This window comes from Xyrauchen texanus, chromosome 4 (assembly GCF_025860055.1).
Source record: "Xyrauchen texanus isolate HMW12.3.18 chromosome 4, RBS_HiC_50CHRs, whole genome shotgun sequence".
Taxonomy (NCBI): domain Eukaryota; kingdom Metazoa; phylum Chordata; class Actinopteri; order Cypriniformes; family Catostomidae; genus Xyrauchen; species Xyrauchen texanus.
The window spans coordinates 7,545,881-7,668,635 of NC_068279.1; the positions used below are offsets into that span (position 1 = coordinate 7,545,881).

The following is a 122,755-nucleotide window of genomic DNA, read 5'->3' on the forward strand; positions in this document are numbered from 1 at the left end:
GGGACAGATACAAAAAGAACACATAGATTATTACATAAAGAACATTCCGATGCCTGTATCACAGTGTTTATAGCCGTGGCTAATTTGCAACACCTGTCTCTAGAAGGGCTTTTAACAGATGCACACCTCACATACACACACAGCTATACATTTCATATGGCATGATCACACTGCTGCTGCTGTATGAACCAGACGCACTGAGACATTTTAAATGATACCAAATATGTTACACTAGTTAGATTATTTGTATACATCACATATTATATTTTGTTGTACGTAGATAAGGAGCAGATGTTTGAGCCTAAATTGGCCTGAGGTTAGATAGAGGTCAGATGTTTGACTGATGTCAGCCTTACACATTGTACCAATGCAGTTCCATTTCCATGAGTGAGTGTAAGAGAAAAAGAGAGATAGAGAGAGCAATCATTCTCTCTGTGTCTGATGGTCATGCCTGAGACTTGATGGCTCCAGTGGAGGGTGGCCATAACAAAGCCCCTACTGGATTTACATTGACTATTGTGAATCTTGTAAACAAATGCTGAAGTATTTCCCAAAAAAAAGATAGATTTTATTTTAAGAGAAGCCTGAGTGAACTTACAGCTGCCTATAAACACTCTAGCAACCACCTTGTACTTTTACTAGTGCTCATTCTACTACTCTCTTTTTTTATACTACTACGACATTTGACTTTTTCTGAAATTTGTTGTTTATATTAGGACATTAAGAAATAAAAGGGTTGATCTTGAAATATTGAAACTTCAAGGCTACAATTACTTCTTCAATTACTGCTTAAGCTACATAAAGTACTTCTTAAAATACTTTTCTCATTTGTTTTTTTTCCTCTTTGTCTTTATCTTTAGAGACCGGCCACAAGAACCACCCCAAGATTCTGCAGAAGACTGTTGAAAACATTATTGCAGACACCCTGAGGTATACTCCTCAAAGAGGGATTCAGATCAGTGTTAATTAATAATAATAATGAATAATTCCTTACATTTATATAGCACTTTCCTAGGAACTCAAAGCGCTTTACATAGTATAGGGGGAATCTCCTCAGCCACCACCAGTGTGCAGCATCCACCTGGATGATGCGACGGCAGCCATAGTGCACCAAACTCCCACCACACACTAGCTATATTGGTGGAGAGGAGAGTAAAGTGATGTAGCCAATTCAGGGGTGGACATTATTAGGAGGCCATGATAGATAAGTGCCAATGGAGGGAATTTGCAGGGGCAAAAATTTCATAAAAATGTTGGGGGGACAATAAACATAACAATTCTCAAGAGCAATTTTTGAAGGGGACACCAAGGATTTTTTTGTTGTTGCCCCGTTTGCATTTGTATTATTTTATTTCTTAAACAATTATTTTAAGAATATATCATTATATTATTTACAATACACATATTTTAATGATATTTTAGGGGGGGACAACCCTCAGATAGGGGAATTTGGCTAGGACACACCGGGGTTATACCACTACTCTTTACGAGAAGTGCCCTGGGATTTTTAATTACCACAGAGAGCCAGGACCTCAGTTTAACATCTCATATGAAAGACGATGCTTTTAATAATTTGTTAAAATAACAGGGGTGCAAACTACTCTCTTTTAGTTTCACTCTTTTAGTCTCTTTTTTACGCTCATATGAGTGACCTCCATTGAGCAAAATGTTCTACTCAACTGTCAGACCCTGTTGCGGTGACCTCACATTACATCACATTTGCATAGCAGCAAATGCTAGGATGTTTGCCTTTGAACACACCGCTCCCTGCACTGTATGTCACCTCATACTGTACGGCTTATTTTGAGTGGCAAGTAACGACATCACCTGAGGTAGGGACTATTGGCTGACTATTGTATGGTTTTCATAATTTAACATCATTAGCTCTGTAGGTTATGTATGTTATGTCTTTTAGCTAATGTTATTGTACTCATTTACATTTACGCATTTGGCAGACGCTTTTATCCAAAGCGACTTACAGTGCACTTATTACAAGGACAATCCCCCCGGAGCAACCTGGAGTTATGCATCTTGCTCAAGGACACAATGGTGGTGGCCATGGGGATCGAACCAGCGACCTTCTGATTAACAGTTATATGCTTTAGTCCACTACACCACCACCACTCCGTGTCTGAGCAGCTTCTCTTACGCTAGACTTCCACTTGTAAAATAAACTTGACGGATCTCATTCATTTAGTTGGACATAGAGCGAGAAAAGATGATTTAACTTTATGTAAATTAATATTAAATTATATTGTACTGACTTACCTCCTATCAGTATTGTAATTACCCCAACATCTTTGGACAAGCTATGCTAGCTTTCATGATCTAACTTTAGCAAAATTCCACAATAGTCTGGATGCATAGACGGAAAAACAGTGCTCATCGAGCAAGTGTCACACATTTTACAAGACAAGGAGCATTACAGCAGTACCTACCTGTAGCTGACATTACAACAGCACATTAATCAGCATATGGGATGTACTGTAGCTCTCCTTATACCTTAAATTTCTTTCTATCATCGTGTTGGTTCCCAAAACAGGCCTGTATGTAGGGGTGTAACGATTCATTGATCCAATAACCAACGATCCAATGTTATCAATATAATGCGTAAATATCGATATGGAATTTTTTTAAGATACCATGGAGTACCTAGTACCATGGAGCAGTTCAACAATCATGTGAAATGTTTTGACAACGCCGACATTCTGAATAGCACTAATGAGGGAAAGAGAAATCACTTGTTGCCCAGCTCCAGCATCAGTTATATGACTTTTCCCATCTACACATCAACACACTTACTAACATTTATCCCAGTTAACTATAACAGAATTTTTCATTACAATTGTAGAAGTTGTAGCCAAGAAAAGAGAACGTTAACCGACCTTTTCGGAAAACATTTTGGGAATGAAATATAACTTCTAACAGAAAACTTTTTAAGAATGTTTGGGCATAATTCTCTAACTATGTTATCACTAAACATTTTAAGAAGTTTATCACTTAACATTTTTAGAATGTTTTTAGAGAACGTTATTTTACCTTTAAGGAGAACATTCTAGGAACAAAAAGAAAACTTCCCGCTGAAAACATTATTTGAATATTACATGGTAATGTTCTCAGAACATCTTTAGAACAAAACATTTCTAGTTGGGAATGTTTCCGGTAAGCAGGGCCGTAGCTAGTGGGGTGAAAGGTGGTAACAATTCTAGAGGAGTGTCCCACATCAAAATCTAAACTGTATTTTCTAATAGGAAATAGGCCCAAAGCAATAAACATTTAGGGGTCCCTGAATACCTTGCAACGGCCTGAATACCTATCAGTGCACTGGAACTATTTTGCAATTGAGACAGTCCTAAAAATGGCTGACACCCTGATGAATGCCCTGACTACTGAAATTGAGACGCTGCTGACTCTGCTCTCTGCTGCCCTGTCACACTGCTTAAATTTACATTTACATTTATGCATTTGGCAGATGCTTTTATCCAATGTGACATATAATGCCAAAACATATAAGGCCCTATTTTCAGTGCCTTGGCATATTGTGCAAAGTGTGGTCAAATTACCAGTGCGCAGTGGACGTGACGGCAAGCCTTTTGTGTTTTACTTTACTTTACTCTATGCATTTGGCAGACGCTTTTATCCAAAGCGACTTACAGTGCACTTATTACAGGGACAATCCCCCCGGAGCAACCTGGAGTTAAGTGCCTTGCTCAAGGACACAATGGTGGTGGCTGTGGGGCTCAAACCAGCATCCTTCTGATTACCAGATTACCAGTTATGTGCTTAGACCACTACACCACCACCTATCCACCACTGCTTACAGTCAAGACAGCCCAGGAGCATTATTCATTTGTTTAACTCAAGATTTAGATTTAACATTTATATTACATTTTTATATTTGAGATTTAGATTTAACATTTAGACTTAGATTTACATTTAGAGTTAATATTTACATTTAGTTTTAACATTTACATTTAAATTGAAGATTTCGATTTGACACAAATAAACGTTAAAAAAATAAAGAAAAATTATTAACGCTTATTTACATAAATCTGGCCAAATTGAGCAAATTTTGCTGTTAAATCTGACAACATTTAACCATTTTTGTTTAACACATTCTAATTTATAAAAGGCACCCCACAGATCCAATGTTATCAATACAATGCGTAAATATCGATATGGAATTTTTTTAAGATACCATGGAGTACCAAGTACCATGGAGCAGTTCAACAATCATGTGAAATGTTTTGACAACGCCGACATTCTGAATAGCACTAATGAGGGAAAGAGAAATCACTTGTTGCCCAGCTCCAGCATCAGTTATAAGACTTTTCCCATCTACACATCAACACACTTACTAACATTTATCCCAGTTAACTATAACAGAATTTTTCATTACAACTGTAAAAGTTGTAGCCAAGAAAAGAGAACGTTAACCGACCTTTTCGGAAAACATTTTGGGAATGAAATATAACTTATAACAGAAAACGTTTTAAGAATGTTTGGGCATAATTCTCTAACTATGTTATCACTAAACATTTTAAGAAGTTTATCACTTAACATTTTTAGAATGTTTTTAGAGAACGTTATTTTACCTTTAAGGAGAACATTCTAGGAACAAAAAGAAAACTTCCCGCTGAAAACATTATTTGAATATTGCATGGTAATGTTCTCAGAACATCTTTAGAACAAAACATTTCTAGTTGGGAATGTTTCCGGTAAGCAGGGCCGTAGCTAGTGGGGAGAAAGGTGGGAACAATTCTAGAGGAGTGTCCCACATCAAAATCTAAACTGTATTTTCTAATAGGAAATAGGCCCAAAGCAATAAACATTTAGGGGTCCCTGAATACCTTGCAACGGCCTGAATACCTATCAGTGCACTGGAACTATTTTGCAATTGAGACAGTCCTAAAAATGGCTGACACCCTGATCAATGCCCTGACTACTGAAATTGAGACGCTGCTGACTCTGCTGCCCTGTCACACTGCTTACATTTACATTTACATTTATGCATTTGGCAGATGCTTTTATCCAAAGCGACATATAATGCCAAAACATATAAGGCCCTATTTTCAGTGCCTTGGCATATTGTGCAAAGTGTGGTCAAATTACCAGTGCGCAGTGGACGTGACAGCAAGCCTTTTGTGTTTTACTTTCCTTTACTTTATGCATTTGGCAGACGCTTTTATCCAAAGCGATATTATTACAGGGGCAATCCCCCCGGAGCAACCTGGAGTTAAGTGCCTTGCTCAAGGACACAATGTTGGGTTGGGCTGTGGGGCTCGAACCAGCATCCTTCTGATTACCAGATTACCAGTTATGTGCTTAGACCACTACACCACCACCTATCCACCACTGCTTACAGTCAAGACAGCCCAGGAGCATTATTCATTTGTTTAACTCAAGATTTAGATTTAACATTTATATTACATTTTTATATTTGAGATTTAGATTTAACATTTAGACTTAGATTTACATTTAGAGTTAATATTTACATTTAGTTTTAACATTTACATTTAAATTGAAGATTTCGATTTGACACAAATAAACGTTAAAAAAATAAAGAAAAATTATTAACGCTTATTTACATAAATCTGGCCAAATTGAGCAAATTTTGCTGTTAAATCTGACAACATTTAACCATTTTTGTTTAACACATTCTAATTTATAAAAGGCACCCCACAGTAATAAGCATTTTATGAATTTAAACTGTTGTGCCAGATTTGGAAGAGAATTTGTGCATTCATCATGTTGTTTCAAGAATAATTTTGAGAGTTTAAAAAATGTATTATTCATTACCATTTCCCATCCTTAAAATGCATGATAAATAAGCAAGCCTGCAAATGTGCCAGTTTTGTACAGGACCTGGATTTGATAGAAGATTAATAAAATACCTCTATTTTTTTATTCATTTCAATTTGTTAATGTGCCTTACTTTATTTTGTATTCATTTGCTCTCATAAATACCATTGTAATTGTAAATTCATGTTTCTGAATTTTTGAGAGGCACCCTCGATGAACTAGTTAGATCTCAGACAAGGGTGATCTCTGGTGGCGAGTAATTGGAGAGGCAGTCTCAAATGTCCCATTGCTGTTGTATGATGTTTATCTTATCTGATTCTAGTTCTACTCAGCAAGGAGGGCTATTAGACAATGTAAAGCAGATGAGCACTTTGTCATTAATGTGCTTTGTGCATGTGCAAAGTGGGCGTGGCCTGTAAAGGCTACATCTCATGCATTATTCCCTTCCTCATTATTTTGCACATTTAGCCTATATTACCCATGTTTTGAAAAAGTCAAAGCAGCTAAATAACATACACTTGTGCTGTTTGATAAGAATGAGCTAGCTTGTATTTTTATTTGTGCTTATTAATTTATTTGTATTATTATTATTATTATTAAAGGTCTGTCATAATTTTCTCATGCTCTTGTTTTTACAGACTCGCATGACTATGTGGGTGAAACATGTATGTAAATGTGATGCAAAAACTATTGCAAGACTAATTCTGATTTTATGAACAATCTGTTCAAATGTGAACAGAGAATACTGTCCTGGATGGTATACATCATGGTGTTCGGCTGACAATGTACTCTACTAATGCACAGTCAGATTTCCAAATAAGTATATTTTTAAAGAAATGTATCACTTTTTTGAATGAATGGCAACATATAGACAACATGAAATAGAATATCTACCCTTACATACATTTATCAGCTTTAGAAAACTGGGGAAATTAGGTTTTCTAGTAATTAACAGATTATAAAGGATTTTTTATTGCTCTCACTGAGGAAAAAGGCTTTTTCATATATCACAAATCTGGGCTTAAAAACCCTTAAGAGATTGTGTGTGTGTGTGTGGGTCTATGTACACGGGAGGGGAGCTTCTTTCTGCATACAGCGAACATACATGGCAACACGAAAGCTAAATATAGCCCTGGAAACCCGGCAGGACACACAAGAGCTTCTCTGTCATAAGTAACATCCTTCTTATTCCCTCCTGTGCACTCCAGCTCCTCCAATTCCTCTCTATCGGCATGTTGGTGTAATATTCTTGCCTCCAAATCAGAATCCCTCTACGTTCTTACTTATTTGTAGGTTGACATTTTATTTGACACTTTCATCCTTATTATATTTCAGCATGCTAATTGCATGGATCTGAGTTTAAAATACTGTTATGGTTTAAATAGACTGTTGACAATTATCACCAAATTAATATAATTAATAATTGAGGGTGAAATTATTGACAAAAGAAATACTTTTTTTTTTTTTTTTTAAAGCAGTACATACAGCAACCTGGTCTCATAGTATCACGTTACTATACCAACATTTTTGCAAAATGTTTTTTTGCTTGGCTTGATGTGCACATTGCAGCAGTTTCCTGGTGAAATAATAATAATGACTATTTGGGTGATACATTTTAACATTTGTATTACATAACCAACTACACTTACAAGCTTAAACAAGCATGATCATATTGTGTACATCAAATGATAGAGCGCCGAGCTTGTGATGGACCGGAGTATGAGTCGTGAAGAGCACACGAGTCAACAGGTGAGCTAAAAGTGTCATAAAAGCATCATTAAATGACGTGGATGCTCCAGCAATTGCATTTTCGATCTCACATTAGCTTTTATGACACTATTGGTTAAAGGGATAGTTCACCCAAAAATGTAAGTTCTTGCATGATTTACTCATCCACCTGGCATTCTGCTGCAGAACACAAATGAAGATTTCTGGAAGAATATTTTAGTCCATCCCATGCAAGTGAATGGGTGCCAAAATTTTGAAGCTACAAAATCCATATAAAAGGAGCATAATAGTAATCCAAGTGGTTAAATCCATGTTTTCAGATGTGATTATGATAGGTGTGGGTGAGAAACAGATCAATATTCTTCTCCCTGCCCAGTAGACTGCAATATGCATGAAAAATGTGAATCACCAAAAACAGGAGAAAGTTAAAGTGAAGGAAAAAGGACTTAAATATTGATCGGTTTCTCACCCACACGTATCATATAGCTTCAGAAGACATTGATTTAACCACCAGAGTTGTCTGGAATACTTTTATATTGCCCTAAAGTGGATTTTGGAGCTTCAAAATGTTGGCACCCATTCACTTGCATTGTATGGACCTACAGAGCTGAGATATTCTTCTAAACATTTTTGTTATTTTTGTGTTCTGCTGAAGAAAGAAAGTCATACAAATCTGGGATGAGGGTGATTTTTGTGTGAACTAACCCTTTAAGGTTTAAGGTAGGGAGGTAGGTTTTGTTGATTTGAAACTCGATAGAACTTAAAAACTTCATCTGTTTTGGCAAAATCTGAGCTTGCTTTAAGTGCTGCACATTTCACCTGAACTGTTGCAATACAGTAAAATGAACCAAGTAATGTATTTTGCAAAAATGTCACAACAGTCACATCATTTCAATTGAGAAGCTAAAATGTAACCAATGGAAGCTGGTTGTGGCTTTGTGCAAAAGGGTAACTTCTTTACCGAGCAGATAAGCACTGCAAGGTGAATGGATTAAGATTTAGGTTTAAATAAATAGTGGATTAAGGGTGACTTTTCAGTGTGAACCTCTGAGCACAATCTAAATTAATGCCAATCTGACTGACAGATGTGTTGGCCAGTTTCTTATCCTCATCTCAGCAGGATGTCACAGAATGTGAAATAATCCCCCGAAATCACGGAAGCTCTGGCAGGCCTGGAATTGCGTTCCCTTGAACTGTCTTTTCAGTGAGAGGATGGGCAAAGTTTAGCGTGTGCATGTGTGTGTGTGTGAGCATGTGAATCTTTCTATCACTGATTGAAAAATCACGTTAGACAGAGGTCAGTGGGTTTATCCCAATACTGATGCAGTACAAGATTGAAGAAGGACCATGTTCATTTCATGCATTTGTAAAACAGATATGCTGCAGTGGAGGTTACAGATATTCCAATCCTTTAATGAGTCAAATGAAAGAGAAAATGTGGAAAGCTATGCTCTAGCCAGTGCCCGAATTGATTCCAGTCTTATGGGGGGTCTCCACCAAGGGGCAAGTATTCGATTTCTGAGGCCCCAATCAATTATCCGACCAACCCGGGGGCCCCATTTTGAAAATGTTTGCTTAAAACATTACATAACAGTTTTTTTGAAATCATAATTTTAAATTCATCCTATCAGTCGTTGTGGCACAAGCACTTGTCCACGCAACAGCCAGCGAACTGAGGAAGGAAAGATGCGTCTAATCATATTGTAATGCATTCTGTCGTTGAAAAGCAATAGTGGTGCAAGAAGGAAGTAGGCTACATGAATTATAAATTATTATTCTGTCAGTACAGTATCAGCAGCAGTACAGTGCAAGCTATGATAATTATTGCCCTTTGATGTGAAGCATCAATCATATTTAGTTTCTCATAAGTTATGGGGTATTCTGTGCAATTGAACAAACAAGCCGTGTTGTCTGCATGACTACGGGTTATTTATTCAGACTCCTGGGAAAATTCCAATATGGTTAAAAGGCACACTCATTCATTGAGGCCAAACTAACTGCCTTTGCATTTGCATATCAACAGCATCCAATTCTGTGTATGAATTCCAAATGCCAAAGTAATGTTCACAGTCTTGCACAACCAGACAGAGTGTCGCATGAAATGCTTTTGCATCTAGGACTCGGGATCCATTTCCCTCTGCACTGGCCTTGTTTTCTTGCTGTTCTGGTAATTGCAATTTATGTGACGGAGTGATTCTGTCTGGTCATATATTTTGAATAAATAAAATAAAGCCTACATTTAGTACCACTAAGATTTTTGTTGCACTGTATCATTCATTTTCAGGAAATTGAAGCATGTTTACCCACCAATTCTCATATACCGTAACACATCTGGATATTGTCCTTTTACTTTTCCATAGATTTTTCAGTGATGATTATCATTACTGTAACAGTCACCTTTTACTGTATATATAATGCTTGGCTTGCCTTAGCAAGCACCATTAATAAGAGTCAATTTCAGAGTTATCATCATCTAAACTATCCCAAGCAAAAAACACTTTACAGAAATTGCTTTCAATGCCCTTGAGGCCAATCTGAATCAATGAAGTGGAACAAAGGGATAGTTTGCAAGATTCCATTGAACACAAAGAAGAGGTTCTCTGAAGTTGCAATCATTATATACTCAGACATCAGTAGCATGTATTCAGATGTATTCTGGGATATTTAATTCTGGCTATTTAGGGCATCTTCTGTAAACTCTCATCAATGAATAAATCACTAGAAATCCTAATGCAAAAAGAATTAGCTGCACAATAACTCAAGTTCTGATTTAGTGCTGCTAATATGCTTGAAGTTGAGCGTTGCTGGAGGTAAAAGGGACAGTTGAAAATCCTGTCATTATTTACTCACCCTATGAACTTCTTTCTTCCATGGAACACAATTTTTTTTTAACATCTACATGCACTGATGGAAGAAAGTCAATCAGATTTTAAACACAAGGGTGAGTAAATGATGACAGAATGCTCATATCTTGGCGAACTATCCCTTTAAGGATTGATTCACATTTTGTAACATATAAATATAATTACTTTAGATTGTATTCTCCTGGCAGTAATTGGATACCCCTTTCATCTCCCACAATGTGCATTTTATTTGGCTCCCTAAACAAAATTAATCAGTCACTGGTCGCAAAACAATAAGCAAAACGAACCATTTTAAATTCAAACCCTCGTGTTCTCAGCAAAGAAATTCTATTTATTGTTCAAATGAAGTTTGTCGAGGATTACAGCAGAACACACATGATTGAACAGCTGCCTTTATCACATAACACAGTACAGACAAGAATGAGGTCAAAACTAGTATGGATATTGATTTTAAATTAGTTTAAAAAAAACGAATCTCTATGGCTCCCGGGTGGTGTGTATAGCTAATCCTTGTGGCTGAGAAGGCTTAGAAATAAACATAAAAAAAGGCCAGGAAAGGGTTTTAATGTAAATAAATGATGACATTTTACCAGGATTGTGCCAAATGCCACTCTAAGCAAATCATGGAATATCACTCCTTTTTCTCTAGTCAATTTAAAAATTGATAACATCCACTCAGAGCAATAAGAACAAAATAAAAAGGAGGAGGTTGGAAAACTTTGACAGGCAAACACAATTTGAGAGATCTAGGAGAAGACAGAATGCAGATCTCTTCTTGGAGGTCAGAAATGTAACACCTAAACTTAAATGAGAAATATGGGAGGAAGAGATTGATTTTAAAAAGGGAAAAGGTATACGAACTAAAAAGAGTTAACGGTCAAGTCTAGTTTGTATAGTCAACTATTTTTTCCTGTGCTCTTCCAACCATGAGGACTATAGGAAAAGTATGGAAAACCAGTAAGAAACATCCCCCTGTATAGTTGTATCCGAGTTTTGTTTAAGTAGCCTGTTAAGGAAGCATTTATAATTGATTCCATGTCTCTATATAAATATAATTCTGTATATAGATATAGATATATATGTCTTTATACTGTTTTTAAAAATAAATCTATTTAAACACAGTTGGGTGTTGTTCTACATTTGATTTGCTTTCCAGTTAAATCATAAAAACGCTCCTCATGCTCAATTCAAAAACTTCTAATTTGAAAGCCAGATGGACTGATATTAACCTTTCAGTCTAACGTGGACATAACATTCGACAAAACCTACACATCTGGTATTATTCTCTTTCAAAGAGCCTAATCAATTTCAACTGTAAATTTAGCAAGAGGAGCAAAGTGGCATCGGCATATTTTTTGTGTGTGCAATCCACTTCCCAATTTTGATGCACACAATTTAGTACATACATTCATCCCTACATCCGATCTGAGTGATTTGCTCTATCCTGACAAGAAACAGGAGGAAAACAAAATAAAATGCACCCAAACTTTTTACTCAACGGTGTGGTGGAATATTGTTTCATAGCACCATTTGAACTGTATTCTGTGTCAACAAGCTGAATAACCTTTTATACTGATTGATCTGTGTCTTTTATATACACACACACATTTTCAAAGAACACTTCCTGAATGAACTAACTATGAGATTCACACCATGTCATTCGGATGATGCTGGCTTGCTCTCCATCATATGGTACAACACCAAAAACACTTATAGCAGAGATATCATCATAGCTTGATACACTAACACTAAATGTCCCGGTTTACTCATTTGTGAGCAGTCTTTGAGTTAAAAGGGTAACTCTATACTGCTTTTTAAACAGGGTTCTCTTACATATACATGACAGTGTTTCACAGTCAAACATCTTTTATTCGCCATGGTTTGAGCATTAGGGTTCGTTTCGTTTCATGCATGTGAATCTTTCGCTGAGGGGTCGCCCGAGTAACGGAACACCCGACCGCCGGGTCAGTCGTCATCCAAGTCGTCCCCCTCCGACTCCTCGCCTCCTCTCCGGTCATACGCTTTATCTCTATGCCGCTCCTGGATCTCCTTCATCTCCTCGGCGTAGCGGCAGAACGCCCCCCCGAACTTGCTCCAAGCTTTGAAGGGAATCGTGATAGAGTTTCTGTAACTGGGTTTCACCTCGCTCACCCGCAGAAACACGCCGTACTTGTTGGAGCCCACGTCGAAGAAGAACCGCTTCGAGTCCACCATGATTGACGTGCCCTCGGGAAGCTCCCCGTAACCCCCGGCGCAGCCACCCCCAACCAGCTCCTCGTCGTCCCCGCCGTAGTCATCGATGAGCTTGGCCAAGGCGTCGCGGAACTCGATGAGACCCTGAGCAGGAAGGGCAATGGTTTGCCCGGATTGCATGCCACCCCCAGGCACACCTCCTCCCCCCCCGACGCCAAACCCACCAGGCCCACGGTTGACAGTCTGACGGATCCGAAGGAACCTCCCCCGCTGGTTCTCCTTCAAATCGAGGTAATATTTGCGGTTTTCCCTCACTAGAAACTCGCTCTTCAAGGCCCGTCTAGGCCCGCCGTCCTCGCCGCCGGAGGACTGGGCGATCTGCTCCGGGGTGCTGGGCCCGAGTTGGGCGTAGTGCTCAATAAAGTCACCCAGGTACTCCCGAAACTCCGCCGCGACTGACATGGAAATTGTCAGCCGACTTTTGGAGCCCCCAGCGCCGACCTCGGCGATCTTGATGAACCTGCCCTTCGAATTTTGCTTCACGTCCAGGTAGAAGCGTTTATTTTGGATGTCAAGGCGCTTGGACGCCAGCTCCTGGGTCTCCTGATCCCTCTGGAAAGGCTGGAAGCCGCTTCCTCCACCCCCTCCTCCTCCGCCACCGCTGCTTCCACCGCGCTCACTCCCACTATCCCCATCCGCCATCTTCACCATCACCCAGAGCTAAGTTGTTTTTTTCCCCACCCGTATTTCGACAGCCTCCGCCTCCTGGCCTCCTGGAACGTTGTATGATTGGGCCATTGTTGTAGCCACGTCACTAATTTGACGACGTCTTGTGATTGGTCGCTAGAGATGTCACTCACACACGCTTTCTCTACAACAGCACCGTTGAAAAAGGCGCTGCTCAGTGCTCACAAGGGGATCCGTCAAGCAACATATTTTTTTCTCCTGCCAGCGCAGTCAGCCATCCACATTCAAAATAGTAATCTAAAAGGTATTTCTGTGCTAGATCACATGCTATCTACATCATCATAATTATTATTAATATCCCCATGCCTGTCGTCTTGTTTTAAAGAATAGATTAAAAACACTGATCTAGGCCGGCTATCAGTGATTAAAACCTTTTTAGTGTGTCTTGATTGACTTATTCCTATACTTTCTAATTTATAAACATCTTCTTATTTATAAAATGTTACATTTGCAAGTATTTTTCCCCCACCCATACTTTTGAACTATTAACAATACATTTATAATAAGTATCAAAATCATATCAATGATTGACAGGCGTCCGGTGTACCGGAATGGATTTTTTTTTTTTTAACAAAGAAAAAAATAAAAGAAATGTTGTCCCAATTACTGTTGTCATTACATCATGAAAGCATTTCAGAAAACAATGTTTGAACTGAAGTTAGAAAGTCACACTCAAATTTTGACAGAAGGCGTGCGGTGTCCTGCGGGCCGTTCGCCGGCGGGATGTTTTTGCTCTGCTTCTATACCAGCTCACGCGAAAACGATCGACAGACGGTCGGATGGCGAAATTAAGGAACACTTATGACTAATTTTAGCTCTTCTTGCTAACGTGATTTTCGTGTTGGTCTTACCTTTAAATGCTTCTTTAAATTATATGTCGGGTCCTTGGAAAATTACAGCATCTTCACAGCTGGAAGGTAGCCTAAATTGCACTGAACTGTAATGGTGTTTCCATTTTCTCCATTGAAGAGACAAGAATGTCGAAATTTCCCCCAAAATTATAACAGTCCTCTATTGGCCATTGTGATGAAACAGCCCTTTTAATGGTTTGACAAGGTTTGCCTCCAGAGCACAGTGTGTTGATGCGAGACAGGTGTTATTTACACATGCGACAGTGGCGCTATTCACATAATTTTATTTGAGGAGGATCTATTTTTTTTAATTTTTATATATTGAAAATTGTAATCTTGCTAGTACCTAATCCCAATTTTTACCATATCTAACTGTAATCTGAATATGTTTTTTTTTTAACTGTAACAGATTACGGTTAGGCTACACTTTTTATATCCTGATTACTTAACACATTACAAGTATAGGCCTACCTTTACTCCGCAAGCATGCTAACTTACCGCACTAAAATGGCATTGCACCATTTTCTACTCTTTTAAATGAACAAATAACAATTTATAATTGCATTTAAAAAAAAATTGTAAATGCAATTTATTTTTATTTTTACATATTTCAAATATATATATATATATATATATATATATATATATATATATATATATATATATATATATATATATATATTTTATTTATTTTATTTATTTATTTATTTATTTATTTGAACGATATCTCGTTGATTTTATCTCGGATGATTTTAAAGGTGCCCTCAGTAACTTCATCTTACAGTGACACTTAGTGGTGTGGATGCAGCATCATTCAAAATCAATAGTTTTCAGTTACAAATGCCACTGTAGAAATTCACTATTTACAGTTGGCAATGATGAATATAACCGTGGGTGAAAGTGTCCAATGACAAGATTGTTACTGAGATTACACAAGCAGTATTCAGCTGGTCATGTGATTCTAAAATGGCAGCCCTCATAAGGGCGCCCCTGCCCCATGTAGAATAAAAAAAGCTTTTATTAGGTTACTGATATTACATCCTCATCTCAAGTGAGTGGTCATGATTGTAAACATATGTTTAAAAATTATAAATAATTTCTTTAGGAGTAAAACTTTTTTAATGGGGAAAAAATACTGACTTTTTACTGACTGAGGACTGCGTTGTCCTTTTGCATATCGCGGCGCCATTTTGTTGTTCGTTATGCATAACGCGGCGGCTCATTTTAGCTTATCGCGGCCCATTCGGCACATTTTGGTTCTCCCGATGGCCAGTCCGCCCCTGATCGGCCCCAAAATGCATCGGCCCACCGGGAAAATGCCTGGTATGCCAGATTTCCAGTCCAGCCCTGTGTATGTGGAAGGTAGGGGTACAGTTATTTAATTAAATATGTGAATTTGCATATGTACATGAGATATGTATTTACATTATTGCACTATGGGGGAGTCCTTAATTGTTCATGAGGAAAATGGCCTGAGGGTAAAAACTGTTCTTGTGCCTGAATGTCCTGGCGCTCAGTGATCTGTAGCGCCGTCCAGAGGGCAACACAATTTCGGATGGCCTATATATTTTTTCATAAATTACAAACCGAACCCTACTTAAAAAAACTCAGCTGTCCTGACCCCTTCGGTTTCTATTGTGAACTGCTCCAAGAGCGCTGACAACAGCGTATTCGCGTGTGTACCCAGAACAACATGTCACCCCTCAAGCATTTTTCGCGGAGCTTTCCTACTGGGGAGGGGGCCACCCTAACACCCGGGGCCCCACGCAATTGCGTGGTTTGCGTGGTGGGTAAAACCGCTATGCTAACACTGGCAGAGTTATAAAAACATCCACATGAGCTGGTTCATAATTTGCAACAATAAAAACATTGCAAATGTATACATTAGCTGATTAACTTACAGTGTAAGGCTAGTCGAGTGCCATTGTCAGTTTGTTCATTCCTGTTGCGTGTCCTCAACCTGGCAATCCCGGTGAGCTTCGAGTCTGGGGAGGAGGGAGTGGGGGAGACAACTCTCTCTGATATTTGGAATTTGAACAAATTTAAATGCTTGATGTCAATGTTACATATTGCTCCTTTAATTGTGTTGATCAGTTTTAATAGAAATTTGGTTTTATGTATTTTTTTTTTATAATTCATCTTTGTATAGAAATACAACCATCCTTATTATTTGCATAAAATGCATGCAAAGCATAACAGTTTTGTGATTTTAGGTAAATTACAATTCTCAGTTATATGTCCTCTAAATATCTGTAAATCGAGAAAAATTCAGTAGGCTCGTTGTCAATGTCAAGTCCCGCCTACCTGTTATCCGTGCAAACATCATTTATCGATGGGGGATGGTAGAAGCAAATACATGCAGAAATCTTATTGGCCTTCCCGAAATTCGAACCAACAACGCCCGACATGATTGGCTGAAGGTGTAGCTCGGTATGCCTCGGTCTTTCTGTACTGAAGGGGGTTTATTGTTCCTCCAAGTCAAGAGGCGAAATAGATTTTAGCCAGACCTCCTCGGATCCCATTCAAAACAATACTTCGCTGTAATGGTATGCTATTTTCAAAAATGTGTTTACATATTTTATTCGGTTAAATCAAATGTTCTCCGTTTGGTCTACAGCTCATTTTCAGCCATTTCTAGAGAATTCATCGCGAGCTAAAAAGCTAACATTGGCGCGTGCTAAGACACTATTTAGTTGCACTTGAATTAAACGCGACGTCTGATATTCTCTTTTAATTGGCTTTCTGTAAGTTGAAACTGTCTTTGTTATATTTTTAACGGCTTTGTTCACACACGTAGCGTACATTTTGTGTAATATATCCTAGCAGGATCGGAAAGCTAGCTAAACGACACCGTCCACCAGCGACAGTATGGAGCTCACGCTGAACGCCTTATGTACACTTAATTCATTTTCTTGTTATTCTTAGGCCAAGCTTGCAACAGGCAATCGCTTTGAATTGTATGTTGCATTTTCTATGTGCATTTGTTGAAACACGGATGAACATATACATTACTGCGAAAATGTAGTATTTTGATATCACGTGAGCGGGAGTTTTGGGGGGCTTTACGTGCTGTTAATTGACTCATTGGTATCTAATAAGGTGGAATATGGTACGGGTCAAAGTTTTTAGGACACCGTTAATTCATAAGTGAGGAGAAAAGCATCCCAGTCCTTATGAATATGTTTCAATCGTTTGCGCTCGGCGGGAAACTGTACAAGTTCCGCCAAACGTAGAGCGTTTCCCTAAATCTGAATGTTTTTACTGTTATAAAGCTTCAAAATTACGGACAGTTATTCGCCATGAGTAATGCATTAGTAATAAATGTCTCAATGAAATGCTAATTTCGACGTGCATTGTAATAAGATTGTTAGAATGCTTGCTGGAAGTTGATAATATTGCTTATGCTACCAACACATTATTATTCATTCAAAAAATTGTAATTTTCAATCCAGTTTTAGTTTCTTGTATTGCTAATGTATATTAACAATACTAATGGAGTTACGGTTCAACCAAAATTCCCAATTATATTAAGCTAACACTGCCATTGATTGTGCCATTTCATTTTTGCCTCTTAAAAATGGATTTGAATGTACATGCATTCTTTTACAGGCAGGAGGCAAGGCAGGTAAGGACAGTGGCAAGGCCAAGGCAAAAGCAGTGTCTCGCTCCCAAAGAGCTGGACTTCAGGTATGCATTGTTTTCTTTCTTTGCTTCAATTGCAGCACTAGGTTTCTGTTCAAATATGCATGTTTACATGTCCATTTGTTTTAAAGGAATAGGTTAGCCAAAAATTAAAATTCTCATTTACTCTCCATCATGCCATCCCAGATGTGTATGACTTTCTTCTGCAGAACACAAGATTTTTTTTCCAAGGATATCTCTGCTCTTTGGTCCATACAATGCAAGTGAATGGTGACCAAAACTTTGACTCTCCAAAAAGCACAAAGGTATCTTAAAAGTAATCCATATGACTCCAGTGGTTTAATCCATGTCTATTGAAGTGATACAATCGGTTTTGGGTGAGAACAGACCAAAAAATATATATATTTTTTTTATAAATCTTGACTTATGCGGTCTTCTTGACGATCATCATTTATAGCTCGATTACTTCCGATCACCATCTAGTGCTCTTTGCATGCGTCAAGCGCTAGGAAGTGTAATCATGCTTGAAATCATGATCGTGCCTATAGCCTGCAATGGCAAGATGTATGGTGAAAAAGGTGTAATTATTTGGTCTGTTCTCACCCAAAACCGATTTGACTGCTCCAGAAGACCACTGGAGTCTTGTGGATTGTTTATGCTGCCTTTATGTGCTTTTTGGAGCTTAATAGTTTAGGCAACCACTTACTTAGATCTGAGATATGCTTCTAAGAACATTTTGCAAAAGAAAGTCATACACATCTGGGATGGCATAAGGGTGAGTAATTGATGTGAGAGAATTACAATTTTTGTCTAATCTATTCCTGTAACACCCTTCAGATAGATGGACAGAAAAGAGTAATTTGTTGGGTTGCAGTTATTTCAGTCACTTATCTTATATATGTATATAACTGTCTTTCTGATTGCACTGCTGCTGTAATTTTTAAGGAGATGGTTATATGAAATGTGTGTGTGTATATATACACACACACACAAAATATATATTTTATGTGTAAAGTTTGTTTTGATAAACTTTGAGCTAGTGCATGCATTGTAAGGATTTGTAAAATATTTCTACTCTCCAATTGCAGTTTCCAGTGGGACGTATCCACAGGCACTTAAAGACCCGAACTACAAGCCATGGTCGTGTTGGAGCAACAGCAGCTGTGTACAGTGCAGCCATCCTTGAATATCTCACAGCTGAAGTAAGACTACACACTCCTCACCTGTTGTGTTGACTTTGAATATAACAAAGCAAATGAGTGCTGTTTTTCAAAAGCTGTGAAATGAGTCTCATTATAATCTTGTTGTAGGTTTTGGAGTTGGCAGGAAATGCCTCAAAAGATTTGAAGGTGAAGCGTATCACTCCTCGCCATTTACAGCTGGCAATTCGTGGAGACGAGGAGTTGGACTCCCTCATCAAGGCAACGATTGCTGGTGGAGGTACGTTGACATTTTTGATTCTTTTATGTATTTGTCTGTTGCACGTGTAAACATCTTTGCTGATGAGGGTTTGAGCATTTAAGTGTGTTGATGTGTTCTTACAGGTGTGATTCCTCATATCCACAAGTCCCTGATTGGTAAGAAGGGCCAGCAGAAGACTGCATAGTCCCATTGGGATTGCAATGGTGACATGGACTCAAGGACTTGCATTTGGAATGTGTGACCAGATCGGCTTGTGTTCATCCATTTATCCGTTCTCCTTTTTTAAAAAGTTAATATTAATGTTATACTAGCTAACCACAAGTGATTTGTTAGTTTTGTGTTAATGTTATATCGCCATAACTAGAATGGCCCATCCATATGTCAGGTATTTTAGAGAGAGACCAACAGTAATTGTCTGATCTTTCCTGCTCTGAAAGTGAAATTGTTTGTTGAATTGGCCAGAGCTATGGAGCTGTTTTATACTGAAAAAATGGAAATGATAAAAACATTTTATACAAAGACTTGTTTTATTTGCATTTTGTCTCCAATGGTTTCCTGTCTTTGACATAATTTTTTTCAAAAGTGGTAAATTGTCTGCACTTATAATAGCGCCTTACACTGTGACTCATTCACACACCAATGATGGAAGAGCTGCCATGTAAGGCATATAGCTAGCCTGCCATTGGGAGCAACTTGGGGTTCAGTGTCTTGCCCAAGGACACTTCGGCATGTGGAGTTGTGTGGGCCAGGAATCGAACCACCAACCCTGCGATTAGTGGACAACCCGCTCTACCAACTGATCCACAGCCGCCCCAAAATTGTTGCTCTACATTGTTCAATCTGCAAACCAAAGTATTATCAATACCGAAACCTTTTGTGTACATAAAATGTTTCTTTAAAATAGAGTGGTGGTTATTGTACATAAAATGTTATGTTTAGTAATAAATCTACAGCACTATATATTTTATAGTAAGAATAGATGGTAGGTATTACATAGCGCATGAATCAAAGGATTTATTAATGGAGCAATTTAAGCAAGGCCCACGTTTTAAGTGATTTTAACATGGAAGGGCAACAGCATTATAAAAGAAACCCCAATTTCAATAGTTAAATTGATTGAAGAAATTATTCCAGCTTTTTGCCTTTGTCAAACTGCCATTTATAGGCTAAATGGTTAAATAAAATTGTAATTGCCATAAGAAACTATTAAAGTTAAGCATATTTATTTACAAGTATCTGTTTTATCATTAAAGGGTAATGTTAAATATTTTATAAGTCAGACCTGTCAAACTAAATGAATTAAAAATTCAGATGTCCATGTAGTTGTAAAATCCTGCCCAGTTGGTGATATGCAAAAAGATAAAAAACAAAATGAGTTGAATGGATTACATTTATGCTGCCTTTATGTGCTTTTTTGGGGCTTCAAAGTATTTTTTTTCGTTTCTAAAAATCGTCGTTTGTGTTCAGCAGAAGAAAGTCATTCACATCTGTGATGGCATGAGGGTGAGTAAATGAGAGAATGTTAATTTAGTGTAAATGAATGGGTGCAGAGAGAGTGTGACTGCGAATGCTACGACTCCGGAGATTTGACAGAGGATGGAATCCAACACTAGTTTAATCACGATATCATGAACATTTATTTTCTTTTCAGAACATTTCTGTTCGTTTAGAACAATTTGGGCAAAAACAGCAACCGTCACAAAGAAAAGTCACTAGGTGGCAGAAAAGACCACAAATGGAAGCGTGCAGACAGCCGGCTATAATTTATCTGTGAGAAACGTTTATTGACGTTAGTGTGCAGAAGTGTTTGTGCAGCGCAATTAATTTGAGGAAATATCCAAGTCCAGTGGCACAACGGTGATATAATACAAAATGCTCCATATCCTACACATCATCTGACGTGCACGAGTATTCAAAAAGGCATTTATGAATACATTTAGTTTGGTATTATGTTTCTATTTTTTCTGTATTTTGATGCTTATTTTCAGTCTGTGTGCTATATGCCTTGTGTTAGTTAAATAGTTTAACACACCTTTTCCCCCCTCAAGCGGATTGGTGATCAATAACGTTAGAGCTGTAGCGCCTACTAAACAGTAAATCTCACAAGCAGTGCCCTGCCATTAATTTAATCTATCACAATCTCACTGCGCGCGCGCACACACACACACACACACACACACACACGCGCGCGCGCAAACTGATTGATGGTAAAAGGCAAAATCAACAAGAATGCAATTAGTATAAAATCAGAATGTCTGCTCTGGGCTTTCTGTATTCCCGTAGGCTCTTGAGAATGTGTATAGATATTGTCAATAATTCATGTCCTATAGCCTAGAAGGTGGAAACGTCATTTTTTATTTGATCTGGTTCTTTCACATTTTAGGTGAGAAAATATGATAAAGGAAGCATTTGTAGCATCCATACATATGTTAAATGCATGAGATTTGGTAGCAGTCACTAGAACTTTAATGATTGGTTTCAAATACCCAATCAAGAACAGCAGTAGTGTGGAATGGAGGCATATTGGACTTTATGTAGCTTGTCAGGGTGTACTGGCCATGCAGTTTTCTTGTGTGTGTTAGAACTCACTGTTCTGCTGTGTCATACTGTCGTAGTTATGCAGTCGATACATGTTTGAATGTGTGTGCAGGATAGTGTGAACTGCAAGATCAAACCGTTTTCACAACTACAGGCTTTTGGGTATGGGATATCTGCAATGCAGAAGACTATAGCAGAGAGAGAGAGAGAGAGAGAGAGAGAGAGAGAGAGAGAGAGAGAGAGAGAGAGAGAGAGAGAGAGAGAGAGAGAGAGAGAGAGAGAGAGAGAGGTTAAGTTACAACAATATTGAGGTTAAGTTACAACAATATTGTTGGCCAATCACACAATAACTATGCTGTTTTCCTGCTTTTATTTAATATTTTATGTTTATTCATGCAGACATCTAAACATAATGAAGGAAAATGTTTGAGAAATACTCCAAAAGACTCTGAATGTATAATTATAGCCAAAATGCATTACTCATTCCTTGTCCCAACTTACTACACTCTTTTAATAATTAAACTGATTATCTATTTCTGGAGACATGGAGTAGAGAAAGGACACTTTGAGCCTAAAATATTTACCTGTTTGTTTGGGTATAAATGACTATCAATTGATTAAATAAAATAATAAATAATAATATAAAAATAATACAATTTATTTCAAGATATGCCAATTAATTCACTGAATTAAATGCAATTAATTGCAAATATCAATATTTATAAAAATAATTCAGTATATAGGCTACTGATTAATACATTATAAATACATAACACACACATTCTGCATATGTGAATATGTGAAGTTGTTAACAAACTTCCCCCAACTACAGGACACTAATGTTTCAGTGTCATTTCTTAATTATTGTGTCATTGTCATTCTCTTTGGGCAAAATCAGAGAAACACAAATGCAAATACCTAAAGTCATCCACAGTGACAGATTGAGGGAACCAGAAGCGTCCGCTGTCCACAGATCTGTGACGGGTAGATATGCCATCGGAAGTGTGGTTGTTTGGGAGATAAATATTTGATGTGGTCTGTGTCTGGTTTCCTTCACATGCAGTAATAAAACTATAAATTGTTGTTAGGCCAAAGCAAGCAGCCATCATCCTTTTCAAGACATGCTACTGTAAATGTCCTCCCTGATTATCTTTCCACTCAATGTGTATTAATAGTAACGATCCGACAGGACAGACCTTGTTCTGGCTCTTTCATTTCCTTATTTTCAGATCGTCACATGTTTTGAGATTTGAGATCATCCCACCAAGTTTCCTGATCTCAATGATTTAAAGCCTCTGACATTTTAGGGAAGAAAAATAATAATGACAAAAACAGTACAAATAAAATAGGATTTCAGCACCTTTGGTGCTTGGTGCCCACATTATATGATGCAAAATTCAAAAAGGAAATATAAGCCTATGTTTTGTACTAACTCAAGAGCAACATGCTTTGCTGATCCTCAAAAAAAGATGTGTAGTGATTTTGACACTATTGTTTTAATGTGGATATATAAAGGTACATTTCTTCAACAATATTTGTTCTTCAGACCTTTGGACAAGAAAACCTAGCATGGGTCATGTGACCCATATTTTGTTTTCCACCATTGCAAATGGGTGAAGTTTAACAATTTACGAATAGAGCCACTGAAAGCCCCATATCTCTGGGATTTAACCAAGGACTTAAATATGAATATAAAAAACATTTTTTTTCTGAACCAGAATCTAAAATTATTAAGATATCTTTAATATGTCTTGAGCTATAGGCATTCCAACTTTATGGGGAATTTGGAATGGGTGTTTTTCCCATTTTTGGACTCACGCCATTAGTATGTAATGCAACAAGGGGTACTTAAGTCAGTTGGTTTTAGTAATAGACCTACTTATCTATGTGTAATGATGCTGCCAATTCCACCATTCTAAGATTATTTATTTATCTGTAGTTTTGCTTTAAAATCAAAGGCAAAAAATGTCATTTTAAACAACCCTCTGCAAAATTATTTAATCCAAAAGTGTAAGTGTCCAATCATGAGATGTTTACTGAGATTAAGTGAGTAGTATTCAGCTGGTCATGTGATTCTAAAATGGCAGTCCCCATGAGGGCACCCCTGCCCATGTAGAACAAAACAGCTTTTATAAGGTTACTGATATAACTAGTCTTCATCTCATGTGAGTGGTCATGATTTTATACATAATGTTTCAAATTTACAATTAATTTCTTTGGGAGAAATCCTCTTTTATTGGAAAAAAATTACTATGCACCTTTAAATTTTTTTTAGTTTTTTTGTTTTGTTTACCTTTTGTCAGAAAATGTATAAATAAAAAAAGAAATTCAGCCAAGGAAGTTTCTGAAATTTGGTTGATTTGACATGGAAGTTTCTAGTCTGTGTTGGAGAAGCTGTCTTGAACATGTAGCTTGACAAGCTACAAGCAACACATGATTTATAGTTAGACTACAGTTAAATAACTGGTTTGATAAATTAGATAATTAGCTTCTCTTTGAGCTGCTAAAAAACTAACTATTGAGGATACAATTTTTTAACAGTTTTTGTAGGTAGCTTGTAATTTAGTTAACCACTCTATCAAAAGAGAAGCTAATTATGAGCAACTTGTTACTCTATTACTTGTAGGGAAATATGACTTGCATATGGTAAAAGCTACACTACTTTGAGGTCAGCTGTACTTCTTGGTAGTTAGCAACTGTTGCACTATAATGCACTTAGCCATCACCCATTTATAGCTTGTTTAGTAGATTTACTAAAAGCTTTTGCAAGCATCAGAGACAAAGAGGTCACGGTATTGTGAGTTTGGTTGATAAATGGCTTTATTTGGCTTTAGGGGAATATCACTGAATCAATTAGCAGCCATACAGTTAGTGTCAGCGCTCCTCTAACCATCTCTGAAAACAGTGTTGAAATGCAGAAAATGTGAGGACTCTTTTAAGCAGTCATGACAGGCCCGGCTCCAATCATGAACATGTCTCACCTTGAGAACAACACCCTCACCCACCCTTCCAACTGTTCGGCCCACCCGGAGGGAGGGTCCTATGGCCCACCTAACATCTTAGAGCTGGAGCCAGGCCTGAATCATGATTAAGGCAATTACATACATTTTTATACACACATCAAGCAAATATATCCCACCCCTCATATTGTCAAGCTCCAAGTGAATCAGGCCATGCAAATTTAAACTCCTCTTGATTAATTCATTTCAAGTTTTAGGATCACAACAGATTAATAATTGGCACCATTCATACAACTATTTTGTCCCATTTATTTTTTTAAATCTTACTCTCCCCACTTTTCCTCCTACTCAGGGGCTATTCATGAAACATTCTTAAGAATAAAATTATTTTTAAAGGAATAGTTCACCCAAAAATGAAAATTCTCTCATCATTTATTCACCCTCATGCCAGTCAAGATGTGCATGACTTTCTTTCTTCTGAACAAAAACAAAGATATTTAGAAGAATATTTCAGCTCTGAAGATTCATTCAATGCAAGTGAACGGTGGCCAGAACTTTGAAGGTCCATTTATCACATAGAGGCAGCATAAAAGTAATCCATAAAATTCCAGTGGTTTAATAATTGTTTTCTGATGCAATCCAATCGGTTTTGAGCGAGAACAATCTTAAAATGTAATAATTGATTCACTATAAATCTTGACATCAGAAGTCTCCTTGGCGATCGTGTGATTTCAAGCTCGATGACACTTCCTATAGCACCATCTAGCACTCTGCGCATGCATCAAGCACTAGGAAGTGTAATCGAGCTTGAAAATGTGATTGTGCCTTATGAATGCAAAGGCAAGATGTACAGTGGAAAAGGAGAATTTGGTCTGTTCTCACACAAAACCGGTTGGATCGCTTCAGAAGACAATGTTTAAACTACTGTCGGATGGGCTACTTTTATGATGCCTTTATGTGATATTTGGACCTTCAGAGTTCTGGCCACCATTCATTTGCATTGTGAGAACCTACAGAGCTGAGATATTATTCTAAAAATCTTCATTTGTGTTCTGCAGAAGAAAAAAGTCATACAAATCTGGGATGGCATGAGGGTGAGTAAATGATGAGAGAACTTTCATTTTTGGGTGGACAACTGCTAATTTCTTCTTAGTTTCTAACTTAAATAATGTGGCGGTAATAGCCCTTCACTAGATTCGCTACAGTCTGAATCAAGAATTCAAATGTAACCCTCCCAACCCTGCTGATTACGTGCATTTTAAATATTTTAAATTAAATTATTATACATATTCAGCATTATCTATAATATGGCACTATCAATAAACCTGTGTAAACTTCAAATTTCTCTCACGCAAATCACTCGGAGAAGCATCCTAATTTGCCAAAAACCTAAAATAAGTGTCCTAACTTTAAAAAAAACACACTGACCCCACTGGGTTGGTCTACTGAGGCGGAATGCTGTGTCCTGCCAGACACGGGCGTAACGTTGTTATGGACCATGCGCGACAAGATTAAGCCGCTGTGCACCGACTCCAGGATGCAAGCAGGGTTCGATTTGGGGTGGCTGCCGACCCATGCCACCCTTCGGGCCCCGCCCCTGTTAAGACGTTGCGCATATTTGATTCAGATGCTTGTTAAATAAAACAAAAACAAACACACTGTGGTGTATCGTAATCCTCTAATTATGGCATTGAGAATTTGGTGGTAAAATGTTCTTCGTTGTGATGAAAATAATGTGACAATGCATAACATATTAATTGCCTTTAAAAATAGGCTTAATTTTCTTTTTGGGGAAAAATTGGACTTGGTCATGTTTTCATGAGATGAACCCATTTATAAGCAAAGAACAAAAGGACAGTGATAGACACAGGAAACTATCTTTCTTAAAGAAAGCCATGTCACCGAGGGCAGACAGTCGGAGAGCAAAGACATAGAGGGAGAGAAAGATTCACTTACATTTTTTTAGATCTGCTCCATTATGAATGAATCAATCAAGAGGAGGTTTTTTACGAACATAGGAAGGAATAGAGGGTTATTAGCAGCAATCGTCTCTAAAGCTTTGGAATCTCTAAATGTGTAATAGCAAAGGGGTTATTCCATACTACAGATGCACAATGCACTCCTTTCTCCCAAATGTATACTCTGAAACCCTCACCAATAAATCCGTACATTTGATCTTTAATCTCTTTCCCATCGTTGAACTCCATGCCACCACACTTGCTGGGCTGTGACCAGTGCAATTAAGGAAAACAGGAACATCGAATAGATGAACCGAAGAATGATTGGATGGACATATGAACTACTGAAACTAGTGTTTAGCTTAAAAATAATACATGCTGAGAATGGAAAAGCATCTTTCGCCTATGAGCGAATCAATGAAATGAGCTTGGACAATTACGTTCCTGTGGGTATAGATGCCATTATATTGCTGGGAGAAATAGGAGACGTGGCCTGTCCCTGTACTTGGCTAGTGACATACATTCAGGACTTGAGTGAAGCTCTGCTGTATATAATATATACAGTATACGGTTTCTCTGTGGACAATTACCTCTTCCGATATCCAAACTCACTTTTGTAGCACCGAGAGGTTGAAACCAGCAAACTTGGTCCATTTTGTGCAAGATACCTTTCATTTGGCTTGCAAGACATGACATTCCTTTATGCTGTCCTGCACTATTGGTAATAAGGACACATGAACACAAGAGCTGTGTCTGAAACATAAGAAAGCTGCCTTGCTGCCCAGTCAGTCAAATACTTAACAGATAATGTTTTTGCATGAAGGAAACTTGCCTAAGGAAACTGATTTCATACCATTTTCCATGGCATCATATTGTCATGTCTGATGATCTTGAACAAATTCGTGACATTTAGCCATAACCAGGGGCGCATTAGGAATTCTTAGGGCCCGTGGGCTGACCGCTCACCAATTGGGGAGAATAGGGTGGTGGATGCCGCGAATGGGACCCCCTGGAAGTTGTGGGCCACTGGGCTTCAGCCCATGTAAGCCTGTGCATTAATGCGCCCCTGGATATAACCGAGGGATTACTAATAGAGTATTATAAATTGAATCATAATTCGATAAAATGATGACAATGTTGAAATCTATGAACTAATTAACTTTGTTCAACCACTTTTATTTTTCCACCAATCACTGAACTGCACGCACAGGATAGTGGAATCTGTGATGCCTTCAGGTAATTGCCAGATGAAAGTATTTTTGTAGAGTAGAAAATATGTTACTCAAAATGTTTGGATGTGTCTTCTTCTGTACATTGTTTAAAAATGGAGGCACCATTTGGGGTTCTTCAGAATGTCACCCTTTTCGTTTTCGAAAGGGTCCCTTGAGGTTCCCCAAAGAGTTCTGCCAGCAACAGGACCACACAGGAAATGATACCGACACCTTATACCAAATGTTCCGGTACCCTGAAAAACGTTATTCTGTCGAGTTGCTGACAAGCGGCATCTCACATCAGACATTTTTGCATCAATTCAAATATGCCTACGTTCCTATACCTTCAACAACTCTTCCAGCTTCGGCCAATGAAGCAGTGCTTCGAATTTCGGTTATCACAGAACAATTTCAGCTGAAGAACTTTCGACCTATTGTCGTCGAATTCACAGTAACATCAATGTGTTGCACCCCAAATGGTGCCACAAGTAATTGTTACAATGCATAGTGATTGCAAGGGCAGCATTTCTTTAGGTTTCGGACACAACCTAGGTATGACTAGGCTCTTTGTTGTCTTTCCTTTTCATTAACGCTAACTTTCTCCTCTTTATCTCTCTGCATAGACCCTGGTGTATGTCTTGAGTACTATACAGAAAACTACCAATCCTCCATTTTTGTATTTTCATTTCTATTCTATTCATTTCCGGCAAAGGAAAGCAGTAAAGTTGTTTACACCTGTCTGATGACTAATTAGCACCTGTGATCACCTAGTGAAATGAAAGTGAAGATGAGTAGATGCTGTGTTTGTATATGTGAGTTTTTGTGTATGTGTGAATGTGGCAAAGGGACAGAGAGGTAACTGAGGGGTCCAGACAGATGTGTGAATGATTTGCAGCAGTGGCGGGAGCATTGATGGTAAGCAAATGGTTACTTGCTCTTGACAGCAGGGGCTTTTTCGCCCTTGTTATTGTCCCCCTTCTCACTCTTGCTATCTGCCTTATTGCTATCGCCCTTGCTATCACTCTTCTTCTCCTTCTCATTCTCCTTATCTTTCTCCTTCTGTTCCTTTTGGTCCTTCTTCTTTTCTTCCTTTTCCTTCTTGTCATCCTCCTTTTCCTTCTCTTTCTTGTCCTCCTGTTCTTCCTCCTCTTCTTCTTCCTCCTTATCACCTTGTTCTTCCAGCTCTTCATCTTCCTCTCCATCCTCTCCTTCCTCTCCTGCCTCTTCCTCTCCTGCCTCTTCTATCTTCTCTTCCGTCTCCTCCTCCTCCTCCTCGTCTTGCTCTTCCTCTTCTTCAGGTTTAGCTCCACCCCTCCTGTAGGTGCTCAGGGCATAAGTGCGGCTTGACGGATAAGAGTAGGCGGACTGCAACATGGCTCCGCCCACAGAGCTTAGACGGAATTCTTCACCTTCCAACAGCTTCCTGTTGTAAAGACCAAAAAGTCAGTTTAGCAATCAAAAAATATCAGACATGTTATACTGTATGCTGCATGTTAAATGTGCTGGAGGCAATTTCAGCTGTTTTGATAACTTTGTCTATTTTGCATACTTCAATCACATGCACTTTTGCAAACTCCGCCTTCTAAAGAAATGTTAGCAGGTTCATTGTCACAAACCCAAACACACAAATAATTCACAGGCAGAGAGTGTTTCTGATGGGCTAATAAACCTTCGAATTGTCACAGAGACCGGTGTGATTCCTCAAGACACCTTTTTCAGTGATATATGTAAGGTAGTAGTAGAAACATTTTATGCATGGTAATCCCAAACAATGCTGACAGCAACTTTAAAACATTAATAATGTATCCTGGTAAATCTTTTAACTTAAATGACCATTAATGCCCAAACATCTAAGACCAACTGATTAAATAGTGAAAATGGTTCTGACCTGTAGGCAGCAATCTCAATATCCAGTGCCATCTTGACATTCAGCAGGTCCTGGTATTCACGCAGGTGGCGAGACATTTCACCTTTAGTGCTGTGCAAAGCAGATTCCATCTGCTGAATAGTATCCTACAGGACAAACATAATTTTGTATGAACTGACAATGCATCTCCAAACACTATAATGATTATTTTCATCTGAAAACACAAATATACAAAGTGTCTTTTATGTATAAATAACCATTTTACATTGACCATATTTATATTACTGTATATTTATATTATATTTCTCAAACATATAGGCCTTTCATCAGTGTTGAGTAAGTTACTCAAAAAAGTAATCACTACAATTTACTAATAAATTCTCCATACATTGTAATGCCTTCACAGAAACACAACAGACTTTCATGTTTTAAATGTATTCTACATAAAAAAAAATATTTTAGAAAAATGAATAATCCAAGTAATGTAATTAAAAATTGTCAACAAAAGAAAAGTAAACGTAATTAATGATGCACTATGGCACTTTATGCTCTCTAGCGACATCTGTGGTTGAAACCATATTGCAAGCAATTTGCGGAAGAACACTTTATGTGAGTTGAGTTTCGCTGACGTGTGATCATCATGACTGGGAGATATTCAGAGTCGACGTCATAACATGCTGTTTTCATGTTGATATCACGTTATTCTATTAAACATTTAAAACCGAAATATTACTTGCTTTGATAGCTAAACAACAATCGTATTCACATATTTTGAATGGATTTGACACTTATAGCACTTTTCTGACACTACACTCAAATCACTTTTACATTGATAACAAACCACTACCAAATACCAGTATTATATTAATATGATCATTCAAGTATCTTATCTACTTTTAATGTTTGTATCATACTACACTTATCAATTTAAGATGTGAAACTTGTGATATGGCTGATACGAGCTCAATGGAAGACTTTAGTATTTTATATTATAGTTTTAATAAACTTCACCGGACAATGTAGATACATTGTGATTGGTTAGCATAGCACACAAGTGTTGTTCGATTCATAAAAGCATGACAAGCAATATATGCTTCAATAACCATACCAAACAACATTATAGCACAAGCATTATTGCAAGTAAAGAACTTCGCCAAACAGTTAACAGATAAACACCCATCCAGACTGTGACTGACTGAACTAAACAGCATTGTATCACCAGCCAGACCACATGACAGCTGGGTCTTTTCTGTGTTTACGGACATGACGTAATGACGCAAGGATGTAAGCCTATGATTTAATGCCAAATCCAACCCGACAGTTCAAAATACGAATTATTTTTGTAGGCTTACCGAAGTGAATCGGGGTAAGGACATTGTTCTGAACACTCTATTTTAATGTACTCAATCAATTATGGCATTTTGTTCATTTTTAACCAAAAAAATCTTCCGTATGCAGCTTTAACCTAATTTAATTTCAGCAACTGTAATCTGATTACTTGAAATGTAATGTGTTTTGACTTTGAAAAGTAATTTGATTACAGTAACTATATATAATTGGATTACACCCAAAACTGCCTATTATACTTTATATTGTAGAATATATTTAGGCCTACAAAGGCCTAAACTCTGTTTTCCTTATCCTAATGTCTAAAATAGAAACTAGTACTACAGGGGGTTTTCAAAAGCTGTTCCAGTATGTATGAGAGGTGTAAATGTAGCAAAATCAATTTGCAACCGAAAACTTCATTAAATGCACTCACCTGCAGCTCGCCAATCTCGTTGCCATGGCGGTCCTCCATGTCTGCCAGCTGTCTCTCTAAAGACTCATTGTGGGCTTTCAGGGCCTCGATCTCCAGTGTGCGCGCCTGCAGCTGTCGGCGGTACTCGCCCAGCTCATCCTTGGTTTGCTTCAGAGCATCATTGTTGCGGGCTGCCGCCTCCGTCACATTGACAAACTTGGAGTGGTACCATTCCTCTGCCTGTTGCTGGTTCTGGGAAGAGAGAGACTCGTACTGGGCACGGATGTCCTTTAAGGCCACAGCGAGGTCGGGCTTACTTACTTCCATCTCAACCGACACCTGTGCAGGGACAACACAGTTTTAAAATGAGTTGTACTAATACTAATAATGAATTCACAGATGAAGATGTGAGCCCATCTGGGAACCCAGTGAAGCCACAAAATGTGGAAACAGCTATGCTCTGTTCCTGCGATAGGAAGAAGTGATTGTTCAGCCAAATGGCTCATAGAACGTACAGAAGGTAAGACCTGTAAAGTGAGCTGGTTGTGATTTCCCCATCATATTATCAATATATTTATAGACTTATAGACCTAATAATATAAATGCCCCAGCATACTTCATACAGAATCAAAGAACTAATGGGTTTGACTTCATTTAGAACAAAATGTGACCAAAACAAAGATGTTTTTGAGTTATCCAGCTACTTTGAGTCTGACAGCTAAATTCCATTTATTCAGTCAAGATTAGACAACATGAACACACAGGCATGTACATCTGTAAAATCATTCTTATAGAGACATTTTCAAAGAACATGTCATGCTCATTTTTGTTTGTTTAAATAGTCTACAAAAGCAATCAAATCTACTCAACTACTTTAAGTGCCTATTCACTCACTCACTGTTTGATATGCTGCTTCACTCATGTGCCATCTGCAACCAAAAGACATTCGCACATCTTCCCATACTAAGATATGTGATAACAGAATGTAATCGGCACATATATTGGTCATGTATAGCATGTTATTAGCGCATAAGCATCATGAATGCAAAATGTAAACATGACAAATTACATAATATTTACTGCATATATTACATCAAGTCATATGTAATATATGAGTCAATAACAAGAGAACAGAAACCATGCATGAGCATCAGCTTACGTCAGTTACATTTTCTCCAATAGCCCATATGTTATTGGCCAATTATCTATCTTTAGTGATTTTAGGACCCCTATTTGCTTATATTCCTTTTAATATTCTTACATAAACTTTTCATTAAATGCAGCCGTGTCTCTACAAACTGGGCAAGTGGGGCTAAGCCCCCCAGAGGTGGCTCTGTTGTGCAGATTTCATGGCTTCATCATAAATCATCATATATTCTTTTGAGAAATTAGATCATTATTCAGATATGTTGCTTAAAAGCCATTTAATCATTCTCATTTGCTATGCGTGGGACTAGACCTTCATCCTCAATGATAATCAACAGAGATCTGGAGAACGTCGTGTGCATGTGCAACAAGCTTTGATCATATTTATGTCAGCTATGAGCATCAGAAGATACAGCTCTTGACTGCAGACCTGCGTAGTGAAATCCACTGGTACATTTGAAAAGCTAATTTTGTTTTCTAGCATGCTGTTGGTCAGATTAGTTAAGCTGCGATCGGTGTTGTTGATGCATTGGTTTGTATTAGATATCAATGACTGGTAAATATTGGGAGTCTGTCATTTTGATTAGTTTTGTTATGCTGTTCATTCAAGTTAGTGAGATAATATGCACACCCTTTGACGATTTGCATATTTCTGGTTTACTTTCACGGTCACTTGATCTTTTTGACATGGATGTGCACGTCTTAGTGGTGTTTTGTGCTGAGATTAAATTATTAGGACTGTTTGTGTGGCATCATGTTCACAGGTTGCCCCAAAACATTTCTTTATTTGTCATTCTCTGAAAAATGTCTGTCAAATGTCTGTCATGGCCTATTTTTTTAAGTCATATTTCTTTTCATTTAACAAGTACTAGTGCAATGAGGGGCATATCATCAATTATAATGGCACATATATGACAGTAGATAGGCTTTTATGATAGATTTTTGACTCCAATGAGCTCTATTGTGAAACTTCTACCTGTCAATCAACCGCTGCAATAAATCAAGGTTTTTAACTTTGCCGGTTAAAGCACATATTCTTCATAACTTCAGAGTCCCTGATGTGAACATTGTGCTAACTGAGCTTCACAGATGTGCTTCTCATGTTACAGTTACTCCACTAAAATAACAGACAATTCTGCTCTATACCTGATATTTGCGCTTATTAAATGCATGCATAATTGGCTGAAATGATGCAATGCTCTTATTTGTGTTTTCTTTTTGTTATTATGCAGTTTGCGCTTCATTGTCATACATTAACACACTGAAGTAATGATTGATGTATGCAGTCATGAAATCAGATACCCTCTACTCAAAATCTAAACACAAAAGAGACACACAATACCAGGTGTAAATGATGATGCTGCCAGTTAATACACATCTAATACGCATACTACAACCCGATGTCACGAAAACTTGTACATATTTTATGAGTTGGCTATTCTGTATGATTTTGGACGATTTCGTTCATATGAATTTGTACGATATCATACATATTAGCCAAATTTAGAAAAGTCGTATGCATCCTTGTAATTTCGCTGAGAGATTGTGTAGCATATTAATACTATAAACAGGGCACTTGCACAGTGGGAATGTGAGTGTACAAAGAGTTAAGTCAAAACTGATGCACAAGTTTTTTCTGTCAAAATGACAGACAGAATTTGGAATTAGTCATCAATATTTCAAAGATCGGTCAAATAATTGATTGTTAAGTGATTGTTTGTGCCCCACACTAAATAATGACACTGAGACGCCGCTGATTATATGTTTAAATATTTGAATGAACATTAACATTATAATAATCTGATAAGCATTATCCTATAATAAAGTTACTAAAAGTTATTACAACCTGAATATCAAACTTTTTTATATTAGGGGCCCCTGAGTTGGCTGAGAGTCACTGGGTCTGTAAAGGCTGAAAATTCCATCTTAAAGCTTCAGTAAACCAAATTGTGCGATTACTTACATTATAAACTCTTTTGATTTTTGCTGATTTCTTAACCTTTGTGCGTGAAAATAAAAGTTACTCAGAGGTCCTTAGAGGACAAACATTTCCGTGCCAAAAACTGCCATAATAATATTATATATTAATATTATTTTCCACTTTCAGTTAGTTTAATTTTCTACAGTCCTGATCATAACTACCAAATATTCATTCATTTTCAGGGTTTTAACCCTTTAAATGCCAGTTTCTTATGAAAAAAAAAAAAAACACAAAAAAGGGGGATTTTTTGGGGGGATTATCGCAGTCTGTGATTTGTCAATGATTAGCAACAACATTGATTTTTATGACTTATTATTTTTTGTGCAGTGTCAGATTAAAAAACCTCAGTACCTTAGAGGACAAAAATGTCTGTCAAAAACTGCCATATAAATATTATATATTAATAATATTTTCCACTTTCACTCATTTACACACACACACACACACACACACACACACACACACACACACACACACACACACACACACACACAGTTTGGTTTCCATGTTTTATGGGGACTTTCCATAGACATAATGGTTTTTATACTGTACAAACTTTATATTCTATCCCCTAAACCTAACCCTACCCCTAAACCTAACCCTCACAGAAAACATTCTGCATTTTTACATTTTCAAAAAACATAATTTAGTATGATTTATAAGCTGTTTTCCTCATGGGGACCGACAAAATGTCCCCACAAGGTCAAAAATGTCGGGTTTTACTATCCTTATGGGGACATTTGGTCCCCACAAAGTGATAAATACACGCACACACACACACACACACACACACACTCTCTCACTGACATCCATACCGACACACCCACACACGTTTAGCAGCATCATTTATCCAATTGGCCTGCAGTGCTCTATAAACGACTTTATCGCTGCAGGTCGCCAGTGGCTGGCGGTGAAGTCGCTAGTGGGTGTTCCCACTACTGGTTGCCTAGTAACGTTTATAAATGACATTCACGGATGTCATTCCATTGCTGTTGACAGCGAATCTCTTTTCTTGCCACTAAAAACAAACATTTTGTAGGGAAAAGACTAAATATAAATGGAATCAGTACATAAAATGCTTTATATCAAAGATGAATGAGAAACAAGGCGTGCTGTTTGCCAGAGCGGCTGTTTATCTGCGGCGAAAATGCAAATGTCGGTCTGTCTGGGTCCATAAATTCCCCGCAATCTCAGATACACCTTTCCACGCAGTAGTTTTCTTTAAAATCTCCTTGTACGTGGGAAGAGACATATCATAGAGCACTGGAACATTTCTAACAGCAAGAATTAGCCTTTCATCCATCTTTCCGTTACTGCAGGAGCTGAGAGAAAGAGAGAAGGATCACGTGAGCTCTCCCGTCGTCTCTCCTATTGGCTGTCGCTTCCGTTAGTCGCTCCAAAGTTGAACTTTTCTCAACTTTGTCGCGTCGCTGGACACGCCCACATCTAGCGCCAACGGTCGCGACAGCTCGTATCGCCGGAAGTCGCTGTGCTCGCATTGAAAATGAATGGTATTGAGTCGCTGTCGCGCGCGATGTCGCTGGCAGTGTGTACGTACCTTAAGACAGCAAACAGAAAATAGGAAAAAAGCATGTATTTGCTCCATAGGCTAAACATGTGAAAAATGGCGCCATCTGGTGGAAATATATATATAAAAAAACATTTGGCGGCTAGGGTTCCGGAACGAAAGCATAATATAATAGAATTCATAATTTTATGTTTTAATGGCACTGGCATCAAATAACTGGGTTCAGTGGAGACATTTTTGTCCTTAAGGTCCTGAGTGTAACTATTTTGTGTACACAGTGTATTATTGATGTATTATAGGAATTGAGGTTGAAATATCAAAATTCCCCCCAAAATACACACATTTGGCAAAATGTATGCCATTGGCATTAACGAAAAATTCCGAAGGTCGCACAAGGGTTACGGTTTGAATTAGTTGAATCAGTTGAAAGAAAGTGTCTCTTTATCTCTGATCCGTTTGAATTAAGTTACATTTAGAGACTTTTTTAAATGTTGTGTAGAAATAGGCTACACTCTAAAATAGCCGCATGGCTCTGAGCGATCCCAAAGTGATGCTGTCCCGTCTCAAGTACACGTCGCTCACTGCAGACACACCTAAAATCCTGCGCTACCGCATCGCTACGTTGCGAGGAGGTGTAGACGTTTAAATAACGCAACATCAACTAATCTCTTTCAAAGTATCTCCCTCTCTTTCATTCTTTATTTAGTAGCACACTATAGAGGGAAATATATATGCATATTTAGACTGAAGGGTCCTGGTGCAGTGCAGGTCTCTGTATTGCGCTCCTCAGCGCTTTTCAGTGTCTGAGCTGCAGTGCTGTAAATTCTGCCAAACGCACACCGCCCTGAATGACAATGCACATTCATGATACCAATGCTCACATAATGAGTTATTAGTAATGCATCTCTCTCTCTCTTTCTCTCTCTCTCTCTCTCTCTCTCTCTCTCTCTCTGCACGCACCTTATATTGTCATTATCATATTGTCATTCTCCTTTGGGAAAAGCATGTTTTGTCAGTTTACCTTAAATGTGCACCCTGTGGCAACATCAAAATAATTATTTATATATATATATATATATATATATATATATATATAAGTCACTGGGGTGACTTTTATAATGCTTCATAACTTTTTACCTGCGCTGCCTGAAGTGACGCCTGCAGCTCCTGTAGTTCCTCCTCATGCACTTTCCTAAGGAACGCGATCTCATCCAGCAGGGACTCAACTTTCTTCTCGAGCTCCAGGCGGGAGAGAGTGGCATCATCCACGTCCTTGCGGTACCCCTTCATGTTGTTCTCGGCCTCCTCCCTCAGACGCGTCTCCTCGTCCAGCTTCTCCTTGATGCGCTCGAGCCCCTCGTTCATCTGTACGCAGTCCAGGTGCATCTGGCTCTTCTCGTGCGTCAACTCCTCGACGCGCGCGCGCAGCTCGCGGATCTCCTGCTCGTAGAGGTCGTGCAGTCGAGACGGCTCGTTGTGACGCTGGCGCAGCAGTGCCACTTCAGCTTCAAGAACTTTGTTGTGCTGCTCGAGGTTGTGCACCTTCTCGATGAACGTCACAAAGCGGTCGTTGAGGCCTTGCAGCTGCTCCTTCTCGTTTGTGCGGATGATCTTCAGCTCGTTGGTGATGGCAGTGGTCTGCGTCAGGTTCACGGAGTCCGGCATGGACTGGAAGCCGCTGCGGCCAGATCCAAGTTTGGTGCGATAGCTTGAGGATGTGATCATGGAGGGTGGAGAAGCATAGCTGTGGTGGTGCTGGTGTCCGGAGCGGTACCCCACCGTCACACGGGACGGGCTGCTGCTGCTGCCCATGGTGACGCGGAGTGGCGCATCTCCAAAAATCTTCCTGTACGAGCTGCTCGTGTACATGTCGCCAGAGTAACTCATGTTGAAATGCTCCCTTCAAGACCACAGACTGTGTGCGTGAGGTGTGTGGATGTGGGAAAGAGACAGACGCGAGTGCCAGTCTGGTTGCCACTGGAGCATCTTTTATAGGCACAGGCATAGAGCATCATCTGACGCATGGGCGGTGGTGGAAAGGGGGAAACCTGCAACCCTGAGCAAAAAGACAGATTCCCAGGAGAGAGCTCATTCATTCAGTCCAACGTTCTGCCTTGTGCTCTTTTGGCCACTCTTCCTTTTTTGTGGAGCGTGTAACATGGAATGCCATAATGAGATAGATTGTCATGCTGCAGATAGTAAAACTGAGGAAAAGTAAAGGTCAAAAGATGTGAAGACAGTCACATCTCAATTGTTCTAGATTATTTATTTTAACTTGGATTCCTCATAATGAAGATATTTGATCATCTATCTATATTAAGTATTGTTCTTCTTAGAATAACTACTTAATATAGATGGATGGATGGACGGACGGACGGACGGACGGACGGACGGACAGATAGAATGTAATCAGTTTGCACACCTGATGGAGGATGAATGGATTAGTTAGATAGACAGACAGACAGATAGATAGATAGATAGATAGATAGATAGATAGATAGATAGATAGATAGATAGATAGATAGATAGATAGATAGATAGACAGATAGACAGATAGATAAATAGATAGATAGATAGATAGCATGTAATTAGTTTGCACAACGGATGGATGGATGGATGGATGGATGGATGGATGGCATGTAATCAGTTTGCACAACTGATGGAGTATGGATGGATTAGGTAGATGGATAGACAGACAGACAGACAGACAGACAAATATATTGCATGTAATCAGTTTGCACAACTGAACAGAGTTACTGCATGTCTTGCACAGGTATAACGTGTGTTGGAGTGAGATGCATGATATAATTATAAAAAAACATGGCATTGATGTTTTTGCCATATGCAATGCAAAACATGCAAAGTTGTCAGTATACTGTATGTAATACCAATAATTTTGTGCATTTCAGCAGAGGAACTGCATGTCTTGCATGTCTGCATGATACTGAAGCATGTTGCAGTAAGAGGGAGTGTCTAACTGTGTGTCTTTGTGTGTGCTGTAATGCGGGTGGCAGCCTGTGCCTCTGCAGTGTCTGAATACTGAATGAGACACAGAGGTCTCGTCCTGATGACCCTCCTTGATGCGGAATCCAGTGCGGGTTAAAATCAGAGACTATTTCAGCCACACTTTGGCAGTTTGCAACAATCACATATTTACCTTCTCTGTTTCACACACCTACACACATTCACAAACATGTATATTGCAGCCAAAGAGGGTTATGGATAACTTACAAAGATATCTAAGAGGTGTAATTGTGCATGTGACAAAATACATACAAGTATTGTAAAACTGACCATAAAGCTGCATCCCGTTGCACTTTTTCCTGACGTGTCATCAGTATTGGCTGTGTTGCTGGAAGGGAGGTGCAGGACTGTCACACCTTCCCTCCACACAGACTTGGGTTGAGGCCAAGGGTAGGAGCCACACCTCAGTACAAGCTTTGGCATGATCACACCACCAAACCCCTGGAGATGCTGCAGGTCCTGCTGTCTTCAATCAGCATTCGCTCTGCTGGAGAGAGACCTGAGACAGAGCATTTTCTCTGTTGGAGGCAGAAAGACTGTAGATAACTGCAGCGAGGTGAAAACAGGCTCAGTGAGGAACACAATGACTGGACAAGACCGGACAGAACTAAAACAAACTACTGAAGAGTTCATGACTGGGCCTAAAATGAGAGTTTGACATAGCGGTGAAATAATGCAAAACTCATATGTGCTATTCTCAAATACGGATGATAATTTTCTGATGTAAGGAAGCATGAACTTGCAAAATAGATGCTGAGATCTGATGACCTGAAAGTTGAAAACAAAAATAAAGGAGAAATGCATGGATAGTTATACATGAAATAGAGTAGATAGATGCTGTTTATTACATAGACACTAGGCCATAACCATATTGAGGACTGAGGGGCACCAAATGTAATATTTTAATAATTAGCCTCTGGAAAACTCTTTTTTGGTGAACAGTGTTCTGAACATTGATAGATGGATGGATGAATATTACATATGCAATTAACTTCTATCCAATTGATTTAAAAAAAAAAAAAAAAAAAAAAAAAAAGTAAATAATTGCACATATTAGCCACTAGAGGGCGGTATAGGCTCATGAAAAAAAAAACGTACTGAAAATCACATTTGCTACGCTGTGGCCTTGTTCAGGAAAATAAAAAGATTTCTGCTGTAAATTATATCCTCGACAAAATTGCAATATCATCTTATTTTTGTAAAAACTCTTGGGTAAACATGTGAGCACAATAATAATTAAAAAAAACATTTTTCCAAAGGTTAACTATAATAATTTTTATATATGTGTTTAAGTAAATAAAAAATGATAATAATAATAATACATTTTTAATTTGATTTGGAGCCAATACTTTAAGCAGCTTGATCTCATGAAATTTACGTGAACATGACAACATTTTTGCAGTACAAAATTATATGTATTACACGAATGGCTGCAGGTTTCCAGTGAAATGTCCAGCTGGGGGCGCCAATTGTACTGTAGGGTTTTCAAGAAGTGAGCCATAAAAAGTGATTTAGGAAAGTCATCGGCCCTGTCCCAAATGGCGCACTTCATGTGGACTTTCGGTCTCGTGGACTTAAATTGCGCGTGCTCGCTGAGTCTACGAGTCCGTAGGCCGTCCCATTTAGCATTTTAACGCTCTGAAGTGTGCTCAACAGCGCCCCCCTTTGTACCCTTGAAGCGGTCTTCCGCGAAGCCCGCATAGATCCAGGCTTCACGCACTTCAAGTACCCAGGAGTCCTTGCGAAAGGCCAATCAGACAACTGGTGTGAAGAGCGCTAGCCACGGACACAGACAATTGATAACATGGCTGAGAAGAAAATATTTAAGTGTAAGTATCATTATGGTTTTTATGACTGTGTACATTTTACCAGTTGTTACCTACAGTTTATACAAACATTATGGTCATCGACCAGTGGTTGATGTCTCAAACATAGTAATAGCACGCTGAATAATAGGCTGATCGCATAACGATTCATTATATAGAACCGAATGGCAGGGCTTTACTGAGTCATATGTAAGTGAAGTATGGATATTTAAACCTGTAAATTCATGTGAAACTCACGCACATTTGCATTATGTGTTAAAATTGTAATCTTAGTTCAAATGGAATGAGCGTCACCTTTCACTGGTATTGATTAATACAAGACAAGAGAAAAGAAAAGAAAAGAAAAAGAGAAAAAACGACATAAAAAAAACAAGGTACACATAAAAAATATAAAATACATATATATATATATGTATATAAAGAAAAAAGAAAATTAAACAGTAAATCAAATAATAATGACTTAATGCATTAACGACTTTTGACAAGATATATGTTTATCTACAAAGTCAATAACATTTACTTGCTTACCCTTTCCTCCGTGCATAACATCAGCATTTGTATGCATGAAAAATAATCTTGTCTTCTACGACGCCGGAGCGTATAAATGTGATTTCTCTGCATGGCAAGCCATCTCGCAAACACAATAGTAAAAACAACAACAATAGGCAGCATATTTCCCCGAACCGAACCTGCAGCTCCTGTCCAACAATAACCACGCTTCACGATCGAGTCTGTCCCAAAAATACTTCTCAATGCGCCCTTGTGGACTTGCGCGAGGGGCCCTATAAGTCTGCACTACATGACGTCACCGAAGTGTGGACTCTGAGGAAGTCCACAAGTCCGGAGTGTGCCATTTGGGACAGGGCCATCAAATACAAGCTTAACTGTGTTTTTAATTGTGTATTGAGTAGACAAAATTTCAAATGATGGACTGAACAATTAAATAAATGAATGAAAGTTATATGCTCCATGACAGTAAATAGACTAACCTTCCCAGCTTCTATATTTGATGATTTTGCACAGTGTCACAAAAACAAACTTAAAGTTATACAAAATAACAAAGGAGTTTCTCACCCTGATTCCTGGAGCTGGGCTGGCTGTCCATGCAGTTGGACAGGTAAGGGCCATTGCTGAACATCCTAGGCTGGCTGGGTGGAGGCTGACTGGGTTTAGGGGCCCCAAAGGCTCCGTACCTGCAGGCCCCAGTGCCAGTGAACTGTCCGGAGAAGTGCACAGTGAAGGCACTCAGACCACAGTGAGGGTCCTCATGGGGGTAAGCCGTACCCCAGCTGGGCTCCTGCTTGATGAAGGAGTGTGGGGCCTGTGAGCTGTTTAAAATGTAGACACAAAGTGAAAACATTTTCTGAACCAAGCACATACTTTCATGCTGCTTCTATGACTCTGTAATATCACATATCAGCTAGAGTTTATGGCTGGACTTGAACCGCTGTCCTCAGATTCTTCGATCCAATGCCCTATTAGTTGAGATACCGCGCAAGCTATGCATTGGAACTTGACTTGAACATATTCTGTATGTATGTACCCCTATATGTTTGCTTTAATCTCTTGTTGTGCTTAAATGACTATAAAACTGTGCATACCTCATCTAATCATTGGGGTCTGTGTACACATACATGCAGAGGGTGGATCTCTCTTTCGTTGCCAACAGTCCTCTCGTCTCCCTCTCACACCCCCTCTGCTCTGCTCCCATGAGATCTCAGCCCACATCCAGCCTCTCTCCTCTCCATCTGTTAGCCCACAGCCCTGTGGCAGCTTCACCATGTGCTTTCCTGTTTGACTGTGGAGGAAGGAGGCTTACTGCCCACTCACACTGACCAGAGAACATTTCACCATCATCTGTCACTGTCTGTTTGATTATGTTTGTGAGTGCATGGAGTTCACTACATTTCCATTTTAAACATGCATGTGGTTAAATTTGACATTAGTTTACGTATTACTGTCTTATTATTAATATTATTGTTAGTAGTAATAGTAGTAGTATTGTATGTCTGGAAACAATTGTGACAACCAGCCACTCATTCACCAATAATGATGACACTAAAAGCAAATTGTGTGAATAGCATTTTACATGTACTGTAATCAGTTAGACAGTGTCATCCCCTACTGGACGGGTTGGATAATATAGATACAGGTAGTTGACAAACAACAAAATCAAATACTTTTGGGGTTCAACCTCATTCTGTTTATAGTGCCTTTGTGCCTTAATAATACCACAAATTACTGCCAGAGTTTATTTACTTTGTTTCAATAAATGTATGTTATTATCTTGTATTATTTTCTTATACATTTTAACATAAAAAAATACAATATTAATAATTCCTTACATTTATATAGCGCTTTTCTAGGCACTCAAAGCGCTTTACATAGCATAGGGATGATGCAACGGCAGCCATAGTGCACCAGAACACACACCACACACCAGCTATTGGTGGGGAGGAGAGAGAAGAGTGATGTAGCCAATTTAGGAATGGAGATTAATACAAGGCCATGATAGATAGGGGCCAATGGGGGGAATTTGGCCAGGACACCAGGGTTACACACCTACTCTTTACGAGAAGTGTCCTGGGATTTTTAATGACCACAGAGAGTCAAGACCTCAGACCAGAGTCCTGCAACGGGTCGCGTACCCGCAGGTACCCGCATAACAGTGTCTAAAACGGGTGGATTGTGACATTCCTAAAATTCACAGGCGGGGATGCGGGTGGATAATGAACTCCTTGCGGGCGGGTAGTAGCGGATGAAAAATATGTGCAATATTTGTGTCTAAATTACCATTACACATTCGCAACAATGATATGACCTTTGGACCCATTACGTCACCACTGCGACAGTGCGACTTTCGTTGATGCTTCTCGTAGACTAGTTGGAGCGTTGCAGGAGTAGCTATGGATGAAGTAAAAGTAAAGTTGGCGAGCGGAGTATATAAAATTGTTGACAACGAGTCTTTAAAGGCAAAATCGGATGTGTGGAGAAAGTGTGGTGTGATACGTGATCAGGAAAATAACATCATTAGCGGATTTGCGGCTTGCAAAACATGCAATAAAGTTTTGGCGTTTGATAGCCGGAAGCTGGGCACGTAGGAAGCATGTCGAGACTTGCAGGAGCACAGCAGGGGTTTCCAGTGCTACAGGTATTTTGCCAAAGGGTACAAACCTCCAAGAGGGGAAGACAAGGAGGCGACAACACAATTTTTTTCTTGTTCTTTTTTTACATTTTTTATTAATAGGTCTATTTGCGTTATCAGGTTCCATAGCCTATTTAGGTGCCGATGTAGGCTACTTGAATGGCGCAAAACAAAGCGCACTTTAGCCTAGTTTCATTTGCCCATTCATGAGGCTATTGTGATTTTGAGAGAGGTGCGAGATAAAAAATAAATCACTTTAATTGGAATGATTTTAGTGTGTGTGAGTTATCGCGGGCACGGGTCAAATATTAACGGGTCTGGGCGGGTGCGGATTTAATTTTGATATTATCACGGGTGACGGGTCGGATCTGGTGCTGAACTTTGCGGGTACGGGCGGGGGCGGGTCTCCAAAAATGGACCCGTGCAGGACTCTGCCTCAGATTAACATCTCATCCAAAAGACGGTGCCTTTTTACAGTGTCCCCATCACTATACTGCGGCATCAGGACCCACACACACCATAGGGTGAGCACACCCTGCTGGCCTCCCTAATACCACTTCCAGCAGCAACCTTGGTTTTCCACAGGAGATCTCCCATCCAGGTACTGGCCAGGCTCAACCCTGCTTAGCTTTAGTAGGCAACCAAGCAAGAGCTGCAGGGTGATATGACTGCCAGTTTAATAAAAATATAATATAATATATTATATTATCATGCTCAATGCATTGCAGTATTTCTCTAGTTTGTGAAAGTAAACAAATAAATAAAAAGATAAGTAAATAAAAACAAGTGAACCTTATAAAACCACACATTGAGACAAGGGTGATAAATATTTTGAAGGTTGATTTTAACACAAAGGTTGAACTGTGTTGTCAGGAAGGGGCAAGGTGTCACAAACACATACATATCTTTATATTTTTAATTTTATCATGTTTTTTAGCAGCTGACTTTCAGTTAATAGTCTTTCTGAAGTGTGACACATGAATTTATAAAAGTAAATATATTCCATAAAGTCTAAATTAATAGTGGTGGTGGCATAGTGGGCTAAAGCACTAAACTGTTAAGCAGAAGGTTGCTGGTTTGATCCCCACAGCCACCACTATTGTGTCCTTGAGCAACTCACTTAACTCCAGGTTGCTCCGGGGGGATTGTCCCTGTAATAAGGGCTCTGTAAGTCGCTTTGGATAAAAGCGTCTGCCAAACATGTAAATGTAAATATGAGGTTTTAAAAACTGCATAATTAAAGGTGCACTCAGCAATTCCTGAGAAACACTGTTGATATTCAAACTCAACTGCCAAAACAAAAACACCCCTCCCTTCAGTGCTCCTTCGGAAGCTCTGCACACAAGATGGTTTTACACGTACCAGCTCCAGACACTCAAATCTCTCCTGCTACGAAATCTAACATCACAACAACAGCATATGGGTTCTGTGAAACAGCTACACTTATCGAGAAGAAAAAGAGCAACTTCTGCATCCGGCTTCAAGCGTTTTACCTCTCGGAGGTCTCTCCACCGCTCAAAAGCCTCGCCGATGTCGACACGGCTCCTAGCCCTCGACTTATCATAATCCTTCTTTTTTAGTTTATATTCATCTGACCTTTTTCTCTTTCTGAGCAATTTGTCCTCCTTGGAGTTTAGAAAGTTCACATCAGCCAGATTTGCCGTCACACTTCTAATGAATTTACCTCTCGCTCTGCCCCCACCCCCCATCCTGTGCACATGCAAGAACCACCCCCTGTTGCTGATTGGCTGGAGTTGTGTTGTGTGCATCGGTCTGGATCGGTAGTGTTTTAGCAGTACACAGAAGGAGATTTCCCATGAAGTAAAAAAGTGCATCCTGTTACTCTTTTACTGAGTTTACTGAGAACCTACGGCAAACGACGCGAGTGAGCTGTTCGACTGATTCAAACTGAACCGTAAACTGATTCAGAGTATTTTGCAAACCCATTTGAACATTTCATTGAAAGTGGTGTGATTCATTCGTGAATCGGTCATTGCTAATTCTTATTCTAAACAACTGGCATAATCTCTGAAATTGTCAAGGACATTTTTTCTCATGTTGGTATAAGGAAATCTTCCTTACAAGACAAGCATTTATCAGTAAAATGTTACTGAGGCACAGGAGAAATTTACTGAGGTCATGAACACTGAAACTACCAATAAGATTGAAGTACTCGCAGCAAATCATTTTTTTTAAGAGACCTTTTTCTTGTACTGATCTCTTAATTTAGAGACAAGATGGCCTGTAGAGAGATTGGGGGTTGATTTCCTCTTGAAAATGTGTGTTCATAATAAAGTGATAGTTTATGATAGTTTTAGTGGGTTCATGTGTTAATCAGGGCAGCGATGAATGCTGTCGTGGAGAAGTGAAGGTCGCTGTTGACTGACTATTGGATTTGTCTAATCTGATAGGCGAGGGTGGAGTGAGGGGTCAAATAGACTCTGACACCTTTTCAGAAGTATGCGATAATATAGAGACCATTTCTAACGTCTCCATTATTGGTGAAAGTAAACACCATTCTAGTGTGGATAAAGCTCTAAATGTATTACATTTTAGGCGTTTTCAGTAGAAAATTGGGCCACATATTTTTCATTCTACGAATCTATGTCCATATACACTCTGTTTTCAGTTCCCTAACGTCGTCTTTTTCCAGAGTATGCTGTTATAAAAAGTGTTTTTGAAAGTCTCCGTTTTCTGTGGTGGAAAATGTTGTTCTGGTGTGGACGCGAGGCATAAACATAGCAAAAGCAGTGCCTTTTTAGTCGAAAATAATGCCACACTAATGTTTACAAATTGCAAATTTATGTCCACATCTGCTTGCATTTTCGTTTGAAAGTTTTCAGTTTCCTAATGTCATTGTTTACCAAAGTATCCCTTACTAAAATTTAGTGTTGTAAACTTGCCACAAATTCGGCAGTCATTATTTTCACATGCAAATGAGCTTCTTATTCACCGCAATGTAGAAGAAGATAATCTACCATTTATCTTCACCGGTAGTGGTGAACCTGCAGGAAACCTTTGACAGTTGAACAATAAAACAAGGAACAGTTTCTGCAAAGCTCATTTGCAAGTGAAAATTAATCAGAGGTGAATTTGCGGTATGTTTGTGGAAACTAGTTTTTTTTATATAAGGGATGCTGTACCACAGAATATTTTGGAAAGTCTCCATTGTCAGTAGAGGAAAATGCTGTTCTATTGTTGGCGCAAGGCATAAACATAGCAAAATCAATGAGTTTCCAGCCAAAAACTGGCCACTTCCATACTTCCATACACATCAGTCAATCATTGTTTTGAGGAATGAAGGCTATACAATGCTTGAAATTGCCCAAAAAACCCCTGAAGATTTCATACACAGGTGTACACAGCAGTCTTCAAAGACAAAGGACATCTGGCTCTAACAAGGACAGAAAGAGATGCGGAAGGCCAGATACAACTAAACAAGAGGATAAAAACATCAGAGTCTCTAGTTTGAGAAATAAACACTTCACATGTCCTCAGCTGACAGCTTCATTGAACTCTACCAACTCAACACCAGTTTCATGTACAACAGTAAAGAGAAGACTCAGGGGTGCAGGACTTATGGGAAGAATTACAAAGAAAAAGCAACTTTTGAATCAGAAAAACAAAAAGAACAGACATTGGACAACAGATCATTGGAAAAGTGTGTTATGGATCTTAACCCCATTGAGATTTTGTGGGATCAGCTAAACTGTAAGGTGTGTGAGAAGTGCCCGACAAGACAGTCACATCTATGGCAAGTGCTACAGGAAGTGTGGGGTGAAATGTCACCTGAGTTTCTGGACAATCTGACAGCTAGAATGCCAAAGATCTGCAAAGCTGTCATTGCTGCACGTGGAGGATTTTTTTGATGAGAACTCTGAAGTAGATTAAGAAGTTCTGAACAGTTTTTCAAATTGTAATAGTAATTCTTCACGTTATTAATGTCCTGACTGATACATTGTGATCAGCTGAATGCCACTTTGGTGAATAAAAGTACCAATTTTTTACCATAAGAGCAAAATCTGTACATTATTCCAATCTTTTGGCTGCCAGTGTGTGTATAAATGTATATGTTTGTATGTACGTATATATGTTGCATTCTCTTGCACTGGAAGCCTCTATCACCATGACAATTCCTTGTGTGTATACTTGGCAATAAAGCTTAATCCGATTCAAATGTTTTCAGTTTGCAAATCTATGGCCATGTCCACAGTAATCTGTTTTTCATTGTCCTAACGTCATTGTTTTCCAAAGTAAGCGGGCCAGTTTTCTGTGGTGGAAAACAGCGTTCCAGTGTGGACACAAGGCGTAAATGTAGCAAAAGCAATGCGTTTTCAGCCTAAAATTAGTCCATGTCCACAGTAATGTTTCAATTTAGTATTTTTCGGTATGGACGTGGCCTTAGACAATACTATGTAAAAATGTAAAATACAATTATACATTGTTTGATAACATGCTTTAATATCTTGAAAGTTTTCTACTCAGGTGACTTTATCCTGTTTAAGGATATGTCAATTCTTTCACTGAAAAACAAGACTGATTATGTTTTGCAATGTGTTCCATTTTCAATCAGGAACAAAGGGAAGCAACTGGTCATTCATCATATAATCATATGTGAGAGTTTAATTTCATTTCTGTGGTTAAATGAACACTTCTTAAATTAAAGTCGAGGCGACAAATGGGTTTTATCAGATGCCTTCTTCGTCTGCACACAGTATTTCTATTTAATATTTTACATAGTCATGCTATTTTTACTTTCCACACAAGAAACACTAAGAGGGCTGAGGGAAGGGACAATTATGATGACCTTAAAATTATTTTATTAAGGTTTATCAGCCATAATCCAACAAGGCTGTCCAACCTCTGGTAGCACTTACCTTTCTTCTTACTGGTCTATCGCTTCCATTTTTGTGCTTAAAAATGACACCTACCCTTCCCCCTTTAATGCTTCCATCCAGCCTTCTCTTCTCTGGTTATTGAACGACAGCTGAGATGTTATCTGGGCATATTCAGAGACTCGACTACATATTAGCATCGAAGAGAAAAATGGTGCAGTCAGAGAGCAAAATGTCCACTTATTCACATAACTATTACACTTAATACATTTAGAATAGTCATCACATTATTTTCCTTTTAGTCCCTTTGGAATATTTCCGAAGCTATATCATTAAAACCCCCATGAAATAAGAATTGGAGTTGGTTGTTTGCCCATATCTGTTAGCTTTGATGCCTTCAACATGCTAGTGCACTCTGAAAAGTTGACACATTTTAGCAGATATACGCATTTAAATGATCAGTCTTGAGGGAAGATCTACCAAAAAGCATAGATTGTCTAATTTTCCACTCTATAGATATTTTCCCAACGAGAATGTTTGCTACCCCAAAATAATAAATATAATCTGCCTCCGATGAGCAACAGCTAGTAATAGCAAATATCGGTTTGTCTGTTTCTTTGGTTGCGCTATCGCTAATCCTTTATTTCATTATCCAACCATCAAATATGTATGTATTCATTTTGAAGGTGTCTTAATTGTATTGGCCCACGGTACAAGCTGTAAAATATAGTTTTGCTGGGCTGTATCACACTAAATGCAACTGGCTATATAAAAAGGGATGATATGAATTTGTCCCATCCCAAATTCCTGTTTTACTTGGTAATATGTCAACACAGGACAGACAACTGAACCAAACCATTTCATGGGGTCAACATGAAATAATGTTTACAACCCATTTTAATTCCATAATATAATGTATTTCTATATGACAAGATGCTGGAGGGGAGGGGTTTAAAAAATAAAGAGGGATTGGTGACATCAGCTAAAAAGGAAAAGTGTTTCAGAGGCGGAGCAGTAATTTCGTTTTGATGAAAAATTAAAAATACAAAATATTCAAGAGCATTAATAATAAAGTAAATAGGTAAATTTGGAATTAACCCTCAGAGTCCCAGCGTAGCAGAATTGCAACGTTTGTTAACGGCAATTAAAAAATACCCATTTCTTATTAAATATGGTAAAAAAAAACACATAACAGTTGCTGACATTATGAACTGTACCTCATCAACAGTTTTGGTATGAAAATAAATGCATAATAAACATAATTTTTGGTTCTCCCAAAACTGAAAATTCTCATAATTTACTCACCCTCATACCATCCCAGTGCTGTACGACTTTCTTTCTTCAGCAGAACACAAATGAAGATTTTTAGAAGAATATATCAGTTCTGTAGGTCCATACAATGCAAGTGAATGGGTGCCAAAATTTGGAAGCTCCAAAATCCACAAAAATGCAACATAAATGTACTCCAGACAACTCCATGTTAAATCCATGCCTTCTGAAGCAATATGAAAGGTGTGAGTGAGAACCAGATCAATATTCATATGTTATTTTTCCTTCACTTTCACCCTCTCCATCTTGTTTTTGGTGAGTCACATTCTTTCTGCATGGGAGGAGAATTTATGATAAAAAATTACATAAATATTGATCTGTTTCTCACCCACACCTATCAAATCATGTCTGAACACATGGATTTAATGCTCCCTTTATGTGGATTTTGGAGCTTCAACATTTTGGCACCCATTCACTTGTGGTGTCACTATCGTGATATACAAAATATTCTTCTAAAAAACTTTGTGTTCAGCAGAAGAAATTCATACACATCTGGGATGCTAGGAGGGTGAGTAAATTATGAGCATTTTCATTTTTGGGTGAACTAGCTCTTTAAGTCACCTCAAATCAATATGTGCTTAAAATGTTATTTCTATTTTGACGGCAATTGTTTTCTGAAGTCAAAATAACCAAAACATAGAAAACAAAATGCACCCCAAAAACACATGCTTTAAAAACGTAATTGTTATAACCAATAGCTTTCTAAAAACATGACAAATGAAGAAAACAAGAAAATATATAATCAATATATGCTCTCTGAGGGTTAATGTTCTTAAAGGCATAGTTAACCCCAAATTTTTATTCTCTTATAATTTACTCACACTCATGCCATCCCAGATGTGGATTACTTTCTTTCTTTTGCGGAACACAAAAGATTTTTAGAATCTCAGCTCTGTAGGTCCATACAATACGAGTAAAAGGGTAACACAATTTAGAAGCTCCATAAGCACATAAAGGCAGCATAAAAGTAATCCATATGACTCTAGTGTATTAATCCATGTCTTCAGAAGTGCTATGATAGGTGTGGGTGCAAATCAGATCAATATTTAAATACATTTTTACTATAAATCCCCACTTCCAGATTCTTCTTTTGTTATTAGGATTCACATTCTTCATGCATATCACACCTACTGGGCAGGAAGGGGAATTTATAGTAAAGGAGAACTTAAATATTTATGTTTCTCATTCACACCTATCATATCACTTCTGAAGACATGGATTAATACACTGGAGTTGTATGGACTACTTTTAAGATGGATGTATGAGCTTTTTGGACCTATAAAGTTTTGTTCACATTCAGTTGCATTGTGAGGACTTACATAGCTGCTATATTTTTCTAAAAATCTAAAAGTCATACAAATCTGGAAAGGCATGAGGGTGAGAAAAGGCTGAGGGAATTTTTATTTTTGGGTGGACCCTTAAAAAATATAGCAAATTAGTCAAAATAACAAATATAGGTTTTCTTTCTTCATTTTTAGACATCCCTGGCAAACAGAAACAACCTGCCAACATTTTTCAGTTTTTTTTTATTTTTTATTTTAAGTTCATTCCTTTAAACCACATATTTACCAGTCAACATCAAAGTAGCCCAATTTTTAAAAAGTAACAGCATACAAATATCCATTTCTGATTGGATGTAAAACAGACATTAACCTCTTTTGTTTAGCTTACAAGAGGCAGTATGTGTTCAAGGATGAATATGTGTGCATGTGTATGTTAATGTATATTTGGAAAGGTGTGAACCACCTGAGTTGCAGTCACGATCATTGGGTATGACTGGCGATGGGGTCACGTCAGAAGACCACGTTTGCAGTCAGTTTCTGATAACATCTGTGGTTTCCACACATTTGGATGTCTTAAGGCTTTAGCCATTTTGTACTCAATGTACGGTACATAACCCATATATACAAATCAAAGTAGCCCATGGTGACATCATTGACTGTGATAAGCGCCGTGCCGAGACAAAGTAAGGGTTCGTGTTATAGCAGGAATTCACATCGGTGTGTGACAGCACCATAGTCTTTCACATAACATTCGTAGCATAACACGGTAGCTGTGTCCCGTAGATGGTGTTCACAGAAGACGACGTAAGAGGAGTAAAAACACAGACTCTTGGTTTTGGGGAGGGGGTTGGGGGACAAAAGAAGCATATTAATGCAAAAAGGCATACAGCCTGAACTCCCTACCCTCCCAAGATTAAAACAAAAGAAAAATTTAACCCTTTCTCTCTGTCTGTGGACAGTGGCGTCACAAACAAGCATGTATATATACATACACCACCCTATCCAACCCCACCCTAATTTCCATAATACACCATGCTCTAATGGCTACAGCTCACACATCTTTTTTGGGATTTTAGTTTCATTTTCAAAACTACCCAACAGCAGCATTCCATATGTTAAAAATGAACAATCCTATTTTTTGTTCCGTTTCAAAGGATCTTTTTATGATGCATCTATATTAATAACTCTCTTTTTTGATGTTGGCTTGTAATGCCACAGTGGTGAAAATTTGACACTACATTCAAACATACAAATCCTTTGCAAAAACCCACAAAAAAAAAACAAACTTTTTAATCACTAGTGTTATAGGAACAAATTCCATTCTCCCTAGGCAACTATCTATCGTCTAACAATCATTTTCATTCCAACTTCCCACAATCGCATTGGCACCAACACTCTAAAAATTAAATTTTTTTTCAGTTTGTTCTTTTGTTGTTTTTTTGTTAACATATTTTCACTTTTGCACAGGAAAAATATAATGAAAGTTTTTTGGCTCTGCGAGCACCAGGATGAGTAAAACATTAGCATATATATATTTATACAAATCTATATAGAGTGCAAATCAAACTACACATTGAAACTAACAGGAGGAGAACGAAAGCAACTAAGGCAATTACTTATTAAATATATTCTCATATATACAGTATAGTCTATGTTTGAACATATATGTCGATCAAATATAAATACTTTGTCAATATACGTACATATAGGGTAGATATCTCTCTTTTGTCTGTTAACTATATACATATCATGACTACATTTAGCTGAAATGGTAAATAGATAGGTGCAGAAGTAAAACTGCAATGCTGCAGCCACAGAGGAACAATGCGCACACACACTCTTACAATGAGTTTGATGGTGCAGAAGCACAGAGGGTCCATCGCTCATATGTAATCTGAAGCCTTAGACCTTTCTATCAGTGTCTACAGTCATTGCATTAACACAACCTCCATTGCTCTGCTCTATCATGGAATGTGCTTGTAGAATCGCCCTTGTACTGCTTGGGCTAAACAGTCAAGACCAAAAAGAAAACAAGAATAAACAAAAAGGATGCATCACACACGCATACACACAAAGAACGCCACTGTCCCTAGAGAGGAAGAGACACCTGAGATCCAGATTTCCCCCATCTCCACTCTCTACCCCCATCTCATAAACCCCACCCACAAACCCTTCAAAGAATCTCATGCTGCAAACAATTCTACACAAAAACAGGTTTTCAGTTGCGTCGCCCCCAGTTGTAGTAAAATTCAAGGTGGCAGGTAGAGAGGGCACTAAAAATACAACGTGTGCTTAAAAAACGAAAACAATAACAAAAGAGACATTTCGTTTAGGATTTCTTAATTTTTTTGTTTAGCTTGTCAGGAATCCACCAGTAAATCCAGTTGAAGGGTGTATTGCTACCGCCCTGATGATTTTGCACAGCATGACTACTGTGAGTGCTTGCAGGGTATAAAATGCAAAAAAAAAAGAGTAAAAATGGTTTCTTCTTCCTTACAAGATATTTACTTGAGAAGCAAAATGAGTTAAAGTAATGTTCAGGGTTTTATACAATTTAAGCTCAATTGATCGCATTTGTGTCTGTTGATAACCAGAAAAGAATTTGACTTATCCCTCATTTAAAAAATAAATAAATTATATATATATATATACACACACATATATTATTATAAAAAATTTTTTCAAAAATGTGCTGTTGTGGTAAGGCACTTACAATAGAAGTGAATTGGGCAGTCCATAAACGTTAAAATGTACACTGTTTGATTTGACTGATATGATTTTAGTTATATACAATAAGGTTCCATTCGCTAACATTGGATAATGCACTAGGACTCATGAACAATTACAAATATATAAGTTTGACAGCATTTAAAAATCTGTTAATTTATTTAATAAAAATACAATTGTTTATTGTAAGTTTGTTATTTCTCAGTGCAATACCTAATGCAACTTTTGATTTAAAAAATGTATTATATGTTGAAATTAACATTAACCAAGATTAATAAATGCTGTAAAAGTATTGTAAATTGTTAATGTTAACAAATAGAAACTTATTGTAAATTGTTACCAAAAAATCATGAAAATACCGGCACTCCTGCACTTACCGGATTACAGGATTGACCAGTGTTAAGCAGTCAAGACGACAAAGTTGTGATATTGGATATAACTTCACACAGATTAGTGATTTTATTACACTATAATCATGTTAACGTATAATGTTTACGTCTAGTGGCTATACTTTTGAAACAGTGTGTCTTTTAATGTTTATGGAGCGACCCCTTCCGCTTACATTGTAAGAACATAACCCATGATTCTTGCTTCTTTTTTTTTTTTATAAACAAAGGACAAGTCAAATTATTTTGTAATCAACATTATGCCACAAAGAACATTCCTTTAATATATTATGTCTTGTTTTCAGAGAACTCAAACATTTTGTGATGTTTATGCTTACACTCGAAAAAAATAAAAAAATGAAATTAGCAATCAGAGTTAGAAAAAATAAACTATCCCCTTTGAAGTCATTTTTTCTTACCCCATTGGCAAATAGTTTTATTTTTTTTTTAGCATAAACCTTACTAAATTTAGTTCGATTCCTCAGAAATTAAGACCTTAAATATCATTTTGCTTCTCAATAAAACTCTTGTTTTAAGGATGTTTAGTTAAATGTACTAGAAAAACTCTGATTAAGACAATTTTCGCGGTGTAAAAAAAACATGTCCCAGTGCTGTGACAGGAGTGGCGGGCGGATATTAGACAGTGCAGGTAGATACTTTTAAGACTAGCTAAAGCACTACGCCTGATACATCACTACAATAGCTGCAAGTCCCTTCAAAGAGACGTCTGAAATGAAACGACATGACAGCACATCTTGACACAAAGCGATCCTTGCCTGTACGGTAGAAGTAGCCCTTTTGCTCAGATCTTGCAGCTTTCCCAAATCCTGTTCTTAATTACTATGTGGGATGAGGCAAAACTTTCTTTAGATGAGTGTAAAAAGGCAACTCCTACAAATACCGTAATCTAAGTGCAAAATACCATACTCTGGTAGGTTAGGTAACTTGTCAGTTGACCCATCTCTGTGTCTACTGGACGGTTCAGTCTGATTGAAGGATCGCTTGGGTGCGATTGTCCCAAAGAGTGTGACACTGACTAGGCAGTCGGTGTTGTATGGTACACATTCTTCATCTGGCTTATGAGGTCTTTAAGGGTATTTTTAGGGTCTTTGGGGAGGGAATGTCCCAATCAAGTGCCTCTCTCCGTAATTGGCTGGGATGGAGGGGAGGGAGGGAAGGCAGATGGGTGGGAATATCTGATTGGACAACGGCAGGCTCATATTCTGCCTCCACCACTGGTGATTGGTCAGTGGAAACACATAGTGCAAGGGGATTGGTTAGGATCAGTGTAGAAGGTCTGCGTGGTGAAGGCAGCGCCTCTTCTCCCAATTAGTGCTGCATGAATGAGGTCTGGTTGGTGGATACCACCTCCAAACTCCAATACTTTCTCCGTGCTTCCTCCACTTGGCTAAACTCCATGAATTTGTCAAAGGAAGTTGATGAAGACCGTTTTCCGTTTTGGTCTTTGTCAAGATCATTGGTCACAAAGGAGAAAACATTGTTTAAGTATAAGAGGAGGACCAGACAGGAGATTGAAGTGGTGAAAGATGAGTGGTTGAGAACCAATGGGAGGCTGTGCTCTTATAGACTGCAGCCCAGGGTTGGGCACTGCTCCTGAGGGTTGGCGAGGCGACGGAGACTGGCACTGGAATAGCCTTCATCGCTGCAGCTACTTCGCAAGCTTCCCCGCTCATCTGAGTCGCTTACACTGCTGGTGCTCCACTCTAGATCTCCAAGCAGATAATCTGTTCCTTCCACATCAACGTCAGCCTCCTCTTCTGTAAAGCAAACACATGTAAAAAATTATTAGGATTGTTTGGCAGACATTCCCCTCTTTATCCTACATTAGTCATGCATTTGTGCTGAGGTCAACATGAAATAGGAGTCACAACCCATTTTACTTCCATATTGGAATGTTTTTAAAAGTGAAACAGACTATCAGGAATTGATAGGATCGTGAAAAGTGGGTCTTTAATACCGGAATGGAGCTTAAAACAATGCCTAAATAGTTATTTGGCTATTGTTAACATGATCCAAAAGCCTGTGCAACATAGGTGAAGATTATGAAGAACAAATGTTTATTTTTTTTCCCATTTGGAATAAGATAAGATGCAATAAAAGTAAATGGTGACTGAGGATAACATTCTGCCTAAGATCTCCTTTTGTGTTCCACAGAACAAAGATCATAAAAGGTGAACTATCCCTTTTACAAGATCCTTTTTCATGCACAGAATTCAACATTGTGTGGAACTCAAGTGACGCTACATGTAATTTGCTTGAAAACGTGTTTTCAATCGATCTTTGTTAAGGTTGCAACATTTTCATGTGCATTTTAAAGGGTGAACCATTTAGTCAGTCTGGCCCATTATCTCCATGGCAACATTCCAATTTAGGTGTTAAAGATGATGTCATCATATTTTTCACACATGGTTCTGCATGCTACATTCTTTTTACATACCATCTGTTTGTAGGACAGGCCTCTGTATATACAAAACAAACTCCTGAAGACTATTATTTGTGTGAATTCTGGGAAATTCGTGAAAAGCATGTGGGTTTCCTTTGTGATTACCAAACTTCCACTTTGTTTTTCCACTAATTTAGCATGTGACAATTTGCATGGGAGTGAACGTGTATGTGAATAACAAATATTTCTAAGTAAACCTATTACCTTTAAAAGAACCTTTTGAAATCAAAAATGGTTCTTCATAGCTTCATAGGTTCTTGGTATTTCAAAAACGATCTTAGCAGCATCAAATGGGATCTTAATTTAAAAGAAAGGTTCTTTGAAAGAATAGGCTTGCTATATTTTCTCATGTACCTACTTAACCTTTCTATTTGCCATTGTTGCGTTCAAGTTAATGTAAAAATTGTATATAAATAAAATCAATAAATAAAAAAGTGTTATAATTAAAAGGAACAGTTCACCCCAAAATTATAATTCTCATAATTTACATCCCAAATGTTTATGACTTTCTTCAGCAGAATGCAAACAAAGATTTTTAGAAAAAAATAGGTTCATACAACGCAAATTAATTGTGATCAGACTTTTGCAGCTCCAACAATGGAAACATAAAAGTAATCCTTTTTTTACTCTAAATCTCCACTTTAACTTTCAGATGTGAAAGTGAAACTAAACAGGCACCACATGTGACTTTCAGATGTAAAAGTGAAAGTGAAGATTTAGAGTGAAAAGAGGACTTAACCCCTGGAGTCTAATGATTACTTCTATGTTTCCTTTATGTGATTTTGGAGCTACAAAAGATCTGATCATCATTCACTTGCATTGTATGGACCTACAGAGCTGAGATATTCTTCTCAATCTAAATTTATGTTCTGCTGAATAAAGAAATTCATACACATCTAGAATGGTATGAGGGTGTATGAATGATGAGAGAATGTTCCATTTTGGGTGAACTAATACTTTAATATTTTTTTTTATGAACTTAGTTAATATATAATTACTAAATGAGCAGTATAGCAAACAGTTCAGTTCTATATTTTGTTTCTATAGCTTTACATTTACATCCAGATCTAAAACAATTTTTTGTGCTAAATAGCAATAAACACTCTCAAAGTGCTTTAATTAAAAGTCAAATGCCTGGTGTTTAATGCAACAATGCTATAAAAGATCAAAAGCATCTACTGGTAGAACACTTAGTGGAACTGTCAAGTGATAGCATATGAACACATGTAATGTCATCTCTTGTAATACATTTTTTTCCGTGTTATGTATAGCTGTTCTACCTCTTTTAAGGCTGTTTTCACCTTTGGATTAAAACTTTTGTCCAAACCAGATCTTATTTCCACTAATTAAATTAATTGCCGGCCACTATCTGGGATTAAACCTGTGGCGTTTGTCAATTTAATCCACCTCATGTTTTACCAAACCTGTATGACTTTTTCATGGAACACAAAAGAAAATTTTAGGCAAAACGTTAAGCTCAGCCACCATTTACTTTCATTACATCTTTTGTCCATAAAAAGCAAGTGAATGGTGACTGAGGCTACCATTCTCCCTAACATATTTTTTAGTGTTTCAAGGAGGAAATTAAGTCATATGGGTTTGGAACTTACGTTGCTTACATGAGCACCAGGGTTCAAAGTGTTATGATTCTGTCAGTCCTCTGCTACAGTTCAATTTATCTAAAACAGTAAGGCACACATTGTTCATAACTGTGTATATATACACCTTGGTCGGAGTCGGATTTGTCCGACAAGATGGTGGAGCCCATACTGTCCATACGTGTGCGCTCCACACCAAGCTGCTCCAGACGTCTCTGCAGGTGCCTTTGTTCTCTCTGCAGATGGTCTATAGTGTGCTGGGCCTTCCGTTCGCTCTCCTCCAACCTCTGTAGACACACACACAGACATGTTCAGAAGTTTATTATAAAACGGATCGTTCTGGCTCTAAAATCCGATTGGATAAGCCACATTTGAACTAGATGATATACACCCACTGCAGGACCATACATTTAGGCTAATGATCTATATAACTAGACATTAGAATTGTTTATTGTGATAGTTATTATAAATAAACTTAATTGAGTAATGGGAGTTTAAGGTACTCCACCTAGCGTCATTCCTAAAAAGCACTGTAGTACTTGACCTCTCATTACTTATTGCTTTAATATCACATCGATATGTTTGGGTCTTTCAAGAATTTACTGTGCTTTCATTCATCCAAACACAATTAACTACCTAGAGAATGTACACACATACCTTGATGTGTTCCTTAGCCCTCATAAGTAGGCTGAGGGTTGTGTGCCTGTTTGAGTCTGGTCCTATGGGCACCAGAGATTTCAAGCGTTCCAAACACAGTCGTAAATGTGCCCTCCTGGGTGGGGTGACGTTAAGAAAAGAGAGACAGAGAGGGTGTTCCATAAAACCAATATAATTACAACACTAACTTTCCATATGCAAAATCAACAGAAACAACCAATCAAAATAAGAAAAATGTGACAACAATGGGCAAACTGGCAAGTCACGACCCAAAAAAATACTTCACTGTGGTCACTTAATATGACTAATATATTAATGGAATATTTGGTAAATCAAACTTTTGCTACTGTTTATATATCAGCCTATGACATTGTAATAATTCTGCTTATTGTTGGTTCTATACAACTCATGGTAACTTTAATTTTGGTACATTGTTGGGTCACCACTTGATGTCCAATGTAAAATCTGGGTCCTTAAGCAAAACCAATGTTTGGCAGTGCTTAAATACTGTATGGAATTCTCAACATGGCAATTGAATAATTTTATTTGTAATAGAAGTCTGACATTAATCTAATGGACATTTCAATACATTTGTTTGTTCTTGTAAAATAAGCAATTCTGGTATTGTGTTGATACAATCACTTGATGACTAATGTACTACAATATACAGTATATATATATATATATATATAGTGCATTCTGAAAGTATTCAGACCCCTTCATTTTTTTCCACATTTTGTTTTGTTGCAACCTTATGCTAAAATGCTTTAAATGATATATATATTTTTTTATTTCACATCAAATCTACACTCCATACTTAAATATGGAACAAAGCATTTAGTTTTTTTCAGGCATTTAAGAAACACATCTACTCGTGTTTTATCTACAACATTGCTGTTGTAACTCAAGGCCACAGAAGCCATTTAATAAAGCGGACGCTTTAAATGGACAACGAATATGAGCTAAACGAAAGCTTGAATGCGTTTGCGACAGGTTTGTTTGCAATGACGGCACTACACTAGACAGGTAAAGGACAGGATGTGTGTACACCTGCCTCTCCAGCACACATGTACACACGTAAACAAGCACTAAAGAACACACCCAGACAAAGAGTTATGTTCGGACCATTGCTTGTTGCTTTCCGAAAAGCAATGGTCTGAACATTAATCATTAATCTCCTGGTCTGAAGGGCAGGAATCCTGTTACATAACTTTAGAATCCACCACCGAAGTGGTGACATAACTCAAGTGGCCAAGTGTTTGTTAAACAAATACAGACTGCGTGCGCTGTCCAACATTTACTCACAAAGCATGTTGTAGCACGGGTCAGGGTTGATGGCTAGTTTCACTTTGTCATCTGTTTTCTGAGCTGTTCTATGGAGCAAGTTATTCACAGTTCGGTGTCATTCCGAGTGGGGTTTTAGAAGGTGACCTGTTCTATGAAGCAAGTTATTCACAGTTCGGTGTCATTCCGAGTGGGGTTTTAGAAGGTGACCTGTTCTATGGAGCAAGTTATTCATAGTTCGGGTTCATTCCGAGTGGGGTTTTAGAAGGAGACCACCCCTGCTGCAAAGACTTAATACATTTTCCATGCTGGTCTAGGCTGGTTAGTGTTGCTTTATCTGGTGAACAACCATAGCAAAATTTGGGATTAAGATGCATTTTGGGTGATCTGATCACATTTTGGCGATCTGATCACAAGTGTACAAACGAGATAAATCTCAGTTTCCACCTGGTTGTAATATGCATCATTTTTGACCACTTATGTTCAGATTTTGAGGGAAGAGTCTCTGAATTCATGATGACATACTGTACATCAATTACTAAGTCATTGTATTACTGCATAATTAAGTGTAAAAAGTAGAAGAAGAAAAGGAAATGGGAATAAAAAACTGAATTCTCAGTTATTTAAGTGGCGCACATGTATAAACTGAGCTTCAGTGTCTCATGTCTGCATCCCTGCATGTTGACATCAGGCATACTGAACAAGTTCTATGAAGTTCTTGTGCACGTATTTGTTTTTGCTTTTTAAAATGTTCAGATTGGATGGTTATTTCCTTTCAAAACTGCATGTTAGCAGCAAAGTTTAAAAAAATCTTGTTTTAGCATAGTGGTTGATTGACAGGTTAGTAGGCAGTGCTTCGCTGCTGTTCACATGCATTTGAGAAGATGAGCATTAATATTACGAGCCCAATGTGGTCACATGCATTTCCGACCACATTAAACCACCTCCGTGAAGAAATGTGTACAAATCTCAAAAGGTTTTGGACAGGTGTACACCTGTTATTAGCATCATCCCATTTCAAACGGATCACCCATAGTGCATCTTATTACCAGTAGCAAACAGGGCCTTAGAGATGAAGTAGGTTGACCAATGAAGTCTTGCAGGTTAAGCTAGTTACAACATATAATTCACACAAAAATGAAAAGTCTGTCATCATGTACACTGATGTTGTTCCAAACACGTATGAATGAGAGCAGTATGTTAGTCTGTCACCATTCACTTTCGTTGTTTTATACACACAATGAAATTGAATGGTGACTAAGGCTGACTGATCCATAACATCTCTAGTGTTTGATGGAAAAAAGAAAGTCATACGAGTTTGGAACAGGAGGTTGAGTAAATAATGACATACATTCACAGTAATTTTTTTATTTTTGGGCAAGCCATCCCTGTAAAAACTTGGTTGGGACACCAGCATCGAAAACATAACATATGCGTGTCTTCTCAACAGGGTCTGTGCATTTATACTGCCGTGATCCATTAAATGGGACCTCTGAACATCTGAGGTTAAGCAGGTCACCATTCCCCTATTCAAGCCATATGACTTTCAACATAAATCACCATCCCCTCCTGCTCTTTGACTTTTGACCTCTGAGTAATTGTCTTAACTCTGCTGGAGAAGGTGTACGTGCAAAGGCATGCACGACAGCCCACAGCTCAGGTTACAGTTCTAAAACCTCTCTCCCAAGACCAACAGGCCATGCGCATGCAAGGTCCATCTTAGAGCAAACACTTGTTTCTCGCAGGCAAACCTAACCTTGCTTGTATTTGAGGTCTTATCCTATCCTGTTTTTGTTAGAGATGTCAATGACACAGTACCTCAAATTGTGTATCTTGTTGAGAGGTTGTGTGCTATACCTTTTACAAGCAGTCAGGCCCCGGTAAAAGAAGTTCAAAACAGCAGTGCAACATTCAGACACAGGCAATGAGGACATACAAGACTACATGTAAATCCTTAACTTATGTGACATTAAAATGTGTTACAAGCCTCATTCTATTAATACAATTCACCCAAGATCAGTAAAAGAAGCTGTTTTTACCATTTAATGATGATTTAAAGTAATACAGTATATGTGCAGTAGAAAATGCATAATTTTTCTTGTTTACATTCTGATTTAATTACGCTTTAATTAAGGTGCTAACATGCTATAAGCAGCCATAATATGCGCAGTTTACACTGTTATTTTCATTTATGATGACACTGATACTAAAGCAAAGATTTGTGTGAAAGTGTGTTCATGTTGACTGATCTTAACTGACTGAACGAGAAATAGATATCGGACTCAAAGTCTCCAGGTCACACCTCCCAATGAAGTGGACCAATGACAGTAAGAAGGTGTTTATCAACCGGTAGGAAGTTTGCCCTGGTGACGTGTTACGAACCTTTGAAAAGAACTAGAAAACACCAGAATATTATAGAGACTTGCTGGTGGGCCACTAAACAACCACCATAACACCATAGCATCCACCTGGAATCCCCTTGCAATCCCCCTATGTAATGTAACAAGTATCCGTCAACATTTTCAGCAGTCTTGATTACGGAAGTGTTTTTCCTATTGATGTTTTCCATAGGGATTTCATAAACATCTTCATGAAAGACTTCTCAGCCATGAACCAAACCACCCCACTCTGAGGTGAGTCATAACATTACAAAACTGAAAATCTGACAAAAAGACAAAAAGGTACAAGAATGTGTACTTGACATCTTAAATGAGGGAATTAACTACAATCCCATAAAGCAATGCGAAAGATCAAAGCAAAATAAAACTGATAAATATATAAAACTACTGATTTCAAATTGTTGTAAGTATAGAAACTAAATATTTAAATTTTATTGCAAATATCAAGATATATACAAATTTATAAGTAGTTTGGAGACGAACTTCATTGCGTCATTCACAGTGCATCATGGAAGAGGGCAGCCACTGCGAAGCACTTTTGCTGCAACTCTCTGACTGGTAGAACTTACTCTAAAGGATCATGGGTAGTGTAGTTCTTCTCAAAAGAAAAAATATAAGACTGCACACTCTCAGTGCAAGCTTATTTAATTCAAAGTATATTTTCCTCACAATAGAGAGCCATAACTATCATTTACCAGGAATTCTGCTATTAAACAAGCTTTTTAAAAAAATGAAGATTAGAAATACCACAGACTGATGGATTCAACAGAAGCATATACCACCTATTAACAACCTCGGAGCTCATGGTAGGTGTGTCTTCAAAGGCTTAAAAGTTATCGTTAAAATCAGATCATCTACGGAGAAAATTAAAAGGATTTGTACTCCCGGAACCGGACTGTTGCGGTCTATAGCAATGCACTAGAAAACACCCACAACACACTAGCATCATGGCAACGTCTGCATGGGTAAGCACCACTCACATCTTAAGTGAATGTCAAATTCTAGTTTTTTATGTTAATCTTTATTTTGTAAGAGGCAGTGAGACAGAATAGGAAATGATAGCTAGAGAGGTTGGGAACAGAATTAGGAAAAGTTGCAAGCCAGATTCGCTAAATGCAGCACCATGGCTCGGATGTTACTAGCCTTTTTTTTTTTTTTTATTCAGCTTCACTACTATGTAAATCATTACATCAGCTGCTCTAAATTCAGAAATTGTTTCACATATATCCAAATCTGGATCACAAATGCACTCCCAATTGAGTTGCTGTATGAATATCGGCCCCAGACTCCATTTTTAGACAGTATGCAACAAAAGAAGAAATACAGGGAGTCTCTCGTTACTTTTACTAGATGAAAGCAGGCTTTCACAAATGAACAGCTGATAAGTTGTCTGGAGCTCCGTGACCTCGGATCTCTGCACGAGTTTGGTCTGATGTGTGCTGAAAGAGGCACGCTTTACAAAGCATGGCTGGTGTCAGACAGGTTGGGGACTGTGACTATAGCTGTGTGCATTGTTAGGAGTTTAAAAGTCAGAGTCCAGACGCCCTGGATTTGCTCACTGCTAAGCCTGATGGCATGTATTATCCAATAATGCATGCATCTAGTCAACAATTTAATTACTTTCTAATGATATGACGTGTACTGTAGTGTATCTTTTAGTTGATATGTATCTTTTAGTTGATGATATTTAAATCTGCATTTGAAGTGTTCCGCTCCAAGCAGAATATAGTCACAAGTGTCAAAAAAAATACCACAAGGCAACAGTGAAGAGATTTGTATCCGCTCTCATCCTCTATATTGTGGACAGTGGACCCTTCCCAACCACTACAGCACCAGACGCAAAGGGAATATTTTTTTACCGATAACAGGTAGTTCCAGAAATCAGTTATCGGTGCCAATTAAATGGCAAAATCAATATATCGGTAAACCTCACCTGTGAAGCACGTATTCAAACGGTCTCTACTCAACATTTCCCTGTAAATTTTCTAATGATAAAAGGCAAATATCAATAAAACTATTATATTCTCTTTGCAAATATGCAGATATCTCGTTTATACAGATGTTCACGAAAATCCAGCGTTTTCTTCCCGTCGAGCGCTCATCTAATATATTCCTCTGGAGCATGTATTCTATCAGCCAGAATCAAAAACTTCAGGATTAGGATCAAAAGTTCCTCTCATTCACAAATCATGATGGCCACTCTGTAACAATCCAAGCAGGCAAACCAGGCCATTTAAACTGTCAGGAATCTGAGACTTGAGTTGGATTCGCACAGGTGGCACTTCAAGGCTCCATCCGAAACCAGGAAAACGCTGCCTCTGGAGGCTGCATATGGAGGTATGGTTAAAATAAGGTTCTTTTCAAACTGTTCGGAGACCAGTTTCCTTAAGACAGGGATCGGGAACCTATGGCTCGTGAGCCATAATTGGCTCTTTTTTAAAATCAAGTGGCTTGTCGTGTGTCTCACCATTCACCAACACATGATCGTTTAAAACTTCCAAGAGATAATTTTCCAGCAGAAAGTGTGGGTTGTGCGATTGCAAAGCTTGAAAGAAAAGCCACCAATACACGTCTGATTTTATATGTGCGCCGTGAGCTCTGCTGTTCATGAGTGCAATGAAAGCGCCTCTCCAAGACATGCACAGTCATATAGTCCTGGGCCTTGTTTCCCAATAACTACAGATCTTAGCTGTTAAGAGCTTTTTCTTTTTTTATGTGCACCCAGGGTGTGATAACGCACCCGGAAAAAGCGACGTGGCTCAATCCAGGTCACGAGCTCCTCATCCAAATGTATTTCATGCACGAGCAATTATGCTCATCTACCTGCAAAAGGTAGGTGACATGTAAGATGTCGGAGTGACACATGACAAGAAATGCTGATGTGTTTGAAGAAACAATTTAGCCATACATGGTTGCTGGACTACTGCAAGTACTGTTAAATCCTTCTTAATATATTAACAATATCTTCATGTGCAAATAAAATACCAAAAATGTTATGATTAAACAGAAATTTGAAGAAACTGCTTTCTACCATTTAAAATAAATTATTATTTTTTTAGTGTTGTGTGAAATATAGTAAATATAGTGCTAAATAAGAGTTTATCCTAATTATTTTTTTAGCAATTTTATGTTTGTAGTTACTACAATAAATTGTGTGATATATCGGCATTGTATCAGCCTATTGGCCACCCTGCTCTTTTGACTTACTTTAATATTTATCACTTAACTTTATCTAGGTGCAAGTGGAAAAATGTGATAAGAGAAGGCTCCGAGATGACTGAAATTAGGCACATTCCCTGGCCATTTAACTTTCAATTACAGAAATTTAATCTTAAGATCATGACTGTGTAATGAGTTATAATCCTGCAATTTTACAGATAAGAGTAAATTAATGTGACACTTGCATTAAGGTTATATGCACATACATACCTGTTCTTTTCCATCTCGTTGTGCGTTGACCTGTAGAAGCACAAAGAAAAAGAGAAGAGAGATTATATGAATGAACTGTCCTAGTTGTTTTTTTATAAAGGCAAACATCACTATTACCATTACTCATGTGTAGGATTAGGGATTTGAACAAACCCCTAATCCTAAAGGCCCAGGTATCCTTCGTTTTTGCATGTTCCAGATTGCCTCGCACCTGGTCACATTTGTGAGTATACTCTTCTGACCACGTTCAGGCTGCACGGTCTGGATTATGACAAAATGTACATCATGCATACTGTGCGCGGAGCGATCCGCAACATGGATGCACCAATTATACTTTGGCCTTAAGTATTAAACTTTGGTGAATAACGGTTTGTGCAACATACATGAATGAAACCGGAAATCATTCTGCTTGTTGAGGAGTGGGGTGCAATTACATTTCCAAGCAATCTGACAAAGGAGATGATCAAATATGTGAAGAAATCCAGGGCCATTTCTAGCTATGGGTGGTATAAGTGGCTGCAAAATAAGGTCATTTTTATATATATATATATATATATATATATATATCTCTTAAAAGCTGTGAGTAAGACTCAGGGAGTAGTCAATTAGACAGTTTTAGGGGCCTCCCTTTTGGCTGGAGAGGGAAGGGAGAATGTAACTGCAAGGAAAGAGTTGTAGCTAGATTTGATAGGTATGCTCAAAGGGTTTTTCATCAACGAGAAGTCAGAGTTTCTGGGCCTGCAAGTAGAATTTCTCTTAGGGCCCCATATGTTCAGAAACGGCCCTGAAGAAATCCCACAGACTAACAATGAAAGAAAGCACATGAAATAAGCACAATGTGCTAAAAAAACACTACTTAGTGAACACCTTAGCAACTGAATATCAATGCTATGGCAACCACCAACAGCAACCACCAACAACTACAAGCAGCAAATGTTTTGCATGGGCAAGCAAGCATCACTCGAATGTTCTTCAGAAGTTTTATATTTGGCCTTTTTGACCCTTTTATTAATAGACACAATAAAAGCATGAACAATATCGAGAAATTACGCAAATTAGACTCAAACTAACATCAACCGTTTAGTGTAAGCACCGTGGCTTAATGTGTCATAGGCTATACATCCAACATCACAGTCCTTCTTAGGTTTAAAAGGCACATTGAGAGTGTCCTGTGTGCACTCTCCTGTGTGTACTGTTGATTTGAATTTTTAGCACAAAGGCACACTGGTGTGTGTTTGGTGAAAAGGCTGCACAGGAGGAAACCTTACAACGGCAGAGGGATTTTACGGGCCCCGTGCTTGTTTAGTGGATGCACTAGTTGCCAAAATGCTAATTGCTGATTGCAAATGTTCTCTCTTGCTATATACGCAAAATACATTCAGGCCCTCAGCCCCACTTAGCAACAGTAACTAGAAACACAAGCCTGAGACACAAGACGACGGTGGGGGGTAGTAATGTTAGAGAGAGACCATTACTAGATCAATGGAGAAGTGAAAGAGAGGCAAAGAGGAAGCCACAATAAAAGATGAGGAAAATAACTGCTCAACAGTTCAATCCTTCCTTCAAGTCATGTCGGAATGATCGTAATTACGAGATGAGCGCATATGAACATCACCAAAGTCCTAATTACATGTGGGAATTTGTTATTTGAGTCCCCTTCTTTCTAAGTGACAATTAAAGAATCATTGTGAAAGCAAACTGGTATTGATCATAAGCTGTAATTGTGAATGTTGACTGTTCAATTTAGTTTGCAAGCATTTTATATACTGATGATGAAGAAAAGTGATTAAGCCTTCCAGAAAATACAAATTTAGGCAGTTTATAAGGTAACATTCTTGTGCAAATGTGTGCAGCACGAGAATTATAAAATATATCAATAAAGCAACAATTACACCCCTAATGTGCATCTTTTATTTGAATTTAGCTGTTGTTGCACTGAAAAGCTTCCTGTCTTTGTTGGGAATTGGAAAATAGAGAATGAAATTGCCAACACATACATTTTAATGCAACTTAAATCACTTGAACGCATATTGCATTGTAATTACGATTTCTGAGTCTAAACTTAAGACTACAGCAATCGAAAATGCAACATTCGACTGCATTGTTGCTAACAATAGAACTGGAATTATACAACGCAAACATTTAGAGATACGAACAGTGAAACTTTTATCAGATATTGGCAAACATGGAAACCACTTGTCAAATCAAATCAATGGACCAAATCTAACCTTTGTAAACAGTGCATATAGAATGTTAATTTGCATAAGCAAACATACACAGCCAGCAACTTTGAATGTAACATGTCCTACTAGTGATCACACAGCACTAGTTCATGTTTCAGAACCTGCAATGCATTAGGCCACGAAAATGGAGAATGGAAGGCACGTATCCTGTCTCCCTTATTCATCCATCCTTCAAACTGACCTCATGACCCCCTGTGCAGTAACCCTCACTCTAAAAATACCCCCAAATAGAGAAGAGGATATCTTCTCATATCAGTGTCTCACACCATGTACCTATTTTGAATGCAAGTAGATGTCAAACTTCAAAACAATTCTCTTTTGAGCTTAAAGGGATAGTTCACCAAAGGATAAAACATATCTGCCATCAATGCTACCCCTCAACTCGCATTATATATTCTTTCTTCTATGGAGAAATTTTAAAGGATGTTGATGCAGCTCTTGTTTACATACAATGAAAGCGAATGTGACTGATGTGTTTTTAATGGAAAAAGTCATAAAGGTTTTGGATTTACATTTATGCATTTGGCAGATGCTTTTATCTAAAGCGACTTACAGAGCACTTATTACAGGGACAATCCGCCCAGAGCAACCTGGATTTAAGTGCCTTGCTCAAGGACACAATGGTGGTGGCTGTGGGGATCGAACCAGCAACCTTCTGATTACAGTTATGTGCTTTAGCCCACTCTGCCACCACCACGTTTTGGATGACATGAGGATGAATAAATGAAGACAGTCAAAAGTCAACATGAAATGGCAATCGCAACCCATTTTACGTCCAAAATAAGACAATTTAGTCAGCTGAAAAGATAATTAGTTTCAGAGTTGGAACAAATTATTATAATTTGATGAGATTACTGAAACAAACATCAACGTGCACCAAAAAATAAGACCAGGAACTTGTATCTTAAAGGTTATATTTCACTCAAAAATATTATTTCATATACAGAACCCCATGTTGTTCCAAACCCATATGGCTTTCTTTCTTCGTTGAAACAAAAAATGAGATGTTAGCAACACCGACAGCCTAAGTCACCAATCGCAAGACCGCAATGAAAGTGAATAGTGACTTGAGACTAACATACTGCCTAATATCTACTTTTGAGTTCCACAGAAGAACGGTCATCATACGGTTATGGAACAACATGAGGGTGAGTAAATTTGATGGTGAATTTTGAACTATAACCTTTAAGAAACTAAATAGTCACTTTAAATTTGTTTAACATTTAAAAAAGCTCTTGCTCAACATTCTTTGAAAACACTGGATGTTGGTAGGGGTTGGGGAAAAATCATTTCAGCGATGCATCGCGATTCATACTCAAAGGATTCTGAATCGTTTCTCAAGAGAATCGTTCAGTTTAAATCACTGCAGAACAGTGGCGTGCGTGCCAAAGTCAGATGTTGAAACAAAGATGAGTTAACTGCATACACATGTCTGTATCAAACACATGTCCATTTATGCCCGAATGAAACTACAATCCCGAAATTCTTTCACAAACCAACGCAAATAGCAACAGGAGAGTTTATTCGTGATAACAAGCCAACAAACAACATGAAAGACGAGCTCGCACCCATTATTGCACCAATTTGCACACAACGGGGGAAAACAGAAGAAAATAATGACGAGGCAGCGGTTCGGGAGATGATGGTGATGTTTTCATTTAAATCTTTTTTTTTTTTTTTTTATGCCTTTCTCTACTCTTGCGTGCTCTCCATTTCATAAAGCAAACAGATGGAACGGTGCATACGAGACACTTGATCAATTTCTGAAGCAACAACTGTGCTATTTAAACTACTTTAATAATCACCTGTGCAGGTGAGGAGAGGAGAAGCTGGTGAGGAGAGGAGAAGCTGCCAGCTGCACTCTCAGAGAAGCAGATATATCGCTCATCCTAGACCAGCAACTTCCATTTGTGCTTAAAAATGAAAATGAATAACACAGCATAGTTTGCATTTTTTGATGAACCAATATTTATTTTCTTGTGATTTTAAGAGATTTTTTATAAGGTTCTAAAGAAAGAAACTGAAAAACTAAGATATAATTCTAAACTATAGAACCATTTATTTAATCTTGTTGATGTTCCATGTTTTGTTCACAGCTCATACTGAATGTAAAATGCCAGTTTATGTAATGTGACTCGTTCTGATTTTTTAAAACAGCTGTTAAATAAAAGCTGAAAGGGAAAAGAAGAGTAAAAATACATTTTGAAGAAACTGAAAAAAGAAAGAAACTGAAGGACAAGATGCATCGAGAATCGTTTTATAATCGAATCGTTACCCTTTGAATCGGAATCTAATCGTGAGGCCAGTGAAGATTCACACCTCTAGATGTTGGCTGGCTGAAATTAAGAGATTATAAACAAGCTTTCTAATGTGTTTCCATATTAGTTCACTGTGTAAAGAGATCAGATTAACTGCTTGGCTGGCATCTCGCTCATAAGGTTGATTTCAGGGGGTTGGGTGTGGGGCACCGACAGATACCAGTGACATAACAGCCCGTATCACGGTGTAAGGCCGAGTCGACTCCCGTCAGTGCTACTGTACTTGCCAGGCCACCTGTTGCAAAACTAAAAGGTCAAAGTAGTTCCTTATTCACACTACTGCATCGTAGAACACATTTTGTCCAGAATCTTCTGATTCTGATTTTGTCCTGTCGGACTTGCTGCATATAATTTACATCCAATCCACACTATGATAGCTAATAACAAAACATTGTGTTCCCCACAAGCCATCAGAACACTGTGCAGTGGGCACAGTGAATACAGGAAGATCAAATAAGGCACCAGTGAGTGCACACATTCATTTCCTACAGGAACAAGAAGAGAACCCATAGCTGCTGTTAATTGCATTAGCCCACATACTGTCTGAATGTAAGCGAGAGGTAGGAGGAGGAGCCCCGTCATATATATATAATGGGGGTGTTCGAGCTGTGCTGGTTGCCTGGATCGAGCAGAAGAGTAGGGGGAGGGGGAGAGGAAGGCACCAGCCCACCACGCTCACTTTCTCTCACACATACACACAGGGACACGCGATGTCACCCTTCCCCCCACAATCCATCAGGAAAAGCATGCAGGAAAAGCAGGTTTGCAGGGAGATTCTCTAGATAGGAGATCCACCTGACCTATATTTAATAAAGGTTACACAGAACACAAACATTCTCAAACATATACTTCGTAAATTACATTCCTGAGACATGTATGGCTTTTCACTGTCCAAGATCAGTCATCGATTGGACACACAAAGCTCAAACAACTGAATCACTTTCAGCTTGTGTGAACGAACACAGGGAGAACCGTCTAATGATCCAGTTGTGCAGTTGAAGAGATGCGAGGAGTCTATTCAGCACAGATACAGAGCAAAGCGTTTCATGCATGATGCATTAACACCAGTGCTGGGGTAGTGAATGTGGGTTGCTGTGCAGAGGATTCATCTTTATGCATTTGATGCACAAAACATCTAGGAAGATTTTAAACACAAGTCTGACATTTCTGAGGCAAGTTTAATGTACCCGGATTGTGAAAAAAATACTAATTCTATTAGAGACAGTCTATATTGCGCCCACTATCTTTCCAACACTTGCTTTTCATGGGCTAATGATTGAGGAGTGTTTGTGGAAAAAAAATCATTTTGCATTGCATATGCAATATGCAAATTAAATATGAAAATATGCAATGTCATATCTTTAGTAGTTACCCATGAATACACAACTACAAAGAGTTATCATAGGAGCGACAGAGAGAACCATATACATATATGATCCAAAGTTAACTTGCCAAACCTGAAAAATGTACTGGCAATAAATATGTTCTACTGTCATGAAGCTGTAAACAACTTTAGACATTTTACACTAAAGAGTTTCGAAAATGTGAAGTTTATCTATACTCATATTGGCTTTTTCTGGAGTATGGACATGGTTGGTAATGCTACAGTCTTAGAAATGGCTTATGAACTTGTTTAGCAAACAAAGCCTCTTCTAGTGGACACAACATGACCCCATATAATATGAGTTGATGGCACATCACCTGCATGGTTTCAAATTAAACCAACATTTAAACAACAGTTTCCTTTAAACATAACATAAGGCTGTACATAAATAGCTATAAACCCTGTGCTACCCTAGTTAGGCCTTAATATTCTCAAATATATACAGTTACAAGCCACACAAACACCCTGACATATATAAAAGGACTGTTTTCTGCTTGCTTTGAACCAGCATACTTGCACAATAACTAAATTTTTAATCCAAGGTTATGTTCCAAAAATGGTTTGTCTATATGATTCAGAAGCAGCAACTTTTATGACCCGTTGCTGACCCGTTCATGAGGGGCCATGTAGCAATGAATCAGTATCATATGCAGAGTATGACAGCTACATGTGCTGTCACTCAGCTACAGTTACAAAGACCAGCTCTTAGTGCAAGAATAAAGTGTGGCTATCCCTAAACATCTATTTGCCCTTATCAGACCAGTCAAGATTCAGAGTAATACTGCCTCCTAACCAGGCATGGCGTGAAAGTTTTGTCTGTCCACACAGAGAGCGGAAATATGGCACAACACCCTACAAGCACAGCCAATCAGAACATATTTAATGTGTAAAGGAATGGTTTACCCAAAAATTCCCCTCATCATTTACTTACCCTCATGCCATCCCAGATGTGTATGACTTACTTTCTTCTGCTGAAAACTTTTAGAAGCATATCTCAGCTCTGTTGTTCCATACAATGCAAGTGAATGGTGACCAAATCTTTGAACTCCAAAAAGCACTTTTTACTATAAATCCCTACTTTCACTTCCACATTATTCTTATGAAATTTTTTGCAGATTCACATTCTTGGTGGATATTGCTACCTACTGGTAGGGAGATTTATAGTAAAAAAGGACTTGAATATTGATCTGTTTCTCACCCACACCTATCATATCTATACTGAAGATATGGATTTAACCACTGTATTACATTTATGCTGCCTTTATCTGCTTTTAGGACTTTCACAATTCTGGCCACCATTCACTTACATTGTCTGGACCTAGAGAGCTGAGATATTCTTCTAAAAATCTTTGTTTGTGTTCTGTAGAAGAAAGAAAGTCATTCACATCTGGGATGGCATGAGGTTGAGTAAATTATAAGAGAATTTTCATATTTGAGTGAACTATACTTTTAATATACAGCTATGTGAAATGTGAGATTTCATTGTGGGCAAGGCTACCTAGTGCAACGCCACACTTGTTGAGGCTGGTTAGGAGGATAAGCATGGAAGTGATTACCAGGTAAGGACATGGTGTAATAGCAAAGGATAAATATTGTACAGAATATGGAGTTTAAGCTACACAAGACAGGTCATAATCAGAGAACTGAAAAGCTAACCCACAACTAGAATATTCATTATCTTAATGTAGCCTTATACTGATGTCTTCTGCTCTGGGTAATTACTCCCACATTCAAAATAGATTATATCAACAAATGTGAAACTATGGTAAAAGGGTTATTTCGCCCAAACATTTTAATTCTGTTAAGATATAGAGCACAACAGTCAGGATCCAGAAGTAAAAATCCCATTCACTTCTTCCATTGACAAATTGACTTCTACCGATAACTTACAAACTGACCTACTTTGTAATACGAGGTTGTTCATTGATGGTATATACTTCTGTCGAAGACATCATTAAGCATTATTTCAACTTTAAAAATATAGTTTAATAGCAAAAATCCCGGTGAACAACACAATACACATGGTCCAGCAGAGAGAGATCCACCAAACAATGCCAAGAAAGCCCGCCAAACAAACCTGGAAGCGACCATCCACTCCTATGATGCACTGTGAATGATGCAAACGAGTCAGTCTTCCTTCAAACTACTTATTTATTTGTATATATCAAAATCTTTAGAAATAAACTAAATATATTTAAGTTAAATTCAACAAAGTAAAATTGATAGTTTTGTATATTTCCACCATTTTATATTGGATTATTTCTTTAGCAATGCTTCCTTGGATTGTAGTTTGTGCCCTTGTGAAAGATGGCAAGTTCACAGTCTTGTACCTCAGAATGTTTGTCAAATTTTCAAGTACATTTTGCTAGAGGGTGAATAAATGACAGAATTGTATTTTTATTTTAATAAACATTCACATGTTTGACTGATTTCACTTCTGAATGATCCGACCAATCATTACAAATAAATGAATGATTTTTTGCATTCTGGCATCAAGACTCGCTGGCAATAGCTATAAACGGACAAAATTTGTGACAATCTGTTAATAAGTGCTAATAACCATTTAACAACAAACCAAATCCTAATCAGCACTACTCTAAAAACCGATTCCAGGCATCCTGTTATATCCACAGGAAGATGAAAGACAGCTCGAAACGTGCTAATCGGATGATAGTGATGAAATCTGAGGTGTTGAGTAGTGAGTGAGTGAGTAAATGGTAACTGTGGGCGGCGAGAGTCACAGAGAGAGAAAACGAGCAGCGTGAGTGAACGTCTCTCTCCGTGTTAAATGTGGGATGGCGTTTCCTGACTGCATCTGCACACGGATGAATCAGTGGGTGTGTTTGTGTCACGCACATACACGGTGCAGATATGTGCAAGTCCAACGATTTGGAAATAATTCATGGGACACATGGTCCTATTAAGAGATGCGTGAATCAAGGATGTTACCGAACGTTCCTGGCAACAGGGTGTATGGGGATTCGGGAGGTGTCTGAAATGCCCTACTGATTTGTTGCCTGTTGAGCAGCAACACAAACACCACAGGGCCAATCACACAGAAGTGACTGTACATACAGTACAGAAGGTGACTAATAGGTCTTTTGTGATTATCTTGAGGTCGTGAGGTTCCATTAGCATACCTGCTGCTGCAGTTTTTCTTGCTTTTCATTTTTCGTTTTAAGCCATCCCTCTCTTTGTTGCTGGTGAATGGTAAAATAGAGGCGTAGCCGTGCTCCGCTTCTGCAAAATCAAACAGACATTGCAAAGCTCATTAGACCACAGAGCACATTGACTATCCAAAAATCAAAGCGATTGATTATAAGCGTTGACCATTTGCTGAGGAGTTGGAGAAATGAAACCCAAAAAGCAGATAAAGTGATGCTATACATTCAAATGGATGATTTTTTTTTAAACAGATATCTTGCTGTTGGGTCAATGATGTCATATGAACTGGAGTAAACCCAACAGCCAGCCGAACCACAACAGATAGATGGGAGGGGGAGTTGCACCAGGAAACCCTCCAGTACAAACCAACAGCAGTGCTTGAAAATGGATTTAAGCCCCACATATGAACACAAACATTTTACATATGCACCATTAAAACACATCTATGTCATAAACACTGGATAATATCCCAAAAGAGCCTGACCAACACATACACGTCCCCTGTAAAACGTAAGTGTACGGTTACTGGAAAGCGCACAGACTCAGACAGCAGAAGTGGCCACTTCTCATGCCTTGATCTTCCCCAAATGTCACAACAACAGAAAAAGCGTCTGTATATCATTCTTAGCATCAAATAAATAGGCAGTCCCAGAACTAACGCCTATCTATTTTCTTCATACCAGACGAGCGCCTTAGCAACAGTGTCAAGATTCATTAGCATGCAAAAATGTATCTTTATATTGCATATTAACGAATATATATACACGTTACTTTACCTCTTTCTCTTCGATCAAGATATTCAGCTGCTTCGATTAACATCTGCAGTTTTTCAATCGCCGACATTTTATGTGATTAAAAATGACGATCCGTGTCAGAAATAAAAGAGGAAAAAAACAAGCACCAGCCTTGAGTTCCTTCACGCTTCTTCCTCTTTTAGACAGTAAAAAATAAAAATACAGACAGACGACTATATAAAATCTTTTTATGCAAGGCAGCGAGGGGTAATCTTTAGAAATGGGAGCTTGTTGATATTTAAAACCAAAAATGTGTACAAAAATGGCGTATTGATAAATGTAATAAACAAATAAACACGGCCGTGATATCTAACGCTGGTTTCCAAATGGCTGGATGGTAAAAAAAAAAGGAATAAAATGTCCCTCAGCTGCCTCAAAAGAAAAAATATTAAAAAGTCTTGCTCATATTAGACTAGATAACGAACGTCAAATGTTAAAAATGTGAGTGCAACACGACCGTGGAAAAAACGCGCCCAACAAAAACCTCCAGATCTGCAAAATCAGGGCAACTCTTCCTAAAACCATGTAAGTGGCGACACTCAAAAAGGTCTAAAGACTTTTATAGATTATAGCTTTAGTTCGGCGCTTGGTCAGTTTTAGGCTCTGAAAGTCTGAATTCGAAAGCTCCTAACTAGAGACCAATGTGCATCGCTGAGCTTGGAAAAATAGACCAAAAATACCAGATTGACAGTTCGGTCAGATTGATCTGAGGAGGGTACTAGTTGCCAGATTAGATTATCTGACAAAAAAGGTGTGTTTGAGCAGCTGGTGATGTTGTTTTTTTCTTATTATGTTTCAGCTTTGCTGCTGCTGTGCTGGTAGCGTTAGGAAAACAAGCAAATGTCAACACAAAATCCTTGCTAATATAAATATATATAAAAACCGTAAATTTTCATATGCCTAGCCAGCGAGGTGGTAAGCAATAGTCTGTTGTATAATAAAGAGGAGGAAAAATATGCACAAAAAAAGCGTTGAAAAATAGTGACTGGGCGAATGCACGGCCTCATAAAAAGTCCAAACAATCGCTGGTTTCGATATTTTAAGCGTGTCAAACGGTCCTGCTACTTATTAAACAGCTCGAATTGCACATGCTAATATGTGGCTGTGTGCAACTGCGGAAAATTAATCAAAAATAGGACAAAAACACGCAGCTAGCGAAACCATAACGTCGTTATGCCAGGCAGATGAGATGTTTGCTAGTTGCTGTCATGTTTCTGTACGCCTGTCAGGGACTCGGGGAACCTGCGATTCTATTGGACGGACGAAACCGGAAGAAGGGTTCTCATTGGAGGCTTTGTCTGACAATCTAACAGACAGTCGCTGACGAAAACCAATGGCAGAGAGGCATTCTAAAGCGTGAATATATGACCGCTGTAATGCCATTCCGCTAGATAATGGTGCAACTAGGTAGAACTTTAACGCCATTTTGGAGCGAGGGTTCAATTTGTGCGGTAGTATTTGCTCCAGAGCGTTTGCTCCAGAGCCAAAATGGATTATTATGCAAATCGTGCAATGTTGTTATGCTATGATTGGTTGGAGCGTCAGATCACCACCGCCTGTGATAGGTCGCCTTTAAGACGTTCCGGAACTCCCACTGCCACACCTCCCTGGTAAATTGTTAAAAATGACTGTACATGATTTTTATGCATTAAATGTTTAATAATGGAAAAACACTTTATATCTCTCCACTTTTAATCGTATCGAACAAGAATATATGTCAAGTCGCATTTGACCATTCTTTATTGCATAAAGATGCACCATTCAAATCTGCGATGCCTTGGGTAATGTGAATTATCGTATTTTCTAATATACCAAATAATGACAAGAAGCACATAAGAAAAAAAACATTTTGAAAAAACATTTAAATTTTTTTTTTTAATTTATTAGCACTGTAAGGGTTTCTCAAAGACATTCAAGGCAAATAATCCACAATAACAAAATACCTTTAAAATGAGCTATAATGTTCATCTATTGAAAACTAAAATGACACTTTATATACACTTAGGAACAAATGAATATACGTTTCATCATACAGGATCTCAAAGCCGTCAAAGTTGTTAAAACTTGGCTCCTGACTTTCCGTGATCAAGCAATGAAATCCAAAGGTCTGTTGAAACCACCTTTCCTGTTCATATATTGCCTGCAAGAGAAATATGATTACATCATTGATTTCCTCCTGCACCAAAACATTACATCACTCCCCACCAATGAGAATGTTTGTCACTTTGCTGAGCAGCACCTGCAGAGGTGATTGGCCACATACTTAACTGTTGCTGGGATATTAACTTTGCAAATTGTTTCTTTTTAAAAGCGCGCCGTTTGTGCATGTAAAAATCATTATAGAAGAAATAAAGTCCGGGACCGGGATTTGATGGGGCAAACATAAATATGAAGACTGCTCTTTTCAGAAAATAAATACTCATACAGACCTGTATTTTCTCTTCTGAGACACGTTGACCGCGAATGCCTTAGCAGAACCCTCTTTCTTTTTACCCTGTTGAACAAGATGGTGACAACAAACACACCATTATGTTCAAATGTTGTTATAAATGACTTTGCACTATGAATATACAGTACAGTGAACACTAAAAGCACAGCACACAACATTGATGATTTTATTGACAATTTAACTTATATTCATAGGTCTTTAACAGCTATACAATATCTTAAGCATACACTTTAACTAGCTGTGCCATCTTGTGGTTGTTGTAGGAGCAGCTCTGACACTTGAAATTGCTGTAAGAACAATTTGTACTTTTGCCCAAAACCAATGGCCCCATGAGAACTCTCTCTGATCCGTTAGATTATTACAAAGCTTAATACCCAAAGTACTCTATTTTTTTTAAGCAGGCATTGGTCAAACTCATAGAATAAACAATAACAAGTAAATAAGACACCTCACCTTTGTGCTGTCAAAGGATCCAAACCCCATCAGTTTCATCATCTCTATTTCCTCCTCTGACTTTCCCTGCATGTCCTCAGCTACACGACCAATCAGATGAGATGGGACATAAATTCAAAAGTATTCATACATGGGTGAATAATACCTGATTTAGGTCATTACCAGCACCTCAAATATTATTGAAAAGAAAAATGTATATAAGGTGATTGCATGGCTATATTCTTGATTGTATGCACTTGCTAGTAATGTCTGTAGCTGAAAAAGCCAAACCTGTTAATTAGAAGGGGGTGTCCACATGTTTTTGTCTGTGTAGTAGGCTAACTTTGCACAGTGGTTAGTAAGATTTTGTCATTATATACCATGTTGAAATGTATAAAGATTTAGTTTTGAGACCACACTTTTGAAACACTGTCGCCCCCCCAAAGTGCAATGCCGTCCCTCTAGACTTCAATTGTAGGCACACTACTGTAATAATGAATTTTGTTAATTTTTACAACTGAGGCATGAGTTATTAAGCTAAAAGTATTAGTTCATCCCAAAATGAAAATTATCTCACCATTTACTTTCTTTTGCCATCCCAGATGTGTATAACTTTCTTTCTTCATCAGAACACAAATGAAGATTTTTAGAAAAATATCTCTGCTCTATAGGTCCATACAATGAAAGTGAATAGTGGCCAGAACTCTGATTCTCCAAAAAGCACATACATGTAGCATAAAAGTAATCCATATGACTCCAGTGGTTAATTCCATGTCTTCTGAAGCAATCCAATCAGTTTTGTTTGAGAAAAGACCAAAATACAACTCCTTTCAGCGCATCTTGCCACTGCAGTCTCTAGGCACGATCACAATTTCAAGCGCGATTATGCTTCCTAGTGCTTGACGCAGATGGAGATAGGAAGTGTAATTGAGCTTGCACTCATGATCGCCAAGGAGACTGTCGATGTCAAGATTTATGGTGAAAAAGGAGTTATATCTTGGTCTATTTTCACCAAAAACCAATTGGACTGCTTCAAAAGACATTCTGGTGTTTTATGGATAACTTTATGCTACCTGTGGCAGCGGGGCGTGGTCAAGCGCCCGTCCGGGAGAGAGAAGCGGTAAGGGCGCTCACACCTGGGCCAAATTATGTCTAAACACCTGTGTCTAATTGCAGTAGCGTGAGGAGAGCGGCATAAAAAGCAGAAAACGGAGAGCCTCGAGAGGGAGAGCCCGACACCAAGCCAAGAGAAACTAATTGTTGTGATAATATTGTGAAAGTAAAAAAGATTAAAAGAAGCCTTACCTTTGACGCTGTTTCCTGTCCCTTCCTTAGTGGAAAGTGTTACACTGGTGCCGAAACCCGGGACATTAAAAAAAAACCATAATAATGGAACAGAGTCGCCCCATAGAGTCCTCCCAGCTGGCTGAAGTCCTCCAGTCCCTCGCGACACTCCACCAGAGCCACCAACAATCCCTGCTTGAGCTCCGGCAAGACCAGGATCGCCGTTTTTTTGAAATCATGCGGGCTCAAGCAGAGGACCGGCTCGCCATCCGGAGCCTCCTCAGCCAGGAGGCCGCTCCAGCCGCAGCCGCGACCCCGGACACCCACGCCACATTGCCCCCACCCGCGTTACAGAAGATGGGGCCGGCGGATCGACCCAGAGGCCTTCATCGACCTCTTCGAGAGGACGGCGGAGATTTGGGGGTGGCCCCAAGACCAGTGGGCAGCCCGAGTAGTCCCTCTCCTGTCCGGGAAGCACAACTCGCGGCCCAACAACTGCCGGCAACAAGCCTCCTGGCTTACAACGATCTGCGAAGAGCCATCCTGCAACGGGTTGGTCGGTCCCCAGAGGAAAGTCGCCAACTCTTCCGGGCCTTAAAACTGGAGAAATCCGACCGCCCGTTCGCGTTCGCCCAACGGCTCCGTGATGCGTGTCGGAGGTGGCTGCTTGCGCGGGACCGCGGCGCCGAGGAGCTCGTCGACCAGGTGGTACTGGAGCAGTTTGTCCAGCGCTTGCCCCGGAAGACGGCCGAGTGGGTCCAGTGCCACCGCCCGGCGCCGCTGGAGGAAGCCGTCCGGCTCGCGGAGGACCACATGGCGGCGATTCCGAGGGCGGATGAGCCCTCTCTGTCTGTCTCCCCTTTCCCTGTGTCTTCCCCTGTTTTTTTCCCTCCCCTCTTCCCTCTCGCTCTGCTCTCTCCCCAGGGTCCGTTCCTGCCCCCGCAGGCGTGGAGCGCTCGCGCGCCCAGCTCCCCGGTCTTGGGAACGCCCACCAAGCCCTTTCTCCATCCTTCAGCCGCTCTCCTCCTCAGGTGGGGGCGCCCGCCAGCACGGGTGCGGCCGCAGCGCCTGGGCCGGTCTGCTGGAGGTGCGGGGACCCGGACCACTTCCGGGATCAGTGCCCGCTGATGGAAATAGGGGCGGTGGTACGGGTCTCCGATGTTCCACAGGCTGCCCCCGATCGGGCTGGAGCGCACCGGATTCGGTAAGAATCCAGGGGTACATACCAAGCTTTGTTGGATACCGGCTGTAACCAGACCACCATCCACCAACGCTTGGTTCAACCCGGGCTTTGGGCTCAGCTAAACTGGTGAGGGTAAGGTGTGTACACGGGGATATTCACAAATATCCCGTGGTGACTCTGGCGATCAAATTCAGGGGAGAAAAACATAGTGTAGAGGCAGCGGTTAGTCCTCGCCTCACCCATCCGCTAATTTTGGGTACGGATTGGCCGAATTTTAGAAAGTTATTGGAGGGAGTTTGTGCGGATGGGTCCTGCGCGAGAGTGAAGGGGTGTGTGATGTGCGATGCTTTGGCGGGGAGGCGGAGCCAGGGCCGTCCTCGACTGCTCCGAGTGACGTGGGAAGGGGCGAGGTGGACGCTCCTCCTCTCCGGAATTCCCGGAGGGGGACTTCCCTTGGAGCAGTCGCGGGATGATACCCTTAAGCACGCCTTTGACCAAGTGAGAGTAATCGATGGTCAACAACTCCGGCCGGGTGTCGCCGTCTCATATCCGTATTTTTCGCTTATTAAAGATCGCTTATACAGGGTGACGCAGGACGCCCAAACAAAAGAGGAAGTAACACAATTATTGATTCCACGGAGCCGTCGGGAAATGGTTTTCCAGGCGGCTCACTATAATCCTATGGCCGGTCACCTAGGGGAACGAAAAACACTTCTCCGTCTAATAGCCCGCTTCTATTGGCCGGGCATTGGCGGTGACGTCCGCAGGTGGTGTGCGGCGTGCCGCGAATGTCAGCTGGTAAACCCACCGCCACCCCAAAAGCGCCTTTGCGCCCTCTACCATTAATCGAGGTCCCCTTCGAAAGAATTGGGATGGACCTCGTCGGGCCATTAGAACGGTCAGCACGCGGACATCGCTTCGTGTTAGTCCTAGTGGATTACGCGACGCGATATCCGGAAGCAGTGCCTCTGAGCAACATCTCCGCACGTAGTGTTGCAGGGGCACTCTTCAAGATAATCTCCCGGTGGGGATTCCGAAAGAAATCCTCACCGATCAAGGCACAACTTTTATGTCACGGACACTTCGCGAACTTTACGAGCTCTTGGGCATTAAATCGATTCAGCACTAGCGCTTACCATCCTCAGACAGATGGCCTAGTGGAACGGTTTAATAAAACGCTCAAAAACATGATTCAGTAAATTCGTACACGATGACGCTAGAAATTGGGATAAGTGGCTAGACCCCCTGTTATTTGCGGTACGAGAGGTCCCGCAAGCCTCCACCGGGTTCTCCCCGCTTGAGCTGCTGTACGGGCGACGCCCGCGGTGTCCTCGATGTCATCCGTGAAAATTGGGAGGAGGGACCTTCTAATGCCAAAAATGAAATTCAATACGTTCTTGATCTTCGAGCAAAGCTCCACACACTGGGGCGATTAACACAAGAGCATTTGCTCCAAGCTCAAGAACGCCAACGCCGGCTGTATGACAGGGGTGCTCAGCTACGGGAATTTGCACCGGAGATAAAGTGCTTGTATTACTCCCAACATCGAGCTCAAAATTACTCGCCAAGTGGCAAGGACCGTTTGAGGTCACACGACGAGTAGGGGATCTCGATTATGAAGTCAAACGTACCGATAGAGGGGCGCGCGTCAAATATATCACCTCAACCTCCTGAAATTGTGGAGGGAGGAGGCGGCCTCTGTGACGTTGGCCACGGTAGTTCCGGAGAGGGCGGAGCTCGGACCGGAGGTAAACAAAAACTACAATCTTAACACTCCGGTCACTTGTGGGGACCAGCTCTCACCGCGGCAGCTCACGGAGGTTTCCGAAGTTACAAAAAGAGTTTGCGGACGTGTTTTCCCTCTCCGGGCCGTACGAACCTCATACAGCACCACATCGAGACCGAGCCGGGCGCGGTGGTGCGTTGTCGCCTTATCGCTACCCGAACATAAAAAGAAAGTCGCTCGGGAAGAATTAGATGCAATGCTCGATATGGGCGTAATAGAGGAATCCCACAGTGATTGGTCCAGCCCGGTTGTTCTTGTTCCCAAGAGTGATGGGTCGGTTCGGTTCTGTGTGGATTACAGGAAAGTCAACGCGGTGTCTAAATTTGACGCGTACCCAATGCCCCGTGTTGATGAACTGCTCGATCGGTTAGGTACTGCTCGATTTTACTCGACCCTGGATTTAACAAAGGGCTATTGGCAGATCCCCTTGACACCAATGTCCCGCGAGAAAACAGCCTTCACCACGCCGTTTGGATTACACCAATTTGTGACGCTTCCTTTCGGTTTGTTCGGGGCCCCAGCCACGCTCCAGCGACTCATGGATCGGATCCTCAGACCGCATACCGCGTACGCCGCTGCCTATTTGGATGACATTATCATCTATAGCAATGATTGGCAGCGGCACATGCATCATCTGAGGGCCGTCCTGAGATCGCTGCGACGGGCGGGCTCACGGCAAACCCTAAGAAGTGTGCGGTTGGGCGTGTGGAGGTACGGTATCTGGGGTTCCACTTGGGTCATGGCCAGGTGCGTCCCCAAATTGAAAAGACTGCGGCGATTGCGACTTGCCCTAGACCTAAGACCAAAAAGGGGGTGAGACAGTTCCTGGGGCTGGCTGGCTATTACAGAAGATTTGTGCCTAATTATTCGGACGTCACCAGCCCGCTGACTGATCTCACTAAAAAGGGGGCTCCAGATCCGGTCCAATGGTCGGAGCAGTGTCAACAGGCGTTTACGCAGATTAAAGCTGCACTTTGTGGGGGCCGCTTTTACATGCACCTGATTTTTCTCTCCCTTTTATTTTGCAGACGGACGCTTCAGACAGAGGGCTGGGGGCCGTACTCGCAGCTGGTGGAGGGGAGGAGCGCCCGGTGCTGTACATTAGTCGGAAGCTCTCCTTAAGGGAGACTAAGTACAGCACCGTGGAAAAGGAGTGTTTGGCCATCAAGTGGGCGGTCCTCACCCTCCGTTACTACCTGCTGGGGCGGGCCTTCACCCTCTGTTCGGATCATGCCCCACTCCAGTGGCTCCACCGCATGAAGGATACTAACGCCCGGATCACCCGCTGGTATCTCGCTCTCCAGCCTTTTAAATTCAAGGTGATCCACAGACCGGGGTGCAGATGGCTGCCGCCGACTTCCTCTCCAGAAATGGGGGAGTGGTAGGCAGGTCGGATGACGCCCGGCCTGAGTCGGGCGGTGGGGGTATGTGGCAGCGGGGCGTGGTCAAGCGCCCGTCCGGAGAGAGAAGCGGTAAGGGCGCTCACACCTGGGCCAAATTATGTCTAAACACCTGTGTCTAATTGCAGTAGCGTGAGGAGAGCGGCATAAAAAGCAGAAAACGGAGAGCCTCGAGAGGGAGAGCCCGACACCAAGCCAAGAGAAACTAATTGTTGTGATAATATTGTGAAAGTAAAAAAGATTAAAAGAAGCCTTACCTTTGACGCTGTTTCCTGTCCCTTCCTTAGTGGAAAGTGTTACACTACCTTTATGTGCTTTTTCAAGCTTTAAAGTTTTGTTCACCATTCACTTGTGATGTATTGACCTACAGAGCTGAAATCTTCTAAAAATCTTCTTTTGTGTTCTGCTGAAGAAAGAAAGTCATACACATCTTGGACGTTATGAGGATGAGCAAATAATGAGAAAAAAAAAAAACGAGTTTTTTGTGAACTATTCCTTTAACTTGTATTGAACCTGGAACATTTCTTTTAGATGGAAAGTGTTCAATACAAAGACACTATATGGGATCTTAAAAAAAGAAGTGGGGGGACTAGTAGTGACAAACTATCAACCTGATATTTTATGGGCTTTTGTAGGTTTATCCTTCCCTTCCTTCCTTTCATCATCCCGTCTGTCCTTCTGCCGCACTGGAGACAGGGAGGAGGAGCGGTGCCGCCGTGGAGATCTATATAAACAAGACAGGCACACAGCTGGAGGGGAAGGTTATCAAAAACTAGACCATGAGCCGAGGGTTCCATGTCTTAAATAACCAGATTCATAGCTTTCATGTTCTTTACTTATTAGCAGTACTGTCATCATAGTCTGTAGCGCATGAATTGTACTTATGACAACATCTAGTGACTGATATCAAGCGCTCACCTGGATCTGCGCCTGTGGGGGGAGCGCGAGCGCGACCTCCGTCTGTCTCTGTCGCGCGACCCGTTCCTCTCGCGCTCCCTGCGCCTCCGTTCGCGATCTCGCGAGGACGAGCGTGACCGCCGTCTCTCTGAAATGACAGTGGAAACCGTAACAAACATAAAATGAAAAAATATAAATGAAAAAAGACAGACAGATATACACACACACATATATAGAGCCGTGGCCAATAGTTCTGGCAGTGACATAAATTATGTGTTTTGCAAAGTTTTCTGCTTCAGTTGTTGTGGTGTTGATTCACAATGTTTCTAGATTATTGTGCAGAGTGATCAGATGCATTTTAAATAATTGCAAAAAGCTTCAATGGCCAACAAAAATGAACTTTATCACAAAAACCCAAATTTCACTGTTTTTTGGTCCTGGCACGAAATTACCAGCTAACATAATTTTACTAATCATATCAGCAGCACCTGGGAAAGTGTGAACAAGTATTAGTCAAGTGAAATCACTCTATCATTCTGATTGGATTATAAGAGCAGACTGTTTGCTATAAAATGAGGGAAGAAGTGCTTCCAATCATTGTGTTCTTGTTAGCAATGTTACCTCTAAAAAAAAGACATGCAGCCATCATCGCTTTGCACCAAAATGGCCTCACATGCAAGAAAATTGCTGCAAGGAATATTGCACCTGAAAGAACCATTTACCGGATCATCAAGAACTTCAAGGAGAGAGGTTCAACTGCAGTGAAGGCAGCTTCAGGATGTCCCAGAATATCCAGCAAGCACCAGGACCATCTCCTCCTGAGGAGTCAGCTACGGAATCGTATCACCACCAGTGCAGAGCTTGCTCAATATTGGCAGAAGGTTGGTGTGAGTGAATCTGCATGCACAGTGAGGCAAAGACTATTGGACAATGGCCTGGTGTCAAGAAGGGCAGCAAAGAAGCCACTTCTCTCCAAGAAAAACATCAAGGACAGACTAAAATTCTGCAGGAAGAAGTATTGGACAGCAGAAGAGTGGTGCAAAGATATTTTCTCTGATGAAGCTCCCTTCCAACTGTTTGGGACATCTGGAAAATCGATAGTCTGGAGAAGAAAATGTGAACGCTACCATGAGTCCTGTGTCGTGCCAACAGTGAAGCATCCTGAGACCATCCATGTGTGGGGTTTCTTTTCATCCACGGGAGTGGGCTCTCTCACAATTCTGCCCAAAAACACTGCCATGAATAAAGAATGGTATCAAAACATCCTGCAAGAGCAACTTCTCCCAACGATCAAGGAGCAATTTGGTGATGATCCGTGCATTTTCCAGCATGTTGGAGCACCATGTCACAAGGCAAGAGTGATAATGAAGTGGCTCGGAGATCATTACATTGAAATTTTGGATCTGTGACCAGGCAACTCCCCGGATCTTAATCCAATAGAGAACCTGTGGTCAATCCTCAAATGGCGAGTGGACAAGCAGAAGCCCACAAATTGTGATCAACTCCGAGCACTAATAAGGCAAGAATGGATCGCGATCAGTCAGGATTTGGCCCAGAAGCTGATATCCAGCATGCCAGAGTGAATTGCAGAGGTTATGAAGAACAAGGGTCAACACTGTAAATATTGACTCTTTGAATATATTGAATGTTTTTGCCAATAAAAGTCTTTAAAACTCATGAAATGCTTATCATTGTTTTCCAGAAACATGTGAAAAAATTATCTACAAATACTGAAGCAGCAAACTTTGCAAAACACAAAATTTATGTCACTGTCAATCCTTTTGGCCACAGCTGTACATACATACACACACACACACACACACACACACACACACATATATATATACACATATAAATACATATACAGTACACACACACACACACACATATACACACACACACATATACATATATATATATATATATATATATATAAACAAAAAAAGAAGAAACGTCCCTTCAGGACACTATATTTTAAAGATAATTTTTAAAAAATCCTACTGACTCTGAAAAACACCAAAAGAAAGATGCCAGATGCATCTGTCAGACGCAGGGAGACAGAAAGGACAGCTGATTGTCCTCGCAGTGGCAGACCACGTGTAACAACACCTGCACAGGATCAGTACATCCGAATCTTACACCTGCTGGACAGGTGCAGGATGACAACAACTGCCCGAGTTACACCAGGAATGCACAATCCCTCCACCAGTGCTCAGACTGTCTGCGATAGGCTGACAGAGGCTGGACTGAGACCTTGTAGGCCTGTTGTAAGGCATGTCCTTACCAGATATCACCGGCAACAATGTTGCCTATGGGCACAAACCCACCTTTGCTGGACCAGACAGGACTGGCAAGAAGTGCTCCTTACTGACTAGTCTCAGTTTTGTCTCCCCAGGGGTGATGGTCGGACTCGAAGGAATGAGCATTACACCGAGGCCTTTGCTGTGGAGCGGGATTGATTTGGAGGTGGAGGGTCCGTCATGGTTTGGGCGGTGTGTCACAGCATCATCAGACTGAGCTTGTTGTCATTGCAGGCCACGTATACCTTGCCAAATCCATTTAAACTTGTTTTTCACAAGTCTTGACATTTAATCATAAAAAAAATCTGCCCATCTTAGGTCAGTTAGGATCACTGCTTTATTTTAAGAATATGAAATGTCAGGATAATAGTAGAGAATTATTTATTTCAGCTTTTATTTCTTTCATCACATTACAAATGGGTCAGAAATTTACATACACTTTGTTAGTAATTGGTAGCATTGCCTTTAACGTAGGTCAAGCATTTTGGGTAGCCTTCCACAAGCTTCTCACAATAAGTTGCTGGAATTTTGGCTCATTCCTCCAGACAGAACTAGTGTAACTGAGTCAGATTTGTAGGCCTCCTTGCTCGCACACACTTTTTCAGCTCTGCCCACAAATTTTTTATCAGATTGTGGTCAGGGCTTTGTGATGGCCACTCCAATATCTTGAGTTTTTTGTCCTTAAGCCATTTTGTCACAACTTTGGAGGTATGCTTGGGGTCATTGTCTATTTTGATGACCCATTTGTGACCGAGCTTTAACTTCCTGGCTGATGTCTTGAGATGTTGCTTCATTATATCCAGATAATTTTCCCGCCTCATGATGCCACCTATTTTGTGAAGTGCATCAGGCCCTCCTGCGGCAAAGCACCCCCACAACATGATGTTGCCACCCCCATGCTTAATGGTTGGGATGGTGTTCTTCGGCTTGCAAGCTTCACCCTTTTTCTTCTAAACATAACAATGTTTATTATTACCAAAAAGTTAAATTTTTGTTTAATCTGACCAGAGGAAATTTCTCCAAAAAGTAAGCTCTTTGTCCCCATGTCCACTTGCAAACTGTAGTCTGGCATTTTATGCCGGTTTCGGAGCAGTGGCTTCTTCCTTGCTGAGAAGCCTTTCAGGTTATGTCAGGTTATGTTTACTGTGGATATAGATACTTGTCTACCTGTTTCCTCCAGCATTTTCCTCCACAAGGTCCATTGCTGTTGTTCTAGGATTGATTTGCACTTTTTGCACCAAACTATGTTCATCTCTAGGAGACAGAATGTGTTTACTTCCTGAGTGGTATGATGGCTGAGTGGTCCCATGGTGTTTAGCACACTATTATTTTTACAGATCAACATGGTACCTTCAGGCGTTTGGAAATTGCTCCCAAGAATAACCAGACTTTTTCCAAGCTTCGCTTCAGAAAGCCTTTATTTACCTCCTGGAGTCATATGCTTTTTGGGGATTCAGGTACCATTCATTCTGATTATAAAGCTTGGAAGAGCCAGGATATTTTTTAATATAGCTCTGATTGTGTTTGGCTGAAAGAAGAAAGTCATTTACAACTAGGATGGCTTGAGGGTGAGTAAATTATGGGATAATTTTCATTTTTGGGTAAACTAACCCTTTAATGCAGCTGGTGGCCACACCAGATACTGACTGTTAATTTTGACCCCCCTTTGTTCAGTTGTAGGTTGTTGAATCTTTTGTTCAATACAAATATTTACACGTGTTAAATTTGCAGAAAATAAAAGCAGCTGAAAGTGAGAGGACGTTACTTTTCTTTTTTTGCAGTGTGTGTGTGTATCTCTCTCTCTCATCTATATATATATATATATATATATATATATATATATATATATATATATATATATATACATACATACATACATATACACACACACACACACATACATTTTGAGCGCAAGTCAAAAGAGCTCAACCAAAAGTTTTTACGATTGGTCCCTAAATGTGGTTTGGGACACTCCATGTGTGCAAATAGCATAATTGGGCATGCATGACATAAGCGCTATCACCAACAACAACTAGCAATTTTAACAATCGTCTAGTTAATCGTCCAGCTTATGATATTCTTATGATATTTTTTTGGACCTTAGCAAGTTGGAAATCTTAAGTTCATTTGTCTGCTTGAGCTTGTGTGGTTGTTGCTTGATGTTAACAAACATTAACAAGCCACACTTTACCATTAATTTATGAAAAGCATAAATTAATTCAAACCTCGCCGCGGTGGTGTTCGGCTCCTGCTTCTCACCATTATTAGATCAGTATGAAACACAAAACGTTCTAACAAACAGCGCTGCAATATACTGCGAGTTATCCAGAAATTTCCAGATTCACCCGTCCGCTGGTAGCCATTAACGGTGCATCAACAAAATGACTCCGGAGCAGCGAGCATTCAAAGGTTCCAAAAGAACAGTTTCTGCCACACTTTACTATACATTTCTCACGGTAACCGTAGTTTACGCAAAACTAAAATTATTGTCACTACAATGAAACTGCACATTTAATTAAATTGGCATAGGCATACGTCATCGAATAAATAAAGAAAGAATAGGGTACAACTATAGAGGGGCTATTCTTGTCATATAGCCATATATTGAGAAAATACACTGCTTTTACCATCATTTGTGTGAAAAATAAACAATAGCGGACGGAATTTTGATTAAAAATGTATTCTTATTAAAAAAAAAAAAAAAATGACTAAAAGTGTTTTACCATAATAATGGTGATATCGCGTAAATATAGGAGCAACCGTTACAGGGTAACATTTGTCTCCTTAAGCAAACACTTTTGAGACAGCAAGAAAATTATGTTTATTCAAAATAACCACTTCAGAAAAGGGTGCACCATTTCCTGTTAATTTTATTCACATCTGGCATCACATTCCATCTCAAGTATCCTATGAACAAATCAATCTCCATTATGATTGGATCAATCAATGTGAGCCACTTTGAACATTAAGAAAAACAATGTGTTTAATAGGGTCCTTTAGCCCCTACAGGAGGGCTTTTTACCCTAAACACTATCCTTTTACTCATTGGACAGTTCATAAAATACTTTCGATTGAATCACCTTGAACAAAATGGAAAATGATAAATTAAGCCACAATTTATTTAGCCTCAAAATAAATGTGATGTTTCAGAGATTTTTAGTTGCTAGGCTATATAAATTTGCAACATTTAAAAAAATATTCAATCAAATGACATCTAAATGAACCTTTAGACATTACACTCTTCAGCCCCATTGTACCCTAAAAATGTAAACAAACATATTTTTGAAAGCTTGTAATTTGTTAAATAGATACATTTTCTTTTATGAGTTTACAGGAGCAAATATGGTATTTTGGCAGAAACTATGGTTGCCACGGTAAAGTTAAAAAAAAAAATCTAATATTGACTAGTCCTATCTATTTTTTTCTAGCTAAAATGGGTATAGCTAAGTGACAAGATATTCAGCAAACATGTTACGAAACCCAACCAAAAATAGCAACAAAAACAGCTTTACATGGAGGTGATCTTTAATAAATGGTACATCCGATCCTAGCATTTTACAATATTGACATGAAATCATGTTTATAAACCAGTAATTCACACAGACACATTTAAATAACAATGACTGATATTAAAAAGAATTAAAATGGCAAAGAGGTCTCCAGCATACATACAAAATAAACATCATAAATAAAAAGTAGTGGAATAAATACGTGCACTTAAAGTTGGTGTTTTCTTTGCTGCGACAAGCCATGATCTTGCATAATTAGACCTATGTTGTTTTTTTATTCCTTCATCATGATTTTCAGACACTAGTACATTGTAAAATCATTTATCCCTGTGATTCATAACAAAGCGAGATGTATGATGTTTATGCTAGTTAAAAAAAAAGATAAATACAAAGTAATGCCAATGCTACATGTAATTATTTAAACACCTGTGTTTGATGATGACTGAGCAACAATTAGAATTGATAGACAAGAACAATCAATGCTTACTCAATGCCACATTATTTTTTCCCCGTACATGTACTAAGTGCAATTTTATTTTCAAGCAAGGGTAGGAGGTCACAAGAGCTCATCGTGTGCTTCACCTATATTCAATCTGTATCAGTGAAGCATCGTAACATTTTCATCAGTGCAGTCAGAGAGTGTACTGAAAATGAAAACCAGAATAAAAAACTTGTATAGTATGTAAAGATCAAGAAATGGAAACACAGTGAGTGGATGTGATGATGTGTTAGTGTGTGAAAGAATTGTGTGTGAGTAACGTTCTTGGAAGGAGGTGGAATAACACGCATATGCTGTGTGTTTTGAGCATGTATGTGAAAGTGATGAACATGTAAGAGTTCAAGTTTCGGCTTTTTCTTTCTGTTTCTTGCTTTTCTTTAAGAAACACGGGGCTTTGAACTTCTTTTTCTTCTTTGATGGGGATTTGGAAGGAGAGCCCTCTGGGGTGTTGCCTGCGGGTTTGTTAAGCGGGGCAGTGGGCGGAGCCGAGGGTGTGGTTTCTGAAGTGTCGGTAGTCGACAAGGCCTTCATTCCCTTTTCTAGCTCCTCTTGTTGTCTCGTCTCATCATCTTTATTGTTTTGCACAGCCTCTGTGGTTTTGCCATCTGCATATTTCAACACAATTTAAAAGAAAATGGAAAATAAATAGTATTAATAAAAAAAATAATAATAATAATAAAAAAAAACAGTTAAGCAGTTGATTTTCACAGTTTTATAGATTTAATCCATGGGGGCACAGAAGCGCTGTTATGACATGACAGTTTGTGGCCAACATGCTCATTCAAGTTGTGTGCAATGTCTTAGGTTTCTATATACTTACTAGTGAGACAAGATCTCAGTACCAAACGACTGTCCTACAATTCATAATAGAGGGACAGAGACAGACAAAGAAGCACAAAGGTGTGAAGAAGACAGATGTAGGACACAGTACAGAGCGGAAAATGTCACGCATAAAAATTAAACATGAAAAAAATTCAAATAAGAAACACTGACAAAGACTTGAATACAGACATCCCATGTTACATCACCCTACCATTTATGACCATTATATTCATGGGTAATGTAATTGATATTTTACAACAGATCCTCTAATCTGTTATTCATTAACATAACTAATATTTATTAGCAGAGCAAAATTTGCCTAAATATACTACCAGCTAAAAGTTTGGAATAATGTACAGATTTTGCAGTTTCGGAAGGCAATTGGTACTTTAATTCACCAAAGTGGCATTCAGCTGATCACAAAGTATAGTCGGGACATTACTGATGTAAAAAAAACAGCACCATCACTATTTGAAAAAAGTAATTTTTGATCAAATCTAGACAGGCCTCATTTTCCAAAGACAGCCATCACTCCAACACCTTATCCTTGAGTAATCATGCTAAATTTATTTGCTAATTTGGTACTAGAAAATCACTTGCCATTATATAAAACACAGTTGAAAGCTGGTTGGTTCATTAAATTCAGCTTAATATTATCTTTGTTTTTGAGTTGCCACAGTATGTATTACACTGGCATGTCTTGAGGTCAATATTAGGTCAAAAATTGTATAAAAGAAACTCATTGTTTTGAGGAATGAAGGCTATACAATGCATGAAATTGCCAAAAAACTGAAGATTTCATACAAAGGTTTATACTACAGTCTTCAAAGACAAAGGAAAACTGTCTCTAACAAGGACAGAAAGATGTGGAAGGACAGATGTACAACAAATCAAGAGGATAATTACTCTAGTCTAAACTAGAGTCTCTAGTTTGAGAAATAGACACCTCACATGTCCTCAGCTGACAGCTTCATTGAACTCTACCCGCTAAACACCAGTTTCATGTACAACAGTAAAGAGAAGACTCAGGGGTGCAGGCTTTATGGGAAGAAATGCAAAGTAAAAGCAACTTTTGAAACAGAAAAACAAAAAGAAAAGATTAGAGTGGGCAAAGAAATACAGATAATGGACAACAGATAATGGAAAAGAGTGTTATGGCTCTTAACCCCATTGAGCTTTTGTGGGATCAGCTAGACTGTAAGGTGCGTGAGAAGTGCCCGAAAAGACAGCCACATTTATGGCAAGTGCTACAGGAAGAGTGGGGTGAAATATCATCTGAGTATCTGGACAAACTGACAGCTAGAATGACAAGGTTCTGCAAAGCTGTCATTGCTGCACAGGGAGGATTTTTTATGAGAACTCTCTGAGGTAGTTTAAGAAGTTCTGAAAACTTTTTTCAAATTGTAATAATAATTTTTCACGTTATTAATGTCCTGACTATACATTGTGATCAGTTGAATGCCACTTTGGTGAATAAAAGTACCAATTTCTTTCCATAAGAGCAAAATCTGTACATTATTCCAAACTTTTGGCCATCAGTATATTGTGTCGAAATCATATATTGATCTTCTTGTTTAAAGTGTTTTATAAAAACATTATCACACTCGCAATCATGTTGTCGAATTCAGCACTCTTCTTTAATCAAAGTGAGTCCATATGGGGAAATAAATGCCTTTTTGAATTAATCAATAAGAATTGTCCTTTTACACAGAGCTTTTAATTTTGCCCCTAAATTAGTAACAGGGGTTGTCATTTAGCAGTTGGATGATGCAGAACAGATCAGCATGTGGAACCATAGCAGGTGTTTCTGCAGTGTCATTTACACATGCACAGTTGTTAGGCTTAGCAACACCCGGTCTCACCTGATGGTGTGGTCTTTATGGGCGAGGTAGTCGGGGGAGTCCCCGTTTCATTCACCACCTCCTCCAGACCTTTTATATGATATCAGGGTAGAGGGAAGGAAAGTGAACAGGTGAAGAGCAAAGGGAGGAAACAGAAATTGAGGTACATGTACAGAGGGGAGGTGTACAGTAAGCAATGTGAAGTTTTTCTTGGATTTTAGTGTGTGTACAAAGGGTTTCATGCTCAAAGTGAAAGGATATAAAGGAGAAAGATAGAGTTCAAGTGCTGGAGGGAATTATGTCGGGACACTGAACTTTAATTCAACTGTTTCTGAAAACTCACCCTGCCCACTACATTTTTGAACTGTTGCCTTCTGGCCGATGCCACAGAGCACTGAGCACCAGAACCATCAGGCACAGGAACAGATTTTTCCCTCAGGCTATCCATCACATGAACAGTTAAAACTGCCCCATTGAGCAATAATTATGTGCAATTTATAGTTTAGTCTTTTTATATTTATCCAACACATACATCCTCTTCTGCTAATATATATATATATATATATATATATATATATATATATATATATATATATATATATATATAAAATAAAGAATGAGTTAGTGTTCCAAACCTTTGACCGGTAGTGTATATATTGCCTTATTGTGTATTGTATATATACTTTATTTTCTATTCAAGTATGATTTTTTTTATTCAATTTTATATTATTGTTTCATTATTATCTATGCCTATTATCTTGTTGCTGTTTTGTATTGTTGTGCACTGGAAGCTCTGTCACCAAGACAAATTCCTTGTGTGTATGCTTACAATAAAGCTAATACTTTAATTTATTTATTTTCAAGGCACACTCCAATAAATACACTACATGCCAACTGGGTAGTTGACAAATAAAATGTACATTATTATTTTATTTTTAGAGAGTTTAGGTTAATATTTGCATATATTCAAGAGAAAGTGAATATTTGTACCATTTTAATCACTACTAAATTGATTTTTTACAATCAGATTTCAACATTCATAACTTTGCTAAGTACTGTACTTTACTAAAATGTTTTGTTTAAACATTAAGTATTTTGTATTCTAAGCCTTTAAAGCTCATACTGCTTATTTCTAATTACATTCTTCACATTTATAATGTGCACACTATTTAAAGATTACTCAATTCAATATAATTGAAATTTGTCATACATTGTAAATCTTGTCATACGTTGTAGGCTAAGTCTTAAAAATAGACTTCTAATAATACCTTTTGTTGCAGTTTACTTAAACAGTAGCTCACAAATAGTCCTGGCCCTGCAGTGTGCCAAATAAATGTTTTAAAGTACAAATACTCCACGTAGTCTCTCAATTAATATGAGGCCATAAAACTGCAATATTATAACTGCAAAAAATATTCTGTCTAAAATAGTTTTAGATGAAGCATAGCATGTAATGCTGCTGTCAGTTCTTGAAATGCCATGTCAACTACCCATTTCCTATATGTAAAATGTTTCACATCTTGTGCAGGCTTAAAAGCTACTAATTAATAAATAAGTAAACATCAAAACTTTGGTATTCAGTAACAATGTGACATCATGTCAATACGTCTCCAAAGACTTCAGCTGTACACTGTCTAAGGCACTCGTGGTGGTTAATTCAGTTTGTTTATCCAGTGGCAGAATCAATATGTGGATACTAAGGCAAAAAAATCAATAGGTTACAAAAAGACAAATTGGGACTAAACTACACCGCCTAAGTCTGGCTAAGACACTGTCAGCTCGTACCATCCTCCTGGCCAATTTGCTTGCGTTGCACCTCCTTGCGGTACTCCTCCAGCTCCTGATCTGTCAGCTTGTTAAAGGGATTTGGAGACTCCGGCTCCAGTGTGGCAGGGGGTTTGGGCTCCACCTCCTCTGGAGTCTGGAGGCAGAACATTCATGTTCACACACATACTGTACATGAACTGATGTACACATACAAATGCATTTATAAATGGAGTTTGATTAATGACTGCCCCTTAAGTACTCATTACAGACATTTACAGGGTATGATTAAAGACCTTATTTTGGGGGGCCTGGGCAGCTCAGTGAGTATTGACTGACTAGCACCCCTGGATATAATTTAGTTAGTGTGGAGTTACCGGTGGACTGTTGTCTGTGATGACGCCGGATAACACCTGAGACTGAGGTCCGGCTGTTTTCATGTCCTGACGATTCTGCTCCCTTATCTGGAAGACAAACAGCATTTACATCCTCTACAAAAAATTACTGAGTGCACCTTTAAGAGACAAAGTAATAAGCAAAATAAAAAAATACACAGATCGCTATATAAAATGGTAGTCATAGGCTCAGACGGAACCTGTGGACTTTTTCTGCTCTGATTTTTTTTTAAATCTGTGTAATTCTGCGTAATTACAAAATGTACTATATGGACCTGAGAATACTAAGCTCTTATTGATAGCTAAAAGAATCATGAAATTAGCCAAAATATTTAATAAAACAAACATGCATAATTTTATGAATAACAGATGTCACAATTCTGCAGAAACCTGCTGAGATCTATGCACGTAGATTTCATCTGGGTCATCAGTATCCCCCTACTTACAGTAACAGTTCCACCTGCTGGCCCTGACTACTGAAGTTCACATCTATATTATCATTTACATGTGATTTATCTTACATCACCAAGGGATGTAAGATATTTGATTTCAACCCTTATATTGCTTCAAAAAGAGTGTGTGGACATCACATTGAACTTAAAAAGCAAACAAACTTTTGAGTGACATGTGAGATTTATACCTTATTCCTAGTTTCGAGCACCTCCTTTGGGTTAGTGAAGAGAGGGACAAACTGGTTTGGACTCTCTATCTTAATGGCTCTGCCACTGCCCTGGGTCATTTCTTCTGCTTTCTGCCACTAAAGAAAAAAAATAAGACAGTACAGAAAAAATACAGTCACTAGCTGGAAAGCATGTCTGTCATACCAGGGACACCCTCTGATGTTAAAAAGGTGTTACTGTGAAAAATTTGGAAACACTGCAAATGAAAGGAAAATATGTGAAATACAGGTGCTGGTCATATAATTAGAATATCATCAAAAAGTTGATTTATTTCAGTAATTCCATTCAAAAAATGAAACTTGGATATTATATTCATTCATTACACACAGACTGATATATTTCAAATGTTTATTTCATTTAATTGTGATGATTAAAACTGACAACTAATGAAAGTCCCAAATTCTGTATCTCCGAAAATTAGAATATTACTTAAGACCAATACAAAAAAAGGATTTTTAGAAATGTTGGCCAACTGAGAAGTATGAACATGAAAAGTATGAGCATGTACAGCACTCAATACTTAGTTGGGGCTCCTTTTGCCTGAATTACTGCAGCAATGCGGCGTGGCATGGAGTCGATCAGTCTGTGGCACTGCTCGGGTGTTATGAGAGCCCAGGTTGCTCTGATAGTTGGGTCTGGCGTATCGCATCTTCGTCTTCACAATACCCCATAGATTTTCTATAGGGTTAAGGTCAGGCACGTTTGCTGGCCAATTAAGAACAGGGATACCATGGTCCTTAAAAGAGGTACTGGTAGCTTTGGCACTGTGTGCAGGTGCCAAGTCCTGTTGGAAAATGAAATCTGCATCTCCATAAAGTTGGTCAGCAGCAGGAAGCATGAAGTGCTCTAAAACTTCCTGGTAGATGGCTGCGTTGACCTTGAACATCAGAAAACACAGTGGACCAACACCAGCAGATGACATGGCACCCCAAACCATCACTGACTGTGGAAACTTCACACTGGACTTCAAGCAATGTGGATTCTGTGCCTCTCCTCTCTTCCTCCAGACTCTGGGACCTTGATTTCCAAAGGAAATGCAAAATTTACTTTCATCAGAGAACATAACTTTGGACCACTCAGCAGCAGTCCAGTCCTTTTTGTCTTTAGCCCAGGTGAGACGCTTCTGACGCTGTGTCTTGTTCAAGAGTGGCTTGACACAAGGAATGCGACAGCTGAAACCCATGTCTTGCATACGTCTGTGTGTGGTGGTTCTTGAAGCACTGACACCAGCTGCAGTCCACTCTTTGTGAATCTCCCCCACATTTTTGAATGGGTTTTGTTTCACAATCCTCTCCAGGGTGCGGTTAACCCTATTGCTTGTACACTTTTTTCTACCACATCTTTTCCTTCCCTTCACCTCTCTATTCATGTGCTTGGACACAGAGCTCTGTGAACAGTCAGCCTCTTTAGCAATGACCTTTTGTGTCTTGCCCTCCTTGTGCAAGGTGTCAATGGTCGTCTTTTGGACAGCTGTCAAGTCAGCAGTCTTCCCCATGATTGTGTAGCCTACAGAACTAGACTGAGAGACCATTAAAAGGCCTTTGCAGGTGTTTTGAGTTAATTAGCTGATTAGAGTGTGGCACCCGGTGTCTTTTTTTTTTTTTTTATGCATTTGGCAGACGCTTTTATCCAAAGCGACTTACAGTGCAATTATTACAGGGACAATCCCCCCGGAACAACCTGGAGTTAAGTGCCTTGCTCAAGGACACAATGGTGGTGGCCATGGGGTTAGAACCTGTGACCTTCTGATTAACAGCCTAACGACACCACCACCACTCCACAATCTTCAATATTGAACCTTTTCACAATATTCAAAAGAGATACTGATTTTGGTTTTTTTCATTAGTTGTCAGTTTTAATCATCAATTAAAAGGAATGAACACTTTAAATATATCAGTCTGTGTGGAATGAATATATACACTATCCAAGTTTCACTTTCTGAATGGAATTACTGAAATAAATCAACTTTTTTATGATATTCTAATTATATGACCAGCAATTGTAGATCTAAAATTCACCAGCAGAGAGCAGTGCAAGCACGGCAGTGAGTTTTATGACAATAAAATATCTCTACTGCATTGCAGAGACAGAGAAAGGGATGTGGGTGGAACATGGTAGAAGAGAAACAGACAGACAGAATGAAATTTAGAGGTAGTCCTCTCCCAGCGATGCAACAAATACGCCATTGTTCCAACAATAATATCATATGATTCACAGCGAGCCACTATTTTCTCAACTGCAGCTTAGTCACAAAAAAAAATCCAGTATTGAAATTGTACTGACAACTACAATTTTTATATGTTCTACAGAAATGTGAGTGGTGCCACGATGCTAGTTCAGGTAGTTGCCAGTGCATTGTAATGTGGTTCCTAGGGTGTCCTGGGTTATTGCTTGCTTGTCCAAGTTAAAAGAGACCACCCCCAAATTTCTGTTATATTCTTTGGAGTTTTATTTGTATTTTTACCTGTTTTATTGTACACAAGGGGAAAATTGTAAAATCAGATCACTGAGATTATATAGCGTATGTCTTCTGCACAACCAGTACAATTTGAGGTATTATTCATGTCCAGACAGAAGCATGGTGCAAGATGAGAAACTAGCCAAAGTGTAAAACTAGTGTAATGGGTTTGTTCAAATCCCTAAGTATAAGCAATAGTAATAGTAAACTAATTTTAGCAAGCACCACTTGAATACTCAGATATTCAACATAGAAAAACATTCTGTATATATATTTTGCAGAGGCTACATGATAGATGCTATTTAAACTGTAGTGGTAAACAAGGAGTGGTGGTGGCGTAGTGGGCTAAAGTACTAAACTCTTAAGCAGAAGGTCGATGGTTCAATCACCACAACCACCACCATTGTGTCCTTGAGCAATGCCCTTAACTCCAGGTTGCTCCAGGGGAGATTGTCCCTGTAATAGGGGCTTTGTAAATAAGTGCAAATAGTGTTAGATGTTATCTTCACCCCAGTGCAAAGTGGCAGATACTCCAATTAAATAGTATCATAAAGTATAGAGGCATTACTGCAGCATGTTTATTGTTTATTTAGAGCCCACAGAATCCCTACACCAACCCTTAAACCTAAACCATAACCATCCCTTACAAAAAAATTAACCACGGTTTTACCTCAGTAGAGAGGAGGCGACGGCGAGAACAGGCTTAACAATATAAATAATATTAATTAAATAAAAAGACACAGACACTAACACATACAGGGGCAGCTACCCGTAATTATCTCTCTCTCAAACTGTCGTCACTGGCCGCCTTTATCACTCGGCCCGGCCCCGCCCTCCTCCGCTCTACACCATAGTATCACCATGGTATTTTGTTTTAAAATCATAGTAACCACAAAATTAAACGGTTACCATATTACTGTAGTAAAACTATGGTTAATTGCAATAAAACTATGGCCTCTGCCAAAAAAACAAACAAACATGGTTACAACACTATTACTATAGTAACACCATGGTTAAACTTTACCTGGATCAAACCTTTCTCTCAACTTCCCAACCTTCACCATGATCAAATTACTGCAAAAGAAATAAACCTTTAAAAAAAATAAGTGGGACAAAAGGTGGGTTTGAACCTGGGTCGGCACACACAAAAACCACATTAACACTGTCATTACACACCACTGCAGCAACACAAGGTGTGTGGCAGGTGCTATTTACACCTAGTGCAAATAGTCACAATTTATTTCAGGCCGTGCTGGCATAAGCTGGATACCCAGACATGTTCATGTCAGCTATATAAAAGCTATCTTACCGTAGTCCGAGGTCCTGGGCTGGCCTGGTCCTGGTTGACTTTCTGATAGACATTTGGAGAGTTCAGCCACCTTGTCTTCTGCTGTTGTCTCTGGGCATGGGGATGGAGACATGGGTGGGGGTGAACCCCATCCTCATTAAAGGAAAATGATGAGACAGTGGCAGGAACTTCCACCTCTCTCCTGGTTCTAGAGCGCTCCAACAGCACCGGGAAACGGTAGGCATATCCTGTACGGTAGCCCTAAAGAACGGGTTAGGTAAATGATGCTGAAATATCACATCTGGCAGATAATTAGAAAGGTACTCAAGCCAGTTTAATAGCAGTAAATTGACTATTTCTAATCAGCAAGGACAATTAGGCAAATTGTCTAGAAATTTGTAGACTAACCAGATTGTCCAATGTTCGCATCAGAGCTTCAAACTCATGTTCTCCTAGCCTGCTTTTATGCATGGGGCCGAAGGTGGATCCGGCCCAACCCACTGTGCCTGTGGCGACAGGCTTGTGGATGTTGCGGTCCAGCAAGATAAGGTTTTGCTCCCCTCCAGCGCTGCACAGTGCTGCCACCTGTAAGAACAGCACAGCACTGCAGCAGATTCGAAAATAGAATACTAGCTTACTACTTACTGAATACTGCAAATTGTACATTGCAGTGCATACTGCCAGCTGCTTTTTAAATATGAGTAAAACAATATAGGCATTATTCCATGTTAAACATTTCTGAGTATATATACAACACTGTTGTCACATGGCCTCATCAAGTTGCATGTTTAATTCAGCCTACCTGTATTTGACATGCAGTCTGGATGTGGTAGATTGTGTAAAAGGCCTCCTCCACTGATTCTCCCAAGGCCACAATACCATGATTCCTCAATACCAACACCTGCACAATTAGGGTCATACAAATCTCTCCATGTGGTCATTTGCAATACAACAATATTTCCACAAGTGCATTTTGAACCTTCAGGGCATCGCAAACAACACACAGTGCCCCCCCAAAAAACTATTTGAACATTTAAGGCACACCTAAAAATGTATGACAGTCTTTGTATAAGACAGCAAAATATCAAACCAAGTGGTATTTATTCAAAAGGAGAAATAGCTCAAATACGTTTTTCAACAAGCAAAACACTGGAGGTTTGGAGGTTTTGGGGCCACTGTAGATGATCAAATCTAAGTTGACGAGATAGCGTCACTGGCCATACATCAAGAGATGTACAGTAGTGTTTCAATGCCCAATCTAATGTGTAAACATGGTCTTTTAAAAATTATCTTTATGATTCTTACCTTGCATGTCGGTCCCAGGCACTTCTGGAGATCCACCCTGTCCTCTTCCTCCTCCATCACTCCATTGTAGTCATAATAAGCTACCTCACCCACCAACAAAGCCTCATGGGATAGAGGTAGTAGGCCACATTTCATGGCTGATACCTACAGTACATGAATGATTAGTCTTGGTGAGTTGTTGGAGTTGATCAGCGTTGGAACAATAAAATCCATGAATTAATGTACAAGATTAAAGGGATTGTTCACCAAAAAATTTAAATTCTCGCATCATTTACTCCCCCTCATGCCATCCCAGATGTGTATGACTTTCTTTAATTTGCTGAACACAAACAAAGGTTTTTTGAAGAATATCTCAGCTCTGTAGGCCCATACAATGCAAGTGAATGAGTGACAAACATTTGATGCTCCAAAATCCACATAAAGGCAACATAAAAGTACTCCAGTCGAATCTGGTGGTAAAATCCATATCGTAAGAAATGACATCATACAGTAGGTGTGGGTGAGAAACAGATAAACATTGAAGTCTTTTTTTTTTTACTGTAAATTATCTTCCCTTCTCAGTCAAACTTTACTTCACTTTTACTCTCTTCTTCTTCTGTTTTTGATGATTCACACTACTGGGCAAGTATTTTTGATAAACAAAGTACTTAAAAATGTATCTGGTTCTTACCCACACCGACCATATCATGTCTGAAGACATGGTTTTAACCACTGGAGTTATATGGATTACTTTTATGCTGCCTTTATGTGGATATTTGAGCTCAATATTTTTTCCACCCATTCACTTGCATTGTATGGACCTACAGAGCTGAAATATTCTTCTAAAAACATAATTTGGGTTCTGCAGAAGAAAGAAAGTCATATACATCTGGGATGGCCTGAGGGTAAATAAATGATGAAACATTTTTCATTTTTAAGTGAACTAACCCTTTAATGAAAGAATGCAGTGTGAATAACATATTGCCTTAGAAAAGAGACTATTTAAATCATGTTAATAATTTTTAGCACTTTGTAAAAATATTCGATTCACAAATTTGTAAGTCATTTGAGACAGTGGTTTCAGTTTCCCTAACATCGGATCATTCTATAAAATGAGAATAATACTTTTTTTGCCATAATTTGACATGGTGGACAAAATAAATAAATAAATGATATCTACTCTAGATTATCATGATTTAAGTTATCACTTAGTGCGATTAATTATCTGAAAAATAATGCATTCAAAAATTAAAGCAATTAATCAAGCCCCCCTGATCATGTAAATTCCATAATGCAGGGATCTCACAATGCATTCTTAAAGTTTAACACTAAATTTAACCTAAAACAGGAAAATAAAAACGATGCGTTTATGGCTAGAGAATTAGCGAGACACTCCACAATAAAAGTGAGATGCTCTAGATGCATCCATCTGACATATGAGTACATAGACCAACAATTAAAAATAGCACTAATGATAGAAGTCAACAATATTTTGACTTTTAAAGCCACATTTAGTATTTTCTAAAATGCTTTACCTACCCACTGCCACAATATACAGTATGCATATGATTTAACATATTAAAATGATCTGAATTATAATATTTACTATATATTACATTATATTTATTTGAATTATTATCTACTAAATTATCATTATTCCCATGCCTTTCTCAGTAAATATTGATAAATGCGATTAATTTGATTAAAATTTGTTATCGATTGACAGCCCTTATAGATAGATAGACAGACGGACAGACAGATAGATCCATCAAATAAATGTTAGTCGTTTACGTGTTTCACAATTTAGAAGAGAATTTGAAATATTTTGCATAAAAAGTGTGTGGCAGCGGGGGCGTGGTCAAGCGCCCTTACCGCTTTCTCCCCGGACGAGCGCTTGACCACGCCCCCGCGGCCACAGTGTATATTTCTGTTTTTATTTAATAGTAATTTTAATATTTAACCTACAGCATATATTAATATTTAGTTTAAAAACTCATGACATCAGAGCAGAACACAAAGATTTCCCCTCGACTGAAAGTTTGTTGTTTCAGCGATGGTGATTTATCTTGGCCTTGCGTGTGACGTACTGCAGCTATGGCTGGAGTGTGGAGGTGCAGGAGACAGCGGACAGCTGGTCGTGCCGAGTAGATTGCAGAATGCAGACTGAACGCAGAGAGATCGACTCCAAGAGTAGTGCTGCCTCTCTCTACCAACTCGCCAAGAATGTTCACCTTCACCTGGACATCACAGACAGCACATGCTGTAGTAGAGCCACTACATTGTTTATTCTCCTTCTAGTATCCACTGCGCTCATTTTAAATATAAATTCCCTCTCAAATGAACTAAATCTATCATTGTGATGTTACAATATAATTAATCAAAATAGAAAAAACTCATTTAACCCATTGGTGTATTCTGCCAAAACTGTGAACAGCATCATTACATATCTGTTGCATTACAATGTCACTGAGAGATGTTTGCATTCATACAATCATTGACATAGACACTATATACTGTATGAGCAACATAAATATTTTTCAAGAATAACAATTCATTTTATCAAAGAGGCACCAAATGTGCAACATTTGTCCAGGAAAATACTGAACACAATACATCTTTCGTCCTTATCAATAAATAACACTATGCTTAACCTTGTCCATTGACCTTCATTTCAATGCTTTTGAACAGGGAAAACAGACAACACAATCATTAGAGGTCATCTTACAGGAAATACGAGGAACCAGTTTGTAGTGTATACAGATAGAGTGTAGATACTCACCAGACTGGATGCAGTCACCTCCCCGAAGGCCAGACCGTCTGGTAGCACCAGGAAATGTTCCTGCTCTTTACTAACACGCATCTGCAGAAAAATTTAATAATAGTTGTTTGCCAAAAGGCTTTAATCCAGAGACCATTTTTACAGTATATTACAGGGTCAGTCCCCCTGGAGTATCATGGTGTTATTTGCCTTTCTCAAAAGCACAATGTTGATGGCTCATGGCTTGCTCATTGCAAGAATCGAACCAGCAACCTTCTGGTTATGAGCCTTGAGCTTTGACCAAATAAACCACTCCCAAATAAGTGAATTACAACACAAGAAATATTTGAACAACTAAGCCATGCATAATTTGTATGAATGTCATTGTTTTAGAAACAAAATATGAAAGCATGTGGCATCTGCAAACAAATGATGCTTGACCTTTATTTTCCCAGAAAATGTGAACAATTACTTTTAACCCTTAAAGGGTAACTAAACACCTGCTCAGAGTCTGACTCCACCCACTAGAAATATTTGAAAATGCTGGAAAAGTGGGCAGACCCCGGGATAGAGGGAACGAACCGAGTGCGGGGCTGAGCAGGGGGCACCTGAGACTCGTAGTGACGGATTAATTGACAGCTGCTGTCAGACTCTATGTTATTATTATTCCTCACACGGTCGCAAGACGACATGTACATGAATCTGGCATGGTGAGCTGGAACCTGCTTAGGTCAGCTGTCACCACTTATGTCACGAAGTACCGCAAACAGCCAATAGGAAAATGCAACTGCAGTAGCCACCGTTCAACCTGAAGAGGGCAGCACTCAGACGTTTTTACACCATATATTGTAGAATTAAAACACTTTAAACACAAATGTCAAAAAAATTACTTGAATCGATGACCAGTACTAATAAAGCCCCATTCTTACAGATCATTAACTAAAAAAAGTTGGTTTAGGGTTTAGTTACCCTTTAAAGGGATAGTTCACCCAAAAATGAAAATTCTCTCATTGTTTATCTCAGTTGTATATGACTTTCTTTCTTCACCAGAACACATTTGAAGACAAGTAGAAAAGTACTTAAAAAAGTACCTAAATATTTCTCTAGTAATCGTAACGCTTTAGAAGACATTCATTTAACAGCTGGTCTCATATGGATGAAGTTTAAGTCTTTTTTAAACTGTGATTTTTAAAGCTTCAAAAGAGAAATCCCCATTCACTTGAATTTTAAGGACCTACTGAGCTGAGATATTTTTCTATTTTTCTTCAAATGTGTTCTGGTGAAGAAACACATTTGAAATATCATGTGGGTGGGTAAATCATTAAAAAATATTCATTTTTGAAAACTTTTGTGAACTTTCCCTTTAAATGCATTGGCTTTTCACCAAGCATTATTACATACCTCAGGTCTTTAGCGAACTGGCATGTATATATATCACAAATGGATCTACAAAATGTCACAAATGGATCTAGATAATGTCAAAGTTTCAAACATTTTCAAGACAATTAGAAAATAATACAATAAAATATATTTTTATGTTTTATTTTTCATATATTAAAAAGACGATGCAACAAATCTAGAACAGGTTTCATTTTTTCCACACTGAAATTCACGAGATGCAACTGGCTGTCAAACACAGATTGAGCTACACACACACACACACACACACACACACACACACACACACACACACACACACACACATACACACACATACACACACACACGTATTTTCTCAGGCACTTGAGTCTAAATAGATGCACAACCTAAACAATTTCAGTTGTACACCCAAATGTCAATACCCAAATCATGCTGTTCATGTGTTAAACTTGCTGTAGTTTATTTCCAAGTTGTTGCATCATCATATAGCATTGTCAATTGTAAATCAGGTCAGTCAATGAAACATCAGCACCACTTTGTGTAAGAAATGGCATGTATAATATATGTGTGTACAAGCATGTGGAATACTGTTAATTCGCGATTGTCATATAGAAAATCAACATGATATAGTAATTATTTATGAATATAGTACTCATTTGCCTTGTGATAAACAAAGAAATATATATCCTGTGATTTTAAACTTATATAGATATGAAATAATCATAAAAATCTGATTTATGGAAGCTCAAAAAAATTATAATATAAGTCAGTTATAATTTTTTTTGTTTGCTTACTGTGAGGCATGTGTTGGCGATCTGGGCCCAGCCAAACAGATCCACCAGTCGGTGTACACTAGACAACTTACAGCGCATCAGTCTCTCACCCTTCACCATGGAGCTTGGGTCCCATCCGTGCAGGTCGTTAATGGGAGTTACCATGTTAATGGCTGTACAGGCATGAGGAACAACAAAGACAGAGCTTAGTATGTCTTATGAATGAATATCTTAGTCATGAATTACTTTAGTAATAGCATCGATAGTTCGTCTCTCACAGTTTGACATATATTAGGTCAATTTTATCTAAAAAAAAAATCCTTTTTTTTTTTAGCTTACTGCTCACAAGGACATTTAGAAAGCACAAATGAATTAATCTCAAATCTTAAATGTGATTGATGAAACTGACACTAAACTTATAGAACTGCTCTATAAAAGTGTCTACATCCAATTCACAGCCGTGCGGATTCAGTACAACTTTTGATCCGATTACCATGTCATTTTAGGCACTTCTTTGTTAGTGCTATGTGCACAGCATACGTGGACAAAACATACATATTGAGTTAGACAATTCATATGCTGAATGATTAGTTTATAGAATGAGATACGGATTTTTGCATTGTGTGTGTGTGAGTGTTACATACTGGATGGTGTGACAGGCAGAGTGGCTGGAGATCCTTGAGTGGCCATAAAGTCAGCAATCTGTCTGAGAGCCCACAGACTGGAGGAACTTCCTTCTTTCTTCATCTGCTCCTGAATCAACACATCCAGCTCCTCTCTAAACGACTACAGCACACAAAGACACACACGATCAAATGCAAATATTCAGCAACACAATACACGTGAATATACAATGGACAAAGCTAGGTTCAACACACATTCTTGTACACAAACCAAGCGTTTGCATTGTGCATATGGGTAGTTGACAAATAACTTCTTTTCAACATTACGATTACAGGTTAAATTACTGTATGTAAGGAAAGTATATATATTTTTTATGGTAACACTTTACAATAAGGTTGTATGCATTAACATGAGTTGACTACATTAGTTAACATAAACTAAAAATAAACAATACGGTTCAAGCACTTCCTGTATTAATCCAGCTAAATGTTCATTTTCAGCATAGTACTAATTCATGTTAAAATTAAAAATTGTATTTGTTAACATTAGTTAATGCACTATGAACTAACATGAACTAGCAATGAACTATTGTAAATGTATGAATTAATATTAACCTTGATTAATAAATGCTGAAAACTAATAATGTTCATTGTTAGTTTATGATACTATTCACAATTCACCATTTGAATCCAAGTTTAGCATTTTTGTAGTTCACTAAAATAGTAAATTCAAACTAAGTCATTCTGAATTACAATTATTCCATATAGTCGCTCAAATAAAAAGTTTATAATAATTATACAAGAATAAGTTGCAATTGCATTTAGTTTTAAGATGGAGTATAGCATGTCACATTACCAGGAACTGTAGTCATTGCTTGAAATTTTATGTCAACTACTTCCATATTAAACAGTGAAAGAAACAGCACAGCAGACATACACACAGTAGGTGAAGCAATACGTCATGAACATACAAAATCAATTCCATATTCCACAACAGAGCAAGAGAGAATAAGACGTCCTCATGCACAACGTTCAAATCTTATTTCTGTCCTTCATTCAAATGGTCTAACTTGTCCTCCATTCTGGTGTGTTTTTTTGTTATGCACCAAAAACTCTAGCACTGTATATGTTTTCTCCTCCCCTAAACTCTCTCTCTCTCTCTCTCTCTCTCTCTCTCCCTCTGCAGCTGCAGCTGTCAGTGGTGATTTAGGACAGATTATATCTGAGCTGTGCAGATAATCATATCTTTAGGAACCTAATGAGAGGGAAGGGGAGAGAGGACATTGAAGGCAGGACATTAAAGGGTGGACAGATAGAACAGAGAAATAAAAGGGGGGAAAATGAATATAAGTTTTCTGCGGTTAGGAGATATGTCATTTTCCATGACCTTTTTGAAGGTTTATAGTAGGGTTGTCGATTTAACGCGTTAATTCAGTGCGATTAATTTGACAAAAAATAACGTGTTAAAAAAATTTACGCAATTAATCGCATGCCCACGGACCATAATAAGGAAGAGTCCTGAGAAATGCTAGCTTGCTAGTACCACCTGTTTGCTAGCTAGCTAGTACCACCTGTTTACTCCAGAGGGCAGTAAGTGACATTTCAGCTGTATGAGCAACGTCCAGATTATACAGTGAAGAAAACACTTCAGTAGGCAGAACAACACAAACATGCGTTACGTTCTTGTGTTCAAAACACTCGAAGGACCGCAAATGCGATCTAAGGGACACCATGTAATTAATTCAATTAAAACATTTTATCGATTGACAGCCTAAATTTATAGTTGTATCATGCCCATTTACTTATACAAACACAATGTATTATCACACCGTTTGGAACGTAAAAAAATCTGATCATGAATTTTTTTTCTACAGAGATATTTATTTTGATTTATAGTGTTTAATAGTCAAATTTCTAGCAAAGAACTACACTAACCATAATCGTGAAGAGAGACCCACCAATCAGAGAAGTTGTTGTTACTATGGAAATAGAATTTCAAGTAACATAATCGAGTCAGTCTCCCTACAATCTCAAACTACATATAATCAGAGATTATTTAGCAAAGACAGGCCACTCCTGAATGGGAGAAATTGGAATGCCCAACCAAGGAGCTCTTAGTGCCCAATGGACAATGGATGTAGAAAGGAAGTCCTGCCTTACAGGTGAAAGAGCCAATCACCTTTTAGATACAGACATCACCTGTCAATCAACTCTAGAAAATGCATGCTATACAAGCTGGGTGCAATTTCTGATACCAGTGTTGTCCCATTTTACTGCTGATTTAAAATATGTTCTTTGATCGTAGTCCTGACCAACCATTTTTGAGATTTCGGTGCTCCCCATTCAAGTAGATAGGAGCTGCACTGTCATGACTGCAAATAGCCTCCTGAAAGCGTTCCAAAGATGCCAACAGTGGACTGACTTGCTAGAAAGACTTTGATATAATTTTGAATATATAACAATAAGTAAATTCAATATATCATTAAAATGTATTGTTTTTAGAAGACTAACATGATTTGTAATTGGATGCAGTACTGAGTAGATTCATTCTGAACTGTAGTACTGACTACAAATGACTAAAATTGTATTTGGTAACATAATCTCTTAGATTACGTGATTTGGTTAATATAATCTGATTACTTTTGACCTAACTGTTGTTTATTTGATGTCCCAAGTCTTTGAGTAGGACAGTCTTGTACCTTTTATTTTTATTTTCTCCCCTTTTATCCCCAATTTTGTTATGCCCAAATCCCAATTCGCTCTAGGTACTCGTAGTGGCGTATTTAAAAAAAAAAAACCTTATATATACAAGTAATTTTAAAATGTAATGTAATCTGATTACAAGTACTTGACATTTCTAGTGATCTGATTACATAATCCAGATTACAAGTTATGCCTCAGCGTCTGAGACCGTCAATCTGCGCATTTTATCTGCACATGTGGCCTGTTGAGCGCGTTACCGCAGACATAGTGCTTGTGGAGGCTTCACGCTATTCTTCGCAGCACCCACGCACAACTCACCACGTGCCCCACCGAGAGCAAGAACCACATTATAGTGACCACGAGGAGGTTACCCCATGTGACTCTACCCTCCCTAGGAGACCTGGCTGAAGTCACTTAGCACGCCCTGGATTCGACTTCAGGGGTGGTAGTCAGTGTCTTTATTCGCAGAGCTACCCAGTCTTGTACCATAATGACATAAAAATACAAAGAAGAATATATATTTAATTTTATTACATTACCAACCAAAAGAAAACCGGAAGACTTACCAAATGCATTACAGCATAAGACTGATATAAAATGATAATTTCTTTTGCATAAAAAATTTAAATAAAAAAACGTATATATACAAGTAATTTTAAAATGTAATATAATCTAATTGCAAGTACTTGACATTTTTAGTAATCTGATTACATAATACAGATTACAAGTTATTTGTTACTACTCAGTACTTGATAATTGGCAATGACTATAAATCAGTATACATTTTATCGTTTTTTATAACTCTTTTGCAACGCTTCATGGGATAAGTTGCTTCGAATCAAATGTTGCAACGTTGTGATTCATCTTTGAGCTTAAAGGCTTTGTTCCAGGCATAAAACACTTTACTGTAGATTGTTTTAAAATCACTACGGAGAAAATAAGAACATTTCTGATTTCTGTATGCTCTTTGCATACAAATATATAGGCTTCACACATAACAGAACTGTATGCCTTATTACTCACAGGGCTTTGCAGGAGACTGGATACACGTTTCTTGAGGCCACTGGAAGGTGTTGACTGCTGGGGAGACTGGACCAGTTCTGACTCCAGACACTCCCCGTCTACTGGACTATGCTGGACCGGAGTCCCTTTAGGGATGGGAGAGTTACTCATCTTCTTTTTCCCAGTGTGACAGAGAGGAAAGGAAAGAAATACAAGCTAAAACGAAACAGGGCCAGGCGAGAGCTGTAAGGGGCGGACAAAATAGAAGAGAATTGTGAATTAGTCAGTTGTAATATGGAGTTATGGTACAGATCCAAACATACATTGTGGAAGGATTCATTAATAAATATGTGCATATGAAGACATTCAGACATTTTCACACATACATATTACACAAACACACTAGTACAAATGCACACGAGCAGTCCTGCATCTACAAGATAAGGATTTGTGCACCCCACACCCAAAGTCACGTGATGGCTGCACTAACTGTCACATATATCCAAACACACAGTGGAAGTAGTGCAAGATGTAGAGCATAGCCGGAAAATGCATCCTTACATTAGTAAAGGCAAACAATTTGTTTTCTTGTTTAGTCAAGGAAGGTCTGTTTATGAAATAACATTTCGAACAGCATTTTGAATCGATGTCTAGAATGTACAGTAATAGACTGAGTGCAACTATTACTATTCCAGGGAGTACAACACAGCTGACTGATGACAGAAAATATCTAAAGATCAAGAGCATGAATATCTTTTATTTCTAAACCTTTTGCTGCCATTCACGAATGTTTAAATCAAGCTCAGAAAAACTTCTCATGAAGAAATATCCAGATCATATTTAGCCTAAAAATCAAGCCTACTTATTCAAGCTCTTTGTGTTTGGTAGTCTGGCAGGGGCTCAGGTGCTCTGGGACCCCCACTAAGAGGCCCTCTCTCTGGGGAGATTGTATAATGACCGGGGCCCCTCTGGAACCAGACAGCATACTGGTGCCGCCCTGCGCTGACCTTTAGATGAGTTTCAAACATAGAGATTTCTACTCAAGTGGATCCAATTTAATCAAGTCCCTCTGCTGAAATACAGTGATCCACCCCTAGTTTACCCTTATTCCTGCCTTAAACTCACATCATGCTGAAAACATTCACCTTTGGCTTTTGCTACAAGCCTTTGATGTCGTTTGAGGAAGGTACACTAAAAGGGACACTAAAAGACATGTACATGTGTCTGTGTAACTTATTGATTGGTCTGAAACTGAGCTTTCCTGACCGGATGAGGGCTTTCTCCCTGACTGAGAAATCCTAATGCTTTAATGAAGTTGGGAGAGAGAGAGGAATATAAGGGGAATGTATATTGGTTAATGTAATGCTTGATTGATTTTAGATGAGAATTCTAATTAAGTTAATGTGCAGCTCTGGGTGCATTCACTTCTGCATGATAATGCACAGTGAACTTTATGACCCATGAAAAACAAAAAACACATGCTACACCTAATCTTATATGTGCTTCATGAAAGAATTAAAGAACAATTTCTGTACAAATGTTTTAGCCTTTTTTGAGTCAATTATACTACAATATATAGTACTATATAGTGTTATTCTAATCTATACTATATTAATTAAACCCAAAAGTGTTTACAAAGAATTATCTGGTGGTAGGAGTCAAAAGATGCTCAACATTGTGCACAAACTTGTTATTAGTGTTGTTTCATTGACAACATTACATCAAGCAATACAAGTCTACATGGATCTAGATCTGTGGGTTTACCTTGTATCTAATTAATTATTATGATAAATAATTTTTTACATATTTCTTTTTCAGACTTAAGTCTTGTATCCTTTGGCGATTACATTACAGGAATGTTCCGGGTTCAGTTCAGGTTAACCCGGATCGACAACATTTAACATAATGTTGATTACAAAGGAAAATATTTTCACTCCATCGTTTATGTAAAAAAAAAAAAAGCACAAATCGTGGTTACTGTAAGGCACTTACAATGGAAGTGAATGGGGCTATTAACAGTAAAATAAACATTGTTTCAGAAGTATAGCCACACTATGTAAAATATGATACATACTAACATGATTTTTGTTTGGTAAAATCTCTGTTTGAAATTATTTTAGTATGATAAAATTGCTTACAGGGTTTGTGTTAATGTTTTGCTAATGTTTCTGGCCTCATTCACCATTGTAGTACCTTACTATAGCTGAGATTTTTGCTTAAAAATAAAATAAAAAAAATTATGGGAATATATATATAACAATTCAGATATATAAGCAAATTCCTATTTCTGATGTTGATCATTGATTCGATTAAGCTCTGTCTGGTACAATAGGATAGTCTTTTTATTTAGCCTGAGACACACACCTTTCAAATTTCGATGCACCTGCTGAAAAAAGTAACTGAAAATGAACTGAATACATCATGACAACACCGGTTTGGTTAATGCATGAAATGCAAGGTTTGAAAAGCTCATTAAAATGAATAGGAGTCAGACAACACAACTAAAAGAGGGTCAGCTTTTTGGGGATTTGTATTTTTTTAATTTTCAACCCTGTCTCATGTAAATTCGTGCATATTTTACGAATTAGATATATCATATGTTTTGAGTCCATTCATATGAATCTGTACAATTTCATCACATGCAAATGACCGGATGTGTAATGCGGAAATAAGTGCCAGTTTTGAGGCGTTAAGGACACGCTTATTAATATTGTGCCCTTACCCAAACCCCTTATCTAAACATAACCGATCAGCAGTGTGTAAACATGATAGAAAGCTGTTATGTATGATAGAAGCAAGTATCGCTCATTAGATGGAAACGATATCCAGCAACGTCATTGGCTGTATTGAAAGTCATACGAATTTATACGAGTGCAATAGTACCATATCATAGTAATCAGCCAAATTTAGAAAAGTTGTATGAATCCAAAAACACCACCATTTGAACTGCTGTCAAAAAGCTAAACTGGAAACAAAAAAGTTTCATCGTAATATTTTATAATGATACCGAAAAGGCTGCTTTCTTGTTTAAAACTAATTGATAAGTGAAGCAGTATTATTACAAAACGCTTTTTTCGCGGTTCTATTGTGCAAAAATGCCACAGCCAGTGTTCGCGCGGCAGGGCTTGTACGTGGCTGCCTAGCAACAACGCGAGCCCCGCTGCAGCATCAGCACCAGCAGCGTGCAGCTGGCTCAGGCGCAGGCTCAGCCTCCGGGCATCTGTGTCAGGAGGAGCCCAGACAAATCGAGAATTGCATATAAATGCATGGCATGTTACCAAGTATCAAAACACTGCTCCGCACACACAAACTACATAATATTTCTTTTTAACTGTGCAAAGTACTGTAGCTTAACCTCGGATAGAAAAGGCCAAGGGGGTAAAACAGACCTATGAGACGCGTTTCCTGACAAGTCTACTTCATAGTCACAAAATAGCTTTTTTCTAAAAGTAGCCATCAATACACTTGTACACTCATGTGCTTCAAAGAAAACAAGGCCCCATGCCCTTTGGTTAATATAACGTAATAAAAACAATTTAAAGCTCATCATATACATTCTAAATTATTTTAGTAAGAGGGATGCAGTCTGGTTCCATTTTCTCCAGTGCTTTGTTTCTTATCTATATACCTGCTGTTAATGCTATTAAATAATGGAGTGATAATTAATCTCGCATGAATTTGTGCAATATCATGCTAGTGCAGCACCACATTACCAGGACCGTCACCATAAACATGATGGATGTGAAGGGTTTGAAACTGTAGAAATTCTTTCATTCACATGTTTGTGCAATATTACTGAAATCAATGCAGCTATTGAAAGAACTCGAAGTGGTGACGGGAAATTAAAAAAACGGGCACGAGGCAGTATATGCTTACCTTACAGCAGCATCCTCTCCTCTTTGTCCTTTACGCACGCTTTCAACATGCACTTCTGCAATGTGTCAAAAAAGACGCGTGCACCAAGAAATCGATTACTAGTCTTGTTTTCCGGTGTGAATGGTATCGTTTAGGGTCCGTATTTTCTTAAAGCTCCGCATCCCCTCCGAGTGTTTACGTTTATTGCAGGCTGGACCAGCCCAAGACCGCGCCTGCCAGATTCATGACCTCGCGCTTTACGATCTAAATTCCGCTCCGGCTCGTTTTTATCCGCAGTTTAAAGACGTTTGTTCACCAGTACGGTTATACAAGCACATCTGTTAAACGGAAATGGTTGTCCAGTATTAAAAATCGTGAATCGCCGGATCGCAGATTTATTGTGGATTTAAAATGATGCAGCTGCGGATTACTGAAGCGCGCGCCACTAGCTCCACCATTTGGCGGTTTTCTGATTTCACAAGAAGCAATTCAATAAAAACGTTTCATACTTATATCGGAGTGGGACAAAACAAAACAATGTACTTTTGTTTTTTAAACCTAAAAGCATAGTGTTGCAATGGAAAACTACCACATTCAACACATATAGGTAGTTAAAACATGTCAAGCAGTGACAGTTCCTTGCATCATACATGCCATATTTCATGTAAAACCATTTTAAACATCAGTCTAATTTGCTTATTATGCATGCATGACCTCATAAACGGAGACTTCATGGAATATTTGTAGCTTTCAAAAATACTTTTGTCACACCACAGGGCTGTTTAAGTGAACTGCAAAAAGAATATTAAATATACTGAAACTTGAATAGTGACAAGTTGAAACTTGAATATCTAACAACCATAAGTTCTCTCATAAGCTAGCTTACGCTACGGGAAAGATTCATCTTTTCTGAGATATTGAAGCCAAAAAATTATCCTTAATTTTGTATCCATTGTCAACGCAGTGCGGCAGCTGCAGACCTTGAGCGGGCTAGCTAGCGAGCTCATTGGTTGCTCTGCGGCAACTGCTGCAGCCTATAGACGAGCTTGGGCGAACTCACATCCAATGAGAGGCGTCCGCGCGCTCACGGCATCAAATCCCGCCAAAAAGGGCGTGACTAGAGTGCCTATAAGCGTAGTTCGTAGGCTGGAACCCTGATTTTCATCTCTTCAGCGAAGCTCTTCGCATCTCTGAACTGGAAGCCGCGTCGCCGTTCGAGGGGCATCTAGCAAGCGTGGGCAGCACTCGAAGAAGCCGGCCGTCTTCGCCACCTTCAGCCATCCTGCGAGCTACGCCATCCGGCGACGTATCCTTTTAGAGCAAGCTAAGTTCCTCAGCTGAACTTCACAAAAGAGTATCGAGCGTCTTTTAAAGATGCCTCGCACTTCCTGCGGCTCATGCCGCTCCTCTCAGCACCGGAGACCGACACATCATCTGGCGCCTCTGCCTGGGACTGAGGCATGCAGAGCTCGCCTCGCTGACGGAGGATGCGACCTCTGCGAGGAGCTTCGATGTCGACCCTGCGGGCTCGACTCGAAGTATGCAAAACCGAGCTGCCGCACGCCTTCTGTTTCGCCACGCCGAAGAAGCGCCGCTCCCAAAGGCTGCCGGAACCGGTTTTAGAAGCGACTGTCTCGCCGGAGCCCCTCCCTCGAGCATCGCGTTCACCCTCCCCGCCTCGGGACGCGCGCAGTTGCCGCCGAGCGGCCGCGACTGCTGCCACCTCGGACAGCGAGGCGGAGGACAAAGGCTGCTGTTCCATCATGGCTTCGACAGCGAGGAGTGGTCACAAGCCTCCTCAACGCCCAGGAATCCAGCAGGACCCGCGCCGAGTCGAAGGGGAACTGATACGCCTCCTCACACAGGCCGTCGACCGCCTCGGGCTTGAGTGGTCACCGCCCCTGAGCAGGCTCCCAACAGACTCGACGGCTGTTTTCTTCAAAGCCGTCACACGCGGCGCCATGCCCGAGCCGCTCCCTTCCTGCCGGAACTCCACGCCGAGCTCTCTAAATCGTGGAACGCGCCTCTCGGCCAGGACTCGATCCCACGCCTCCACCGCTCGCTTCAGTGGACGGCGCCACCGAGAAGGGCTACTCTTCCATCCCCCGGTCGAGGATTCGGTAGCAGCACACCTTTGCCCGCCCTCTGCGAGATGGCGGTCTAAACCAGTGCTCCCGTCTAAGGCCTGCAGAACTACTTCCGCCTGTGTTGACCGGACCTATTCCGCCGCCGGCCAAGCCGCATCTGCTCTGCATTCCATGGCCGCCTTGCAGATCCTCCAAGCGGACCTTCTTCGGAGTGGGATGAGAGAGGCAGGCACCCAGAGGCTGTTACAGATCTAAGGAGCTGACGGACCTCGCCCTTCACGACCACCAAAACTGCAGCCCAAGCTATAGGGAAGTGCATGGCCTCGCTGACTGTAACCGAGAGACACCTGTGGCTAACGCTAGCCGACATGGGAGAAACTGAGCGCTCCACGTTCCTCAACGCACCGCTCTCTCCGTCCGGTCTCTTCGGTTCCGCTGTAAGTGGCATTGTTGACCGCTTTGGAAGTCCAGAAAGCCACCCAAGCCATGAATCTCTTCCTGCCTTGCCGCTAGCTCCTCTGCAGGCCGCCCACGTAACCAGCCTCCTGCACGAGCATCTTCACAGAGCCCAGCTCAACAAAGCCAGACTTCCCAGCGCCGACAGGGCGGCCGCCCCAGATCGCTGCCAGACAGCCGCCGAGACCACCGCCTCCGTGGGCCTCGGCCTAAGATTGCGCTGAAACCTGAACAACCAAAGTCCTCCTAGCTTTGTTGAACAAACGACGGCTCAGTCCCGCCGCGTCCGGACCACCGTCAAAGCTTCGCCCCTGTCAGTCCCCTTCTCTCAGGCTACTGCAGTGGTGAATTTAGCAGCCAACAAGCCGGTGACACTGCCCGCTTGCTCAGCACTCAAACGCCGTTTTCACGGCGACCCAAATAAATCTTGTAAAGAGCAAACATGTCTTATGTGTAGAAAAAGTGCCCACAACCCTGTGTTCGCCCCTACACACAAGCATAACACATCCTGTGCCCCTATCAGAGCACGCTCTCATAAAGCGGTTACTGAACCGCCGAAGCGCCAGAGTCAATGAAGGCGCTCACAAATGCATGCGCGTGCGCTCCATTCTCTGGCCGCTCTGTCACACCGACCAGCCCTATGTGTCGAAAACGTGCCCACAATCCAGTGTTCACTTCTGCACACAAGCACTGCATGTCTCGTGTCCCCACCAGAGCACGCTCACATAAAGCGGTTAAGAACCGCTCGAGCCTAGAGTCAATAAATGCGCCCACGAATACGTACGCGCTACCATTCTCTGCCCGCTCTGTTACACGGCCAGCAAACATTCCTCTGTGTGTAAGTCCCGTGCCCATGACTATGCTTGCGCATCACGTAACAGATGTGACTCTTTCCCCATTCATTCCAATCGGAAGTCACTCACAAAACAGCCTGTTCATGCTGTCTGCGAGCAATCATGCATAAACACACTAAACACGCTCACACATTTTGTTCAGCTCTGTGTGCGGCAATCAGAGCTGAATTGGCCATTCACCCTCTAGCTGCTACGCTTCAAAGCGTGGGAAGCTATTCCAGGGATATCCAAGTGGGTGTTAAGCACAATACAACAGGGCTATTTGCTACAGTTCGATCGCCGCCTCCTCGCCTCAGAGCGCGCTCGAAACCACTGTGAACACGGAAGCAGCGTGCATGCTTCGCTCAGAAATAGCAAGCCTTCTGTGCAAAAGGGCCATAGAGAAAGTGCCACCCTCTCTGAGCGAAGTCGGGCTTTACAGCCGTTATTTTCTTGTTCCCAAGAAAGACGGCGGCCTCAGACCCATATTAGATCTCAGGGTTTTGAACAAGGTGCTTGCAAAAAGACCGTTCAAGATGCTTACAATCAGGAAACTCCTCGCGCATGTGCGCCAGGGGGACTGGTTTATTTCTCTCGATCTGAAAGATGCATACTTTCAGATTCAGATAAATCCCCGTCACAGGCCATTCTCGAGATTCGCCTTCGACGGCCAGGTTTATCAATACACCGTCCTTCCGGTCGGCCTGTCCGTACTTTCACGAAGTGCATGGATGCGGCGCTCGCACCCCTGCGGAGTCAGGGTTTGAGAATTCTGAACTATTTGGACGACTGGCTGATTATGGCTCAGTCACATATGGAGCTTCTGTCTCACAGAGCAGTTCTCCTCAGCCATCTGAACAGTTTGGGTCTTGCAGTCAATTGGACCAAGAGCTCACTACAGCCCAGTCAGACAATTTCCTTCCTTGGGATAGAACTAGACTCCGTGGCAATGACGGCTCGCTTATCTACACAGCTAGCGCCATGTTCAGCGACTAGCCGCATCTTTTCAGATGAACAGCCTCACGCCTCTGAAGAAATTCCAGAGAGTGCTAGGTTACATGGCCTCAGCCGCAGCAGTACTTCAGCTGGGTTTACTGCACATGCGCCCGCTTCAGCATTGGCTAAGCACCCGCGCGTCTCGCCGTGCTTGGGCCACAGGCCGCCAGCCCATCAAGGTGACTCAGACCTTTATTTCAGCTCTGCAGCCTTGGACAGTGACCGAGTGGTATCAGCGAGGAGTGACAATGGGAGCTGTATCCCGCCAAAAAGTCATCTCGACAGACGCGTCCAACACGGGTTGGGGCGCGGTCTGCGAGGGCTCTCCGGTTTTCGGCCTATGGTCAGTTCAGGAAAAGCTCCTTCACATAAATTGTCTGGAAATGATAGCGGTCGAGTACGCCGCGTGCGCTTTCTCCCGGTCATTCAGGGTCACCACGCCCTGGTCCGCTCGGACAACAGATCTGTGGTATCCTACCTAAACCGCCAGGGCGGTGTCAGATCCAGGAACCTTTTCCATCTGACGGAACGCATACTGAGTTGGTCCCAGTGCCACCTGCGCCGCTGAGGGCAACGCGACGTGCCAGGCCACCTGAACGATGGCCCGGACAGACTGTCCAGAGACAATATTCCCCAGAGGAATGGTCCCTGCACGCTCAAACAGTCCAGACGCTATGGCACCTATTCGGCAGAGCAGAGATAGACCTCTTTGCGCCAGAAGAGAACTCTCACTGCCCGATATTTTTCTCGAAGCGAGGACGCCGCTGGCCCAGGACTGGCCCAGGCGCTCGCTTACGCCTTTCCCCGTCTCGCTATTGCCACAGGTAATGCAGAGGATCAGGAAACGCGTCACTCGGTGCTCCTCATAGCCCCGCTGGGAGAGTCAGACATGGTTCCCGGAGCTTACGCAGCTGTCACTGACAGCGCCGTGGCCCATCCCAGTGAGAGCAGATCTCCTCTCTCAAGCTCGCGGCACAATCTGGCATCCCCACCCAGAGCGCTGGGCTGCATGCATGGGTGATCAACGACTACCCGCCGCTCTGCCAGAAGGAGTAATAAATACCATTATACACGCTAGAGCCCCTTCCACAAGAAGACTCTATGCGCCAAAATGGTCTGTGTTCTCAAAATGGTGCACCGACAGAGACCTGGACCCGCGTGGGGTGTCGTCGCTGCTCGTGATTTCTACAAGAGCTGCTGGATAAGGGCAGATCCCCATCCACGCTCAAAGTGTATGTGGCAGCCGCTGCGGCGTTCGCTGAACCCCTGCACGGCCAGTCATGGGGAAAAAACGAGCTGGTTATCCGCTTCCTTAGGGGAGCTAGAAGGATGAACCCCCGCGCTCCCATCGGTTCCTATCTGGGATCTTTCTATAGTTCTCGAAACTATGAAAGCCCCCTTTCGAACCACTTCAATCCGTGGATTTGAAATACCTTTCACTCAAAACCGCTTTTCTGACTGCCCTGTCATCAGTCAAACGTGTGGGAGACCTTCACGCTGTCTGTCAGCGCTGCGTGTCTTGAGTTTGGACCAAGTGACTCCAAGGTCATTTTAAAACCTAGACACGGCTATGTTCCCAAGGTGATCGGTACTCCTTTCAGAGCACAGGTCATTTCTCTATCGGCGCTACCAGCATCCGATAGTGAACGCGACGCCAATCTCCTTTGCCCAGTCAGAGCACTGAGATTGTATACCGCGGCTCCGCGGCTTTCAGACGCTCTGAGCAGCTTTTCGTTTCGCTCGAGGGCGCACCAAAGGTCTCGCCGCCTCGAAACAGACACTATCTAGATGGATAGTGGACGCTATTGCTGCTGCATACGCGTCAAAAGACCTGCCATGCCCGTTGGGCATTAGGGCTCACTCCACTAGAGGCATGGCATCCTCGTGGGCATGGTTCAGCGGGATTCCCATTCACGACATATGTGTGGCAGCGGGATGGACTTCCCCCTCCACATTTGTCAGATTTTACAATATGGAAGTGCCCGCTCTGCAGGCAAAACTACTAGTGGGACACATTCCACACAGACCGGCACCACCGCTCTGTCGTTCCCTTCCCACTATGTGCTTATATATTACACAAACACTGACCCGCATTCTTGCCGGCCAAATCTTATTTCCCCACTCATAAGGGCTCCCCCGGGTTCCCCCTTAATTCCCTGGGGCTCATACAGTGGATGCTTGGCGCGCACGGCGTTGACAATGGGTTCCCGTAGCGTAAGCTAGCTTACGCAATACGAGAGAACCTCTCGTAAGAGAACGTATCGGTTACCTAACATAACCTCGGTTCTCTCTAGATGAGGGAACGAGTATTGCGTAGCCGGCCGTGCTTCGCGCCACGCAGCGACTTTTCGCTTCAGTCCATGAAAACCAGGGTTCCAGCCTACGAACTACGCTTATAGGCACTCTAGTCACGCCCTTTTGGCGGGCTTTGATGCAGTGAGCGCTGGACGCCTCTCATTGGATGCGAGTTCGCCCAAGCTCGTCTATAGGCTGCAGCAGTTGCCGCAGAGCAACCAATGAGCTCGCTAGCTAGCCCGCTCAAGGTCTGC

The 122,755-nt window shown here is 39.6% G+C and overlaps 6 protein-coding genes across 9 annotated transcripts; 1 reads left to right on the forward strand and 5 right to left on the reverse strand.

Annotated features, from left to right (window-relative positions):
* Positions 1-10,680: 10,680 nt before the first annotated feature.
* LOC127639007 (transcriptional activator protein Pur-beta-like) lies at positions 10,681-13,561 on the reverse strand. The gene has a single exon (XM_052120809.1). It carries the CDS (start codon positions 13,296-13,298, stop codon positions 12,360-12,362), a length of 939 nt encoding a protein of 312 aa, XP_051976769.1. The 5' UTR covers positions 13,299-13,561; the 3' UTR covers positions 10,681-12,359.
* A 3,021-nt stretch (positions 13,562-16,582) lies between these two features.
* On the forward strand, positions 16,583-19,766 carry LOC127640996 (histone H2A.V). Its single transcript, XM_052123735.1, has 5 exons — positions 16,583-16,731; positions 17,795-17,872; positions 18,916-19,029; positions 19,138-19,267; positions 19,372-19,766. Exons 1-5 carry the CDS (start codon positions 16,729-16,731, stop codon positions 19,431-19,433), a joined length of 387 nt encoding a protein of 128 aa, XP_051979695.1. The 5' UTR covers positions 16,583-16,728; the 3' UTR covers positions 19,434-19,766.
* A 4,829-nt stretch (positions 19,767-24,595) lies between these two features.
* LOC127643079 (low molecular weight neuronal intermediate filament-like) lies at positions 24,596-41,681 on the reverse strand. 3 transcript variants are annotated; one of them, XM_052125637.1, is made up of 5 exons: positions 41,558-41,681; positions 37,317-39,721; positions 31,546-31,863; positions 29,805-29,929; positions 24,596-29,339 (listed from the first exon to the last, which is right to left on the reverse strand). In XM_052125637.1, the coding sequence occupies exons 2-5, from the start codon at positions 38,064-38,066 to the stop codon at positions 28,844-28,846; spliced, it is 1,689 nt and encodes a 562-aa protein (XP_051981597.1). In that variant the 5' UTR covers positions 38,067-39,721; positions 41,558-41,681; the 3' UTR covers positions 24,596-28,843. The 3 variants fall into 3 exon arrangements, with proteins under 3 accessions (XP_051981597.1, XP_051981598.1, XP_051981596.1); XM_052125638.1 differs by having other exon boundaries at positions 37,317-39,702; positions 41,558-41,654; XM_052125636.1 differs by lacking the exon at positions 41,558-41,681 and having other exon boundaries at positions 37,317-40,151.
* Positions 41,682-51,857: 10,176 nt separating this feature from the next.
* On the reverse strand, positions 51,858-77,645 carry LOC127642954 (max dimerization protein 1-like). The gene is made up of 6 exons (XM_052125424.1): positions 76,452-77,645; positions 75,651-75,750; positions 66,566-66,595; positions 59,454-59,568; positions 58,924-59,083; positions 51,858-56,512 (listed from the first exon to the last, which is right to left on the reverse strand). The coding sequence occupies exons 1-6, from the start codon at positions 76,516-76,518 to the stop codon at positions 56,316-56,318; spliced, it is 669 nt and encodes a 222-aa protein (XP_051981384.1). The 5' UTR covers positions 76,519-77,645; the 3' UTR covers positions 51,858-56,315.
* Positions 77,646-78,156: 511 nt separating this feature from the next.
* On the reverse strand, positions 78,157-90,565 carry LOC127635683 (U4/U6.U5 small nuclear ribonucleoprotein 27 kDa protein). The gene is made up of 6 exons (XM_052115892.1): positions 90,426-90,565; positions 85,922-86,048; positions 85,615-85,727; positions 79,372-79,451; positions 78,899-78,963; positions 78,157-78,609 (listed from the first exon to the last, which is right to left on the reverse strand). Exons 1-6 carry the CDS (start codon positions 90,460-90,462, stop codon positions 78,555-78,557), a joined length of 477 nt encoding a protein of 158 aa, XP_051971852.1. The 5' UTR covers positions 90,463-90,565; the 3' UTR covers positions 78,157-78,554.
* Positions 90,566-91,066: 501 nt separating this feature from the next.
* Positions 91,067-116,258, reverse strand: LOC127643246 (beta-adducin-like). Of its 2 annotated transcripts, XM_052125907.1 has the most exons (15): positions 115,856-116,258; positions 112,001-112,222; positions 108,296-108,437; positions 107,673-107,824; positions 105,520-105,600; positions 104,828-104,977; positions 102,762-102,905; positions 102,259-102,357; positions 101,865-102,041; positions 101,478-101,717; positions 97,671-97,787; positions 97,013-97,099; positions 96,657-96,792; positions 94,893-94,961; positions 91,067-92,813 (listed from the first exon to the last, which is right to left on the reverse strand). In XM_052125907.1, exons 2-15 carry the CDS (start codon positions 112,148-112,150, stop codon positions 92,548-92,550), a joined length of 2,010 nt encoding a protein of 669 aa, XP_051981867.1. In that variant the 5' UTR covers positions 112,151-112,222; positions 115,856-116,258; the 3' UTR covers positions 91,067-92,547. The 2 variants fall into 2 exon arrangements, with proteins under 2 accessions (XP_051981867.1, XP_051981868.1); XM_052125908.1 differs by lacking the exons at positions 112,001-112,222; positions 115,856-116,258 and adding an exon at positions 109,246-109,387.
* Positions 116,259-122,755: the final 6,497 nt, after the last annotated feature.

Excerpts from the sequence above, each read along its gene's own strand:
- LOC127635683 (XM_052115892.1), bottom strand. The coding sequence starts at position 90,462 with ATGGTGAGAAGCAGGAGCCGAACACCACCGCGGCGAG. Across the intron at positions 86,049-90,425 it reads CCGAACACCACCGCGGCGAG|AGAGACGGCGGTCACGCTCG; the intron begins GTTTGAATTAAT and ends CTGTCATTTCAG. Across the intron at positions 78,964-79,371 it reads GATCCTTTGACAGCACAAAG|GGTAAAAAGAAAGAGGGTTC; the intron begins GTGAGGTGTCTT and ends CTTGTTCAACAG.
- LOC127642954 (XM_052125424.1), bottom strand. The coding sequence starts at position 76,518 with ATGTCGGCGATTGAAAAACTGCAGATGTTAATCGAAGCAGCTGAATAT. Across the intron at positions 75,751-76,451 it reads TCTTGATCGAAGAGAAAGAG|AAGCGGAGCACGGCTACGCC; the intron begins GTAAAGTAACGT and ends TTGATTTTGCAG. Across the intron at positions 66,596-75,650 it reads AAGAAAAACTGCAGCAGCAG|GTCAACGCACAACGAGATGG; the intron begins GTATGCTAATGG and ends GTGCTTCTACAG.
- LOC127643246 (XM_052125907.1), bottom strand. The coding sequence starts at position 112,150 with ATGAGTAACTCTCCCATCCCTAAAGGGACTCCGGTCCAGCATAGTCCA. Across the intron at positions 108,438-112,000 it reads CCAGTCTCCTGCAAAGCCCT|TCGTTTAGAGAGGAGCTGGA; the intron begins GTGAGTAATAAG and ends TGTGTGCTGTAG. Across the intron at positions 94,962-96,656 it reads GCAAATTGGCCAGGAGGATG|GTCTGGAGGAGGTGGTGAAT; the intron begins GTACGAGCTGAC and ends ATCATATAAAAG.
- LOC127639007 (XM_052120809.1), bottom strand. The coding sequence starts at position 13,298 with ATGGTGAAGATGGCGGATGGGGATAGTGGGAGTGAGCGCGGTGGAAGC.
- LOC127643079 (XM_052125637.1), bottom strand. The coding sequence starts at position 38,066 with ATGAGTTACTCTGGCGACATGTACACGAGCAGCTCGTACAGGAAGATT. Across the intron at positions 31,864-37,316 it reads CGTCACTTCAGGCAGCGCAG|GTGTCGGTTGAGATGGAAGT; the intron begins GTAAAAAGTTAT and ends GTCCCTGCACAG. Across the intron at positions 29,340-29,804 it reads ATTGAGATTGCTGCCTACAG|GAAGCTGTTGGAAGGTGAAG; the intron begins GTCAGAACCATT and ends TCTTTACAACAG.
- LOC127640996 (XM_052123735.1), top strand. Across the intron at positions 17,873-18,915 it reads CCCAAAGAGCTGGACTTCAG|TTTCCAGTGGGACGTATCCA; the intron begins GTATGCATTGTT and ends CTCCAATTGCAG. Across the intron at positions 19,030-19,137 it reads TTGAATATCTCACAGCTGAA|GTTTTGGAGTTGGCAGGAAA; the intron begins GTAAGACTACAC and ends ATCTTGTTGTAG.